The sequence below is a fragment of the Pituophis catenifer genome, unplaced genomic scaffold (assembly GCF_029215685.1).
Source record: "Pituophis catenifer annectens isolate HBS135680 unplaced genomic scaffold, rPitCat1.0.hap2 SCAF_1, whole genome shotgun sequence".
Classification (NCBI taxonomy): domain Eukaryota; kingdom Metazoa; phylum Chordata; class Lepidosauria; order Squamata; family Colubridae; genus Pituophis; species Pituophis catenifer.
Window position 1 is genome coordinate 200,477,954 of NW_027256881.1, and position 144,179 is coordinate 200,622,132.

A 144,179-nucleotide genomic window follows, 5' to 3' on the forward strand; every position below is an offset into this window, starting at 1 on the left:
AAATTATAAATTTGTTATTGTTATCAATAAATCTGTACCCTTTTGTGCCTGTTTCGTATCCCATGAATCTAAGTCTTCTGGACACATTCTCTCCTTTACGCCTCAATTGTTTTGGTATGTGTACATCTGCTGTGACTCCAAATATGTGCATGTGTGCTTTTTTGGGTTTTCTATTGTACATTAATTCATATGGTGTCTTATTTATAATGCTGGACCAAGTTCTGTTTTGTGTATAATTGGAGTATTGTAATGCTTCTGACCAGAATTGTTTTCCTAAGCCAGCATCCTCTAATGTGCATCTAATCATGGTTTGTAATGTCGAGTTCTTTCTCTCTACTACTCCATTTTGAAATGCAGAGAAAGGGCTAGACGTGAAATGTAGCATCCCTTTGTCTTTTAGCCATTGGGAGAATTCTTTTGACATGAATTCAGATCCCCTATCTGTCATGATTTGTTTTATTTTGATATTATGTTGTGTTTCTACACGTTTGTAAAACTCTTTAAATTTCTGAAAGGTCTCATCTTTGTGTTTTAAAGTGTAAACAAATCCGTAACGACTATAGTCATCTACAATAGTCAGAAAGTATCGTTTCCTATATGTGATTGATGGTGTTAATGGACCAACCAAATCCATATGTACCAAATCAAAAATCTGATTAGTTGATCTATTTGCCTTTTTTGGTTTGGGGCTAGTTTTGAGTTTTGTGGACTTACATACTGAACATTCCAAATAGTTTTTACAATTTTTTATTTTAACACCTTCAGCACGTTCAATCATCTTTTGCACTACAGGAAAACTAGCATGCCCTAATTTCCTGTGTAAAATATGCGCACATTCATCGTGAATTGGTTTTCCAATTGTAGGTTTTTTGTCATTGTATGTGTCATTAATAGATGTGTCTTTGTGACTATGAATTGTTTCATGTTCCTCATTATCATTATCACTATTACTATTGTCTTCATTATCTATGTCATTGTTATTATCCATGTTGGAGTCAATGTTGTGTAACCATCTTTCTTTTATGATTAAATATGGTAGACCTCCTTTGATAATCACACTACCTAAGCTTGTTTTGTTTTTCTCTAGTGTTGCTTTTCCTTTTGAGAATACTATATTTATGTCAGAATCTCTACTTAGTTTTATTGCACTAAGTATGTTATGAGGTATTTCTGGTATTAGTAATACCCCCTCTATTTTTCCTAGACCGGGTAAGTTTACATTTCCTCTACCAATAACTTGGACTTTTTCTTGATTAGCTACTTTGATTACAAATTTATCTTCTATAAATGAAGATAATATACTTTTGTTATGTGTAGTATGATTAGTTGCCCCAGAATCAATGAGCCAATCATTATCCCCTGATTGTTGTATGTTAGATGTATTATGTTTGTCTAATCCATTTAGTGAACCAGATCTTCTATCTTTTGAGTTATCCCTGCCCCCTCTATGTTCTCTATAGTTGGGTGATCTTCTATATCTATGTCTATCAATGGATGATTGTCTGTTGTGGTATCTACTTCTATAGTCAGTTTTTTGTCTTTCTCTAAGGAATTTAGGACAATCTCTTCTACAATGTTCTTTAGATCCACAGTTGTGGCATTCAACTGATTCACGATATTTTTCTTGAAATGCTACTCTCTTATATTGTCTCTGTTCTATATAGTTATTACAGCGACTTCTTCTTGAATTATCTTCAGCTATTAGCTTATTTGATAAATTCTCAATGGATAAGTATCCTAAATTAATTGTGTCCAAATGTGATATATAGTTATCCCACGATGGATCTAATGAGTTAATGATAACACTCTTCATTGTTTGATCTGAAATTACCTCTCCCCTTAAATGCAGCTCTGCTCTGATTTTGTTTAAAGATATTAAATGCTCACTTATAGTAACCCCTGGCTTTATCCTAGCTGAGAAGAAATCTTTAGACATCCTTGTAGTAGTCGCTACACTTTCACTATGAAATAATTTAAACATGCATTGAATAATTTCTGATACAGTCAAATTGTGCTTAATACTATGGTACATAGCAGGAGATATACTGGATATTAATAAGTAAAATGCTCTGTGGTGTAGGCAGTCCAATTTTAGAGTCCAAGGTCTTTTGGGGGGGTTAGTAATAAAGAATAATAAGTTTTCTTTTAGAAAAACAACCTGAAGTTGTTGACACCATTCTTGCAAATTAATACCATCTATTCTCAGTTTTGGGAAATCATTGGGCAAATTCCCAATACTGTTAGACCCATTACTTACAACTGAAGGTAGTCCGTGATCTTGCAAATGTTGAAAGTTGCAGAATGGTGTGGGTATGCTTGCAACGAGTCTGAATGGCTCTCTCTGCTCTTCATGTCCTCCATAGTTGTCTGCGTAGTTCTGCACATGCGCGTTGTTCATTTCGCTTCTGGAGCTGTCGGGAGAGGTTCTCGCTGCTGCAGCTCCCTCGCAGCATTCCTCTTCCGATGAATCGGTCTCCGGTTCGATCTTGGGCGTCCAGATGACGGCAGGCGCTCGTTTCTTTTTGTTGAGATGATTCTTGTTGAGATCGCTGGTTCCTGGGATCGTCTGTGGCGTGGGATGGTATTTGCAGGGCTCTCTGGGTTCAGGAGTCGGTGCTCTCGTCGTTTGGATAGAAGCGGGTAGATTCTGAGACGTTTGCTTGCTTGCTTGTCTTGTCTTTATTTCTCGATTGCTAGCTTTTGTTGATTCTTTTGTAATTCTTAGTTTTGGACCGAATGTTGCAAAAAGCGTTTTCATTGCTGATTCTATTTGCATTTCTATTGGTTTCTTCGATGTCTGTGTCTGATTCTTCTGAAGAGTAAATTTTTTCTTTTTTGTTTTTTGCATCATGCAAGGCTTTTCGCGCCAGATATTTTGAATTCTGCTTTCTGATTGGCTCTGCTTCGCTCATCTTAGTGGTCTGTTGAAACCAAGATGGCTGCCATTCAAAATTTTGTGTGGGACTGTTAGTCTTCTTTTTTGTTATATTCTTATCTACAGGTAATTCGCTCACCATTTTTGACTCTTTAAGTTCATCTGTTGCGATGTGTTTCTCTCTCGCTGCTCCGTTGTTTTTTATTATGTCTTGGAGGTTCGCGATGAGATTTTCGTCATCCTTTTTACTTTTCAAGAGTTTCAGTATCTCTGACCTGAGTTTGTTGTCTTCTATTTCGTTCTCTTCTTGGTCATCAGTTTCATCCATTATCTCCTCGTTATCTGTAGTGCAGTCTTCAGATTCTCTCGATATTGCAGTTGTGGATTCATCGATCATTTCTTGATCAGCTTCCATTTCTTTACTGTGTGCCCTGGTGTTGGGTCTTTCTCTTTTGTTTCTGGAGTTTTCTCTCTTAGGCATATCTAAAGTTTTATTGAGTCAATTCAACCATCCTCTGCTACCAGATTGTTGCGTAATTTTAAGGATCAGACTCAATAATTGATTCTCGAATAAAGTATTCAAACATAACACTATTTATTTACAGTAGGCATTCTATATTCACTGAGTAATCACAGATAGAAGCAAGGAGGAGGTGCATGCAGCTCCTTTTATATTCACAAGGCGGAGTAAAGGAAGGGAGTGGTTACATATGAATATGTTAAGAGAGGAAAAATAAATTAACCCCTAATACCCCGAGTATGTACAGTTTCCATATTGGAGAATAAGGCATTTACTTGTGACAAAAGTGCTGCTGAGTTTTGACCAAACCAGTCCCTTAGATTTTGAAGCCATGATGTTCTTCTTCTGCCTGGACCTCGTTTGCCTTCAATCTTTCCTTGGACATTGAGTATGCCGTATTTTTCCGGGTGTCATATCTCATGTCTGAAATATTCTAACATTCACTTTTTAATGGTTTTGATTATTTCCCTTGGCTTTCCCAGGCGGCTTATCACCCTCATTTCTGATTTTGTCAGCCCAGCTTATATGTAACAGCCATCTGTAAATCCACATTTCAAATGCTTCTAGTCTCTTCAAGTGGCTTTCTGTTAGAGACCAACTCTCTACTCCGTAGAGCAGGATAGAAAAGATGTAATATTTGACAAGCCTCATTTTCAGTCTTAGGCTTATGTCGTGACTGCAGAAGATCTTTTTCATTTTGAAAAATGCTGTTCAAGCTTTCTCTATCCTTGTCTTTATTTCAGTGGTCATGTCCCAGCTTTCATGTAAATTAGAACCGAGGTACATGATCTGTCCCGAGATAAATCCCCAAGTACCCTCAATGGCTCACAGAGAGAGAACTAACAACCAGAAGACTGCAAAGAAATACAATCCTTCCATCCCCTCCACTATCCAATTCCAACTGTTGATACCTATCCTTCCATTCCCATACCATCATAATTGATGAAACGTCTTGGATGAGAAGAGAAATGTCTTGTTCTTCAAGGAAAAAGCATAGTTCAGTTGCCTTTTGGAAAAAAGAAAAGCATCTATGAGACTACCATGACCTGGATGATTGAGAATCTTCATAGACACCTGGTGAGTTAACTTCTTCTCAGAGACACTGGAATAAAGAGATAAATTTGCAATTGATGTACCTCATCTGCCAAAGCCTATGAGAGGATTTTTCCTCTTTGGATCCTCTTACTTCCATTCTTGACATTAATTGAACTAAGGGCAACTCAGCAGATTAGCTCTTGCATGTCTGTGCACCCAAGGTATTATGCAATACATATCTTTTTATTTAATTAGTAATTAATCAGAAAAATAATTAATCAGAAAAAATAATTTTAAGCATGCTTTGCTTAATTGGCAAATACAAATACAACTTTTGACCCTTCAAGATAAAAATCCATCACTCCCTAATGATTATGGAATGCTTTAACATTATGCAGAATTTATAGAATGTCTTATATTATTTATCTAATTCTATATGAAGGATTATTTTAGTTATCCCAAATTTCCAGTATAATTTAGAGCAGGAGTGGGGAAGTATGCCCCCATTATGATTTGGGAACTTCAGCTCCCAGAATTCCGGGGCCAGTCATGCTGGCTCTGGAATTCTGGGAGTTGAAGTCCACAAGTCATTAAGGGGCGATACCAGTGGTGAAATCCAATTTTTTTTACTACCAGTTCTGTGGGCGTGGCTTGGTGGGCATGGTTTGGCTTGATGGGCATGGTGTGGCTTGGTGGGTGTGGCTTGGTGGGTGTGGCAGGGGAAGAATACTGCAAAATCTCCATTCCCATCCCACTCTAGGGGAAGGATACTGCAAAATCCCCATTCCCTCCTCACTCTAGGGGAAGGATATTGCAAAATCTTCTTTCCCACCCCACTCTGGGGCCAGCCAGAGGTGGTATTTGCTGGTTCTCCGAACTACTCAAAATTTTTGCTACCGGTTCTCCGAACTGCTTAAAATTTCCACTACCAGTTCTCTAGAACCTGTCAGAACCTGCTGGATTTCACCCCTGGGCGATACTTTCCCACCTCTGATTTAGAGCAATAATTTACTGTTATGACCTTGAACAGAAAAAAGCAAATGTGAAATATTAGCTGATATGTGTCTTCATTACTTCTTCTCCTTTGTGACAACCAAGAGAAATAAATCAAGAGTTCCATTTTGTATTAGCAGATTGCCATAGAGTTGCCATTCTCTTTAATCTCAACCAATCTCACCTCAGAGTCTCAGAGTCGCACTTAATTTTTGCTGCAGAAATGGCTCTTTGCTGATTCTCAGAGATCCACATGGAAGGGGGAAGGTGATAAAATGGGCATCGTGTTTATCCTGATGCAAATCCCAGAATTTATGTCTTTGCCTCAAATGTCAGGGTATAACAGTATATATACTAAATTGTATACAAGTGCATAAGGGCGGTGTGCACAGTGTGTTTGTGTTAAAAAATCATTTTGCATGTTTCATCATTATGATTGGAGAGCTAGTGGTTAAGGAACCAGGCTAGAAACAGGAGAGTGTGAGTTTTAGTCCCATCTCAGGTATGAAAGTCGGCTGGGTCGCCTTGAGTCAGTCACTCTCTCTTAGCCCAATCCACTTCACAAAGGTTGTTGTGGGGAAAAAAGGAGGAGCAAGGAGTATGTTTACTGTTATGTATTGATACTTTTAAGCGGGAGATTCAAACCTGCCTACGTTTCTGATTGGCTGACAGTCCCTCCAGGATTGTATATAAGGAAGGCTGCAGCCTCTGAGTGTTTGCTGAAGTCTCACTGTATATTAAAGAGCTGTTGTCACTTGCTTGCTTGTACCTCTCGTTATTCCCGAATCACTTCATTGGCGACGAGGATGGGATTGAGGCTACGAGAAGCGAACCAGTGAGAACACGAGCTTCAGCTAGGCGACGAGGCAAACCACAGGAGGCATACTGAACATGTCTGCCTACGTTCCGCCCAAGCCTTTTGATCCGACCTGCGAAAAATGGGTCTCGTGCCTAACGAGGTTCGAATGCTCGCTTGAAGCCAGCGACATGCAGGGTCTCTCCGCTAATCGAAAGAGAGCCCTCTTCCTAAGCCACTGCGGACTGGACGTGTCCGAGATGGCCGAGTCACTGTGTGAGTCAACGCCGGTTCAATCTGTCTCCTGGGACACCCTGATGGCAACTCTCCGGGCTCACTACGCTCCCGTGCCCTCCAAGTTCGTGCAACGATACCAACTCAGACAGCGCGTTCAACGAGAGAGAGAACCGGTCAGCGCGTACATGGCCAGCCTGAGAAAAGCCGCAAATCATTGCGACTATAGAGACTTGGACGATGCGTTGCTCGAGCAACTTATCTGTGGTGTTCGGGTCATTAGGCTGCAACGGCGCCTGCTCACCAAGCCTGATTTGACGCTTGCTGGAGCCCTAGACGAGGCCAGGGCTCATGAAGCCTCCACAAAAGCCGCAGAAACGCTGCAGCGTCCGCTGACCAGCAAAGACAGCCCCAAGTCTGCCCCGGTGCACAGAGAAGACGCCGGATCCAGCTTGGAGTTCGAGTCGGATGAGGACATCTTCCGAACGGAGCACCAGAGAAAAGAGACAGGCAGCCCCCGGCGAAGCTGTCCCAGCTGTGGCGGGCACCATGATAGACTGTCCTGCAAATACAGAGAGGCTATTTGCAGGCGTTGCGAGAAAAAAGGGCACTTGGCGCGAGTCTGTAGAGCCATTCTGCCCAGAAAACACCAACCACGTGAGCGCCACAGCCAACCAGAATCAACGCACCAGAAGCAGCCAATGAGAGAAGGCGGCACGAAAAAACGGCGCGAATTTGAACCGCGAGATGGCCGCAGCATACACATAGACCAGGCCAGCACGGCGATCGAGGACAAAGTCAGCATGGTGGTCGAAATCAACGGCAAGCCATGCTCGATGGAGATCGACACCGGATCAGCTCTCTCCATAATGTCATGGGCGACCCTAAAGACCCTCCTGCCGTCGTTCCGGAAGGACCAGCTCTCCAAGCAGAGACTGCGCATCCTAGACTACCAGGGGAACCGAGTCCCCCTCGAAGGTGTGGGCACGTTCCAAGTCACCTACGGAGACTACGAAAGAGACCTGCCGCTGACCATCGTCACGAAGCAGCTTCCTAGCCTTCTGGGCATGGGGTGGTTCCGAGCCCTCAGCATGGGCTTCACCGGCGTCCACCAGATGTCCAAGTCATCACTAAAGGACAGTCTCCTGACCGAGTTCCAGGACGTTTTCGGGGACATGTTGGGCAAGTATGTGGGGACCCCTATTTCCCTTAATTTAGACCCCAACGTAGCCCAAATAAGACTCAAGGCAAGACGGGTGCCTTTTGCATTGAAACCAAAGATCGATGCGGAACTGGACAAATTAATTAAACAAGGGATTTTGGTTCCCGTTGGCCATGCAAAATGGGAAACCCCTATAGTGACCCCAGTTAAGTCGGACGGCTCAATTAGAATTTGCGCCGACTACAAGTGCACGATCAACAAGGCTTTGCAGCCGAGCGCCTATCCGGTGCCGATCGTGCATCATCTACTACACTCCCTGGGGCCCGGAAAATTTTTTGCCAAACTAGACCTGGCTCAGGCCTATCAACAACTACCAGTTGACGACGCCACGGCAGAGGCGCAGACAATTGTAACGCATAGGGGTGCATTCAAATGCACCAGGCTCCAGTTTGGGGTGAGCGTCGCACCCGGCCTATTTCAAAGCACCATGGAGCGCCTTCTGCAAGGGCTCCCCGGGGTGGTGCCATATTTTGATGACGTCCTAGTCAGCGCTCAGGACGAACGACAGCTAGGGGACAGAGTTAGAAACGTCCTTTATAGATTTAGGGAAGCGGGACTCAAATTAAAAAAAATAAGTGTATGATTGCTGTCCCCTCCGTTGAATTTTTGGGGTACAGGGTGGACGGCACAGGCATCCACCCTACCGAAAGCAAGGTGAGAGCTATTAAGAGCGCACCCACCCCCAAGACCAAAGCGGAGCTCCAAGCCTTCCTTGGACTGCTCAATTTTTATTCCATGTTCCTAAAGGACAAGGCCACCGTTGCAGATCCCCTGCACAAACTATTGGGGAAGAATGTACCATGGGTATGGGGGAAACCACAAGCTGCCACTTTTGAGGCAGTAAAGAGACTTCTATCGGAAGACAGTTTCGTAATCCAATACAACGCAGCGCTACCGCTTGTATTGGTTTGTGATGCCTCCCCCATAGGAGTTGGTGCCGTCCTAGGCCATAGACTGCCGAACGGCCTAGAGGCGCCCATTGCGTTTTACTCTCGCACCCTGTCAAGCGCAGAGCTGAACTATAGTCAATTGGACAGAGAGGCTCTGGCTGCAATTGCGGGGGTTAAAAAGTTCCACGAATACCTCTATGGCCGACAATTCGAACTTGTGACTGACCACCGGCCCTTGCTAGGACTTTTGGCAAGCGATAGGCCCACCCCCGCTGCTCTTTCCCCATGTTTGACCAGATGGGCCATTTTTCTATTGGCCTATTCGTATCAGCTTGTCCATCGACTCGGACGGACCTTGGGTCACGCGGATGCCCTCAGCCGCTGCCCCCTACCTGAGTTACTGACCAACCCAACGCCAGAAGCCTCCATCCTTCTGCTGGACACTTTAACTTTGGGACCTATTTCCTCTTGCGAGGTGGCAAAAGCCTCGGCGAGAGACCCAATCATTCGCACTGTGATGGGTTGGGTTCTGAAGGGGTGGCCGGTCAAAGTGGACGGGGGGGAATACCAAGGTTATGTGAACAAAAGAAACGAACTGTTTATGCAAGGGGGTTGTCTGTTGTGGGGCGACAGGGTGGTGGTACCAACGAAACTAAGAACAAGGGTCTTAGAATTGCTGCATGAAGGGCATCCGGGCATTGTTAGAATGAAAAGCTTAGCCTGCAGCTATGTTTGGTGGCCCAACATGGACCAAGTTATCTCCGAGTGGGTGGGGAAGTGCAGACCCTGCCAGGAGTCTCGTCCCGATCCCCCAGTAGCGCCCATCCGAGAGTGGGAGAAACCAAAAGGGCCATGGGGGAGGATCCACATTGATTTTGCCGGTCCCTTTCATGGGCAAACGTTTTTAATCGTAGTCGATGCCTACTCAAAATGGCTCGAAATAATCTTAATACCTTCAACCACAGCCGAGGCAGTAATCAAGGTCCTAAGGAAGCTGTTTGCCACCCACGGCCTGCCGGATACCCTGGTATCTGATAACGGCCCTCAATTCACGGCAACCCTTTTTGAGGGCTACTTGGCCGGACTGGGCATCCGCCATGCCCTATCGGCCCCGTTCCACCCGGCTTCTAACGGATTGGCCGAACGTTTTGTAAGAACGGCCAAAGAAGCACTGTCCAGGCTAGATAACGGGGACTGGCAGGCCAGGATAGACCAATTCTTAGCTATCCAGCATGCAACACCATGCACCGCTACAGGGAGAAGCCCAGCAGAGCTCCTCATGGGCAGGAAGCTTCGGTGCGTGTTAGACAGGCTTCACCCTAACTACTCGCACGAAAACTTTAAGGGAGAAACCTCTGGACTAAGACAGTTTCAGGTTGGGTCCCCGGTGTTCGCTCGCAATTATGCCAGCGGACCTCTATGGGTCGCAGGAACCATAGTGGGCATAACAGGCCCAAAATCCTATACAGTGGACGTAGGGGTAGACAGACTCTGGAAGCGCCACATAGACCAACTTAGAAGAAGGGTAGTCGGCGAAGCAAACATCAATTTAGACATCTCCGAACCTAACTACAACAACTTTCCCAAAACAGCTAACTCAAGCCCGGGTTCGCGAGAATACTTAGCTGACAAGCCCTGGTTCCAGCGCTGCCCCAGCGAGTCGCCACTCCCAACCGGGGATAACCACGCCCCGGACAAAATCCAGGAGGTTCCATTGGCGGAGCCGGGAGAGACAGAAAGTCCCTCCGACCAGCTCGACACCCCACCAAACACTGAACTGCGCAGGTCAACTAGAACGAGAACTCGTCCTGGGCACCTGCGAGATTTTGTGTGTACATATGATAATTTTTGAATGTTAGTGCTTTCTGGGAAGGGAGGGGTGTTATGTATTGATACTTTTAAGCGGGAGATTCAAACCTGCCTATGTTTCTGATTGGCTGACAGTCCCTCCAGGATTGTATATAAGGAGGGCTGCAGCCTCTGAGTGTTTGCTGAAGTCTCACTGTATATTAAAGAGCTGTTGTCACTTGCTTGCTTGTACCTCTCGTTATTCCCGAATCACTTCATTTACCACCTTGAGTTATTTATAAAAAACTAATACAGGCAGCGTAAAAGTAAATAAATAAGTAATTAGCTGCTGTTAACTACTTTCTGACTTCCATCCAGTGTCACTTCATCAATGTTGCTCTCCTGCTCCCACCTAGTCTTAGCTAGGTTGTAGGCTGGCCTTGGAGGGAAGCTTTTTTCATCAGCAACGTGCAATATTCTCCCAAGGCTTTCTTTCTAATTCATTTCTAACCTTTTAGGCTGTGCTTCAGCAGACATTTATCATTCTGCCGCCCAGAGTCAATTGGATTAAGATAGACAGCTATAGAAATTGAATAAATACATAAATAAATAATTTTTCCTAGATTTAGCTTAATGCTATTCCATCGTGCCTTCTGTTATTATGTAACTGATTTTGTTAACGATTAGAAATTTTTAAACTGCATTTTTTTAAACGCTCTGTACTACAACTTCCTATTGCAAGCCATTTTCAGTTCATCTTGTGGATTCCTTTATTCAAGCAGTAGACAGGTATTAATATTAGTATTTACCCCGGATGTTGTATTTTGAACTCACAACCTATTTAGAAGTGTTGCTAACTCTGGTAATTGATATGATTACATGCCCTCTGGAGCTCATGGATCCCCCCCCCGCCCCCCAAGATAATACTGATCCTTTGGGTGCCAGGCTGAATCTTTCTTTCCACCAGCAGAATTTTTCTTTTAAGAAAAACAAACAAACAAACAAAAAAGAAGTGGCAGCAGAAGATGGGACAGTTATCAGTTATCATCACATGGCCCAAAATGAATTTCCTATACAAAACCCTGTTTGGAAAGCTGTCACATGGCATGGGGAAAAAACAACACACAACTAATGGAACAAATTCAGGGAGAGGCCCTAGAGGAAATGGTAGTGTTATCACACCTGTGAGGCAGCTTTGAAAGAAGTGGCCATCTTCTGAGTCAAGCACAACAACAGCCTAGTCTGGAGGATGGAGGGGAGAGGAACCATTGTGCTGAGAGTTTGGGCAGCCACAGAATGTTGCCCGAAGGACAGAAATATTCTGCAGACATTCTGCAGTATCACTTGCTACTTTGCCCATGCAGTCAGTTTGGCGCTGGGTGTGTGCGTGTGTGTGAGATGTCTGTGCGCCTCTCCTTTCCTTGCCTGGAAGAACACAGCTATCAAGCTGTTGATTCAAGAAGAGCCTGTAAAAAACTGGGCTTCTCATTTATGCCTTTCCTTGACCAGTAGATGGAGCTGCCATGTAAGGTGCTGCGTTCCCCCCTCCCCATCTTTTTTCTCTCTCTTCTCCCCCTTTCCCCCGTCTCCCCCTCCTAATGAGCTGTTTTCTGATATATGTTGGGTACCATAGAGTGAGCCTGAGAACAGGAAGCGGAGGCAGGAGCCACAAGGATTCTGGAAAGGTCTCTGTGTTTTTCTTTTCCTCCAAGAAGGCAGAAATTAAGTGAATATATATATAGACACCCAGCTAGAAAGAGAGAGATAACCTTGTGGCCGGAGACCTGGATCATTACAATAAGAAGCAAGTGTGTTATATGTTTCTGCTTAGATGGATGTTAGGGCTGTGCTTCGTCCTTCCCTTTTCATCAGGTAAGTTGGCAAGCCATTTCCTCGGGCTAAGGGGGGGAATGTTAGCAACCTGAGATCTTTATGGAAAAAAGAGAAGCATCCAATTTTAGTCTCCGGCTGGGATGTACAGATGCATCCAAAGAGGATCAGGGAAAATTTAAAGCCATGTTGGATTATCCAGCTGAAGTGATGCTGTGCTGGTGGGTGGTTTTGTGCTGCTTTTTAAAAATTATTATTTCTATCTTTCTGTCCCCCTGCCTCCACTCCTCCTACCTGTTTTAGATTATAATCTTTTACACACTGACCTGAGCCCAACTGAAAGCTTTGGGACTTACCTCTGAGTAAATATGCACAAGATTATGCTGCAATAATGGCTTAACACTGTAAATATTGTATTTTTTTTCTCTTCCTCCCCCTATGGATTGGATCAATTGGTAAAATATGACTTTATCTATGCTAAAGCGAGACCAGGAGTGTTTTATATTTCCAAAGGAGGTCATGTTGCTTCTGAAAGGAAAGAAAGAAAATGTGCTTGACATTCTTTTTTTTAAAAAAAGGCTTTAGTATAGTTATAAAGCCCTCAAATCAAAGTGCCCTAGGGAAGAAATGCATATAATAGTCTATCTTATTTTCACAAGACTGCTTTCAGAAGAAGACTCCCTTTTCCTTGGATTTTTGATCCTTGCAGTAGTATGCACCAAATCTATAAATATTATTTTTTCAACATGAAGTAGATTTTGTGAGGGGAGGAATGTGATAGTTGGAGTAGTGAAGATGAAAGAAACCTTACTTTCAACCTTTAATAAGAAGTTTCTGAGGCAAGAGTGAGGCCTGTTAGGAACAGAAGCCATCTCAAGGAATTAATTATGCTATATGTTAATTCCCACTAATGTATTTCCTTTGACAATAGTGGTTCCTGCTTGTATCTGTGCCCCTGTGCATGCTAATTAAGCAGCACAGCTTTTATTCTAGAATTATTGTACTGGTCTGTACATCTTATAATTCAGATTAAATTAACCTATGGATATATTTACATTTGTGATTTGTCCTATTAGTTAGATCATGTTCAGATCTTTCAATAAGATTATAGTACAGAAATGATAGTTTTTCTTTGGAATGAATTCTATATTACTGCTTTCTTGTGTTGGCAACAGAAGTTTTTGGAATAATAACTTAGTTTGTAGATACTACCAAAAAGGATAGGCCTATGAAGAATGAATATATGTTAGGATAATTGTTTTCTTAATTGTGTTCAATCCTGAAAAAAAATATGATTTTAATTACTGTTATGACATATGAAAATATAAAGTATGTATCTTTCTTTGGCTAATATTTCAGTACATTTTGTTTGGTAGAGATATCAATGGATCATGAGAAGCCTGAATTTTCTCTTAATTAATTTTTTTCTAGCTTGTTGATTAAGGCAACTAGATTGGCCTGAAAATCTGGATGAGCAGTAGATAAAACCAAAGAGATATAAGAAACTCTAGCTTTTTGCTGCCTTCCAGTCATCTTATAAATATTTGCAGCCCAGATCAAGTTATACTTCCAAATGGTCAATGATACGTCACCTTTCTTTTGAAAGAAATGCCTGTCTTCCCAAAATTAAATGTCTACTGGACTAACAGCAAAAACTGAAATCACCACTAGATGGTAGCAAAGAGATAGAGACAACCTCAACACTTTTCTGCCACTGAGTCATTCAAAGTTTTGTGTCCCATGTCTGGTTGTCCTAGGATTAAATGTTATTGGAATCAAAGGTACATTGGAACCTACTTTCAGGTTGTTTCTCCTATTACTGATATTAGTATTTTTTGAAGTCGACCAAACTTAACTTCCAAAAAAGCTGTAAAAGAAAACAAGATTTTTATTGCTTCAACAATGGCTGGGTAACGCTACAGAGATGTTATTAGTCTTTGGCAGGGAAGTAAGCCCGGGAAATGAATATCTGATTTCTTCTTACTTCAAACTGAAGTCAGTTTTGATGCCTCTATTCTGAAGTACAGGGTTGAAGATTGTTGTCTATATATATTTATAATGTCTGTGCTTGCAAAAAAATCTCTTCTATTCCTTTTTTTAGCTGAGGGCAAGAGTAAGACAATGCCAAAAGTAATATGGATCAGCAATGGGAATTAATTAAGCTGTGCCTGCTGTCTATCCTATTTTAAATCTGAGTGAGGATTCTTATTCTCAGATAATTTATGAAGTTATTTACATTAGTAGAAGTTATATATAGTAGATATCCAAATGCTCAATTCAAGGCATGGCCCTAGCATTTTTCTCTAAGCCATAGTTCAAATACAGCATTGTGTGACATTCAGTCCACATGGAATTTCTCAATTTTAACTCCTTTCATCCTGGCTAACCACAAAACCCTAATGCTATCTGCCTGCTATGTGCTTGGTAGCTGATTTAGGGCAAAGGGAAGTTGTGTACTATACTGGAATGGAGTCGTCCACTGGTTTGGGCCACTATTGTGTTATCTGACAAGCATCAGGAATTTTGTAATAAGATGAGTTTTATAGAATAAAAGGAGAGAGAATTTCGTGAAACTACAATATCTCCCTGTTTTACACAATGCTACCAGTGTTAGCTTTTAAACATAAGTTTAGTATTCTTCTGAAAGGGCGTGAAGCCAGGGGTGAAATCCAGCAGGTTCTGACATGTTCTGGAGAACCGGTAGCGGAAATTTTGAGCAGTTCGGAGAACCGGTAGCGGAAATTTTGAGTGGTTTGGAGAACTGGCCAATACCACCTCTGGCTGGCCCCAGAGTGGAGTGGGAATGGAGATTTTGCAGTATCCTTTCCCTGGAGTGGGGTGGGATGGAGATTTTGCAGTATCCTTCCCCTGCCACACCCACCAAGCCTCGCCCACAGAACCGGTAGTAAAAAAAAATTGGATTTCACCACTGCGTGAAGCCCATGTTTCAAAATATGTTCCCTAACAGAAGATAAGTTGGTGGGACTGAGCTGTGAGTTTTGCTTCTAATGTCCTGCATAGCCCCTGTCTGTCTTAGTCAGCCTATCTCTCTTTCAATGCCAGGCCCCCAAACTAGATTTGCTCACAAATATCTGGTGAGTATGGAAGGAGTATCCATTTGAAAGAGCCAGACTCTCTCACTGCCCAAGACAGAATGATCCAGGAGGACATTGCCCAGGGATCCTAATGTACCAAGATGAGAAAGAAAACACTACCTTAATGTGGCGACAACTAACAATGATCTAACAATGCTTCATAATGCAGTTAACATTCCAGAGGTGGGTTTCAGCAGGTTCTGACCAGATCGGGAGAACCGGTAGCAGAAATTTTGAGTAGTTCGGAGAACTGGTAGTAAAAATTCTGACTGGCCCCGCCCCCATCTATTCTCTGCCTCCCAAGTCCCAGCTGATCAGAAGGAAATGGGGATTTTGCAGTAACCTTCCTCTGGAGTGGGTGGGAATGGAGATTTTACACTATCCTTCCCCTGCCACGCCCACCAAGCCATGCCACGCCCACCAAGCCACACCCACAGAACTGGTAGTAAAAAATTTTGAAACCCACCACTGTAACATACATTGCCTCACATGGGCTGGGGATCACATAAAGTCAACATAAAAAAGACATAGCATGAAGAAGGTTGTTTGGCATGTTGTACTGTTGTTAAGTAATGCTTTTGGGGTTGCATCTCAGGGTTGCTTCCCCTGAAGTATTGTATGCTGTAAGCTCTGGACAACAAGAGGGAGATTGATTAGGCTAGGAATATTCCTTTAGAAATGAAAACCATGGGACCAAGGCAGAAGAGAAGGGCATATTACCAATAGCAAGTTATCTTTATATTGTGACCATGCGAATATGAATAGTATAATGTTCAGTTAAATGCCTAACATAATTTTATCATATATTTTCATCCATTCTGAGATCCAGGAAAAAGAAATAGAATTTATTTAATAGTAGGTTCAACAGCTTCAGACTACGTTTCAGTTGAATAGGCTATTTGCTTTGGAGAAAAAAAGGAAACATTTATTTTTACTTCCTACATTTACCATTCAGGCCATGTAATCCTTTCGAAAGTCTAGCAATACATTAATTAAAAAATATTGAAAATATTAAAATTGTATTTCCAAATAAAACACCAATCAGCAAAGTTTAATTAGGGAAGAAGCAAAATTAGAAGCAGACTTTGGCAAGAGGATTAAAGATGATGTATGCCTTGTGTTGAATTGACATAAGTAGTGACACTTTCCAAGAAATGAGGAAATGGCTTGACTCATTTCCAAGCTATCCCTTCTCATCCATAAATGACAGATTCAAAAGCAATAGGCCTAATCCACCCACCTACCCCCCAGATAGTGGATTGCAATATCCCACCACCCAAAGAATCACTTGTTTCAAAGTTGGGGGAAATCAATATTTTCTCTTACATGTGCATTCTGATGCAACCTCAAATCTGTCAATGGAGAAGCAAACTTTCAGCCATACTAAATACTATTAAATGATAAGAATCCCTTCTTGTGTTTTACCTAGTGAAGGTTTCCTACTTCTCTTCTAGGAATAACTTTTTGAGTTTAATGGAACTTATTCCCAAGTATGGTAGATGCCTAGTAGGGTTGGGTACTCTTGGAAAATGATTCAGAAAATGGGATGGACAGTGAAACACAGCAGAACTCTCTTATCATGTGTGGAAATATTTCCTTTGAGTTTTGAAGCATGAATCTTGCCTAGGATTGTACCCCTTTATAAGTCCTTTGTAACATCACACGTGGAATATTGCATCCAGTTTTGATCACCACGATATAAAAAAGATGTTGAGACTCTGAAAAGAGTGCAGAGAAGAGCAATAAAGATGATTAGGGGGTTAGAGGCTGAAACATATGAAGAACAGTTGTAGGAATTGGGTATGTCTAGTCTAGTAAAAGAATGACTAGGGGTGATACGATAGCAGTGTTCCCCCAATATCTGAGGGGTTGCCACAAAGAAGAGGGGATCAATTTATTTTCCAAAGCACCAGAAGGCAAGACAAGAACCAATGGATGGAAACTAATCAAGGAGAAAAGCAACCTAGAACTAAGGAGAAATTTCCTGATAGTAAGAAGAATCAACCAGTGGAATAGCTTGCCTTCAGAAGTTGTGGGTGCTTCATCACTGGAGGTCTTTAGGAAAAGACTAGATAGCTACTTTTCTGAAATGTTATAGGGCTTCTTGCTTGAGCAGGGGGTTGGACTAAAAAACCCCCAAGGTCCCTTCCAACTCTGATGATGTTTTATGTGCTATGATTGCAGTTGCCTTTATTTTGGCTGCTGTGTCACTCTGCCCTGTTTCCTTAGCTGTCAATCTAGTCTTCAATCATTGCAGCTACTATATAAACATACAATTTGTCATTTACTTCAGCATTAGCTACTAGAAATGGCACAATATGAAGTTTGGAGTCTTATGGAAAGTTATATCTGAATCAACCCCATGTGGAAATAAGCCCCACTTAGGTTCCAGTAAACCAATACAAGAATGAGGTAATCAACTCTGACATATAGAGCAAGTGTAATTGTTAATGCCTGAGCTTCAGTAATCTACACAAATTATTTTCTTTCTAACCAAATGTTGATTGATCGTAATGAGGGCAGAAAATGGATCCAATATTTCAGAATATTCTAAAGTCTTATGTGTTTGCTGAAGTTCCTAACTTGGAATTAGGAGGAGGAAAGCTGAGAAACAAGTAATTTATTATTTGGAGTATATCTCAACTTTTCTTTGCATATGAAAAGAGATTTCAGCAACAATCTGAGATGCTTGAAACTGCATAGATGCATAGATGAGAGGCCTTTATCTATTTATATTTAATATCCCCTTTAATGGAAGCTCACTGACATCTCTTTTTCTTAATCTGGGAGGTTAAAATGTTAATATACTAATATTTTGGAACTCTTAATTTAGTTCTTAGAACCTAAGTAAATATATTTTATCAATATGCTATTGCTGACACTTTATTCCTTCTTAGTATTATTTCATTCTGTTTTTAATATCCTAAGAATCACATATAAGTTATTTTTACATGTTTTTAAATTAAAATGTGTGTTATTTATATAATTTTATATCATTTGGATCAGTTTACACTGTGTGCTATTATGTAACTGGTTAACTGTAATACTTTGCAGTAAAACCATAATTTAATGTGTTCTGTAGACTCTCAATTGAATAATTTGAGTTAAATGTCTGTTAAATGTGGGTCTGAATGAAAACGTTATTATATCTGAAGTTTATGATCCAAAGTCTAATAAACTAAGGGTTTACAGTACGTCAGTATTTAACTCTGTTTCTTGAGTTAATCACATATCTGCACTTGATCGTAGCAAAGGGTCCAAAAATCCTTGGAGTTGCAGAGGTTCAAATCATGAAGATTTCTCCTTAATCTTTCAGATTGCCTATATTTAGGTTTTCCTGGTACATTGTATAGAGAGTAAGGAAGATGATCTGGAAAAGATATGCAGGATCTGTTATCTAGGCAAACCGTACTGAAACGTTTTTTTCTGAAGTCCAGAAAAAAACATTCGGAAGTGGCTTAGGCAGACACTTCCCCAATTCACTAAACTATAAGAAGGAAGAGGAGGTATTGAACAATCAGATTTCCAAGATAACTGCTCTTATAGTCATAAATAAAAATGAATAAAAGTAGTTCTGGCTTTCCTGTGGAGTTGATTTCCTGGTCAGGTTTACTCAGTGGGCTGACTAATAGATACAAAAGTGAGCAATTGTAATAGGATTGGATTTTTAAAATGACTTTATGACCCCGGCATTGTGTGAATGGGTCCCCTCTTGTGTTGACTGGCATTTCCTGCAGTTGACAATAGGGAAGCCCTGCAGTTGAGAGCTTGCCAATACAATGGCCTTTGCCCCCTGCCTTATCCTTGCTTCCCCATTTAATAAAAACCAGTTTGCCCATGAAAAGCTTTGATTCCCGGTGCAAGGATGCCATGATGCTCCAGAAGCACTGCATTTCTAGTCACAAGATGGAGATTGGCATATTTTCCTGCCAGCAGAGAATCAGCCTGGCCAAAGCACTATTGAACTTTAACATCTCAAGCTGCCAAATGGAAGTTTTCTGTAGATTGCTGCAACAGGAGAATGGCATGGGAACTCTGGGGCAAGGTGGGAATAATACCAACCTCCATATATGGAAAAGTTCTTGATGTGACTGAAATTGGCCGGTGCTACCAATGAAACTTTTGAATATATTTGTCAATGGACAAATGGACAAATTTCACAACATGAAATGAACTGGATAAATAAATTGGAACCAGAACTTCCATTGCTAAGTGATGCAGTCATTAAATGAGTCATGACTAATTCTCTCTCTCTCTCTCTCTTTTTTTTTTTTGGCTACATAATCTGTCTTTCCCCACTCACTTTGCTTGCCTTCAGAAGTTGTGGGGGCTCCATCACTGGAGGTTTTTTTTTTAAATAAATAAATGCTTTATGAACAATATATCATTTCCCCCTATTTTCTTGGTGGTTAATATGCTACCGCGAGTAGGTAGCGATGATGGCCGGTGGTTCGGAGAACCGGTAGCAATGGCAGCTGGAGGCTCCGCCCACCCGCCCACCCGCCCCATTCCCCAGAGTTGGGGAATGCACCATTCCCCGACTCCTACTGCTCACCTTTCTCCCACAGCTGGCTGTCAGGGAAGGCAAGCGCCTGAAAGGTAACGGAGTCGCTCACTTTCCTTCTTGAATGAGCCGCTCTGGTCCATGCGCTCGCTGTGCAAGCGCACACTGTTTATTTAATTCAGCGGCAGGTTGGATGTGCGCTTGTGCAGCTGGCGCGTGGACCAGAGCGGCTCATTCAAGAAGGAGAGTGAGTGACTCCGGTACCTTTCGGGCACTTGCCTTCTCTAACAGCCAGCCGCAGGAGAAAGGTGAGCAGTAGGAGTCGGGGAATGCACCATTCCCCGACACCAGCCTTGCCGCGGAGCCGCTACCTGCTCGCCCTTCACCACGCGGCTCCACCCACCCATCCCATTTCCCGGAGTTGGGGAATGCACCATTTCCCGGAGTCGGGGAATGCACCATTCCCCGACTCCTACTCCTCACCTTTCTCCTGCGGTTGGCTGTCAGGGAAGGCAAGCGCCCGAAAGGTACCGGAGTCGTTCACTCTCCTTCTTGAATGAGCCGCTCTGGTCCACGCGCCGGCTGCACAAGCGCACATCCAACCTGCTGCTGAATTAAATAAACAGTGTGCACTCGCACAGCCAGCGAGGAACTGCGCATTGGGAGACTAAGGAGACTTACTGCATAAAAATCTTGGTTTACGTAGGAAGAACCTGGCTAAAGAGAAATACACATAAAGCCTACGAAAAGGAAAGAAAACATATATATATTGACTCATCCTTCCATCCTTTCGAGGTAGGTAAAATGAGGACCCGGTTTGTGGGGGCAATAAGCTGACTTTGTATAAAAAAGAACACCGCTTGGGGGTGGCAAAAGCCCTACTAAGCAGGTATATACAAAAGTATGATGGCTATTGCTTAACACATTGTAAGCCGCCCTGAGTCTCTGGAGAAGGGTGGCATATATATTGAACCTGTATATATATATATATATATATATATATATATATATATATATATATGTATGTATGTATGTATGTATGTATGTATGTATGTATGTATGTATATATATATATATCCAAAATTATTGCAAGGTCTGGATAAGATGCTGCAATATTGTAGTAGGGTATATTTTACAAACGTAGGGTGGAGATAGGAAGTAACAGAGATTAGTTTTCTAGTTGACATGTAATAAATAAAATATTCTTTGAGGAAATAGTTTCTGGCAGGTTATATGATACAGGCAAGCTTCTTATGCATTTGAGGGTGAAGCCATTTTGTGAAGGGACTGTAAGCTTTTCTGGAACCTTTTGGTCAAAGAGCAAGGTAAAAAAAAATCAACATGAAAAATAGGAAATTCTTACCCAAAAACAACTAAAATTGATAAAAGAAACTTTTTACATCCCTGACCTTCAGTCTCCGTTGGCAAAGATGAATTCAGGCATATTCTCAAACTACTTGAGAATACAGAGAGATGGGAGCAAACCATATAAGGTAACTTTTGCCAGAATACCATTCTGTTTGCTGAGGGCCAAGTAAAAATATTGGAAAATATATTAGAACATTAAAAGCATAATAAAAATATTAAGATTCTTATCCAGTTAAACAAAAAAACCCTGTCTAATAAAAATTATAATAAAAAAAAACCAGTTGGATTTTGCAGTTATATTCCTGTATAATCTATTAGTTGCTTGATAAAAACAGTATAAATCTCTGGTAGTTGCAGTTACTTAAACTCGAGCACAATCCTAGTACAGGGTCAACCCACAACTGCAAATCAAATGTGATTGTGGCTTGAAGTAGTCCTTTCAGGCACTGTGGTCTGGTTAACTTTGCTGGATTTTGCACATTTCTTGCTTTCTTTTTTCTCTGTTTGCAGCTATATTGGTACTGATTTTATTAGTCACTAACACGTATGCTAGAAATAATCAAATGTCCACACTGAGAGATCATGAATTGAGTTCCCCTCTTTTCTCCAAAACCATGATATCTATGTTTATATTTTATTTTTCTAATTCATATTGTGTGTGTGTGTGTTTACTAGGCTTAAGCGCTGCTTCAATTTTTTTTTTTTTTTAATTTGATTTATATGCCGCCCTTCTCCGGAGACTCAGGGCGGCTTACAATGTGCTCAGCAATAGCCTTCATCCTTTTGTATATTTATACAAAGTCAGCTTATTGCCCCCACAACTGGGTCCTCATTTCACCTACCTTAGAAAGGATGGAAGGCTGAGTCAACCTTGAGCCTTGGCGAGATTCGAACCCTGCAGTAATTGCAGGCAGCTGGTCTTAATAAGCTTAATAACAGGGTGCTTTAAACCCCTGTACCACCAAGGCTCTTTATATCTGACTAGGCAGCTGACAGATCTACAAAACAGTAATAAGTTTAAAAAGTAAACATTAACAACATGAAGATAAAAGCATAATAAATAACATCCCCAAAGCTAAGGAACAGCCATTATACAATAAGTCCAGAGATGGGTTCTACTTACCTTTACTACCAGTTCACAACGGGATCGCGCATGCGCAGATCACTGACAGCGACATCTGGGGTGATGGGCGGGGCTTCCCACCAGTTTTACTACTGGTTCTTGCAAACCGGTCCAAACTGGGGGCAGTCCACCACTGAATAAGTCTACAGGAATGGTACTCAGGGGACCCATCCCATGTACAACAGAGGTGCTTTTGTATCAACATTATAATGCTATAATTTTTACGTCCTGCTGAGAGCATTCATTTGCCTGAAAAGCAAAATAAAAGTCCTATATATAAATAATCAAAACATTGTATGAGAAACTGATTTACCTGGGTGCAGATTAATATTTCGACTGAATGTTAAAAATACATCCATACTGTTTGCCAATAGACAAAGTGTTAATGTTGATAATAGCAGGATCGTAAGAGGAGAATGTTAAAATGTTTCTCATGTACTTCTCAGATTTATTCAAATTCTTTAAAAGAACAGGGGCTTGAAGAATTATGGGCAACTCAGACTTCAGGCCCATAGATATATGACATTGGTTGATACCTTAGCTGTAGAATGGAATGCCTTATGAGTCCAATGGAAAATAAAAATACTCACCTTGGATTTTTAGTAATTTCTTGCTTTATTTATTTAGTGCTTTCAGGTCAGTGATGACTATGGTCACTGCAGTTCTCTTGACAAGATTTTCACAAATAGTTTGCCATTGCCTTCTTCGTATAGTTAAGAAAGAGTTATGCAGATGGGCTCAAGGTCCTTTAGATGGTTTTGGGCCTAAAGTAGGAATAGAATTTACAGACAAAATTCATTGCCTTCCAGCTTCTAGCCTGCTAACTTAACCACTCCACCAAACCGGCTCTCTAATTGATTTTATTATTATAGATTTTCTCTGGGTCAGGTTAACACTGGTGTTCCTGATTCTTTTCCTCATGCCATTCTCAACATGACTTTAAATATAAATAAAGTGATTTCATCTTCTGCAGTGCAGATTTGGATCATAGGGACAAATTATTTTAGCTTCTTTTCAGTTCAGGCAGGAAAAAAGAAATTGCACGTTGCTTATCTAAGGAGATTGAAGGAGTTCAAATACCATTCTGTTAATTGGGAATATTGCTTTTTAAGTAAGTGCACATACCTTGCATTAGAAGTCAAGCTAGTATATGAAGAAATATGGGCTTCAAAATCTTAGCTTAGTGCACCCTAACAGGAAAAAAAATCCTGTGGTTCTGTTTTCCCAATCTCAAACAACATTAATATATAATTTAAGATCGAACTACAATCAGAGATTTATACAAACATCAAGCTATTTTTCCACCTGCTTTTTTGAGAAAAGAAAAGAAAGCTTTTATTAAAGCTTTTGCTATCTGTGATATTTCTTCATCCAAGAATGATGAAAGCCATTTCATTTCTCAGTATAAACAATGGCAAATTCAAATGGAGATTCAGCTGCATTTTAAGTCAATCTGTGGAATGATCCTCAACTACACTCACTGGAGGGAAGCATAGGTTAATACTTAATACAGCTTTTCTAAATTTAATACCTTCAAGTTGTGTTCAACATCAGCTTTTGTAACTCCAAGACAGTAGTGCTGTAGAATACTTTCAGAAGAAATTGTTTCAAGGAAAAATTTTCCTGAATAACTTTAAGGAATTTGAGGGAAAGGAACATGCAGAAAGAAAAGTAGCCAACTTTTATTTTGGCCCTGGATTCCTTTGTATCATAAAATGTTAGAGAGTTCTAGTCCCACCTTAGCTATTATTATGAAAGCCCCCTGGGTGACCTCGGTCAGTCATTCTCAACCTAACCCACCTCACAGGGCTGTTGTTATAGGGAAAATAGGAGGTGTGTTGGATATGTTCGCTGTCTTGAATTATTTCTAAAACAACAAAGGCAGGACATAAATACATAAATTCAAGTTGCTAGAACTTGAATTACAGGAATTATTTTTCCCCAGCCCCTTTCTAGAGTGCTTTGTCTTGTTATAATAGAAGCCTATAATTCCAATAGATTAATAATCATGCTTTTCATGTACAAATAAAATTCTCTCCTCCCAAAGTATAACAGTCTAAATATATATACTTTTCATTCAAGAACAGGACAAATAATAAAAACAAGGCTGAAAAGAAGTGAAATCACATCTATAGCTAGATTAAATATTGGAGTTTTTGGTACAAAGATGAGTACTGTTATTTAAATGGAATACTGGGGCTGTAGTATTGTTAAATGTGATTTTTCTTTATCTGAAAGTTTTCTCCATCTTAAATATAATGCATCTCTGAATATTGATTATGAGAATAGATGTTCTTTAAGGTATTGTACCTGCCTCTTCTAATATGCTATAAAATTACCACACTATTTATAGCAAGAGGCACTTCACAGAATGGTGACGGTAAATCTGAAAATCTCGGAAGGAGGTAAAATCTTCTAGCTGACTTTTTTTTTTAATGCTGGGAGAAAATTATTTGAATTGCCCAGCACTTAGGAAAGAACAAGCAGACAGGAAATTCTATAAAGTAAGGCAGGAATAAAAGAAAACCAGACTATGAAAGCTGTAAAAAATGTTAGAACATGGAGCGAGAAAGAAAGGAGGTGAATATTAACAGGAACAATAAAAGTTTGGAAGGTTCAAAGTTTACATGCTGATTTCAAATAATTATTTGACCGCAAATCATTATTTATGTCGGATTTTTCAAAACTGCTGTTTGAGGTTTCTTATCAAAATGTCTAAATAGCTGGTATTTGCTGAGGATTTCTTTCTTCCCCATCTTTCCATGTATAGTAGGAATCCCTTCCCTTCCCTACACCAGCTTTCAATAAATTACTGCATTACATTGTTCAATTTTTAAATCTTCAACCAAAAGAGATAGGTGAAACATAACTGATGGTAGCTCTTTAAAAGATTAGAAAAATGAATAATTGTTAATTTTCCTCTGAATCAAATAACAGCCTCTGCTCAAAATAACAGCCCCATAACTAAGGATCAAAGAGCAAGCTAAAAGGAAAACAACCCACACTTGTACCTTTTTATGTGGTTTTTTTTGCCTCTTCTCTTTGACAGTGTATGTACCTCCATCATTATTATGTGTTTTTCTCTTTTTTTTTCTCTTTTTTTTGTTATTAATTGAAAAATGATTTTTTTAAAAAAATAATCCACTGACTGGGAAAGTGTTCTGTTTCAGCTGCTGTTAAGGATGGGATTCCCTGAATTCATTTTGCCTCTGGAAGAAAGAAAGATTTTGTAGTTCAGGGCTGCTGCATATTCCACCCTAAGAATTTACATGAAATTCTGTGGCACAGTTTCAGAAATCAAAAAGGTAGAACATATTTTTTTTCCTCTAAATGTTTCATTTTTGTCTTGGCAATTGTTCCAAACTTCCCCATTCTCATATCCACATAAGCCTTTTAGCACTTGTTCGATTTCTTGCTCTCCTTCCCCACTAGAACAGTTGATACCTTGACCTGGTTTAAATCTCAAATTGCCTTTCAGCTAATTGGTACTTCCCACTGTTATGGTTCCAAGCCCTTTCCCCCCACATCCTCATCACAGATTCAGGGTATTTGATTTCTTCTGGCCATGCTCTTTCTAAAATACTCCATCAGGGTGGCCGGAAGAAGAAAGAGCAAGGGCTAATGCCTAGTCATAATGTCTATACTGCCCTGTCATCTGTCAATAAGACTCAAGCCATCAGCACTTAGACTGGGGAAATGTTCAGGGCTGGAGGATTGTTTCATGAAGTCATGACTTCTTATGCTTTGCAGTCTTTTCAGAAAGTTAAATAGCAGTTAACATGATATACACTCAGAGATTTCAGACGCTGCTTGGCTTTTGACAACCCTGTGGAACTTGTTCATTGATACGAGTAACTCTGGAGTATTCTAGAAGTCTCTAGAATGGAATTTGATCTTATCCCAAAGCATGAATGGTGTGGGACTAGGAATGGATTTCCAGAGGAAAAAAATTGCAGACTACAGGAACCAGGAATTCAGGTGACCCTGAGGACACAGATAAACCTCCAAGTGTTTCAACGACCCTCTAAAAGGATGCCAATGACCAGCTGCCTGCAAGGAATATAAATCCTTCCATTCCCCACTATCCTGTCAGAGCTAAAGAAGCTTCTTGGATGAGAAGCAAAACGTCTTCAAAAGAAAAAACAAGAAAGTCCAGTTGCTTCCTGAAAAAGCACCTTAGGGACAACCATGACCTGGATGGCTGAGAATCTCTACAGACTCTTAGGCAACTTCTTCCTTTCCAACATTATTTTAGGGATAATAACTGCCTTAAGTCATAAAGCTCGTTCCATAGGGTGAAGACACGCATGCATTTGTCATCCATCCATCCATGTACCTCAGCAGTTAACAGCATATGGCTGATCTGGTCTTGGCTCAGAAGCTAAGCAGAGGCAGGTTTGATTAATAGTGAGATAAGAAATCCAAAAGGGATTGTGTGTATATGTGTGCAGGCATCTGTGTTTGATTATTTATATATATTACATATGTGTGTTATATTAATATTGCCTAATCATTTTTTATTTCACCTTGATTTTTTGCAGGTCATTCTTATGCAATAGACTAAAAGTAATTTCAATGTGCAGGATGAAAAAATGGCACAGACACTGCTGGTACCACCAGGACCTGACAGTTTCCGCTTTTTTACTAGAGAATCTCTTGCAGCTATTGAAAAACGGTGCGCAGAAGAGAAAGCGAAAAGGCCCAAACAAGAACATACGGATAATGATGACGAAAATGGGCCAAAACCAAATAGTGACTTGGAAGCAGGAAAAACACTTCCCTTTATATATGGCGATATTCCTCCTGGAATGGTGTCGGAACCATTGGAGGACCTGGACCCTTACTATAGCAATAAAAAAGTGAGTTTTAATTAAGATTGGCTGGATTTTCAATAATATTTGCTGGATTTTGCAAAGGTTTTGTGAACGCTTGATGTTCTTAGTGTGTATTCATTTAAGCTTATCTTTCTCAGTTCGCACTCAGAAAAAATGTGAAAAACATTTTGCAGCATGGCTTTATGGGTACAGTTCATGGGTTTCCTGTTTTATATTTATGCAAAACTGGCCCTAGGGTTGGAAAAAAGAAAAGAGACATCTTGATTAAAAATCACTACAAAAATGAGTTAAATAAATATAAACAACAACTATAAAAATTTATAGCAAAGTACAATTATCTAAGTAGAAGTTAATGGTTGGGGGGGATGAAAGAAAGTAGTACACTATAGAACACTTTTTATATGCAGGTAGTCCTCGATTTACAACAGTTCACTTAGTGACAGTTTGAAGTTTTTGTTTTTTTTTTTAAATTTGATTTATATGCCGCCCTTCTCCGGAGACTCAGGGCGGCTTACAATGCGTTAAGCAATAGCCTTCATACTTTTGTATATTTATACAAAGTCAGCTTATTGCCCCCATAATCTGGGTCCTCATTTTACCTACCTTAGAAAGGATGGAAGGCTGAGTCAACCTTGAGCCTGGTGAAATTTGAACTTGCAGTAATTGCAGGCAGCAGATGTAAGTGGATGTTAATTAGTCTGCTGAGCCACCAGCACTGAAAAAAGTGACTTATGACCATTTTTCACACTTATGACCATTGCAGCATCCCCATGGTCATGTGATTTACATTCGGATGCTTGTCAACTGACTCACATTTATGACAGTTGCAATGTCCCAGGGTCCTGTGATTCCCTTTTGCGACCTTCTGATAAGAAAAGTCAATGAGGAAACCAGATTCACTTAACAACCATGTTACTAATTTAACAACTGCAGTGATTCACTTAACAAATTTGGCAAGAAAAGTTGTAAGATGGGGCAAAACTCACTTAACAAATTTCTCACTTAGCAGCATAAATTTTGGGTTCAATTGTGGTTGTAATTTGAGGACTACCTGTAATACATATATATTTAATTACACTATATCATCTTGCTTATCTGTTCTTGATCTTCTACTTTTGCACAGTACTTTTTGCAATAATAAAATATTTTCTTTTTTAAAAACAAAAGGAGATGGCAATAACTATAGGATCAGCTAAGAATACAGACTCTCAGTATAATAAAACTCATCAATTTTATTATACTGAGTGGGTTTGTTCTCTGTTTAAATACAAGCAGCTTGCCCTAAACTAGATCTCTTTTGTTCGTAATAGCTAAACTCATTTCTATACCTTAACTGATGGTAGTGTGGGAGTTGTGGAACAATGTGACGAGAAGGTTCTATGATTAAGTTGCTGCAACAGCAAGTCAGGGAGTAAGCAAGTTATTTTGAAGGACGGAACTAGTCAGAATAAGTGCAGTCTCAATAAGTTCCTGCAGCAGGTGAAGGTTGCCCATCACAAGTTCATCAGAGTTGCTGTTCCTCCAGCTAGGGGAGGAGCAGTCCATGGTAGGCATGAAATGCACCATAATACAGTAGACATTTAGCTGTTTGGTCCAAGATGGAGTGCCCTTTAAAGTTAATACTAAGAAATATTATTACCCATGGTTCCTGGCAGATATTCCTTAGCTGAGAGAGTACGTTACTTCTCAGCTGTAGAGTCTACTGTGCAGAGTTCCCAGTGACTCAGCCTCCACCCACAACGATAGCCATTCTGAGTCAGCCTCTGGAAGTTGGTGGGATATGACATTTGAATGGACATTATTGTATCACCATAGCCTATTTTTCTTACAGAGATACAATTATGTGTCACTTTATAAGTTTGTAGTTGCGAGTTACAAACCACACAGTTTTCCTTGTACGTTGCACCATGTTTCGGGTCAAACTTGTCCAGTCTGATGCTCTCCAGATCTGTAACGACCAGAATTTCTAGTTCTGATTTAGTACAGCATCTGTATAATGATGCATTGGGCAAGTCTGTTCCAGTTCATAGATTTTCTTGCTCGTACACAGTAATAAAAAAGAGATTATTTACTGAATACGAGAATATTTACCTATGCTTCTAAATTCATTAAAGTGTGGTATTATTGCACTGATGAAAAAAGTATGGACTTTATTTGATTCTGATCATTTTTATTTATGTGTTAAAAATTTGTATGTTGTTTTATAAACAATTAATTTGTTTTTCAAAGTAACAAAATGTGACACTCAAATGGACAATAAAGTTAGCAGTGATAGTAATCGTAGGCATTGTGATAACAAGAACAACAAAAACCCAACATCTTTAATTTACCTTATTTGAATCCGGGTACTGAATATAAAGTGCTGCATTTTCTTCAAAGGTCATTACAGTATCAAGATTTAGGAAGTGCACGGTATATGTATTCTTCATAAGAATATTCTAATCGAGCTATTCTTTGTGTGTTTTTTTCCCCACAGACCTTCATTGTGTTGAATAGAGGGAAGGCAATTTTCCGATTCAGTGCCACATCTGCCTTGTACATTTTAACCCCTTTCAATCCTCTCAGAAAAATTGCTATTAAAATTTTGGTACATTCATATCCTTTTCCAGCTGAACACCACAAATGAAAGTTGAATTGTTTTTCCAATATTATTTTCAAAAATAATTACTATCTTTACCCCTACGGTCAGAAAGAAATGTCTTTTGATGATAAAGGCATGTTTTGAACAGTAGTTTAGAATAAACTGGGTTAAAGCTCCTGGTAAAATATTTTCTCTTTCATGATATTTAGATTACAAATCTAAATGTTTGGCATTACTTAAATGCTTAATAGTACCGTAGTATTTCCCCCCCATTAATTGTACTAATGCATTCTATGTTTGTTCATGTCATTAAAAAGAAAGAATACTGTTGGAATAATTATGTATCTCTGGAGACATGAAATGTATCATCTGCACCAGGTGGCATAAGGAGCATAACATGGTCACAAAAGGGAAATTGGATTGGGATGAGGAGATGAAGAAGGATGAATGTTTTAAGGGGAATGAGGAAAAAAAATCAGTATTTGGATTCTTCTTGGTAATGGGTATCTATTATTTTGGCTGTGTAAAGAATAATTAGTTATGGGAATATCTTTTATTCAGAAAGTTAAATAAAGTGATGAAGTTGTAATTAGAAAAAATATAACTCAGTGACATTGTGGCCTCAGCAATTTGATGCTAAATTAATATCGTTTAGAATGCAGTAGAGACATTAATGCTTGGTGAATAAAATATTGAGGTATCAGTGCAACAAATATATGGCTGGTTCATATAATCCAATTCTCCAGTACAAGGAAAATACTCAGTTATGGGCAGCAGATTGTGCTGGCATATAGAGACTCCTTGCTATTATTGGCTGTTATGTAGCCTCATGATCTGTGGCAACCTGCTTATGATAGTTCTCTTAATACAAAGCATGATCACTTTAAATGTGCCATGTTTTCATCTATTTTTGCTGTAGCAGTGTCTTTGTGGGATTCACTTTGTTTCAGGGAAAATAAGATTGCCTCTGTCATTAAGTTTATTCGGTGATATGGCAAATAATAAAAGGCCCAATATTCCTTAACTTGGGTTTTACATTATTCAGCATGCTTATTATGTGCACTATTTTGACCAACTGTGTATTTATGACCATGAGTAATCCTCCAGAATGGACAAAGAATGTAGAGTAAGTCAAACTCTTTTAAAACCTATATAAGCTATCTTTGTTTTTATGTATTTTCAATTGCAGATTTTAATGAGCAGTCTCAGCAGATGAACTGTGTTTCCTTCTGCTCCTTTACTCTAAATTGGTTTGTAAATAAAGTTCTAGCAATAGCACTTGGACTTTTTAAGGCTAATTTTATATTTATATTTCAATATAATTATATTTTATTATGATTAGATTATAAATAAAGTGATAAATGTGTGACTTTGGAGTTATATCCTTCCCTGAAACTCCAAATGGCAAACTTGGGTTTCCTCAAAAAACGTCCATCTAGGTCAGGGGTGTCAAACTCACATCGTCACGGTGGCATCATATGACATATTGGAACTTTTTTCCCCTTCGCTAAACTAGGCGTGGGCGTGGCCAGTGCATGATACATTTGGACTGCGGACCAGGAGTTTGACAGCCCTGATCTAGGCACTGAGTAGATTAAGCGTAAACACTCATAGGATGACTTTAGGATAGGATGACTTTCAGACAATTAGAAACCATACTAAGGGTCTACAAAGCAGAACAAGAATCAGGGAATGGATGCTTGATACAACTTCAACACTTTAATTCCAACTACAGTTGCAGTGCATCCCCATATACCCATTTGCTCTTACTTTGGAGTAAAAAAATAATAATACAGCAAATAGATGTACTGTTCCAGGTGCCTATCCAACAGCTTTTTTAAAAAAAGCTATTTCCATAGGACTTGGGATTGCAAATTATTTTTAAGAGACCATATAGTGGCTTGCTAATTCCATGAATGGCATCAATCCTAGTTAGATCTTCAGAGTGGCATTAGTTTCCACAAACCGGCACCTTTTATGATTAAAGTCACTGATGTCATGGCAGTGAGAACCTCCTTCCCTTATAGCTTGACCGCCTTTGCATTTCTTTTTTCTTGATCTTCCTTTCCTTTGGACATCCTCCCCTTTGTAGTAGTTAACTATTCATTTTCATTCGGCCCACCTCATTTATACTACTACTTCAGGCCATTCAAATGAGGCCTTGATGCTCATCGTGGCCCATCTTTTTAAAAAGCTGAGTAATCATGCTTCTCTTTTTGTGCTTACAATCCCTGCCTATTCAGCAGAATGTATGCATTGCTGCATATATTCAAAAACAGCTTAAGGAGAGAAGAGGAAAGGAGGTTGTAGAGTCAGAGTGGAAAAAGGAAAAAAAAAACCCAATTAGTAACAATGAATCTTGTAGCAAAGGTCCGCAAAATGACCTGTACTTTCTTTAGAACTTCGACCAATTTGCTACGGTATACCCTTTTTTTAAGATCCTTTATTTCAGCCCCTTTTTTGTAGTCCCCTGAAAGTGCCACAATCAAACATTCACTATTTTAAAGTTCATTATTTCTTTCCACCCTGAAACAGAAGCAAAAGCAAAACTATACCAAATCCCATGCTTCTGGAAAGTTCCAGGGCTGAAGCAATTGCTTTTCTGCACATGTGAAAGTCAGGTTGGCTGTCTCTGGGTTGATTTTCTTCCCTCTGGGTTTGTAAAGAGAGCTTTTTTTTCAGAGAACCTTCCCCTAATTTGATTCTTGTTGGATCTTGTATCCTGTTTCTATTTTTGCAGTATTGTATTTTTAATTCTTATGTAGGATTGTTTTATATTGTGCTTTTTATATGAGTCGCTGAGAGTTGTTCTAGACTGGGGTGAACATATGTTTTATAAATAAATTATTTATGCAAACCTGAGGTTCTCCCACTCCCGAGGCACCAGCTCTCGGATGTGGGTGTTGCTCATAAAAATGGACATTCGGAGAATGAGCTATTTATATAGGAGTAACCAGATTTTATGATACATGAAACATGTTTGCTTTTTTGCTTTTTTTTTTGCTAGAAACAAGAAGTGAAACTTATAATGTATTTGCACTTTCAATTTTCTACTAGAATATATACTGAGAGGCTGATTTATGTATTTATCAACACAACTTTAGTTGTGATCTCAATGGATCATGGACACAGTCATCCAATGTGTCTTAAATTAGTGTTGCTAGGTCAAAATAAAATACAAAAATATATTAATAATGTATGTTACCTTCATCTGATCTCACTAGGGAGTTATACTATTGAACATTTGGGGAAATTATTATTTCTAAAGTTTTATTTGTTGTTAAATATGAAATCTGTGGGCAAATGAAGGAGAGTATGGAATTCAACATTCTTCAACTTTCACCTGCATGCTTCCAGGTACACATTCACTGGAATTTATACTTTTGAATCACTTACAAAAATCCTTGCAAGGGGCTTTTGTTTAGAAGGATTTACTTTTCTTCGAGATCCCTGGAACTGGCTTGACTTCAGTGTCATTTTGATGGCGTAAGTACTGTACTATACTTATTTTAAAAACTTTATAATGGACTTGAAATTGGTGCAAGAGTGTATCTCATTAGGAGGCATAGATTCCCTGGAATAAACAACATTCTGCCAATAGTGAAGTTTGCATTTCAGTAAAAATGCAAATGCTTACATAATATTGTAATCATTTCTTTATATTTTAGAAATGCTAATCCCAACTCCTATTTAAATATTTAATAGGATGAGTTAGGACTTCAACACCCATAGCTTCCAGCCAGGATGGCTAAAGGCTAAAGGGCATTAAGTAGGGGAATTTTACTGATGGGCATAGTACTGCAAAAGGACAAATAATCTAAATGGCCTTCATGAAAAAACACCGAGTAATTAGGCTAAGCTCTGCCTCAACTCTGAATAACTGTGGTTTAATTCTACAGGTATGTAACAGAATTTGTAAACCTAGGCAATGTTTCAGCTCTTCGAACTTTCAGAGTATTGAGAGCTTTGAAAACTATTTCTGTAATTCCAGGTAAGGAGTGGCTTGACGAAGGGCCAGGCCCCTGGTATTTCCAACTGTTTTTTGTGTGTTGTTATTGTGTTTGTGTGTGAACTCCCCTATTACAGATATGTGACAGAGTTTGTGGACCTGGGCAATGTCTCAGCGTTGAGAACATTCAGAGTTCTCCGGGCATTGAAAACAATATCAGTCATTCCAGGTGAGAGCTAGGTTAAAACCAGAGGCTGACTTCTTAGTTTCATGGAAGTCACCCACTTTTTTTGTAGATAAGTCTTGCTGATCGCTGCTAATGTTACTAAAAGGCAGGAATCGGAAGATCTTTGCCTTTTCAAAAGTAACATTTATTTTGATTTGCAAAGTCAGCCTTTGAGTTTTAAAAACAATTGCATGTGACACCTACAAAATGCACAGCTTACATGTTTTATTTTGGTTCTGGGTTTGCTTTATGTTGATGCTGCTGCATTTATAGATGATTTTTTTTTCTTGCACAATGGAAAGCTTTAATTAATACTATGGCTCTTGTATTGCCATATTTTTTAAATATATTGTTTCAATGTGTCATCTTAAACACATTTAGAAGACTGCCCAAAAAACATGGTGAGATTTATTCCTGAGAGAACACAAAAGGACAGGATCCCACTTCATGATCAGATTTGAATTAAGATGTTGCAGAAGTTTTCAGAATTAGTGGTGGAAATAAGATTTTGACATATATCGGGTATTCAGTTTCCAGAATTTTTAGCCAGCATGCTGGCCCAGAAATTCCAGGAATTTCTATCCCAATATGTCAAGATGTATGAATGAACTGAAAAAACTTCAAAAAAAGTGTGGGATAATTTTTAAAATAAAAATAAATGATAAATAGAGATGTATACTTGTTGAATATATTATGCTTGATCTTAGCCAAAAGGCCAAGAAGAGACTATTAATTAAAGGTCAAAATAGTCATCTCACCTCTCACCTCTCTGCTTTCACTTTTTTGGAGAATAATTTAAAAAATGGATTGCCTTAAATGAATATGCCATTTTTAAACAAAAAAGGGAAGCAGTACATCTCATTTTGTATACCTTATAGAACAGGGGTCTCCAATGTTGGCAACTTTAAGACTTGGAGACTTCAACTCCCAGAGTTCCTCAGCCAACAAAGCTGGCTGAGGAATTCTGGGAGCTGAAGTCCACAAGTCTTAAAGTTGCCAATGTTGGAGACCCCTGTTATAGAAGGTTTTTCTTCATACATTTTTACAAGTGCTAATGCTGTTCATAAAGCTTCACTGTTTCACAAATGGGACATGGCTGTGGCTGCATGGCATATTAAATAGAATGGAAGAACTTTTGACACACTCTGATCAGCATTTTTGGTCCCTTTCTGCCTGCAGGCCTGAAGACAATTGTAGGGGCCCTCATTCAATCTGTGAAGAAGCTCTCAGATGTCATGATCCTGACCGTGTTTTGTCTGAGTGTATTTGCACTAATAGGGCTCCAACTTTTCATGGGAAACCTGAGGCATAAATGCTTGCTGTGGCCATTGGACAATTCTACTTTTGATGGAAACATCACTTCCCACTTCAATAGCACAGAGGGAGACAATGATACATTTGTAAATATGACAGTGACCACTTTTAACTGGGAGGAGTACATTGAGGATGAAAGTAAGGATGCTTTAACATAATTGGATATACAGAGGGAAAAAATACAACCATGTATATTATTGGTTGTGTCCAGCAGGGATTCTTCTACTAATTGATTTTTAACTAATTGCTAAAAATAATCTCCTTTCTTTCCCATTGACCTTAGCATACTGACATCATTTGACACAAATAAAACTTGTATTTTAAAAACTCTTAATGTTCTGTTGTGAATAAAAATCACAATGAAGTGATAATGGTGAAATTGTATCATGGTGTCGTGACCCATATTATTTGCTCTCTCCTTGACTCTTTGTAGACACCTAGAGGTTTAACATGGATTTAAAAAATAAATGCTTAACTTTTATGGATTTAATAAAATAATAAATTAGGATATAATGGTAATTGGTATAGACCTCTATTTATCCAGGTGTGTATCTCACTGAATTCCCTCCCATTAATAAGGCTAAATGCTTACTTTAATACACACAATTAAAGGGCATCAATTGTCATTGGAAGAAGCATTCACCGTTCTTGTCTATGGAGATTCTCAATCATTCAGGTCATGGTTATCGCAGAAGTGCTTTTTCCAAAAGGCAACTGGACTGTCTTGGGGTTTTTTTTCTATGAAAACATTTCACTTTTCATCCAAGAAGCTTCTGCAGTTCTAACTGTCTGGAGGGGAATGGAAGGATTTACATTCTTTGCAATCATCTGATTATTAGCACTCTGAGGGTCATTTATCAGCTCTCTGAAAGTCATTGAACCCACTTGGTTGAAAATTCTCCTCGAAAAGATCTAACAGGATCTCCTTCTGGACAAATGGAGCAAAATTGTCATTTCATACTTTGCAGGAATATCTGAAAACTCAGGAAGATTTTCAACCAACACAACATATGTGCCCACTTTAAACCCAGGAATACATTAAGGCAGAAACTTATCCATCCCAAGGACAAAATACAAATTACTGCAATGTAGTATATGCAGTGCAATGCAATGAGATGTGTACAGACCTGTACATTGAGGAAACAAAACAACCACTTCACAAATGCACGACACAACATAGGAGAAAAAAAACCCATCAGTCCATTTGTATTTGAAAGGCCAAGGTCACTCTTTTATAGACAGCGAAGTCCACATTCTGCATAGAGAGGACCACTGGTTTGAAAGACAGACTAAAGAGGCCATATACATTAAGACTGAACAGCCCTCTCAACAGAGGAGGAGGAATACAACACCACCTCTCTTCTGTTTACATAGCAGTCCTTTCAGCAGTCCCAAGAAGCCTCCACCGCCATTTGCACTCTGATTTACCCCCAAATGATAAATGATAAACCCCCAAATGACCACAGTGACTCTCAGAGAACTAACAACCAGATGAGCTGCAAAGAGTATAAATCCTTCCATTTTCCTCCAGTCATTTAAAACTGAAGAAGCTTTTTAGATGTTAAGTAAAATGTTTTCAAAGCAAAAAACCAAGTTCAGTTGCCTTTTGGAAAAAAGCATCTTTGGTATTCACCCTTCTCATATACTCAGGATGCCAAGATCTCTACTGAATTCAGTAGGGCTAACTCCTACAAATTGGGATGGGACTGTAAATTTAAGTTTTCTTTATACATACGATGAGACAAATTTATATATTTGAATCTATTAGTAGAGTGTTTCTAACAATGAACATCTAAATGTATGAAAGAGAAACCCTTGTTTACTTTTAAAATAAAATAAAGTTTTGCACTGTTATATTTTATTTGTTCTAATTTATTTGCTGCTTAATTCAAACAAAGCTTCAAGAGGCTTACAAAATAATTCAGTAAAACAATAATAAAAATGATAGGAAAAAAGTAATAGCAATAGTCCATAACTTCCATAAAAGAGAGTTTTCTTCATCACACATTTATAATTAATTGTAGCATTTTGATTTCATACTTCTGTTGTTTATGGATCTATATTTAATATCAGCAAACAAAAATAGTACTGTAATTGTTTTTTCTTTTCTCAATCAGGTCATTTTTATGTTTTGGAAGGACAGCGAGATGCACTTCTTTGTGGTAATAGCTCAGATGCTGGGTAAGAATATTTAATATCCAATTATATTCCATACTATTGTAATGTAATTCAAAAACGTTTGATCTCACATGATCCAGGATCTGCAGGAGCTACTCTGTGAGAAGTAAGAAGTCTTATGAGCATAAGAGATGATTGTGCATATTAGAATGATCATCCTAATGTAACGTAATTACCTAACAAGATAATGCTAGCAGAAATTAGCACCCCTAGTTATGCACTGGTAATGGATTTATCCAAATAGAAGTGCCCGCTCTTATCTATTATTTAACAAAAATGTTTGGCTTAAATAATCCAAATGTTTGGTTTAAATAATCCAAAATTATTTAAACCAAATGTTTGTAAAGCACTTTGATAATCAATGGATTAATTTTTGAAATGTATTTTAAAATTCAAAACAAATTGTGAGCATATCAAAATCTCTCCAGAAAGATTGCCAAATTATTTATCAAGCAATTGGTCTGCCATAGTTTAAAACAGCAGCAGAAAAACTAAAGGATCCCTTTTATATCATTCTTGTATTAAAAAAAAAAAAAGGCAAGAGCTTTTTTTAAAAAAAACAGTAGAAAGACAAGAAATATGTATGTATCTTTCTTTCTTAAATAATTGCCAGGCTAATTTTTGCTTGCTGAGGAAGTTAGTTGATTCAATGTGTAGTGGTGATGGGGAATATCATCTCTTGCAACATTATGTTTGGGATAAGAAAATGCATCATTGTCTGGCATTATTCTCTATTATCCTAAATTTCATCAAATTATTCCTGGCAACTTTGTTCATTTTCCCATGTTCTTTTTTTGCCTTTCCAAAACAACTTGCAGGGCATTGCACAGAAAACTACACCAAAAGAAGCTAGGCATTTGGGGAAATTGGGGACTTTCTTGAACTGTAATATTCATTTACATCTGGTTTCTCTGAATCCAACACATGCGGAACCTTATTTTTGAAGTATATGTATTTGAATTCTGATTTTGTACTTTTGTTAATTAGCTGAAACTTTTGATTATGGCTGGGAAACGTCTGCCTATTCAAAATTGTTTTCACAAGCTTTTGCCCCTGCCAAATATGATTTTTTTAAAAAAACTATGTTTGCAAATGTCATTTTAGAGATTTACTTGATGCGTAATAAATTTAGAATGACAAAAGTAATTGATATGGGGTGATATCAATAATAAGCAAGCAAAGCATCAAAAGCAATCACTTATTGAATTTATTTCCACCTATTATTTAATATTGTGCAATGCCCTTGCTATACAATAACATGTTTTGTCAAGAATTAGTGTAAAAATACAGTAGCATGATAAAGTGCTAAAGTAGGCAGAGGTTGCCAACAAGAGCCGACGTGGCGCAGTGGTTAGGGTGCAGTACTGCAGCTACTTCAGCTGACTGCTAGTTCAGCAGATCAGCAGATCAAATCTCACCAGCTCAAGGTTGACTCAGCCTTCCATCCTTCCGAGGTGGGTAAAATGAGGACCCAGATTGTTGGGGGCAATATGCTATTTAGTATACTGTCTTTGGTGTAAGCCGCCCAGAGTCCTCGGAGAGTGGGCGGCATAGAAATATGAATAATAAATAAAAATAAATAAAGTATGATAATTATATGAGTATTTAGCTTTGCTACTTTTCGTGAATATCTCATGGTTTACTCTAAAGAGTGGTGGTAGCTCAGTGGTTAGAATGCAGTACTGCAGGCTACTTCTGCTGCCTGCCAGCTGCCTGCAATTTGGCAGTTTGAATCTCACCAGGCTGAAGGTTGATTCAGCCTTCCATCCTTCCGAGGTCAGTAAAATGAAGACCCAGACTGTTGGGGGCAATACGCTGACTGTGAAAACCACTTAGAGAGGGCTGTAAAGCACTATGAAGTGGTGTATATAAGTCTAAGTGCTATTGTTATTGCTAAATATGTAGCTAGAAGAAGAAAAAATGACCAGGAATTCTAGTTCTGTAAAGGCTAACAATATTTATTATTCTTTTGGCTATCAACTTTTTATCACCAGGTAAAGGCTAATTTTAGATAGCTTTAAGATTAAAAACTAATGTATTTTTCAGATCAAGCAAATGCCTTGGTCCAATATTAGAGACATTGGCCACTAGTTCAGGTGCCGTTGTATGTTTTACAAAACATGTATAATGCAAAATCTCTTTTTGTAATACATACATTAAGACAGCTGTCTGTGAAATTAATGAGCTGTTGATCCTCCATCAAAAGTTAATTAGCTAAAAACTCAAAATTCAAGCGGTTACTTACAAGATCTAATAAGGAAGAGGAGAGAAGGGAAATTAAAGCAATCCATATCAAGGGTAGGGTCTGTCGAATGAAGGCAAATATACATGACCCAGGATAATGTTGCAGGATCCAATCTGGAACTGTCACTGGGACCAGAGGTTTAGTCTTCCGAGTTTTCGGATTCATGCTGGAGCCCATCCTCAGGAGTCTGTGGGATCTATGCATCATGGCATCGTCTAGCAAAACAACTCTCTTGGTATCTCAGCATGAATGGAGTATTAATTCAATCACAATCTGGAACATAGTGGAAAATAAATGGTTCAGGTTAGAATTAAAATGTCATTTTGAAAATACTTTTAAAGTGCAAATAACAATAATATTCAATGCAATTCCTTTTCATAGCCAATGCCCAGAAGGATACGTGTGTATAAAAGCTGGTAGAAACCCCAACTACGGCTACACAAGCTTTGACACCTTCAGCTGGGCCTTTCTATCACTCTTTCGGCTGATGACTCAGGACTTCTGGGAAAATCTTTACCAACTGGTGAGGCAAGATTAATATGTATGACATTGGAACAAAAGCACCAGTCTTGCTGCTGATTTATTTTAATGTAACTAACTAACTTTTACATTAGCAACAAAGAATTGCTACTTATTATGCCTATTTGGTATGTCATTGTAGTTTTACGATTGCAATCGTAAAATACCAGTGATTTTTAATAACTAAAATGATTTTTTAAAAAATCAGGTAGATGAGTTCTTGTTGTGTTTGTTTGTCTTTCTTTCTTCAACTCACTTTCCCAGACGCTACGTGCTGCAGGCAAAACATACATGATCTTTTTTGTCCTGGTGATTTTCTTGGGTTCTTTCTACCTGATCAACTTGATCCTGGCTGTTGTTGCCATGGCTTATGAAGAGCAGAATCAAGCCACCATGGAAGAAGCTGAGCAGAAAGAGGCAGAGTTCCAGCAGATGCTGGAACAGCTGAAAAAACAGCAAGAAGAGGCTCAGGTAGCTTGCTTTTAGAAGATGTTGTTTTGAAATTGCTGAAATGTGGGGGATATATTAAATGCATCTTCCTGGATTTTTATTCAAGTGTGTTCCAATAGATAATGCATAAAATATAGGATGCATATCATGTTGCTAGTTACCACAGCTTGGAAGAGATGGAGCCACACTGATTTCATATGTTCCCTCTTCCTTTGTCATATGAGTTGTTTATACTGGACCTTTTCTTTCCAGAGGTTCTGAGCATCTTAAATCAAAATATCCTGTAATTAGCAATAAGGAGTGTTGTTGCCATCCATATAGGAGTGTAGGTCCATCCCAGTGACATAATACCTCATCTCTGCATTCTCATGCCTTTGCCATTGTGTGTTATCAGGAACATGCTAAACAATACTTGCCTGAAGCTGGAGAAAAATGGGACCCGGTATCAACCCAGAGCGGGATGGAGCCCATTAAATGGCTTGTGTGATGTGTTGTCGCCGGCGTGAGGGGATATTATATTATTTGATTATTTGATTATTTTCTTCTATTAGTTTTATTTTTTATATGTGATGTTTTTATATTCCTGTAAGCCGCCTTGAGTCACCATGTGCAAATAGGGAGCAATAGAAATTTTCTAAATAAATAAAATAAAAAACAAAATAAATTGATAATGACAGTGTGGGAATGCAAGGGGAGGGTTATCTTGGTCCATTGTTGAATCTATACCTCCATCCATCTGGAAGCCCTCTTTATGGCTTCCCAATTGAGACTGAAACAGTGCCTCCTATTCTTGCTGAATTGATTTTGTAAGATTATCCAAGTAACACCCAAGGCAGTCTATTCTAACAATTAAATTGTTTGGTTAGAGCACAAGCAGGTTTTTCCTATTTTTATGGCCAATCAGTAGTTCTATTTAGGCATTTGCATTATAATTTTAAACAATGTAAAAAATGGGAATATTTCTTTGGACTTCTCCCATGTTTTCATATTCTACTTACTCCATCCTTGATTTTTCTAGCTTCACACATTCAACCAAGATCATGAAAGGAATACTGAATTCATATAAGCTTGATTGTGAGTTCAGATCTCTGTGTAATTTGCCACCAGACTTCCAAGTCATAAGTGGAAATCTACTTGCATTCATGCAGAAGGGAGTACTTTTCTTCTCACCTCCCAACTGAATGTGTGAAGGTTAGAGAGAGCTTGTCCTGGACTTGGCAAGAGGTTAATACAACCAACAAATACACACAGTTTCATCTTCTACCTTGTTTGAAGTCCTTAAAGACCCAGTTGAACATGGCTCTTGTAGGGAATAGGGGCAGAATTGTATTCTATACAATTGTACCCTCTATAGCTAAGGGAAGGTAACAGTGAGCTTTTTACTGGTACAATTTGCATATGTGATTGAGATCCCCGACATGACTGAAGTTCATATTCATGTATACATTGGCTGTTCTCACCTCCTGCTGCCAGAGATGTGGAAAGCAGTTGATATAAGTGCAGTGTTGGCATTCAAGAAAATGTAAAAATAATGCAGTAGGTGAAAATAGTTTACCTTGGCATTGGTGAAGCTTTCAAAATACAGTAGAAGGAGTAGAGTTACAAACTTTGACATCAACTGATTCTTGAACAGTTGGTGGGATTGTCTGCTGTATTTAAAAAAAACCCTGTGCAGATGTTTCTAGAGGTTATTGTGGGTTAGCCTCTCTGAACAAGCTAATTTATGCAGCGAGAGCTATTAGTCCATCAGCATTATTGACAGCAAGCTCTCCAGGGTTTCGAGCACAGAGACTTTTCTGCCTTTAGAAAAGCAAAGAGTCAAACTCAGGGTCACACAAAGCAGATGCTCTGCCAGTCAACTTTTGGCTTCTTAGAAATAGAAATAGAATAACAGAGTCGGGAGGGACCTTGGAGGTCTTCTAGTCCAACCCCCTGCTTAGGCAGGAAAACCTACACCACTTCAGACAAATGATTATCCAATCTGTCCTTAAAAATTTCCAGTGTTGGAACATTCACAACCTCTGGAGGCAAGTTGTTCCACTGGTTAATTGTTCTAACTGTCAGGAAATTTCTTCTTAGTTCTATGTTGCTTCTTTCCTTGATTAGTTTCCATCCATTGCTTCTTATCCTGCTCTCAAGTGCTCTGGAGAATAGCTTGACTCCTTCTTCTTTGTGGCAGCCCCTGAGATATCAGAACACTGCTATCATGTCACCCCTAGTCCTTCTTTTCCAAATTCTTTATCAAAATGTAGATCCTGGAGTAAAGAGGTCCTAATTTTTTTTAAAAAAAAACACTTCCTTAATAGCACCATTATTAAAAACATTAGGGACTGCTATACTCCCATCTTTGTAGAAAACTATATTACCTTTGAAGGATCCAATCTGGGTTGGTCACCAGGAACAGAGATTTAGTCTTCCAAGCTTTCAGACTTGTGCTGGAGCCCATTCTCAGGGAACTTCTCTCATAGAAAGAATGGGTAGTGTCTATGTATACATTCTGGTAGAGAGAAGTACTATGAAGATGGACTCCAGCATGACTCCACAAGCTTGGAAGACAAAACCTCTGGTTCTGGTGACCAACCCAGATTGGATCCTGCAATATTATCCTGGGATACGTATATTTGCCTTCATTTGTGTGTTCCCTTCCTATTTCATTCCGAAGAAGACACATCCATAATTGATGTTAGTTTTTAATTTAATTGCTTTGTGATTGTGTAACCTTGGAATAATAATGGAATTCTCTACAAGGATGATGAATGTTGTAATCCAAGTAATACCAATTACCTGATCCTGTAACACAACAGACAACAGCAGCTGTGGCAGCAGCATCAGTTGCATCAAGAGATTTCAGCGGCGTGGGTGGATTGGGGGAGCTCTTGGAAAGTTCTTCAGAGGCATCTAAATTAAGCTCAAAGAGTGCTAAAGACAGAAGGAACAAAAGGAAAAAAAGGAAGCAGAAGGAGCTCTCGGAAGCAGAAGATAAGGAAGAAGTGGAGAGGTTTCCTAAATCTGAATCGGAAGACAGCATCAGGAGGGGAGGTCGCTTATCCTATGAAAAGAGAACCTCAACTCACCAGGTATGCTACAGTATTCATCTAAACTATGCAGTAGATTCTAATATATTTCTGGAACTCTGCACTTTGATATGGCCCAAGGGCTAATCAATAAATAAATTCATTCATTTTGCTATATATTTCAGCTCCAAAAATCAGAACATGGTACATCAGTCCCACAACGATGGAATTTTCTTTCACAAGAACTTGATAATTTTTTAGGAAAATAGGTGTATTATTATTATTATTATTATTATTATTATTATTATTATTATTATTATTATTATTATTATTATTATTATTATTCGGGGACCAGGGCAGGCTATCCATATAAATTCTGGAATTCTTTGCTATGCTTTCCATTGACTTTTATAGGGTAAGATAACAAGTCTGCTGATTTTGGATCACAATGGGTATCATCTTTTTAAAATTCATAGCCCTGAGTGTGTTTTTTAATATTTTTCCATATATGTGAACCTTGCCAATTTGGTAACCATATTATGGAGTCACAAATTATTCTGTTAGTGACAAGTGCCTATTACAGGGAGTGTTTCTTTTCTTTCCAGATTCCGGGGCAACTATAGGGTTATGAATGGGGGATAATATGCAACCAATAGCTATCATGAACAACAGAAGCAACTTCAGTTACAACTTAAAGCATTTGTGCTTGCGGGTAAAATATAGAAGCACAAGAGTTTTCTTTATTTGTTCTTTATTAATATATTTGTATCCCACTATAAGGAGGGAGGCTTGTATTGAAAATATATTTGTTCAGTAAAGAAACAGAGAAAGAGGTGATAGAGATACAGAGGAAGAGATATGATAGAGATGGAGATGATATTGAGATAGAGACAGAGATATTGATACACCTTTATCTTTCGCTGCATTTGATATCATCTGGTTTGTTTCCTTTCTCATTCTTTGGCTCAGAAAGAGGGGCAGGATGGCTCAGCAGTTAAAGACGCTGAACTTGTCAGCTGAGAGCCCGGGTTCGAGACCCGAGCTCCACACAACAGGGTGAGCTCCCGTTAACTTGCCCCAGCTTCTGCCCACTGAGCAGTTTGAAAGCATGTAATTGTGAGTAGATAGTTTGAAAGCATGCAAATGTGAGTAGATAAATAGGTACCACTTTGGTGGGAAGGTAACAGCATTCCGTGTGCTTTTGGCGTATAGTCATTCTGACCACATGACCTCAGAAATTGTCTTTAGACAACGCTGGCTCCCTCGGTTAAGAAACGGCCCTACAGTCAGACACAACTGACAGGGAAATCTTTATCTTTTTCTCTTTGGCTCAGAAAGACCCTAAAACTACTTACAATCAATAAAAACAATAAAATCAAAATGGACAGTATACTGCTTATTGACTTTATTTAGCATATGACAAAATCCTGAGGCCTTCTCATAGTGATGTTTTTTAATCCAGGAGATCACAGGATTGTCTGGTTTCTTTTGCGGAAAAATTAGCCAACTCTGTGTCGCTGCCTAGGGAATGCCTGAGTTTAGGGATTCCTACACTCCTCAGGGAGGCTTCTTCCTTGTCCTCCACAGTATACTGTAAAAAGAAGAAACAGTTAAAATTAACACTATTTACAACAAGGGTACAGAACTCACTCCAGACTAAAAGCCCCACAAAAATCTCCCTTGAATCAAATAACTACATGAACCCTTCTATGCTATTATCTTAGCAACAATATACAAGTCGTTTGCTTATAGCAATAGCAATAGCAGTTAGATTTATATACTGCTTCATAGTGCTTTACAACACTCTCTGAGCAATTTACAAATGTCAGCATATTGCTCCCAACAATCTGGGTCTTCATTTTACTGTCCTCGGAAACCTGAATCAGCCTTGAGCCGGTCAGAATCGAACTGCTGGCAGTGAGTTAGCCTGCAATACTGCATTCTAACCACTGCGCCACCACAGTCCCACTTTATAGTTTTTTTAAATAAAGGGGTGGGGGGAAGGAACATTGCCAGTAAAAATTCAGTAGGCAAATCTTGGTTAGAAAATTACTTTATTTCAGTCTTGGATTGAAGTCGATCTTAGATTAGCAGAAGAAAAATAATTATAAACATAAGAACAAAATGCATTATGAATGTAAACATGTAAAAAAAAATATTTATTTATTTAGTGCCTTCAAGTCAGTTTTTGATTCCTGGTGACTTCCTTGGACTAGTTCCTGCAATTTTCTTGGCAAGGTTTTTCAGAAGTGGTTTACCCTTGCCTGCTTTCTAGAGCTGAGAGGATGTGACTAGTCCAAGATCAACCAATGTGTGTCTAAGGAGAGACTAGAACTCATGGTGTCCCAGTTTCTAGCTTGATGCCTTAACCGCAATACCAAACTGGCCCTAAAATCTAAAGTACAGTAACAGGATTGGATTTAAACTTATGGCTCAACCTTTATGTCACCTATTATGTCATTTGTTTATTAATAACTCGGTTCCAAGAAACAGACTTTTCTTCCTTATAAGTGAGGGGTAGATTTGAATCAGATAAAAGAGTACATTACAATGTGCTGGATCTACCTACATAGTTGCTGAAAGAAGTGTTATTATTAATCCTTATAAAAGGAACAAAATGATCAAGCATGTGCCACTGACTCAACCAGACCAGGACAGATAAGTGCATACTCATTCAAAATGTGGGGCACTTGTATCAAAATACATGGTAGCCTCTTCAGGAGAGCTCTTAGAAAGGAAAGGAAAGAAGCCAGACCAAAGATAATAATAAAGTTATAAATAAAATAAACAAAGAAAATAATAATGCTTCGGTTGTTCTGCTAAAATAATTTTATTTATCAGTATTCAAAGCGTTCTGTTTTATTTCCTTGGCCTTTAGATATTCCATAGATACATGGATAGTTTTGTTTCAAGAGAGAGTTTATCTACCTGAAATGATGTTGATTATATAAAGTTGGGATGGGATAACTTTCTGGCCAGTATTATAGCTTTAGCCAAATATATGAATTTATCTTGCCAAACAGGGCTTCTGGGGAAATAAGATTGGCTTTATTTTGGAATCCAAAAATTTCCCCTCAGAAAGTTAGGTTGTGTTTCCCCAAAAATAGAAATCTTTATAGGCAAGGACCTGCAAATAAAATATTTGCAATAATTACTCCTTGAAACTTCCCAGAAGCCATGGGTATAAACCTGCCTCCCATTTGAATTTCAAAAATAATTTTTTAAAGAGTATCAGATCATGGCCTTTGTGAGATTTGGGCTTCTCATGAACTTATGTGCCATGAAATACCTGTAGTTTCTAACTTGCTCTACAGTGTGGACTCCAAGTTGCCATTTGTGTTTGATCCTTTTTTAAAAAAGAATTTTAAAAAAACTTAACTTTAGTTTTTGTGCAATTTATGTTAAGTCTTTGTCTATGTGAAGGGCTGTAATGCTTTCATAACCTACCACCAAGAAGGAAAGAACCAGTGGTGGGTTTCAATTTTTTTTACTACCAGTTCTGTGGGTGTGGCTTGGTGGGTGTGGCAGGGAAAGGACACTGTAAAATCTCCATTCTCACCCACTCCAGGGGAAGGATACTGCAAAATCCCCATTTCCTCCCAATCAGCTGGGACTTGGGAGGCAGAGAATAGATTGGGGTGGGGCAATCAGAATTTCTACTACCGGTTCTCCGAACTACTCAAAATTTCCACTACCGGTTCTCCAGAACTGGTCAGAACCTGCTGAAACCCATTTCTGGAAAGAACAGCAGTATTGCCTACCTAAAGTAAAGCAGGAATTGGTCTGGTGAGATGAGAAGAGTGGGAATTTGGGTTTTCAAGTGCTTGGTTTACAGAATTTAAATAAACACTGCCTGCAAAGAGGGCCAATAGACTGTTTCCTCCCCATTTATTTATTGATTATTGATTTATCAAACTTGTATTTCCCCCCCCCCATCTCACCCAAGGTGACTCTAGGCACCTTATGGACATTAAATTAATATAGTACAAAATATAAAAAAAATAAATAGAGATCAAATTGACGAATACTTGGTATTAAGTGTATTTGGGCATTGCAATGGATTCTCTATAGTCTAAGAGATGGTTGTCTGATTAAAAATTTGCCTGAAAAAGTTACTTTTTCTTGTAACTTGGGCAATTATGTCTATCTTTTCCTTAAAAAAGCACTTAGAGTTTAATATGAGTACTAATATTGATGAGTATGAATGTCTAAATAAAATTGTTAGTTATCTTAAATTCACATTTTAAAAAATTGAACCAAGAGTTTTGTAAATGTTTGTATACTGCAAATGCAGTGATCATTGTGAATCTAAACTACTGAAAAGAAATCAAAATATAGGAACAATAATATATGAATTGTTTGTGTGTATGTGGTTTCTTCTGACATTGGTGAAGACTTTATTAATTCATGAATGCTACTAATGAAATATGCAGGGAAGGAGCAAAAGTTTCCAGTAAGGATTTCTTGTAGTGCAATTAAATAAAAGGATAAGCAGCCAAAATTGATTTTTTTTTCCTGCTCTCAATGTCAAAATCACCACTTCAGTCTCCTGTGGCTGCTGAAAGCATCAATTGATGAAGCAGCATGATTAATAAATGGTGGATTAATTGCAGTAGTTTAGTTAAATAGATCTAGCCATTGAGTTGCCCCCATAACGGTATGCAACAGCTGGCCGGTCAATGTGTCTTTTTTGTCGTTGAAAAACATTTCCCTATATTTGAAATGTTCCACTCAAGGAAGACAAAGGATTAATTAAGGAATATATGACCCATTGTTCTTCTCATGTTGTCTTGTAGAACAGATCAGCGCTAGATACCTTAATTTGTAAGAATGCATATCAAAGATGCGGTTGTAGAATAATGTCATTTATTTCTTTAATTCATAACAGGGGTTCCCAACCTTTTCTATACCCCGCACCCCTAGAACACTTCTGATATATTCTTGCACCCCTTTAAAAATAATTATATGCATATAATTACGCTTACACACTATACTTTTGAAAGTTTTCACACCCTCTGGAATATTGTCTCGCACCCCCAATTGGGAACCCCTGATTTATAACCTCTTTCCTTTCCTGAAAGATAATTGTCATGGAAGCTACTCCTCTACAAATAATTCCCAATAATAACCGGTTTGGTTTGTGTTCTGTTTTGCCTCCCTTACAGTCTTTGCTGAGCTTTCGCGGCTCCCTGTTCTCCCCACGGCGCAACAGCAGAACAAGTATTTTCAGCTTCCGAGGAAGAGCGAAAGATATTGGGTCAGAGAATGACTTTGCTGATGATGAACATAGTACTCTTGAAGACAATGAGAGCAGGAGAGATTCTCTCTTTGTTCCAAACAGACAAACAAGTGAGCGTCGCAACAGTACTACCAGTCAAATGAGCCTGTCATCAAAGATGGTACCAGCGCTTCCTGCAAACGGGAAGATGCACAGCACAGTGGATTGCAATGGTGTTGTTTCCTTAATGGGAGGACCTCCTGCACTCCCTTCACCTACTGGACAATTTTTACCAGAGGTGATTAAACTACATTTGTTGTATTTGACCTTCTCTGAAATACTTATTTGCTATGATATTTCTGGACTGTACATCCTTTCATCTTAAGATAATTGGGTCTACATTGCCTGAGGGTGTGTCTGATTGCTAGGGGTCAATCAAACCCCTAATCAGTAAAAATCCTCTTTGAGAGTTGGGAAATTTCAAAGAAAAAGGGATGGAGGGATGGAGAATTAATAAGAAATTAATCTTGGGTGAGCAGGAGCTCTGTTTGTGCAGATTTTTCTCTTTCCTATCCTTGCACACCTTGATAGGTGTGATGATATATATATGACAGCCTCTGAGTAACTTTTATATGCTCTTTCACTAAAACCTGCAACATGCTATCATAAAAGTTTAATTCTTTTGTGACTTATTTTCAGATTATAGTGAAGAGATTGACTTTAAAGCAGTGTTGGTGAATCTTTTCGGCACTGAGTGCCGAAATGGGAGCACGCGCATGTGTGGGACTGCCAGAAACTGGAAGAGCACTACCGGTTTCTGGTGCACATCAGTTTCTGGTGCGCATGCACACATGAAGACCAGCTGGCTGGTGCGCATATGTGTGCAAGAAACCACACACTCAGCTTCCTGGTGTGCACATGCGCCCAAGGGAGCAGCTCTTCCGGTTTCCGATGAACCCATGCGCACAAATACCAGTTGGAACCTGGAAGAGAAACGAGCAACACAGAGCCATCTCTCTGGGCACCCCAACTGTTACCCGTTGCATGTGTACAGTTCTATGGCACGCGTGCCATAGGTTCGCCATCACGGCTGAAACTATTAGTCTGAAACTATTTTGTGCAATATAGAAAAAAATTATTAAAATCAACTGTGAGGAAACATCTTACTTCCATCATCACATAATAAATGATAGGTCTAATAGCAGTAACTGACACACACAGATAAGATCTGCAAAGTCCCCCCCCCAGGTTACATAAGTACCAAGAACAGACCAACACTCAATCTGTCTCTCACTCATAATTTTATTTTCAGGGTACAACAACTGAAACAGAAATAAGAAAAAGAAGATTAAGCTCTTATCAAATTTCTATGGAACTGATGGAAGAATCTGCAGCAAGGCAGAGAGCCATGAGTATAGCCAGTATCCTTACAAATACTATGGAAGGTATGGTAGGATGTGAAGTCATTGTTTTTTTTTTTATTGCAAAAGTTTTACAATTACATTTTCACCCCTTTTCCCCCCCCCCTCTACCCACCCCAAACTTCCCAACCTCCCTATCCCTCCCTAACCCTCCCCTCCCTCCGGACTTCCACACAATGTACTTATATCAGGTAAAAAAACCCCTTGATATAAAACTTATATAAAACTTGAACCCCTCCCTCCTTCTTGTAAATTTTCATCTTCATTACAGTAAAATATTTCTATCTTAAGATATTATTTTCAATTAAAAGCTATTTGGTACTTCCTAGTTTGATATTTATTCTGAACATAATCTATCCACTTTTTCCATTCCCATTCATAGGTCTCTTGTGAACAGTCTTTTAAAAATGCTGAAATCTTCGCCATCTCTGCAAAACTGGCCATCTTCAAAGTCCATTCCTCAATCGTGGGCAAAACTTCATTCTTCCAATATTTACCTATCAATAATCTTGCAGCTGTTATCATGTACAATATCAACTTTGTTTCACCCTTAGTAAAACCCTTAACTATACCCAGTAAAAACAATTGTGGAGAAAATTGAATTTTTTTCTTCAAAACATTCTGCATGACCCACCAAATTTTTATCCAAAAAGCCTTAACTTTCCTACAAGTCCACCAAACATGATAATATGTAGCATCTAAACAATCACATCTGCAACATTTTGGCTGAACATTGGGTTACATACACGACAATTTTTTGGGGTCTAAATGCCATCTATAAAACATTTTATAAAAATTTTCCCTCAGATTCTGCGACTGTATAAATTTAACATTCTGGACCCAAATTTTTTCCTATGTTTCCAACATCACTGGCTCCTCAAAATTTTGTGCCCACTTAATCATACAATCTTTAACCAGTTCAGTTTCTGAATCCCTTTCCAACAAGACATTGTAAAGCCTTTTGATATGCATTGGACCTTTCTCTTTTATATGTCTAACCAATTCTTCCTCATGCAACATAATACCAGTTTTTTGGTCCTCTCTCCATCTCAATTGTAATTGATTATATTGTAACCAAGTTAAGTTAATCCCTTTGTCCAACAGTGTCTGTAGTGTCTTCAACTGCCATCTGCCCGCATCTGTAAAAAGAACCTCTTTGTATAAACCCCCCCCCCGAGTGACATTATATTTGTATTCCACATAATATGACCAAGATCCAACCATAGCGGTATTTTATAATCCCATTTGAATCGGTGCTTCTTCCAAACTCTCATCAAAGAGTCTCTAAGTATATGGCTTTTAAATACTTTATCCACTTTGTTATCATAAAATAAGTAAGCATGCCATCCAAATTCAAGATCAAAACTTTCAATATTCAATATTCCAGTCTTTTTCCTTCCAAACCAATCACTTGCTGAAGTCAAAGCTGCTGCTTCGTAATATAACTGTAGGTTTGGAAGTTTAAGACCTCCCCTTTCTGGAACATCTTGCATAATTTTCAATTTCACTCTCGGTTTTTTCTCGTTCCAGACAAACTTGTTCACTCCAGTTTGCCAGACTTTCAGTTGCTTATCGCTTTTGAGCACCGGAATCATTTGAAACAAAAAAAGAAATCTTGGCAAAATGTTCATCTTAACTGCTGCTATTCTTCCAAGTAAAGACAGCTGCAGTTTTTTCCAAGTCTCCATATCTTTCTGCACCTCTCGCCACAAAACCTCATAATTATTTTGAAACAATTTCATATTTAATTCTGCAACCTGAATTCCTAGATATTTTACCTTTGGTACAATCTCAAAACCTGCCCTCCTTTCAAGCTCATGTTTACGACCTTGTGTCATATTTTTAACTATCATCTTAGTTTTTTTCTGATTCAATCTAAAACCTGAAACTTTACCATAGTCTTGTATAATGTCCTTCATCTGGATTATTGATTCCATTGGCTGTGTTAGGGTAACAACCAGATCATCTGCAAATGCTTTTATTCTGTAATCCTCTTGCCTTATCGTTATACCTTTCAAGATATTAGAGTCCCGTATTGTATTTAACAAGACTTCTAGTGTTAAAATAAATAACAATGGGGATAACGGACATCCCTGTCTTGTTCCTTTTTCAATTTTAAACTCTGTTGTCAAACTTCCATTAATAATAATCTGTGCCTTTTGCTCTTGGTAAATTGCTGAGACCGCCTGTATAAATTGGTCCCCAAAGTCCATCTTTTTTAAAGTCTTTAATAGAAAATTCCAATCCACTCTGTCAAAGGCCTTTTCCGCATCCAAAAAGACCAGCACTGCAGGTATCTGTTTATTCCTCTCAAGATATTCCAATAAATCTATTACTTGCCTTACATTATCCTTCATGTATCTACCCTCAATAAATCCCGCTTGGTCATCATGAATCACCTTTTGAATTACTGGCATCAGCCTGTTGGCTAGTACTTTTGCATAAATTTTATAATCAGTATTAAGAAGAGATATTGGTCTATAATTCTCCGGTTTTTTAGGACCTGCTTGTTCTTTTGGTATCAAAGAAATATATGCTGTTGTCCATGATGGGGGTATTTTACCCCCTTGTTGAATATAACAAAACAAATCTCTAAGTTGTTCCACCATTTCTGTTTGCAAAGTTTTATAATACACTGCTGTCAAGCCATCAGTTCCAGGAGCTTTAGCTGTTTTTAATTGTTTAATTGCCGCCATTATCTCCTCCTCTGTTATAGGATAATTCATTCTTTCCTTTTGTTGGTCTGTAATTTTTGTGACTCTTTTATTATCTAAATATTTTTCTATAAGGCCATTCTGCACATCATCTTTAGCATATAGTTTAGTGTAATAGTCCACAAAAGCTTCTTTAATTAATTTTTGTTGAAAAATTTCTTTCCCTCCAATATCAATATTATCAATAGTCCGTGTACTCTGCTTTTTTCTTAAAGTGTAAGCCAACCATCTGCCCGGTTTATTGGCATTACAAAAAGTATTATGCTTCGCATATTGTAAATTTGTTGCAACTTGTTCCGCCATAAGCATTTGAAATTGATCTTTCAGAAGTTTTATAACACCACGTATTCTTTCATCTGTTCTTTGTTCATCTGACAAAGACAACTGCCTACAGATGTGGTTATATATTTCACGGATAGAGCAATAAGAAATGATAACCTGCAAAAATCTTTTCTTACTTCTGTGCAAGTGGGGGGTGCACAAATTGGAATCTACAAGGAACTACCACCTAAAATGCTGAAAGCCAGAAAAGATTTTGGCTTTCTTGTAAAAGAACTGCAAAAACAAGAGATACCATTTCGATGGGACGCCCCAACTGGCATAATTTTGAAATACAAGGGAGAAAGACACCGTTTGAATACTGTGGAGAAGGTGGAGCATTTTTATACTACTATTTTCAAAGAAAGAACACCATCTCCACGTACATCTACAGTTCTGGAGATTAAGGAGAGTGACAAGAAGCAACTTCAACAAGAACCGCAAGAACAGCCAAAACAGGTGGAGCTAGAGGAAACGCAGGGTGCGGAAGGAGGTTTCTTGGATGAGCCCCTGCTGGAATCTTCCCCAATCTTGGATCCGGTTCGGATGGCTGAGGTTAAGGACCAGCGCATAACTCGTGCAAAATCTAAGCAACTTAAAGAAAAGCAACAACAACAGGAAAGACAAGACAAAAAGGGAGCTAAGAGTACCACACAAGAGATTGGAGCCATGGGGGGAGCGAGACCGAAGATTCCGGAAGATATTCGGTTATTCTGCTCATCGCTCTATAAAGATAAAGATGACGATTAAGTGTTTATCTTGGAATGTGAATGGGTTGAACTTGGCACAGAAAAGGAAGAAGTTATTTGCATATTTGAGACAATTTAATAATGATATAATTTGTTTACAAGAAACTCATATCACAACTCAAGATCAAAAATACTTGATAAATTCCAAATTAGGCACACATTTTATATCTTCAACCTCTCAAAAAAAGAATGGTGTCGTTATTTATGTAAATAAAAGATTAACAGCTAAAATTATAGAAGCAGATGAAGATGGTAGGTTTATAGCAATCAAATTGCTTACAGTGAGTGGCCAAATTCTTTTGATTGGAATTTATGCTCCCAACCAACAACAGGATCATTTTTATAAAATGTTACATACCAAAATATTGCAATGGGACTATAGATCTATTCTAATAATGGGAGACTGGAATGGAGTAATTGATTCTAAATTAGATAAAAAGAGTTTGGCGAAATCCAGGATTAGACTACCACAGACTTTTTTTGATATGAAGGAAGACCTGGAATTAAAAGATATTTGGAGAATACATAATCCAAAAGAACTGGACTATACTTTTTTTTCTGATAGACATAGATCCTTCTCTAGGATTGACTTTATTTTGTTGTCAGATGATTTACTTGTTAAGACAAAAAGAACAAAGATTTTTCCAAGAATTTTGTCCGACCATAGCCCAGTATGGATAGAAATTGAGATGGGTAAGATTGAATGATGTTCTTGGAGAGTGAATGAAAACTTGTTCAGATATTAAAAAAACATAATAGAACTTAAAAAGCACTTGAAAGAATTTTTTGAAATAAACTTGAATAAACGTACCCCAATCGAAATTGTGTGGGATGCGAGCAAAGCATATATGAGAGGGGTGCTTATCTACATGAACTCTAAACACAAAATGAATCGACAAAAGAGAAGACTTAAATTGGAAATAGAAATAAAGAATAAAGAACAGCTACTTATTAAAAACCCAACAGATGAAAGAATACGTGAAGTCATTGTTTTAATGTAAAGTGTATCACTCTGATTTCATTCTCTCAAATGGAAGCAGTTTTACTGCTGAAATCTTAGGCATATATTTTAATAGTTCCAGGATTCCAGTACTTTTTTCTTTTTGTGTCCCATCCATGAAGTGGGAAGGAGCAGGTGGAATGTAGGCATGTAGGGATAAAAGTTGCTGGCTTCCAACATTCTGTGCCACAGCATGGTGGGGAAACTTCATTCAGTAGTGAATGAAGACCGGGTCAAAATGCTAATGCTTCAGATTATGAGAGAAAAACCTTTAGCTAGAATTCATTCAAAGGTCAACCTGAATACTTAAAGGTCAGCTACTATACATAGAATCAAGTGATTATTTTAAAAATTGCATATTAATGCAACAATTTAAGCTGCTCTAGGACTCTGAACTCAAAAGTAATATATTTGCAACTCTTTGGTTGCAGTAATTTTATTTATTGCAGCATTTTGTTACAGTTCTTAGCCACACAGAATTGTAAGTAACAAGATATGTGTAAATTTAAACAATTAACTCAAATGAGTAGGTCAGATAAAGCAGTGAAGGGCAGTCCGTGATCTAAGTGTGCTGATTTTTCTACTTTCCACTGAAAAATTAAAGTCTTCCTTACATTGTCCTCTAATGTTTACTGGTTTAACTGCAGTAAATTCTTATGGTGAATAAGACTTAATTGCAGCTAAGATAATAGGTAGGAGTAATTGGTAGTAAGAGTCTTACCTGTTTCAGTTAAAATGTCCTGTGTCAGAATTAATTCTGAAGACTGGTATGAAAGCATATTTAGTTATAAGAGTACATGTTTCCGTGGATCCTCGTTGTTCTCTGAGCTTGGTTGTTTGCTTGCAGGCATTTCATTACCTTACTGCACAGATGTCAAACTCGATCACGCCATGTGATGTATCATGATGTATCACAGCGCAGGTGGGGCTACGAAGGTCATTCGGGAGGTTGGCAGCATATTGTATAAAAAAATTGCTTGACAATTAACATAGAGAAATCAAAGGTAATGATATTTAGCAGGCAACAAAAGACAAGGAGATGGGTTTTAAATGGCAGAAGAATAGAACAAGTTCAGTCATTTACCTATTTAGGGCTAGTATTTCAGGCAAATGGCAAATGGAATAAGCAGGTAAAAGCGGAGCTCGGAAGGCCTTGGCTCGGATGGCCCAACTAAACAAACTTATTTTAGAGAAAACTCCATCTTCATTAACCCCAGCGCTAAAGGTTTTTCAGGCGAAAATTGAACCAGTACTTATCTATGGGGCAGAAATATGGGGGTCGGTTTAAATTGCCTGGGCTGGAAACTCCTCAAAATAAGTTCTTGAGGAGAATTTTGGCAGTGTCCCCTGGAACCCCAGCTTGTGTAGTAAGGGTAGAAACAGGAGTCCATGTGATTGGCACTAGGGCCATGCTGAAGACCGTTTATTATTGGTTAAGAATAATCGAGATGGAGGAAGGGAGGTTACCAAAGCTAGCGCTAATGGATCAGATTATCTCAAGTAATAAAAATAATTGGTTATCAAGAGTTCTGAAGCAGGTATCTAGCTCTGGTATTCCTTTAAATTGGCAGCAGTACGATCATAGACAGATCCGAAATTGGATTGCAGAGATTTAAGGACATAAGTGCACAATCGGATATTGCACAGATGATAGCAGTAAAAGTTTGCCCCTGGTTATCGGGCAATAAACAAATTTTTAAAATAGAAAAATATTTAACTGTGCCTTTGTTTCCCGTCATAAGGAGATATTTTATCAAATTGAGATTAGACCAACTTCAAACAAACATGCTTTGGGGTAGGTATAAGGATATCTCTGTAAGTGAAAGAGTCTGTTTATGTGGGAAGGGGGAAGTTGAAACAATGCCCCATGTAATTTTTGACTGCCCCCTGTACTCAGATTTGAGGGGACATCAGCTGGGCAGGATCTTTTATGTCAGCACCCCTAAATCTAAAGAGCGCTTCTTGCAACATTGTTTGTTAGGTTCAAACTTGCAGCTGGTGAAATGGATTGCCAAATTTGCTGTAAAATTGATGGAAAAAAGGACAAAGTTGGTGCAGCAGAATGTGGTAGATTGCAGGAAAAATCACTTGATTTAATAATGTAATTCTAATAGTAGTTTTAAGACTGATTGGGTAGATACAGGGGTGACATTGTAATATAATTTTAATCATATTTAATTTGTATCTCAAATTATTGTATTCTATTCTGATTTCATTCTAGATCGTATTTTACTCTAATTCCATTTTAAATCCTATTCCAATTTCATTTTAAATTGTTTTTACCAAACTTCTGTAATAATTGTTTCTGGAGCGCTGCACGTTGATATAGCCCAAGGGCTAATCAATAAATAAAGATTGATTGTTATTGATATATCACAGCATTTTTTGCCTTTGCAGAGCTGAGGTGGGCGTGGCCTGCGCGTGATACATCTGGCCTGCGGGCCAGTTTGACACACCTTCCTTACTGTGTAGCATGAAATGTCTGCAAGCAAACAACTAAGTTCAGACAGCACCAAAGACTCCACAGTTCAACCCTGAGCTACATAACAAGCTCTTATTTTGCTAGATGCTTCTATCAGCTGTGTAAATAAATTAGTAAGCAGTAGAAATAAACATATATTTACTGTGCATTCTTAATTTTACAAGTAGTTCAGCAGAATACTGCAGAACACGGAATACACTAAATTGAAAAAGCTAATACATATCTTTTATCAATCTCCAGAACTTGAAGAATCTCGGCAAAAGTGTCCACCGTGCTGGTATAGATTTGCAAATGTTTTCTTGATCTGGGATTGCTGGAGCCCTTGGTTAAAAGTAAAGCACATTGTGAATTTGATAGTGATGGATCCATTTGTCGATCTTGCCATTACTATTTGCATAGTTTTGAATACACTGTTTATGGCCATGGAACATTATCCAATGACTTCTGATTTCTACCAAGTACTTTCAGTGGGAAACCTGGTACGTATTTGACAAGCGGGATTTAAAATATCTGTATCTCATATGTGTGTCCAACATTTTTATGTAGGAATTGTTAAGGCAGTGTGCAGTACAATTTGCAAGGATTTTAAATTATTAAGCTTAAGAACTGAAGCCAATGCAAAAAACCATCAGTAAAACATTTAGGTATCCACTTAATTGTAAACAAACTTAAAGAGCCAGGAAAATTTCATGGCATCCAACTGTTTTGGTCCTGTTTCAGAACTGCTGGTTTCATTTGTGAAAAGGAAATTTTTTCTTGCTATATTCATGAAATTCATGGGGAAAAGAAGCTAATGTACGAGGAAAAAAATACAGTGGCTGTCTCTTAAATTGGATCTGAAAAACATGCTCTTCATATTTTTTTTTGATTGATTTAATTGAGTATGTGCCATCACGTCAGTGTAGACTCTTAGCAACCACATAGATAGATTTTTCTCCATGACGACCTGTCCCTAGCATGGTCTTTCAGGTCTTCCTACAATGTACTCATCTCCACTATAATTGAGTCCATCCGTCTTGCTGCTGCTGCTGCTGCTGCTGCTCCTCTTCTTTTCTTTTCTTCCACATTTCCCAGCATTAGACCTTTCTCTAGCTTTCATAGCAATATTGTTAGCATTTAGGCTTATATACTGCCCCAGAGCACTTTATAGCACCCTTTGGGCAGTTTACAATGTAAACATTATTTACATATTTGTCCTCAACAATACGGGTCTTCATTTTACCAACCTCAGAAGGGTGGAAGGCTGAGTCGATTTGAGCCTTGTCAGGATCCAACTCCAGGTTGTGGGCAGAATTTGGCTGCAATACTATACTTTAACCACTGCGTTATCAAGGCTCCTCATATAATGTGTGCAAAATAAGGTAATTGCAGCCTGATCATTTATACCGTGAGGGAGAACTATTGAGTTGATTTGTTTGAACCATTTATTTATTTGCCTTTCTCAGGAGTCTTCTCCAACACTAAAGTTCCAAAGCATCAATATGCTCCCTATCCTCCTTCAAACTCCAACTTTCAGGTCCATAGAACATCCCAGAGAATACCTGTGTATTACCTGTGTAATAAAAGAGTCACTTCTAGAGAGATGGGCAATTATATAAATGCGGTCACTAAATAAAAAATAATGATATGTGGGAAATGAGGCAAAGAAATGCTGCTGCCTAGCGAATGGTCAGATAAGGGACAGCGTAGCCCACAACTGCATAGTAGGTGGAGGAAGAGGCTCAGAAGTTCTTGATGTGTAAAGATGGAAGCAGGAGAATTGTACTTTCGGCCGTGCAAGATTCTATTAGCGCTACAATTAAGTATAATTAGTTTATCTGGTCATGTTTTCTGTCAGGTCTGCCTGGTAAGGCTGACAGTCTACTGTTCTGATCTTTGTTAGGTATAGACCTACAAAGGTTTGTTAGCCAAATATGGTTTCCCAGGCCTTGTCATGCATACTTTCTAATGAAACAGACCGAGACAGGAAGATCATTTTATTACAATTTATTTAGAATGTTCTGACTAAAAAGGATTCCTCTCATTCAAAGAGGGAACCTCGAGACCTAGCTTTCAGTCCTTTTTATAATTAATACATCATAGGAAATGACAAGAGAAAAGTTGATTGGACAGGACAAAAGTAACCCCTCCTTTGCATAGAAAATCAGTTATACGGAGTTAAAATATATTACATGTGACAATGCTAAGGTGACCAGATTTTAACATTCGTAAAGAGGGACATTGTGGGCGTGGCTTATTTTGTGGGCGTGGCTAGCTGGTCATGTGACTGGGTGGGCGTGGCTAGCTGGTCATGTGACCGGGTGGCCATGGCTATGTGTATAGGGTAAGGTGAACAGATTTTAACATTGGTAAGAGGGACACCATTGTGGGCGTGGCTTATTGTGTGGGCGTGGCTTGGAGGCCATGTGACTGGGTGGGCGTGGCTAGCTGGTCATGTGACCGGGTGGCCATGGCTATGTGTATAGGGACTACTCAGAGGGCTGGAAAGTCATTTCTGACAGGTCCTCGCACTTTTGACTGGTCCTCACACTTATGACCATCCTCACATTTATGCCCGTGCAGTATTCTTAACAACCATGTCACTCATTTCACAACTGCTTCTCTTCACCATGGTGACAAGATAGGGCAAAAAACGTAAAATGTGAGGACAGTCGTAAGTTCGAGGACTGGTCAAAAGTGCGAGGACCAGCTTACATCCTAGAATGCACTATATCCAGTGGTGGGATTCAATATTTTTAACAACCGGTTCTGTGGGCGTGGCTTAGTTGGGGGTGTGTGGCTTGGTGGTCATGTGACCAGGTGGTCACATGACCAGGTGGGCGTGGCTAGCTGGTCATGTGACTGGGTGGGCGTGGCTATGTGCATAGGGACTACTCAGAGGGCTGAAAAAAGTCATTTCTGACTGGTCCTCGCACTTATGACCATCCTCACATTTATGCCCATTGCGGCATTCTTAACAACCATGTCACTCATTTCACCACTACTTTTCTTCACCATGGTGACAAGATAGGGCGTAAAACGTAAAATGTGAGGACAGTCGTAAGTTCAAGGACTGGTCAAAAGTGCGAGGACCAGTCAAAAATAACTTTTTCAGCCGCCTGAGTAGTCCATATGCACAAAAGGACTAACCAGAGGGCTGAAAAAAGTCATTTCTGACAGGTCCTCACACTTTTGACTGGTCCTCACACTTATGACCATCCTCACATTTATGCCCGTGCAGCATTCTTAACAACCATGTCACTCATTTCACAACTGCTTCTCTTCACCATGATGACAAGATAGGGCAAAAATGTAAAATGTGAGGACAGTCGTAAGTTCGAGGACTGGTCAAAAGTGCGAGGACCAGTCAAAAATAACTTTTTCAGCCCTCTGAGTAGTCCATATGCATAAAAGGATACAGTAATTGAGAGGGATGAAGGAAGGGAAGGGAAATTAGAGTAGGAGTGACGGTTAAGAGAGGGAGGAAGAGAGGAGGAGAAGGAGAAAGGAAGAGGAAGTAGGGAGGAGAAGAAGAAGGGGGGAAGAGAAAGTAAGAAGGAAAGAAAAGAGAGGTGGTAGGTTTGAGGAGAAAGATTGCTGTACAATAAAAAAGATGAAAGGGAAGAAAGCCAACCCCAAACAAATATAAAGATATTAAGATAAAGAATGAATTGTTAAACTTTAAAGAATAAAAGAGAACAAATATGAATAAATAGCAATAATTAGAAACACACATACATACAATGTATTTTCTTTGAACAGAATATTTGGCTGGTTCACAAATTTAAACAGTGTTTAGTCATTTCAATTAAATTTACAATTTCTATATTTCCTTTTTGCCATATTTATTCCTCATCTATTTTTTAAAAAAAACAATATTACCCTTCATCCTCATCTCTAATCTTAATCAAATTCAATTTTTCCCTTCTATTCTATTTTATACCCCTTCCCATTGTCATCTATTTTTATATCCATCCTCACATTGGTTAATTATGTAATATTACAGTTGTTTAATATAAATTCAACATTTTAATATAAATCAATTAGTTATATAACTATCTTTTTTGTATATTAATCACTATGAACATGAATATTCCAATTATTTCCATGCAATCCAATTTCTTACAAATCAATTAATTATACTTACCAATAATAATAAACCAAATAATTTCCCCCATATATTCCTCCAAACCACAACTTAACCATTTCTGCTTTCAACACAGTATACAATTAATAATATCTCAATTATTACAATTCCCTAGTTAAAAAGAGCTTTTTTTTCTTTTGTGTTTTAAAATCTTGAACTCTCCTCTTTTGCCCTAAATAATTTTCCATTGTTTGCACTTACCTTTTTTGGTGAGGAAAAGGAAAATAAATCTGCTGCCTAATTTTCCAACGTTGCAAGCAAACTGCAAAGCCAACAGCCTGTTTTACTTTCAGTTTCGTTTTGAGCTTGGTTTGCACAAAGAGGAAAAAAAAACTGAGCAATTTAGCAAGAGCAGAGCCCTGTGCAAATCAGCTGAGAGGGGGAAGCCGAGCTAATTAACGTAGGGCGGCCCTTTGAAGCCCCGCGGCAAGAGTTTAAACAGGTTTTTTCCCTCTAGCCATCAGCGGGGATTCAGGAGGCAGCCGGGAACCAGGAGGCAGAATGAAAAATCGGGACTTTTTTAAAACGCCGCGGGACGCGGGACAAATTGCTCAAAAGCGGGACTGTCCCGCCAAAAGCGGGACGTCTGGTCACCTTAGACAATGCACATGCCCATTTAAATGAGGTCTGACAAAAGCAGAGATGTAAAATTTAAGGTGTTAATGAGGAAAAAAAGTCATGAAGTTGTTTGGAGTTCACAGAGAGATAAACCAGGTATCAATTAGTGCTAATACGTTTTCTCTTCTCAGAAGACAAATTCCAGACCCCATCCTATCCTGACCTGGGGAACAAAGAAAGTTTTTTATCTTGAAGTTTAGGAATGTTAGAAGTTATCAATCAAACCACTAACATCATCTAAAAAGAGAGAAAAATAAGTCAAATTAAAATACAAAATAATTATGTTAGTTAGCAAGTAGAACAATACTACAAAGTCCATGTTGTTGGTATTACAAAGTGCATCCTGTGTTGTCCACAAGACCCATCATGTAATCTGAATATTTTTCTCAGAAGCCTTCATGACTGCTTTCCATATGCTGGTCTGTAGCATATTTCTTGATTGCTTATTCCTTTGGGTGGTTGATCCTAAAAATCAGAAGCTATCAACTTTGAATTGATGTCTTCATTGTCAAGTCTAAGGCTGATTATTTCCATTCTGTCATTAGTTTGGGTTTTTTTTATTATTTATTTTTTGTCCATTTTTTCACTGTGCTCCTTGACTTTTATTGCTGCATGTTATAGATCTTATATATTTTCAGCTATCCAAATAGTGCTGTCAGCATATTATTAATATTTATTTCTCCAATTTTGAAGCCATGGTCATCTTTTTACAATGTTCTTCATTACATTTTGAAAACATTATTTCAAATGTAAATTGTACCTCATAAAAATGCAGCATGTTATCCAATGATTGTGAGGAAGAGGGTAGGTGAGTAGAATTTTGCATATCCTAGGTCAGGGGTGTCAAACTTGATTTCATTGAGGGCTGCATCAGGGTTGTGCTTGACCTTGGGGGTCACCCACTTGGGTGGGTTTGGCCAGGGTGGGCATGGCCAGCTCGATGTCACTCGTGTTGGGGGTGCTTCTGGAGGCCTGAGCACTCTGCCAGCAAAAATGGGCTTCCAAGCTCCCTTTTGGCTAGCAGAGGCACTGTGGGCCGGTCCTTCACTGTTTCCAGGGCAGCCTCGCGGGCCAGATCTCAGCACTCCATGGGCCTTGAGTTTGACACCCCTGTCCTAAGTTGTTCCAGTTGATTGCAGGGGATATGCATTACAGATAGTCCTCAATTTACAATCCATCACTTAGCAATCGTTTGAAATTACGACCTATCTGAAAAAGAGGATTTACAATCCAGATCCAAAGTTCTGACAGTCTCCGCCCTCCCGGGTCATGTGACCAGACTTTGGGTGATTGACCAACACAGCCGCATTCAAGGCCATCTGCCACATCCCGTAGTCAAATGACCACATTTTACAATGGTTTTACTGAAAACTGCATGATAGTGAATCATTGCAAAATGATAGCAACAAAAAATCATAAAATTGTGTTTTATGACTGATACAGCTCACAGTCATAATGGACAGCTTCCATTATGGTTTTAATTTGAGGGGTCTCTGTAATGCATTAGTAGCAGTATGCCAGGGGATGCTGAAGAAGCAGTGCAGAACAGTCTTAACCTAAAGAGTGTCCTACTCATGAAGGGGCAAGATTATTGCTTGAAATTGTCCTGAGGTTGTCAGTGTAATGAAATTCCATTGGCAGTTTTCCTTTCTAAGGAAGACCAGTGGGAAATGACTACACAAAGCTCTTAAGTAGATGATTCCCTTTACATGAAGTCCACTATTACATTCAGTGTGATTAGTAATGTTGTTTGACAACATTATGCAATCTTAAATATAGCTAAGCTTCTTAATAGAGATCATTTTAAGAAATATTAAGGTTTATCCTATACACAATTCTATAAGCTGATTTAGTGGTCCCATCTTTGTTCATGTGTAAAATTCTAATGCTAGAAACTTTCTGAACCATATTGTAATCTCAGACCCACTTAACTTCTTAAACTTATTTGAGAGATTCATATTTCTGAAAGTACTATTAAAAATTGTTCAATGTAATATTGCTCCTTTAATATTGGAGAGAAAACAGTAGTCAGAAATAATAATTGCACTATTGTTAATATGTTTCATTTGTTTTATTCACTTTTGAAACTCACAATATGTTTTTATTAGCAAATGTCACTCTTTTAATTTTATTTCATTTAAGCCAGAGATTTGAATATGTCCACCAAGGTATTAACTTCCATAGGCAGAAATAATATATTCATGCCAAAACTACATGACAATAAGATGAAGATGAAGCCAGGTAGAAGACATAGAGCTTAATGCCATTTATAGATTCATATTTGTGATCTATAAAGGCTGCAAATGTATAGTGTACAGTTAATGAAAGGCATAGCTTTTTCCACAGTCATCTTGATGATCTGGAGAACATGGTGTTGCTCTTTCCTGGATTTTGCTCTAGAGCACAGAGGGTTATTCTATAGCTTTCTGCTATATTGCGATATATATATACATATTTATATAGAGAGGGGGGGAGAGAGAGGGAGGTCTATTCTATAGCTTTCTGCTATAGAATCGACTGCTGGCAAGGCCTAAACTCTATTCTTTCAAACTGTGCCCTTGAAATTCAGCAGCCAAATAGGATTTCCTGCTGAACAATTTTTGTTCTTGATTATTTTCACTGTAGAAAAGAAAATAGAAAGTAAGAAAAACCTGCGTAGGCTTATCATATCAGGAAAAAAAAATAAAGCAATAAGAATCCTGAATGACAAAGAAAAAACTTGTCTCTAAGCCCTGCCTCTCTCATTTTTAAAGACAGCCCTAAGTCACTGCTCTGCCCCCAAGTCCTTATCCATACCTCAGACTTTTGTCCATTGAAAAATGTCTATTCTTTTTTCTCAACAGATCTGGCTTTGTCTTTTAGATATCAACAGTACAGTATTCTTAAGCCCCCAGAATTTGATATGGTAATTGGGCATACATTTTGGTGAGGGCTTCAGTCAGATCATTTTAGGAAAGCAGAATACAGTAAAGTATGTCATTAGAAATATATTTAAGGGGAATTTTCTTCTAGTTTAGTATTTTTCCAACTTGGCAGTTTTAACACGTGTGCTGTATACTGTTGAGGAATTCTGGGGTTGGAGTCCACACAACTTAAAGTTGCCAAATTTGAAAAGCATTGTTTTACACTGTATTGGCCATTGGGGTTCATATGACTACCTCAGCAGTGTGCAGAGATGACAAAAGCATGTTCAATATAAAAAAGTGATTTGCATGTGTAGGAAATATTTGCACTAAATACTTGTTTTAATTTCAAAACATCACAAATCATACTTAAACTAATGTTTGCATATAGGTTTTCACTGGAATCTTCACTGCAGAGATGATCCTCAAAATAATTGCCAGGGATCCTTATTATTATTTCCAAGAAGGCTGGAATATTTTTGATGGCATCATAGTCAGCCTGAGTTTGATGGAGTTGGGTCTTGCAAATGTGGAAGGGTTATCAGTTCTAAGATCCTTCAGATTGGTAAATATATCAAGAAATATAATACTGTTTTTACCAAATTTCATGTCTTTATATTCACAAACAATCTCAGTATAGTCATGATGAACTGTAAAACTCTTGAATGTTTTTCTTTATACTATTGTTTTTAAAAATTATTTGTAAAGCTTACAATCAACTGAATTTAAGGATGCTAAATGAGTTTCTAATCTGGGCTGGATACAGTATGCTTCTAGAAACCATGCACTGTAATCTGTAATCATATTCCAGGGACTGAAAAAAACTTATAATGTCCCTTAAAACATCAAAAAAGTGGCCTTACAACCATTAATAATAAAAAGGGAAATCTGAAACAGCCATTATTCAAGCAAAGGGAGTTTTCATAGTTCACAATTATTAATATTACATTATTAATATTACTACTCTGAACTTAGATAATGTTCAGAATAGCTCAAAACAATGCTAGAAGAATGCAAATGTTTTTGAAAAGTAAATTTTAATTTCTGTATCTGGAAAAAATAAGAAACTAAACAAAATTCTCAATTTATGAACTTTAGAAACAATGGCTGAGATTAATTGATCAATATCTCCATAAACTTGTTTAAGTATAGTTTATATTACTGTGCAAATGCCCCGCACAAAGTCGTAAAATAAGACGTAATGTGAGAACTATGTTCACTATTTAAGTGTAAATTAAAATATGTTTCTAAATATTGCTCTCAGATTTCAAGAAAGGTCTTACTGACCTTTAGCTTATATTTCATCAAATGTATTTAAGTAGGAAACGGGCACTTCTAGTAGTAAGAGCAGCAGAGAATGACTATGTTTGGCCTATGGATTGATTACCGCTAGTAATGTGACTATCTCCCATTGAGTACTGTACTGTACTGTAGAGAAGGAAGATTTTGCTGGAGGTTTTTGTTGTTTTGAATTTTCCCTGGGAACAGTAGCATGGCTGTTTGGGAATAAAGAAGGAATTTAAACTAATTCCAGGATTATGGAGCATCATTTCCTAAAATGCAAGAAGGAATCGAATGTATGGTGATTTCTAGGTGACATAATAGAGAGAAAATAGTGCATTTTGTTTTATTTTAAATGAGTTCAAAGCTGTGCTCAATTCCTTACCTAAGTCCTTTTCCTGATCTTCAGTCTCCATTTAAGAATTACTCCAGTTATTGTTTCTTGGTTCATAATTGTACTTTAATCCTATTCCTTTTTCTCTAAATGTTTGTCTGTGTTTTCTTTATTGTGTGTTTTAATAAACTGTTTAATAAACTAAATACTGTTTTGAATCTTGAGTGACACTTCAAAAATATTGGGCTTAAATAGTCCTCTCACTTTGGGAGTGAGGACATTACAAAGCAGCATGGTTCTTTCTTCCTCTAATATTTCTTTTTCTAAATTGTGATGTAAAAACAGGGGTGCCCAACCCCCGGTCCATGGACTAGCACTGGTCCGTGGCATGTCAGCAACTGGGCCACGCAAAAAAGTGAAGCCCATCCGCGGGACGCAGGCAGCATGCAAAACCATGCCACCTCTGGTCTGCCGAAAAACCTCTCTCCACGGAACCGGTCCCTGGTGCCCAAAAGGTTGGGGGCTGCTGGTGTAAAAGATACCCCCAAATAGTTTTGAATATTAATAATTGTATTTCTTTACCACTGCTTTTCAGCTTCGTGTTTTCAAATTAGCAAAATCCTGGCCAACGTTAAATATGCTGATCAAAATTATTGGCAACTCTGTTGGTGCTTTGGGAAATCTGACTTTGGTCCTGGCCATCATTGTCTTCATTTTTGCTGTGGTTGGTATGCAGCTCTTTGGTAAAAGCTACAAAGAATGTGTGTGCAAGATCGCAGAAGACTGTGAACTCCCTCGCTGGCACATGAATGATTTTTTCCACTCTTTCTTGATCGTGTTCCGAGTTCTTTGCGGAGAATGGATAGAAACCATGTGGGACTGTATGGAGGTTGCGGGCCAAACCATGTGCCTTATTGTTTTCATGTTGGTCATGGTGATTGGAAATTTAGTGGTGAGTGCTCTGCTTTTTTATGTCCAATACAGTAACTGTGTGTTATCAATAGAAAAGTCACTAGGCTAAAGATTGGTTTAATTTCTTCTTAGGCTTTACGCAAAACCTCTCGATGTGAATGCATTTAGCATAATTGATTATTGAAAGCATAAATTAGCCCCTGGGGAGAAAGTGGACTATTCTCTGCGATATGCAAAAACATGGAAGGAAGAGAATCAGAACTGGGTGCTCACACTTCAGTGCTCTCTTCAAGTTGTTCTTCCAAAATTAAAAAAAGTATTGACCCAATGCAGTCTGACTTTACCAAATACACCGTTGTCCTGCATCAGAACAAAACATGTAGGCAGCAGTTTGGAAGAAATATTTTGCGATGCTAAACTTTTAATTGTGTCAGGACACACACACACACACCAGCAAGAGTTAAACGATTAAGTAAGGAAGGGCATGCACCAACCCAAATTTCTGAAATCCGCAATATATTCATACATTACAGTATTTATTGAGATTACTTCTGCTATTATCTATAATATAGTGCAATATTCATTACTTATGAAAGCTTCTTAAGCAGTAGCCTAGGTGAAGAGTCTATTAATTTGTTAACTATTTTAAAATTAAGGATGAACATAAGGCAGGAACATAGACATGCTTTCATCCTCCATTTAATCAGTTGACTTTAATTATGTACATATTTAACTTTGTGAGGCCTTCATATATGTACAGGTAGTCCTCGATGTACAACCACAATTGAGCCCAAAATTTCTGTTACTATGTGAGACATTTGTAAAGTGAGTTTAGCCCCATTTTACAACCTTTCTTGCCACGGGTGTTAAGGGAATCACTGCATTTGTTAACAAGGTTGTTAAGTGAATCGAACTTCCCCATTGACTTTGCTTGTCAGAAGTTTGCAAAGGGTGATCACATAATATCAGGATACTGCAACTGTCATAAATATGAGTCAGTTGCCAAGCATCTGAATTTTGATCATGTGACCATGGAGATGCTGCAACGGTCGTAAGTTCTTTCAGCACTGTTGTAACTTTGAACAGTCACTAAATGAACTGTTGTAAGTCGAGGACTACTTGTAGCTAACACTTTTTTCACAATTGCTTGATTTAACTTTCAAATATGCTGGCTGGCTGACCGCGGGAGTTTTGTTTGAATGATCTCCTAAAAAGCATTCCAACAGCAAAAGAAGCAAGCCATCACACAGTATGAAAACAACTTGTCTCATTAAGAGCCAGAAACAGCTAAAAGATCAAAAGGGAACTCTTGACTATATGACAGCAGTTCCTTTTTTCTGGTTGCTTTAAAATTTTGTTTTAAAAAAATGACTGCCCTATATAAGATTTTACCTATTTAGAGAAATTGGGAAAATAAAACATAGATAAGAATGAAACTGCTTTGTTTGATTAGATCAAACTTTGTTGCACAAGGACCAACTGGATATCTTATAGTACTGGGTTAATAGTATTAATAAAAGAAAAGACAAATCAATGCAGAATAGGAACATCAATAAATATGTGGAGTGTGTTGATTCTAATGCCTGATGTACTGCAGACTGAGGTAGTGAGAGATCCTCAGAAGGGAATGTTCTGATTAAGAGGTGTCATATTTTAATGTTTTCCAGGGTAAAACTAACACAACAAAACCCTGTTCTATGTATGAACCACCCAAACTCACTGGGAATTGGACACCATATGAATTTAATGTTTTTTATTAAAAATATTATAGCACAAAGCAAGGAGACCAGAACTTTTGCTTTTGGTGCTCTATTTTTTAACACACCGAAAAGCGGTGTGTATGTTTCATTTATTTATTTTATGAGGTTTTGGAGTGTTGCTAAGAATTAAGATAAATGACACAGTTCACTCCATCTCTGATTTCTGCTAACCATGAAGTTGAGACTGGCCCTTTGGGATGGTGCTGATGAATACATTTAAACAGAGCAAATAATGGAGATCTGGAACTGAAATAGCTCACAGTATTCTGTATCTCACCTCTGTTTTTCCTGATATAATGTACTGATGGACTAACACCTCTCAGACCACTGTTCATTCTTGCTGATGAATACAATATAGTAGGAAAGAATATTTGAACCCCTTTCATAAGTAAGGTTCCTTTTCCATGGTTGTCATTTTTTCTTGCTATAAATCTTACTTTTATATATATAAAAAACCTCATCTGCATCTGATGCTTTCCTTCTTTGTCTTTTAGGTATTAAACCTGTTTCTGGCCTTGCTCCTGAGCTCCTTCAGTTCAGACAATCTTGCTGCTACTGATGATGATAATGAGACGAACAATCTCCAGATTGCTGTGGCGAGGATTCAGAAGGGAATAGATTACATTAAGAAAAAATTGGGAGAAATTGTCCAAAAAAGCACAGTTAGAAAGCAGAAATCTATAGATGATATCAAAGTCCTTGAAGAACTAAACCACAAGAAAGATCTCTACATTTCCAACCATACCATGATTGAAATAACTAAGGATGTTAATTATCTGAGAGATGGAAATGGAACGACCAGTGGTTTAGGAACAGGCAGCAGTGTGGAAAAATATATTATTGATGAAAATGATTACATGTCATTTATCAACAATCCAGGCCTTACTGTAACTGTACCAATTGCAGTTGGAGAGTCAGATTTTGAAAATATAAACACAGAAGAATTTAGCAGTGAATCTGACCTGGAAGGAAGCAAAGAGGTAGGCCTTCTTATATTTATAGTATATAATATATATATAATATTAAGCAGAAAAATAGTGACACAAAAATATTTCAATTGTGTTACGTTGAATTATTCTTATTTATGACATAGTTTAAAAGGTTAACCTAGTTGTCTTTTTAAATAAAAACTAATCATTTTTTTAAAATAATGATGAATTCATTTGTTGTTTTAAATATATATTTAATTTATATACAATATATAAATAATATATTTAATTTATAATGCTGGTGTTTGTTTTGTTCTGTATAATATGGAACCAGATTGGTATAGTGGTTATAGGCCAGGAATTGGGAGACGGTGTGTTCTAGCTCATCTTGAGTACAAGTTATTTGAGCGATTCTGAGCCAGTCGTTCTCTCTCAGACCTAGGAAGAGAGCAAGGACAAACCATTTCTGAAAACGTTGGCATGAAACTGCATGGACTTATCTAGGCAGTCTTAAGGAGTCAAAACTGATTTGAAAGCACAAAAACAAACAATTAGATGAATAAGAAGAGATTAGAGTGTATGTAGGCCATTAAGCCATCCCTGTAACTTGTATTAAAGCAGGGATGTCAAACTCGTGTCATCATGTTGTCGTCATGTATCGCAACTTTTCCCCCTTTGCTAAAACAGGGGTGGGCATGGCCAGCACATCATGCATCTGGCTCATGGGCTGCGAATTTGAACCCCTGTATTAAAGCAACTATGATAGGTTGTTGGCTACTCTGATTGAGCAGAGTTATGGAAAGAGAACTATTGTGAGAGTTATTCTTGACCACAGGTTTGGAATTTTCTTTGCTGATTTTTTTCCAGCAAAAATAGCCTATTGCATTTTTTACAATAGAAACACAACAAGGTCTCCCTTATTTTACTTAGCAGTAGAGATAACCTACGGATATGGCCTAAGAGATTAACTTTTTGAACCAGTGTTCATTTTATCTTTGCGTTCATTAATAGGCCATCTCTCTATAGTGCATGCCATTTGGCTGCTATGATTTTTAGGTGTTTAGCAATGAAGACTGAGCTGATCTTTCCTTTCTTCGATGAGCCAGGATTTGTATATCCATTTAAAAGATTGCATTCCCCTTCATCTTAGGCTTTCCAATACACTTCTGCTTGTCTCCTTATGTAGGGATTACATTATAGTAAGTATAATGTTCTTTCCTAGGGTGTTATTCTGGAGAACCCTCAACCATGCTAGAAAAGAAGATATGTATTATTTGGGGGGCATGGGGGAGAGTAAAAGCACATTAGTCATTTTCATTCATTCGTAATATTTTTAGTTTTAGTTAAAACTGTATTATCAAAGATTCAAGAAATCAAGAATTCAGATTCTTTAGCATTTGTTCAATGTACTGTCCATTTTCTTGTGTATGGAATATTTTACCCTCCTGCAAAAATGGTTGAGAAAAAAAATCAAGCACGTAAATGTTAGCTATTTGGGATTTGAGGAAACTGTTAGTTTCATTATTTACTGAAAAAGTTTCCATAGGATGTACCTATGCATATTTCAAAAATTGTTTGGAAGAAGTGCTTCAGATCTAAATACCTCAAACTTTCAGGTTTCACTTCCCAGCCAATGCAATGCAGAAAGAACAGTATATATGTTTGGATCAGACTTGTATTTGAATATTTATGGAATTGGGGTGGCTGGGGGGTAGGCGGGTGGAGGGTAATTTTCTACATTTTTCTAACCCCAGTAAGAATTATTGTGATTTTTTTCTAAATCATATGAACTATGTTAGAGAGTAAAGTAGAAGCCAGAAGAACAAGGCAGAACTGAGTGAGCATCTCTGCCGAACAATGTAGTCAGTAGCATGAGTATGAGGAACACACAAGAAATAAGGAGTACACAGTAGAAATAAAACGACAATAAAGTATAAACATTTGGGTACTAACAATCCATTTCTTTGAAAGTGAGCCAAATTCCAAGCATGTTTTCTTAGAAATTAGTACAGGTAGTCTTCAATTTACAACAGTTCATTTAGTGACCATTCAAAATTACAAAGGGACAGAAAAAGGTGACTTATGACCGTTTTTCACAGTTACGACCTTTCCAATATCCCCATGATAATGTCACCAAAATTCAGACATTTGGCAACTGGTTCATATTTATGACTGTTGCTGTGTCCCAAGGCCACATGATCCCGTTTTGCAAGCTTCGATGAGCAAAACGGGGAAGCCAGACTCACTTAACAACTGGGTTGCTAACTTATTAACTGCAGCGATTCACTTAACAACCATGGCAAGAAAGGTCATACAATGGGGCAAAACTCACTTAACAAATGTCTCACTTAACAACAGAAATTTTGGGCTCAATTGTGTTCGTAAATTGGGGACTACCTATAATGCAATATTTGTTCAGACTTACTTCTAGATAAATATATTAGAATTGTAGCCTTATTTTAGCACATACAGTAAATAACACTGTGCAAGGCCAGCTTTTTCACTGAAGTGGATGAAAGAAAGAATTTATGGATTTGCAAGGAAAGAAAAGTGTTCAATCCTTTTTTTATTTGCTTATAGTTAAAGAAATACTTTCATCTTGAAGATAATCATTTTCTTACATTTCTGTTAAAGTTCCAAACTGGGAATGACAGAGTTTTAAGGGATTTTATATGTTTCCCTTCTAAAAGGTCCTATACTTCTTCCTCAAAGAAAATAAATTTTTGTTATATTTTTCTTTGGTGTGTCTATTAATATAGTGGTTCTGCTAATTATGAAGTGTAGTAAAACAAAGACTAGGGGAAGCTTTCTTATAGAAACCGAAGTGAGGGAATGAACTTAATTTTTGAACAATTTCTTATAAAATTTAAATTAATTTCAGTGGTAGCCGATTACAATATTGCCTGGTAAGAGAAATGTGAAGGAAGAAAAGAAAAGGCATTTCTGAAAATGTGTGTGTTTTTTGTGGTAATGGAATAATTCAGTTCTAGAGATAGATATAGTTCAGTTTTGTTCTGAATAATCACTTGCTGTATAGATTCTAGTTTGAAGAATTATTTAGATTATATTTCAATAATTTCCCTGTTACACAACCTTTTCCTGGCACCACCATTGTTGATACCATATCAGAATTATAAAACATAGAAGGAGCAAAGGAAACTCTTTGGTCCTCCAGATTCAATCAGGAGAAGACAGTCTGGTTTGTTGACTGTGGCCACAATGGGTCCCTCCCGATGAATGGTCCCCAGCAGCTCCTGGTTCTGGTGGTGAGCCAAATTCTTTTTCTTCAGAATGGATGAGGTCAAGCCAAAGACCACTGTTCTACTTTAGAGTGGAGGAGGGAGGGAGCATAGAGAAAACTTTCCTCATTGTTGAAAGATTACTAATGAATTGGGAGCATCTCATCATTAGCAACAAACAAACAAACAAACAAATAAAAACAGTTATGTCACATAACCCCAGTGATAAAGTATCACCGGTTCATCATGCTTTATTTTATTCCAATAATATTGATGCCTTTGCCAACCCAGTTGTCTACAGAACAGTTGAGCTACAGCAAAACCCGGCAACTCTTTTGGAGTTGATGGAACTTGTAATCTAAAATGTCTGTAAGCCACCAGTTTGGAGAAAGCTGATTTAAAATGTAATTAGGGCTACGAGCATTCGATCTCTCTTTTTCTTAGCTTTATGATTACATCTTTAGGTTCTCCTCCTTTTTTTGTTTAACTTTTCTGAAAACGCTTCGAAGCCAGAGCAAAAGTTGTGAGGTACTGTGTCATGAACTTCATTGCCTGCCCTTCTTACTTCTCACAGGGGTAAAATCAAGCTGGAGCAATCAAGAATGCAGCTCTGTTGCTTTTTAACCAGGTAGATTCAACCTATCACACCACCTAACAGGTTATCTAAGCAAGCTATACATAATCAGTTTCTGGATATTGACTGGCCTGCATGCTATATTGAGCTGTGTTTCCTTCCCTATTCATTGCAAGATAGTTCAGACATACAGCTACTCTCTGCTGAGTCTCATGACTCACCCATCACAGCATGGTCAGGCAAGATTGGCAACCTTTACATACATTTCGATCCTGCTAACGATTTCTCTAGATTACGTTTTATTATCAACTCTTTTGAACAGCTATTGCATGATTTAGAGGTGTTGCAAAGTAGATTAAATTGATGAGAATGTTAAGTCCTTCAAAGGTCAAGGGGGGAAAAAAACAGAGCATGCATCGTTTTTAAAGCAATGAAAACAACCCCTTTTTGATTCAGCCCTTATAAATGTGTGGTGTAATTATTTATACAATTAACACAGGTGGACTTTGGAGAAACAATTTCAAATTACTATTTTTATTGTATACTGTTTGCTTACTCACTTTTCTAATTTCAAGGTATTTTCATGCAGCAAGCCTTCCTACTTCTAATATCTTTTTTTTTTTTTTGCAGTATTTGTCTGAGTATTTTGGATTTTCATGTATGATATCAACTGGTGCACATTCTACAGAAAATTTTAAAAAATGTTTTACTGTTTTATGAAACTGTTGCTTAGAACAAAGACATGAATTCATGAATTAACCCTAGCATTGATATGCATTTCAATGTTGGTAGACTGCAATAAGTAGCAAGTAGTAATTTAAATTCATACAAAATGTATTTTATAATTTAAAAATTCCAATTATATTTCTTTTCTTCTGCTAAAGAAGCAATACAGGTAGTGGCTGAGTGACATTTACTGTTTCGCCTAAGATATTTTTTTTTGCTAAAAAAAGGTTACAGTATATTGTTCAGTTCAGTTTGGCAGTGGCCATTGCTAGGGAAACAGATGTTTCTATTCTAGTTGTTTTTCTGAATATCATGTTTTTAACATTAAAGAAATAAAAGTTATTTTAAGAAAGCAGTAGTTATGAGCTACTGCATAAGTACAAACATTCACAACTATTGACAAATAACTTACTGGTCTAAAAGGAGAACTTAAATTATTCAGAATTTACTTCTGTCTAGTAGAAGCTTTAAAACATACTTACGTGATTCATTAGCCAAACAATGTAGGCTGGCGACCCCCAGGGGGAGGGCCTTCTCTGTGGGGGCACCTACTCTCTGGAATCAACTGCCCCCAGAGATAAGGAGCATCCAAGACCTCGGTGCCTTCCACCGTGCCCTTAAAACCTTCTTTTTCCAGCAAGCCGGGCTGGCCTAACACTTTTTAAAATGTTTTTAATTGTTTGTTACTGTTTTTAATCATGGGGCCAAATTTATATATATCTTTTTAATTGTATTTTAATGTTTGTAGTTTATGTTTTTATTTGGCTGTTCACCGCCCTGAGTCCTCAGGGAGAAGGGCGGTATACAAATTTAAAAATAAATAAATAAATTAATAAATTAATAACCAGCTCATACTATCAAAATACCCCTGAATATGAAAAGCTTCTACCAGTCTGAGACTATTGTGTACATTCTGCTCTTCATATTTTGAGCCAGACCAATTTCATCTGCTACAAGATTGTCCACGGTGCTTTCTCATTTTCAACAGATTCGGTGGCTAGGGTTGCTTTTTGTGTAGACTTGTTATATACATGTTATATGCAGGCTACTAATTAAGTGCTTGATTTGCTTCAGAGACAAGAAACAATATTTAATAAAAAGTGAGAATTTTTTTTTCTTGCTCAGAAATCAATTCAAAACCTTAAAAATAGTCAGAGACGTGGCTGAAATACGAAGAACAAGGGTAACTGTTTCCTGCAGGTTTGTCAAGTCATGAAGCAATTTAGAATACTCAAACAGTACGAGATGACTTATTCCTCATAATTTATAATGGCTGAATCCCTTTGTTTATCTGAATGTCATTTGACTCATGAAGTGGTTTGTAAAGCTTTAACATTTGTAAAATAACCTGCTCCTGCTCCCATTGAAGTAACATAAAGCAAAAATAAAATGAGAGCAAGACTGGGTCTGAAGTGAATGCTTTAATAATAGAAATGGGCTCTTTTAACATGCTGTGGGGCAAAGCTTGTGTGAATTGGCCTTACATGGGCAAACAGATATGGGCAAAAAAGAGTTTCTCTAAAATCCAAAAAGAGAATCTTTAAAATGGATGTCCCATCGCTATCTATGCCGATTTAGACTGCACCCGTGTTATGTAATGTTCATAAAGCATCTTTTTTTTTAAAAAAAGTGAAGTTGGATTTCTCTCTGTCTTGGCACAGTTTCACTAATATTGCACAGGCTTCTGCTCTAATCCAGCATGTTGTTTTGCTGATCCAGGTCTTGGGAATGCTGCCTATTAAACCAATGCCTTCCAGTGTACTCTTGCAGATAATTAAGATGTTTCTTCCTTATACATGCAGAGTTGTCTGTTATAGAGAATAGTTGGATAACTTTTCTTAAACTTTTAATATTTTATGCAGAAGGATTTGAGTACCTCCAAGTCCCTTCTAATTCTGTTAAATATTCCCTTCCTTCCTTCCTTCCTTCCTTCCTTCCTTCCTTCCTTCCTTCCTTCCTTCCTTCCTCCCTCCCTCCCTCCCTCCCTCCCAATTACTTTATGTATGTATAATGTGGGCCTTTGGATTCAGGTATTTCCTGTGAGTTAGAAGCTATATTTTTTCCCCTTTTTATTTTATAAAGATATTGTTCTATTTTCAGGATCTTAACTTCTAAGGCATACTAGGAATTGCATTGTAGGTGAGAATAATGAGGTATATTATAATAGGTCTGATATTGCTAATGTTATAGCCCACTGGAGAAAATGAAAAAGTCTAGTTCAAAAGCATTATGAATTATTGCTCCCTATGTCATAAATAGGTTGTTGCAACTCAAGAGCCCCTTCAGCTATCTTCCTTGATTTCCTAAACTTTAAAAGGTAACTAGAAACAAAAACATTGATCCAAGATCAGTTCCTTGTGCCATCCTAGTTCCTAGCCCCCCAAAAACCAAAAACAATACATGGAGTTACTTCTGAGTTGTTCCTTTATCGTTGTTTCCCTACAAACAGAATCTTGCCACACTAAAGCAATTATCTGTAATAACTATGGATCTACTCTCTGAATTACTAGGGAGAATCCAACCTTGCTCTTTTCCTGCCTATTGGACAGTTCAAGTTCTCTGGTCTTTTTGCCCCCTGGAAAAGGGCTGCTCTTTCCTGTGACTCCTGACTACATTCCACAACACTAATTTAGGGAAACATGATTTATTTTGTCTCGGGTTTCGGAATCGGGTATAGTTAGAAAGCATACTTCAATCTGGACTTGTCTTCACTAACCACAAGTTTAAAAAGCAATTTTTTATCAATATGGATGTCAGTGGAAATGATGGTTTGTTTAAAAACAAAAACAGATATCCTGATTGCCAAAGTAGAAAGTGAAGAGAGTAAAGTGCAAAAGTATGAGTCACATTGCAACTTATTTAAATGATTAAATGTACTTCTCTTCTGATACAACTCAGCTGGAAAACTGAATTGAGGTGTTTGTAGATTATAACTATCAGGTGTATAGTATGTGCATTTATTATTTGGAGGCATATCCAGTTCTAGGATATACGTACTACCAGTATCTTCTTCATGGTCTTTTGAAAAAGTCTTCAAAAGTATCAGCTGAAAAATTTATTGATAGAAAGGAATTAACATTTAAAAAGTGGATCACTAAAGAAATATAGGGAATTAAGAAATGAATAGGATATATTTTATTGTTCAGAAAATACAACAATACTGGATTGCTATTAAAATGTTGAATACAATGCAGTTGGGGAAAGAGGATGAAAAAAAATGTTGAGTACCTCTTCCACATAGCTGTGGCTGCACGTGCTGGTGGATCAAATGCTCCAGTAACATAAAAAATTAATAATCCTAAAGTTTCCCAGAAATTATGGCAGAAAAATATATCCATTTCTACAAAACATAAAATATAAACATCAAAAAGATTCTTGCTTATCTGGGTGTTGACTTTAGCCATCAATAGATACATGGAAATAAAGCATATTTACACACCATTCAAAAGAAACAATCAAAAAGCTAAAGAAACAAAGACCACATCCTCTTTAGTAGCCAACACCAAGATAAACATGGATTAATATCAGGCAAACAATAAAGCAGAAAACAATGCCCTTATCAAGGAACTCCCAGGGAATAAACTACAACCCTTCCAAAACTGGCCGGGCAAGCTACTGTATATAAATGGAAAGCAAATTCCAAACTCATTCACCTTGATGATGGTACCTAGTTGAATAATGAAACATCTCCAAACAAACAACCAAGCTCAAAGAGTAGCAACGATTCTTTAAAACACTTTAGCCAGAAAGTATGTGAGCATGCTTGGCACCACCTTACCATAGTTAGAAGGAAAACAGATTTGCTAGAATATAATGATGCAACAATACATTAAAAGTCTGGTTAACCAGAGGTGAATAAGCTGAGTTTCCAAGGCTTTTCTCTGGTCCACAGATGCAATCTGAAAGTTGTAACCAAATGACAATCTTAATGCAACAAGAACAATTCTTAAATACATGTCTGGAAAATATAAGTAATATATTGAATCAAACTTAATTTTTATCCTGACCCCATGCATTACTCTTTGGAATGTATCTCCATGGCATATCACCCAAAGACCAAATATAGTCCTTAGCTCGCAAAAGTTTTGCCTCCTTCATGTAACATGTCTGTATTAATCCTTTCACTAAAACTCCCCAAACCCAAGAATGCGGTGTGACTTTAGTTTGGAAACATTCTTATAGCCCCATTTTCTTTGCACACCTCGTCTCCCAGTTCTGGGGTGAATATAAGAACAAAGTACGAATTGTTCCCAAACAGTGTGTGAGAACTCAAGTCCACAGGTTTTCCAATTTGCCAAAGGGGGAGGAGGGGTGAGAAAAAAAATGATTAAGTCACAGGGATATATAAATAAGAACTAGTCTTTATTCAGTAAAAGGAGGATTGAAGCAACAAATATTAACTTCCAAATAAAACATGAGGGAATTGAGTTCTATTATTCCTGGTTCTTAAATGGTATACAGATCCAGGCATAAAATTATAGATTTCAATTTTTAATTGCTGCCTTCCTGCTCAGAATTTGTCTTGTTCTTCCAATCTGTATCTTCAGAATTTCTCTTATTATTGCTCCAGTCTTTTCCAGAACTCCGGGTAATTCAGCATTTCCATAAATTGAAAAAGATTGTGGCCTAGATATTTCAAAAAGTGCTGCGTTCCACAGGGCACTTCACACCTGCAGTTGCACAAACAAAGTCCATGTGCTAAAAATGACGTACAAAGATATGCTGTTGTTAAATTCCCCACCCCATCCAGCTGAACTCTTCTATCTTGGCAACAAGGTTTAAGGATTATATTTATGCTAGATTTTCAGACTGTAGCTCAGCAGCCTATAATTTGATAATATGTGGGTATTAATATATTAATGATATCAGGAACTTAATTTGCTAATTTGCTGTGGGTTTTTTCTGTGAAATTAGCAAGGAACAATTGGACAACATGCCATTTTCTATCATTCTGTCATTTTCTTCTGTAGCATTCAGCAGTCGTGAAGGTAGCTATGAAGTGTCTGCTTTCATTAGGAGGGAAATAATTGATATTGTTGCATATATATATTTTTTACAATGGTGTAAATATGGTGTATTATGGTGGTATTATTTATGAAATATGAATGGCCAGATAGAGATGTTTGTCAGCACTGTTTCTGGTGAGTAAACATAAATGCAGGAGCAGATTTAACATTATATTCATGTTAAACTATTTACTGCTTTGGACAATCAGTGTAAAATTGAGTAGAGACCTCCATCAGTATGGTCTTTGAGCAATGATAAGCTTACAGGGGGAGGAAAAAATGCAAACTTTTCTGTGGGGTTTTTATTTCCAGAAGATAAATGCCACCAGCTCATCTGAAGGCAGTACTGTGGATGTGGCCCTGCCAGGAGAGGGGGAGCAGGCAGAGATTGAACCCGAAGAGGCTCTTGAGCCTGAAGCCTGTTTCACGGAAGGTAACAGGGTATTTCTGAGCCTGGCTTCCCAGGAACTGCCATTTTGTGAATGGGCTGGCTTCTAAGCATTAGCGGTCAGCTTTCATTCTCACCATTATGTGGCATTGGTCCTTTGTCAATAACTTACAGATACGTTGCTTGGTTTTCTCAAAAAGGATAGGCCAACTTAAGGCCAATATATATACATATACATATACATATACATATACATATACATATACATATACATATACATATACATACATACATACATACATACATACATACATACATATATATATATATATATATATATATATATATATATATATATATATATATTAAGGCCAATCTCTATCTCTATATATCCTAAAATGGCTTTAGAAACTGTTACCAAGCACCGAAAAAGTCAGCTTTTGCCTAATTCTATTCATGCCCATTTGCTCATCTCTTTAAATCCATTCAGATGTTTCTTCCTCCACAGGGAAAAAAGGAACTATTTTCCATGAATCTGAAAGTAACTTAGAAGAGAAACGTAGGGGAGAAATTGTATGAAAGAAAAGTGAAGTACCTCCCCAAACAGCTTCCCCGCCCCTTCCACCAAACCCTCTTTTCAGGAGAATAAACACTTTCTTGAAAGAAGAAAACAAAAATAAATTAGTGGGTCATATACCGGCACCCCAAAATCTGGGCATATGCAGTATTTTTTTTAAATGTCTGGGTGTATTTTCTCAAATACAGTCTCTCCTGGAATGTCATCTTCTGCTTCCCAAAACATTTTTGGAACCATTTTGTGAAAAATTGAAATCCAGAAGCCAAAGCCTGTCTAAGATACTTTGCTAACTGAGAGAAAGAAAAAAATGATGCCCTATCCATCTTCCATAGTAAGAAACCGACTGGATGGACAGAATAGTTTTATTTCAATATTGCCAATCATCATCATATTTGAGGCCATTAAGGGATGCATAATGCACACAGTTTGCCCTCTAACAAAAATAAATCACTGGGGAATCAGAAGCAGCAGCTATGTTCCTCTTTGTTTCCAGAACCTCAGAGATCCAGGGTGGAATATTCACTTGCGCATCCTCCCTTCCCCAAATGCTTTTCTCATTGTGTCCTGTGTCAGTAATTGATCTCTCCTCTTTTTAAACTTTTAAATCCAGTGGTTCATTGGACAGAAGCGTGTGAGTACTAGATACTACAGGTAGTCCTTGACTTACAACAGTTCCTTTAGTGACTATTCAAAGTTACACTGAAAAAAGTGACGTATGATCATTTTTCAGACTTAACTGTTATAGCATCCTCATGGTCATGTGATCAAAATTCGGCAGTTTGGCAACCGACTCATATTTATGACAATGGCAATGTACCCGGGATATGTGCAACCTTCTGACAAGCAAAGTCGACGGGGAAGCCAGGTTCACCTAACAACCGTGTTGCCAACTTCACAACTTTAGTAATTCACTTAAGAACTGTGGCAAGAAAAGTTGTCAAATGGGGCCAAACTCACTTAATAAATGTCTCGCTTAGCAACATAAATTTTGGGCTCAATTGTGTTTATAAGTTGAGGACTACCTGTATACCAAAATGTTAAAATAAGTCTTAAATAATATTTTAACAGAAAAGATTTTGGTTTTAAAAGTCTGGAATGAAAAAGTCTTCCAGTCTTCTGAAAGGACATGGTTTCTTTAAATCCTGGCTAACATATAACCACAGGAATAACTCCAGTATCGGAAAATTTATACATCCTGCTGGATGCATTTTATCCATAGGACAAAAGCCCAGGTATTTTCTTTAGCTAAACAGAACTGTACTAAGTCTGGCTTTTCTTCCCTCTGAGGAAGAATGAATTCCATCATTTACTTAATACTTCCGGAAATGTTGATACACCTATTCAGGTTATGCTAACTTCAGAGGGATATTACAAGATTAAATACCATGTATAAAAGTTATACTCTTTGGAGAAAAGACAGGTTTTTTTAAAAAAAAAATAAGAAAGTATCTGTCAGTAACATTTTTACTATTGTTATAACAGGCTGCATCCAAAAGTTCCCATGTTGTCAAGTGAGTATAGAAGATGGCAAAGGAAAAATCTGGTGGAATTTTAGAAAAACCTGCTACAGCATTGTTGAACATAACTGGTTTGAAACATTCATTGTATTTATGATTCTCCTCAGCAGTGGTGCTCTGGTGAGAAAAAAGAAAAAGAAAATTAAATATTCTTCTCAAAATGTTAATGGTATCAGTGTTTTTAGAAATCTTGTTTTCTAACAAGATTTTTAGTGAGGTTGCATAGACTGTATTTTCAGATCTGAAAGCTTTAGTTAATTAATAAAACCATGGAAAGACAATTGAGATTTTTATGTTAAAAAAGAAAGTGAAGGAGAAGATTAGAAAAATAAACATTTTGCAGCTTGCTATTTTTTTTTAAGTGTTATTGGAAGATGATTTTTTTGCCTTTTTCCTCCATTTTAAAATATGATTGGTGAATGATGAAAGCCACACATCTCTTTTCAGGCCTTTGAAGACATATATATTGAACAGCGTAAGACTATCAAGACAATGCTGGAATATTCAGACAAGGTCTTCACGTACATTTTCATTCTGGAAATGCTTTTGAAATGGGTGGCCTATGGCTTCCAAATTTATTTCACAAATGCCTGGTGTTGGCTGGATTTCTTAATTGTTGATGTAAGTATTGAAAAATCATAGTTTGCTTTGTAGATATATTATCTGGCATCTTTCTGCTAAGAACACCCTGATAAGTTAAAAGGAACTGAAATAGAACACTGTTCCATTAATAACAGGCTATTCTGGAAATACTATTAACATTCTGATTGGCATAAAGCAAATTTTTGGAGCAACAAGTTGATCATAATTTTCTCTTTTAATTCATATATGCACATCTATATTGGTGCGTTTAAAATATTATAGCGTTCTAACTTGTCTAGATGTTCTCTTCAACATGATGTCCCTCTAAATCAGAGGTCCTCAAACTTGGCAGCTTTAAGACTTGTGGACTTCAACTCCCAGAATTCTCCAGCCAGCTGGCGGGAGAATTCTGGGAGTTGAAGTCCACAAGTCTTAAAGCTGCCAAGTTTGAAGATCTCTGCTCTAAATGATATTCAACTTCAGCAGTTGAAAGGCACCACGCTGAACAAGAATGATCTGGACAGTAAATATCTATCTGGATCTACATGAATACTACTGTATTGTGGTTGTTGAATTTTTGTTTTGATTTATAGTCATATTTCTGGCTCGGTATTAAGTGTGAATGAGACCACTGTAGCTTATTTAAGAAACTATGGCTAAAAGTTCAGTATGTGAATCCAAACACTCTATTAGAGAGCAATTACATCCCTCAGCTTTTGTACTGCATCTCTTTCTGTGTTTTTCTTTTTGATATTGACAGCTCAAGTACTTTAAATGTGAAGCATTAGACAGCTTTCTATTCTTTGTCACTTATCATATAATTTCATATGACAGATCTGTGCAACTTGTGACGTGCCAATTCCTTCTTTCAATCCTCCTAAGACCAATAAAATCTTGCAAAAATACATAATTGTAAAAACTAAACATACTGTAATTATATAAATTTTACTGTGTACAGTTAGTTCTTGACTTACAACAATTCATTTAAGTTACAACTACACTGAAAAAAGTGACTTATGATCAGTTTCCACCCTCCCCAGACTTCTAGAAAGGCTCTGGAGGCTGGGGAGAGCAAAAAACAGGCCTTCTGGTCCCACCAGAAGTTGGGAAACAAGCCATTCCCAGCCTCCGGAGGGCCTCCGGGGAGGTGGGGAAGGCCGTTTTCGCCATCCCCAGATTCCTAGAAAGGCTCTGGAGCCTGGGGAGAGAAAAAAATGGGCCTTCCCCACCACCACCCCCAAGGCCCTCCGGGGACAGGAAACAGCCCGAAAATCAGCTGGCTGGTGCGCACATGCACGCTGGAGCTGAGCTCACATGCCCACCAATATGGCTATGTGTGCCACCTTTGGCACATGTGCCATAGGTTTGCCATCACGGTCAGGGGTGGATTCTACTTACTTACCGGTTTGCAGCAGGGCCGCACGCACACTCTCTTTTGCGCAAGCGCAGAAGCTTCTGTGCATGCGCAGAACCGTTTTGATGACTTCAGGGTCGGTGGGCGGAGCCTCCTGCCGGTTTTACTACCGGTTCTATAGAACCGGTGCGAACCAGGGGCAACCCACCACTGATCACCGTCCTAGAATATAGCTATCAGGTCTTCCTGTGCTTTCAGAATGCCATAAGGCTAATATGTGAGAAATAATAGATGTTCTTGATTCTGCCTTACCACAATGAAAGTGATATGTTGTTTGGGATAATATTCTCTGATGTCTTGTTTACACATGCTGTCAAGATGGGATGTTGATACATAGCTGAATTAATTGACAGACAATGCTAATTATATTAACTCTTTGAAAGACACGGAGAGACCCAAACTGCTTCTTACTAGTGACAGCCATAGAAAAATTTAAAACACAGGAACATCAAATAGACTCACAAAAAAAGAGAGTACGGAATAACATGAATGCTTTCAGAATTAAAAAAAAATAGCAGGTGTCTCAGTTTGTGGAATCCCTTTTAGCTTGTAAGGTTGACTGAAGAAATAATTAACTGGGTCTGTTGAATTAAGCCATAATGCTAAGCCTTTGTCATTCTGAGAAGTGTCACCCTGAGAGTTCTGCTAGTATCCCAGTTTTTCTTTTTCAACCTACCCAAAGTATGTGCTTGATTTGAAAAACAGTCATGACTTCAAAGAAGAATCTAAATCTCTAATTTTAAAAGATAAGCTTAGTTGTCACACTGAGATAGTCTTAAAGTTTGGAAGATCAATACCATCTAATTTCCTCCCTACTTCTCATTTTGCATGAGAATCTTCTTCTCCTCATTTTGGTTAACTAACATTAAATGAGTAATAACAATATTTAAATTTAATATTTGCTCTCAGTTTTATATCTTTCCGTTCTCCCCAATGCTACTTTCTTGTTTTCTATCTCATTCTGTGGCAAAAGAAAAGTGAACTCAAGGCAATAAATAATGTTTATATTATCCAAGAAAAAATCCACAGTTTTGAAGGAAACATGAGGAAATCTGACATTCCTGCCTCTCTGTTTAAAAGTTCTTTATGCCTCCTTCTGGAATTTATTTTGAGAATGAATTGACTAGATTAAAAATTGGTGAAAGGTGTGTGTATAGAAGAAACACACATACATATATACAACATAAAGTGTGCACGTGCACCATATATACAGAATAACTAATTTCCTTTTATTATATTTTTATATTTGATCTTGAAAGTGAAATATGGTCTACCTAGTTTGAAAGGGCTAATGTAACCTAAAATAAACGAAGAAGATTATCAAAGAGAGATTCAACCTAGAATTAAGGAGAAATTTCCTGGAGAACAATTAATAAATGGAACAACTTGTCTCCAAGGTCCCTTACAACTTTGTTATTCTGTATTAGTTTTCCTTCCTAACTCCTGTTGATATAGGAATTAGAGAAATTTACTTCATGCATGAAATTGGATGGGTGAAGGAGATAATGCCAGGACCTCCAAATATCTCTTTGTAAATATTTCCACATTCTATAGCAAGGAGTTCTTGTGCTAGTGTTTTTGGTCAAAAAAACACTGTGCAATTATTTCATCTTTCCTCCTTACTAGAAAGAGTATCATTAAGAATTAAAAATGGAGGAAAATGTTTTAACCTCTCCAAAAATTGTCTTTCTGAGTAAGGGCAATAATAGAAGTCTTGAAGTATGTGGGGGAAAAGTGAAAAAAGTGTATGTGTGTGTGGGGGGGGAAATGTGAAGGTGCAAAAAAAAAAATTAAGGCAAAAGAAGGTACCGATAGCACATGTATTAGTGCTATTTTGTTCAAGTAGGCATAACTAGATGTATCAACCCTTTGAGGTAGTCCAGAGCAGGACACCAAAATGATGAATACTACTTTTATTATAAGGTTACAAAAACAGAATTTTGTAGGAGCTTTCCCTTTCCCTGCCTTTATGCTCCAGAGAACTTGGAAGGGTCAAGCATTCTCAAAATACATTTCTGGTTTGGGCTCAGATTTCTCTTATCTGAAGAATGTCTAGGCTACAGCTCTTCCTCTTCCTCAAGGTTATTCTCCACATCGATTACACCGGTTATGAGATGATGGTGTGTGTGTGTGTGTGTGTGTGTGTGTGTGTGTGTGTGTGTGTGTGTGACAAGTTTAGGAAGGCTGGGTTAGGCTTTCTACCTCTAATGTTAGAGACCCTCCTTTAGCAGTGTGGAAAAGAAATCAAAAGGAACAATATAAACATAATTGTAATGTATGCAGTTGCAATAACATGTAGAAATTATTTGGCGGTAAGCAATAGTTCATTGGCCACTCTTTATTTGAGCCAATTTCAATTAATAAAAAATGGCAGATGTAGGAGAAAAGTGGTCCTGATCAAGACTAAAAGGAAAGAACAAAAGATTAAACCCTTCCTGATCTTATGCCAGAAACCTGTTCCAAATGTTTACTTTTGAAAAAAAAGAAGAAAAAAAGAAAAAAACAGATGCGTATGTAAAGCAATAAATACCTTAATTACTTTATTTTTTCTCACAGAAGTCCTTCAGCCTCATCCTCAGATTCTTAAAGCAGTTTTCCAGGAAACAACAATTCCTACTGAACATGACCTGAACAGAACATTCAACAGTGGTTGCACTGATTCTTATAACTTTACTGCAGATAAAGGAATCAGTTTCTCAGCAACTGTAATAGAAGTATCAGGAAATAATATTAATATACCTCTAATTGTCTGTACCAATTAAAACTATAAATGGAACTATCTTTTTCAGTAGAGGAAGGGAAGGTTCAAAAGAAAAACACGTCTTTACGTGCAAAAAAAAAAGCATGTTATTTTTATTAGGCTTCAGTACTGAAAAAAAATTCATGTGAACCAAAATGATTGCTCTATAATCTTTATGGTCAGAGTTGATGCTAAGAACTTGGCTTGGAGGTACACTTTACGTACACTTTAAGTCAGATCTGTTCTGAAGGCCAGCATTTAAGTGTAAGAAAGGGGTTGTTATCAGGAATATATACAGCAATAAGAAACACTTAAGAGTCTGGCTTGGTGGAACATAGTCTATGGGAATTTCATTTCAGTTTTGTGTCCTTGGCCCATCCATTCCAGGCAACATAAAAGCCCAGTTGGGGCCTATAGAATCTCACTCAAAATACATTCTATGAATATCTGAACTTTCTTTCTTCTCTTTTTTTTCTTTTGTTACAGGTTTCATTGGTCAGTTTAATAGCCAATGCACTAGGCTATTCTGAATTAGGGGCCATTAAATCACTTCGAACACTAAGAGCATTGAGGCCTTTAAGAGCTCTGTCACGTTTTGAAGGAATGAGGGTGAGATGTTAAGAAACGAACCTGAAATTAATATTTTCATGAAATAAATCTGTTTCTGCAATATAAGCAGTGATGTTTCAGAGCAGAAGTGTTGAGCTTTTTTCACTACTGTTTCATGTCATGGTCATAAGCACTTCCAAAATATTTTTTTTAACAAAATTTCTACCACCTTCTTTGAGATATCGCCCATAAATTGTTTAAGCCATTTTAGTGCTTCCATGATTAACATTATGTTGTGTTTCAAGTATTAGGACATTCTTCAAGTGTTAGGGATAGATGTACATGTATGTGAACATCAGTATAAATAGCTACAATACCTGTATTTTGAATCACAAATATATATTTTTTAAAACTCTCAAGATATTTATGTTGTATACACAGAAAATTAAAATTTTGAAGTTTTGATTATCCAAGCTAAGAAATATTGAAATCTAAAAAAAATATCTGTTGAGGGATTCCACCCTAGCCTAAGGTTCTAGTAGATCAGCCAAATCTTTAAGTCCCTCTGGAACTCCATTGGGTGGAAGCTACCCAGATCTCAGGAAACCTGATTCCAGAGAGCAGGTACTGCAACAGAGAAGGTACACTTCCTGGTCTCCATAGATAACACTATTTGGATCAAAGGAACCCAGAGCATGCAAACCAAGTCGGCTGATATCAGCCAGGCAGACACATAATAGACAGGTGGCCCCTCAAATAACCAGACCCTCTGCCATATATGCCTTTGTAAGTCAATTACATCCAGCAATTGAAGCTTCCAAGTGGTTTTAAGAGACCAAAGTACAATGTACTAGTCAAGCTATAAGGTGACTGTTTCAAGGGCCCTCTGATCCAGGAAAAGATGCAATTGTGCACCAGATGGACCTGTGCAAAGACCTTCCTGATCACAGTTGCCGTCTGCTTTTGAACAGAAGCTATGAGTCTATGAAGACCCCAAGACGGGCTGCATTTAAACAAATGGTCATTCATCTCTCCCTAAATTGTTAGTTTGAGCTATATTGATTGTTATCTTTTGTTGCCTCTTTATTGATTTCTTGAAGTCTGTGGCTTCATATATTTTGCATATTTATGTTCTTGTTCTAGCCATTATTTATCAGACATATACGTACTTTTTATCAGTTATGTTCTTGGTATGTAACCTTTTTCTTTCTTTTTTTTTTCTCCTCAGTGCACGCAAATGTTATGATTCCATCTTACCAGGTTTTAATTTTTGTTTTTACTTTCTGTAGCATTTAGTTTCTGTTTTGCCTTTTGGGTGGGAGGGTAAACTTTAGCTTTCCTACTTTGACGTGTGTATTATTTTCCATACAGTCTCTGCATATAAACAGCTTCACTTGCAAAAAAAATAATCTAGGCCTTCTTCCCCTCCTCCCTCCCTTTTTTCCCCTCTTCAATATGTACCTTAGGTGGTTGTTAATGCCCTTGTTGGAGCAATTCCCTCCATTATGAATGTGCTTCTGGTTTGTCTCATATTTTGGCTGATCTTTAGTATTATGGGTGTGAATCTCTTTGCTGGCAAGTTCTACCATTGCGTTAATACCACAACGGGTGAAATGTTCAACATCAGTGATGTCAACAATAAAACGGAATGCGAAGAGCTAATACACAACAATCAGCAAGCCCGATGGAAAAATGTGAAAGTTAACTTTGATAACGTTGGGGCTGGATATCTTGCTCTGCTTCAAGTTGTAAGTAATTTTCTTTTTACCCAACTGCCTATAAGAATAACCATGGAAATAATCTAAGTTCATTACTTTCATTCTAAAGCTCCACATAAGTTCCAGTGATACTTGCTTGAATCAAGCTCCAGGATCAAAAGAGTTGCCTTTGGTGAGATGGGTGACTATATATACTAAATTTAATAAATAGAAATAAATAAAAGTAGTAGCGAAGCTGTTGCACTACTACTTTGTTGTTCCATGTTCACACTGGAATTTCTACAAGTAAAAAAAATATATCCTGATTTAAACATGATCGAACTTTTTGATGATGATGTTCTCTAGATGCCACTCTATTGGATATAAGGCTTATTATAAGAAAGGAGAAGTATTATATTGTTGTCAATCTAGTGAAATTCCCTTCCTGGGAGGTTTACTTGTAGAAGTAAAAGGCCAGGTTAGAATCAAAAGGAGTAGAATGATATATGGTAAGCCATTTTTTTGAAATGATACAGTTCTGTGTCAATATTGCAAGTATCTTTAGTGACTCCCAAAGGAAATGCAACAATGACAAAATTCCAGTGGATCATGATGGTGGGATCCATATAGCTTTTCAACCATTATTAGCAAACTCCACTGATAAGATGGTCCTGGGCTGCTGTGTAGCGACAATATTCTCTTTCTACAAGGAAAGACTTAAGGAAAAACGGAGTTAATACAATAGGATTGGAAATGTCCAATCATTATTCTTGATTAATTTATTACTAAGAAGAGATTGAGATCTAATACACAGCATAAAGGTTCATTGATATTACCATTTATTTGGTGATCCATCCACACTTCTCATCTCCAAAACTTATTCTGTTATGCTGAATATTACTACAACTCCCTTGATAGCTCTTCCTGTGGTAGTGAAGAGTGTTCTTAATTTTATTCTCACAACTACAATACCTTTTTAGATAGGTTGGGGCTGGGCAAAGAGAATATTTGACTCAAAGTTATCCACTAAGAGCTCTGTGGCTGAGAGAGACTTGATTTCCCCTGTCCTGATCCAGTAATTCCATCACTAAAAAATAATAAACTCATCAGTAGAGTGCACTAGTACAGGTGCACCTATTATTATTGTTAGCCAAACTCAGGAAGTAAATGCACCTTTGAGGGCATTTTTAATTTTTCTTTGCATTAGTCCAGTATTATTGTATCTTCTTCTGTAACATATCAAGATGCAAATCTAGCTGACTCAGCTCCTCTATTAAATAAGTATAAATCCTTCCATTCCCCACCATCCAGTCAGAGCTGAAGAAGCTTCTTGGTTGAGAAGCGAAACATCTTCAAAGAAAAACCAGAAAGTCTATTGCCTCTTGAAAAAGCACCTTTGGGACAACCATGACCTGGATGACTGAGAATCTCCTTAGACACTCCTCTATTAAATGTTTACATCAATATTTCCTGCATTTATGTGGCAAAAATAAAGTCACTACTTTTAATGCTTTGGATTATTGGATTTAGACTTCAGAATTCCAGGTGGGCTGCAAAAATTAATAGGACCACTAGATAGCAGCATAGAAATCCAGAAACCCCTAACTCTTTGCTGCCCCTCAAGTCCAATTTGGATTGTTACAGCTTACATTTGACAATCTTGCACACTGCGAGGTGTGCACAGAAGTAGGAAAAATGTTTTATTTCTGGAACAAACCATCCTGATGAATCTGTTGAATCTTTCCAGATGAATTGTGGTTCCAAAAAACGTGAATGTTTTGGTTGTTCCAGGCTTCAAGATGAAATCTGGGGTTGATGAAGAGGACAAAGACTTCACCCGTTTCTGCCCTTCTTCCCCATGCAACATATTCATTGGCCCTTCTATCATCTTCCTAGCAGTTTCCTTCACTCTGTCCTGTCAGCTGCCTCCAGTGTATTATACCCTATCAGCTTGTTAGTCCCTGATCTTCCTAGCATCTTCTTACTTTCCCTTCAACCACTGCCAATGTCCCAGCATATATTCCATAGGATGTACATATATTCCACAGAAGTGCCCACAAGCAGCTGCCTATTCATCAACTTTGCAGTGCTTTTCTTCTCCTTATAGCTGCCTTATAGCTGTATCTTGGCTTTATCCTAGTTCCCCACACCTTTGTATTTCTGCCCTGACTAAAACAGCAGAAACATTCACATTTTGAATCATGCACCTTCCTAATATTTCCTCATGACTAACTTACATTCCACTGAATTCAACAGGACTTTTTAAAGTAAGATTTTAAATCTGTTGCACGTCTGTATCTCTTTCACTCTTTCACTGAACTTTCACTCATTCTGATTCTGTTTAGGCTACTTTTAAAGGATGGATGGATATTATGTATGCAGCTGTTGATTCACGGGATGTAAGTAGCATTTCATATTCTATTAAACACAGAGTCATGTTTTTGCTTCATTACTGTCTATGTTGTATTTTATAATCCATAGTTTTTCCTTTGCTAAAAATGATATTTGTTAATAAAGCATTTCTGAGTTCCTGTAATAGATAAAAAAAGTGTCACAGGAATGATGAACTGAAAGACATTTGCATTTAGTAGCTTGGATCCAGATTTGTCTTCTTACAAATGAAAAAGTTTCTTCCATATGTGGAAATTTTTGATCAAACATTTCTACAGTGGAATGAAATGGGAAATGATCTCTGCTGGTTTCCCTTCTTCCTACTTTGGTCCCATTACCTTTGGAAATTTGGGAACAATTAGTAGAGCCTCCAGAACTGGCAAGGATAGGATGCTATAGATTGTAGCGGGAAGAGTAGGACTATATGAAAATATGGCAGGTCCCTTGTATCCTGAGTACATTGAGTATAGAAGAATTTCTGCTTGATCAAAGTCTACTTTCACAGCATGGATAGAAACAGGAATAGATTTCTAACTTACACTGAATTGTTGTGTTACGAAAGAATTTGATTACTGCCTGCCTTAAGTGATTGTACTAAGATACTGTATTGTTTTATGCCTTGTAGGTAGAAGAACAACCCTATTATGAGGATAACCTATATATGTATCTTTATTTTGTTATCTTCATCATCTTTGGATCATTTTTTACCTTAAACCTCTTCATTGGTGTCATTATAGATAATTTCAATCAGCAAAAAAAGAAGATAAGTATTTAAAGTGTTTGCTCTATGTTCTGGAAGTAAAATCTACAATTAAAAAAACCACAAGAAACCCCCTTAAAATGTTAGATAAAATATTAAATTTTTACACACACACACACACGCACACACACACACACCTCTCTTGTCATCCTGAGTTTCCAGGAGGTTTTTGCCAGCTATAGTCACCATTATTAGTTCATTTCTTTTTTACCTATAATCCTCCCTAAACACATCTTCACTTTCAGCGCAGGAACCAATATGAAGGTAAAGAAATTATTTTTTATGTGCTGGTTGACAAAACAGGGAAAAAATTAAGGAACTAAGAGTAGATAAAACTAATTTCTTCTAAATTATGTTACTATATTACATTTTTTCACTGGGGGGGGAGTATCCTGAGCATGATTCCAACACAATAACTTAAGTTGAGAAAGTGTAGTTTGTTCAAAGTGTCAGGACATTCAGTGCAGCTTGTGATCTAGTCTTGATGACCTTTACAACAATTGCCTGTTTATATTTGGAATATTAATTTCATAGGGGGAAAGTAGATGTAGTTATTTTATAAGCCTATTTATTATTCAAAAGGATGATCAGGATGGGTAACAGCATAAAACCAAAAGTATAAAGGGATCAACAAATAAAAACATAGTAAACTAGACATCAAAATGGTTGAATCACAGAAAACACTAAAAGGAAGTGAATTCTAACTCCCTTTCTAAAGGCAGATGGAGAAGAGGAGCTGAAGACAACTCCTAAGAGTAGGCCTTCAATAACTAGGAAATGATGCATGAGAAGACCCTATTCCATCCACACAACCAGGGGGAGGAAAGAGTTTTTAAAAAGGGTATCCATAAAAGGCATCTCCTGCAGATCTTAACATCCAAACAAGTTCATAACAAGAAAGGTTACTAACAAATCATTAGGACCTGACCATCCAGAGTATTAAAAATTAAACTCTTATGTGTTGAATTCTGCCCATAGGCTAGCCAATAGGAACCAATGCACTTCTTTTAGCATAAACATAATATGTTCCTGGAATTTTGCACAGTTTAACAATAAAGTAGCTGTATTTAACATTAATTGCTTTGGGACACTGTTCAAAGATTGTTTCACACACAGTATATTGCAGTGCTCTAAACACAACCAAGACATAAATAATTGTGCCTGTATTTAAGTTTTACTGAAAGGTTGCAGGCATAATTCTGCAAATGTGCTTCTTGGCACATTGGGATACAAAGACAGATGTGGAGAAAGACTTTCCCAGATTATAAACCTGGTCTTTCAGGAGAGTTGAGCCAATCCTGCTTTAACTTCTTAAGTATGGACAGCTAAGAAAACTACACTTCAGAAACTAAAACAATGAAAACATTGCACCTGTTCTATTAAAATACAGCAAATCTAGAGAAAAGAGAAATTGTTCTTCCTCTTTCTACTAAGAGCTGTGGTGGCACAGTGGTTAGAATGCAGTACTGCAGGCTACTTCTGCTGACTGCTGACTGCCAGCAGTTCAGCAGTTTGATTCTTACTGGTTCAAGGTTGGAAGCCTTCCATCCTTCCGAGGTTGGTAAAATGAGGACCCAGATTGTTGGGGGCAATATGCTTGCTTAGAGAGGGCTGTAAAGCATTGTGAAGCGTTATATAAATCTAAGTGCTATTGCTACAACCAAATATAGACCAGCAAGAATGGTTATATATTCTTTGATCTCATAGCCAAAAAAGAAATCTTAATCTTGTGAACCTACCGTCCATTTTTTGAAGGGCAAGGTCACATAAAAAAAAGTTATTCAGTGTATATGGTATTATACAGAAATAAATTCTTAAGACTCTTCCAGGCCTTAAACTTCAAACCCAGTTCTTTTTATTTGGCCTAGAAATAGACCCAGGCCAGTGGATATGATATGATATTGGAGTAATGTGAAATTGTTATAATGTAGTATTATTATCAATGGATTAAAATGTGTTTCTCCATCATTACATAAATCAGTCTGCAAACTTGTTGTGTAACTAGATTTGGTTTATTTCTTTACTTTGGAGGACAAGACATTTTTATGACAGAGGAACAGAAAAAATATTACAATGCAATGAAAAAGCTGGGTTCCAAAAAACCACAAAAGCCAATACCAAGACCAGGGGTAAGGATTTCTATTTTACATATTTTCTACTCTCAGATCACGCTTTCTAACTCTTAGCATCTTGTTCAAAATAATAAAAAATGCACTTCCTGTAATGATATGTGGACAATAAAATATCTGAAATTGTAGCTTGTGTTATCAAATTTAGGATTTTTTTTTTTTAAATTTGATTTATATGCCGCCCTTCTCTGGAGACTCAGGGCGGCTTACAATGCATTAAGCAATAGCCTTCATACTTTTGTATATTTATACAAAGTCAGATTATTGCCCCCACAAACTGAGTCCTCATTTTACCTACCTTAGAAAGTATGGAAGGCTGAGTCAACCTTGAGCCTGGTGAGATTCGAACTTACAGTAATTGCAGACAGCTGGCGTTAATCACAATGCTTTTAGTCTGCTGAGCCACCAGGCCCTTTTTTGGTTCAAGATTTGATTTTTTTCTTTTGATTTCTCCCACTTAGTATAGTTGTCCATTCACAAAAGAAGAGGGCATAAACATTAGTAAAACAAACAATAAAGGAAAAATAATCCAATACTAAATAAAAATATTTTTGCAATATTAATATTTTTTGTTTTTGTTTTTACAGAATAAATTTCAAGGATTAGTCTTTGACTTTGTAACCAAACAAGCCTTTGACATCAGTATCATGATTCTTATTTGCCTTAATATGGTCACCATGATGGTTGAAACAGATGACCAAAGTAAAGAAATGGAAATTATTTTATCCAGGATTAACTTGGTATTCATAATTCTTTTCACTGGAGAATGTATACTCAAACTGATTTCACTTCGTCATTATTATTTTACCATTGGCTGGAATATTTTTGATTTTGTCGTTGTCATTCTCTCCATTGTAGGTAAGAACCATTTGTTTCCAAAAATACATAATGGCTAAACTCATTTACTAAATTTCATTAGATTTCTAATTCAGTAATAGGTGTGTAATCTGATTCACTAAAGTCGTGTACTAATTTTTTAGATTCCTGATTCAGTAATAGGATTGTTTTATATATATTTCAAATAATAGTTAATAGTAATTGGCAAATAGAATTAAATATAAGCATGACCAAAATGTTATATTGAAACACATAGAAAAATGCCAGACTTCAAATACAGACTTTTGCTGGATATAAGTGCAATCATGATAAATTCATGGGTTGCTAGCAGCTGTATGCTATCACCTGAATCACAGGCAGTTTATCTTAAATTGGCAGCTTCTGGCAAACAATAATGGAAAGTTATTACCTGATGCATCTTATTGGACATTGTATATCATAGAATATTATATTATATATTGCATAGATCATCATCCTGATCCAACAAAGCTCTTAATATAGTTTAATAAACAAATATAAAGGTTGAGAATTCTCCTTTCCTTCTCACAACTCACAATGGCCAAAGAGGTTATAGAAAAAATGCTTTTAAAAGGCTCTGACGATCCCAGCTGAGCCGCACGATCATCAGAGGCTTTTTTTTTTACTTTTAAAAGCATTTTTTTGGTCAAAGAGGTTGTAGAAAAAATGCTTTTAAAAATAAAAATAAAAAAAGCCTCTGATGATTGCGCGGCTCAGCTGGGAATGGGGGGGTGGGGGCAGGGATTTTTGCTACCGGTTCTCCGAACCACCCACCTCCATCGCTACCATCCGAACCGGGAGCATTTCACCCCTGAGTAAAGTGTATAATGGGCCAGAACACACAGTTGTAGTTGATTGGTTGGAGAGTGGATGGGGGGGGCTCCTGCATGAGGCAACCTATATTATGATTGGTTGCTGGGGGAGTTTGCTTTTTCCCGCTTTTTTCTTCTGTGTGCTTAATGTGCTGTACTGTGATTTACCTGGTGATTTACCTCATGATGTAGTGAGGTGCCTGACTATCTTGTTTACTGTAAATATAAATGTAAAATTATATAAAACTACAAGTTCATGTCAGCATCTCTGACTCCATTTGGACACTGGCTATGCAATTCCCTGACAGAGCCAAATAATTTTTACACATTTTCTTATGTTTGCAAATTGATTGTTTTAGAATTTGCCTAAAATAATGAAGATTAACAGTCTTAATTTGTCTTAACTGTTAAGTTTATTGCTTGCTAATTTTTTTCAACATACCAGCATCTCATCAATATGTAGCTTTTGGACTAATAGAGTTTACATTTAGGAATCATTTAATACTATTTTAATTTTGTGTGCTTAATGCCCAGCTGAGAAATAATGGGCACTGTAAAAGTGACACTTTTAAATATTTTTTTCTTTTGCAGGAATGTTCCTCGCAGAGATTATTGAGAAATATTTTGTGTCACCTACCCTGTTCAGAGTGATCCGACTTGCCCGGATAGGTCGAATCCTGCGTCTAATCAAGGGAGCAAAAGGGATCCGCACTCTGCTTTTTGCCTTGATGATGTCTCTCCCTGCCTTGTTCAACATCGGCCTCCTGCTTTTCCTGGTCATGTTCATCTACGCCATATTTGGAATGTCCAACTTTGCCTATGTGAAAAGAGAAGTTGGTATTGATGACTTGTTCAATTTTGAAACTTTTGGCAACAGCATGCTCTGTCTTTTTCAGATCACCACCTCTGCTGGCTGGGATGGCTTGCTAGCCCCCATCCTGAACAGCGGGCCTCCAGATTGTGACCCTGAGATAGACCATCCAGGTAGCTCAGTCAAGGGAGACTGTGGCAACCCTTCGGTTGGGATTTTCTTCTTTGTCAGCTACATAATCATCTCATTTTTAGTTGTAGTAAACATGTACATTGCTGTCATTTTGGAGAACTTCAGTGTCGCTACCGAAGAAAGTGCTGAACCTCTGAGTGAGGATGATTTTGAGATGTTCTATGAAGTCTGGGAAAAGTTCGATCCAGATGCATCCCAATTTATAGAATATAGTAAACTTTCTGATTTTGCTGCTTCGTTGGATCCTCCTCTTCTGATTGCCAAACCAAACAATGTTCAGCTAATTTCGATGGACCTGCCCATGGTGAGTGGCGATAGAATTCACTGCCTTGACATCTTGTTTGCCTTTACAAAGCGTGTCTTGGGAGAAAGCGAAGAAATGGATTTACTCAGAGTGCAAATGGAAGACCGCTTCATGGCAGCCAACCCATCCAAAGTTTCATACGAACCAATCACCACCACATTAAAGCGCAAGCAGGAGGAGGTGTCCGCCACCATCATCCAGCGGGCTTTCAGGCGTTTCCTCCTAAAACAGAAAGTTAAAAAAGTAACTTCTATGTATAATAAAGAAAAATGCAGAGATGGCGACGTCCTACCAATCAAAGACGGGACCTCTGATAGGTTTAATGGGAATTCCAGTCCAGAGAAAACCGATGAGAGCTCCTCGACCACTTCTCCCCCTTCCTATGATAGTGTTACTAAGCCAAACAAAGAGAAATATGAAAAGGGCAAAACAGACAGAGACCTTAAAGGGAAAGATATAAAGATTAGCAAAAAGTAAAAACCGATCATTTCTATTATTTGTTCTTCAACTTGTTTACAGCCTTTGAAGGGGATGTATTTGTCAGCAAAGCTCCACTGGAGAGTTATGCTAAATTGTCAACGTTTATAAATATATTACATGTATATCTATGTATAGATATAGACATAACACAGATATGTCTCTATATAGATATGTACGCTCTCTTTCAAGGTTAGTGCCTATAACAAGACAGTGACCCCCTAGTCACCGGACCTTAACTCTGGAAAACGGAGCAGCAGCCTCCTGTTGCTCTTGCTGAAAAAAAGAAAAGGGAAGACATTGCTGCTCAGCATAAAGTGGGCAAAGCTATCATAGGTTCAGCAAGTTACAAGACACTTAATTCAGTAAGTGTTCTCACTGTGTGTTCTTCAGCAGCCGCGTTCGCCATATTTTTCGCATGTGAACACACACAAACACAAACACACAGTATAGGTGAATTTATCATTTTTTTAAAGAAAAAAAAAAAACCCCAATCCGCAGGGTGTTTATATGTGACTATTTTTGTAAATGGGGTTTCTGTTGTGGTGGGAGGGAAGGGATGGGGGAACCAGGGCCAGGTGTTCCACTGTCTAATTCTCTATAACCTTCAGACAGGGGAAGCAATTTGCTCGAAGAGATGCTGTGCGCTCCTAGATTGTGCGTGGAACCCTTGTGGCATCATTCAGCACAGGTTTTTACTGTGTTTTGCTGTTTTAGCTTGAAGCAATTTTATACTTTCTGTTAAGAGGCAACCTCTTATCCCTACAATTTATACCAATTCCAAGATGCATTATTTTTTACGCTGGTTACCAAATCAGAAAGAGTGCACATGCACATACTTGTGTTTGTGCCTGTGTGTGCGAGCACACGTTGCACATACACACACACACACACACACACAAGTAGTATCTTAGTCCTAGGGATTTGTCTCAACCCAGTCCCTGTGCCTAAGATAGGATTATCTTTGCACTGAACAATCACTTAGGTCACAGGTTAATTCCTAATACATTGCAGCAGATAGAAACAAGGAATACACAAATGTCCTGTGTCAGAGGCGCCTGTTGATTCAAGGTAACAGTCAAAATGTTCAGAGGAGACAAATAATGAACAAAAATGCCCTGAAAGAATGGACAAAAAATAGGATTCTATTTTGTCTTAAAGTACTGCGTAATCAGCTGCTCTCGGTATAGTATATGCCTACATTCTTTTTTAAAATACTCCTACAGGTATAAGTTGTAAAGACCTGTTTGTACATATTTGAGCCTACAGTTGTTCTGGACACAATGTTATTTCTGCAAACATGAGCCCTAGCAGGCCTAGCTTGCAAACTATTGACAAATCCTTGTATTCTGTGCCATTATAGATAATTTGGAAGATGCTGAAGCCTGTGAATATTGCCATTGCTACCAGTGTGCTGTGATCCTTCTACCAGTTACTTTTGTTTTCTATAGGAAGTGCTGAATGAAAACGGTTCTTCCTATCACTGAATTATATAGTTTGCCGTTATTGATCACTTTTCTTTTCTTTTTAGCTTTTTGAAATTTGAAGTGGCTACTCAATGGTGTAGACCAAGGCTATATATGGACTAATGCAAACTGTTTAACCTGTTGACAGTGCGATTAGCATATATAAATAATGTAAAAATAAAAAGCAGTATTGATGTACATAAACTACATCTGTGCTCTTTTTGTTTCCATGTTTTATTTTATTTTCATTGTATCTTTCAATTGAGCTCTCCACAGTACTAAAATAAAATAAAATAAAATAATTAATGACCATTTGTTTATTTCTTTGTTTAATGACCCAAAGATTCACTTAACAACCATGTTACTAATTTAACAGTGATTCACTTAACAGCTGTCACAAGAAAATTCGTAAAATGGGACAAAACGTAACAACTGTCTCACTGAGCAACAGAAACTTTGGGCTGAATTGTGGTCTTAAGCCAAGGACTGCCTGTCTTGCACCTAGGCGAGGAAGCATTTCCTTTGAAGGAGCAGGACTACAACTTTGGGGTCCTTGGAGATTCATGCTGATAAGTGGAAGCCATGACCGGGAAGGTGGGGGGGGGAGTCTTTTCCTCAATTCTGATTGATATACCCATTGCAGCTTTACAGGAGCAGATAGTAAGTGGGAATGACCTTGGGACACAACAGGAAGAGCCACAGGCTGAACAACTCTCATGTAAAAGATTTCTCATCCCACAGAAGGGGGATGGTATGGGAAATGTTTCAAAAGGGACCCTCCCTACTTTTCTGGACAGTTAAAAAAAAAAGGAAGAAGTGTTGCAAGAAACTGCTAATATAATCTTACCATAAAACTAGAGTAGTACTCATGGCTGTGCTACTCAAAGATAATTAGGAGGACTCAACCAAGTAATATGTTCTCCTTATCACCCATATGGATTATTGCAATCATTCTACAGGTGGTTTCTTTTGAAGACCATTGCAGAAACTGCAATTAGTTTCCAAAGCCCTAATCTGCTAGCTGGTGGGCACCTGTCATGAATGCACATTAATCCCTGTGCTACAGGCCCTGCATTGGCTTCTAGATGCAGTCAAAGTTCAAGTTCTGATCAATAAAACACTACGTAGCTTTGAGCCCAGATGTCTCTAGGAGTTTATTTTCCAACTCGAATTGACCCACTGGATTTGTTTGTTCCGGGAAAAGCTGCTGGTGGTAGTTCACTTCCATGAAGTGGGAAAAGCTGAGATACAGAAGTGTTGCTGTTCTGTGATAGCACCTGCTTTTTGGAGTAGCGTCTTGGTTGAGTTTAGTCTGGCCCTCCTCGGAGTGTCATTTTGGAAGATGTTGAAAACGAAGCTCTTCCAGTGAAACTTGTGATGTAAGCCGCGGCCATTTCGGGATTGGGGGTAAGGGGAGATTTGCTGGTTTTACCTTTGATTTGACTATGTTTATGAAATTGTGTTATGCTTTAATTTATGTGCCTTTATTAACTGCTAGTGAAAGATCAAGGCCACAAGTGAAGGTCCAATTAAATTGATTTACTGCTAATAGCAATAGCACTTAGACTTATATATCGCTTCACAGTGTTTTACAGTCCCCTCTAAGCAGTTTACAGAGTCAGCATATTGTCCCCAACAATCTGGGTCCTCATTTTACCCATCTTGGAAGGAGGGAAGGATGAGTCAACCTTGAGTCTGGTGGGATTCAATCTGCCAAACTGCTGGCAGCTGGTGATCAGCAGAAGTAACCTGCAGTACTGCACTCTAATGCACTCCACTGCACCACTGCGGCTCTAATCATATGTATGCACAAGAATCTTCTCAACTAATGGTTAACCCCTGCTTGGGGTTAGATAAAGATCAACAGAATTCAAGGTAGGTTGAACTTAGTTCCATTGTGACTCATAGGGATTCTAGGCTGATTCCTCTTTTAACTCCACCTCCAGAGTCTCCTATTTCTTTTACAACTGCAAGTTGAATGGATAAATGAATGAAACCCATTATGCCACTGTTGCCTCGGGGAGCAATAGCAAATATAATGATGAACGAGATAAATGTCAAATATTATTCTCTTATGCTATGATTTAATTTTAAGCAGCCCAACCAGAAAATTACCAAGATATTTTTCACTGTTCTAAAGTCGAGTTCCCTTTCCTTCTCAATATGCAAAACCACAAAATGCAAGCATCCACTGAAAGAAATTCTACAATTGATTCCAGTTGAGTTAATTCATTACCGCTCATTTGTTTATTCTGGATCTTACTGAAAATCATTATTTGCCACTTGCTGTTTCATTTCAAATGAGGGTTTGAATGAAGCCATGCTGATTTATTCTGAAATAATCCTCAGAACCCACAACCAATATTCAATGTATGGTGCTGAGCTACTGATTTATCTTTACTCATATAAATCCAAGCATTTTGACCTTGGTAAAAACATGCTGCAGTCAGCATCATAGAGGGAATAAAGATACTGTGGTGAACTGAAATGCATTACCATCTCCCTGGAGAAAAGGCCTTTACATCCATCTCAACCACAGGAAGCAGGTTAAATAAGTAAGTAGGAAGGTGTCATGAATAATTTACAGCTGGGGAATTCTGGGAGTTGAAGTCCACACATCTACTGCCAAGGTTGAAAAACACTGATTTAAACCACACTGACTTAATTTGAATGCCCTCCCTTCAAATCTATGCTTTTTCCTAGGTGGGAAAACATATATATGGATGCAGAACAAAGAAACTGAGTTATTCCAGATAGCCATAAGACCAACAACAATCAGAACAACAAAGCTAGCTTGGCCCTGGAAAACACTGGAAAAACCTCATTAAAACTCCAGCCTGGTTTATGCAACACTAAACCATAAAGTGGGTTGCTACATGACTCTAGTGTTTGTGACTAGAAAATCATGGTCGGTGGTTTAGCATGTGATTCCAGCTAACTATAATTTATTTAATAAATCATGCTAAAAGGAGATTATAGTTTAGTATGAACCATCTCATAATAGCTCTCTAGATCAGGGCTGTCAAATTCAAGGGCTGGGGGCCAGATTCAGCCCGCAGAGTGCTTAGATCTGGCCCATGGGGTTGCCTGGAAACAGAGAAGGACCTGCCTACAGTGCCACTGCCAGCAAAAATGGAGCTTGCGAGGGCCACAGGCGGCCCTCCTGAGCTCCGTTTTTGCTGGCAGAGGGTTGCAGGAGGCCGTCACAGGCAAAAACGGAGCTCACGACCCCATTTTTGCTGGCAGGCCACTTGGATGCCCCCCAAATGAGTGATGTTGAGCTGGCCACATCCTCCCTCTCCACACCCACCCCGGCCCCCCAAGGTCAAACACAAACCTGATAAGGCCCTCAATGAAATTGAGTTTGACACCCCTGCTCTAGATAGTTCTTTCCTAAGGATCAAGAAAACAGAATCTCTTGGTGCTAACAATGTAAGTGCTTAGAAGTTGGAAAAAAAATACTTGAAAACAAATTCAAAATGTCATCAGTTGACTGAGTAATTCATCTTGGAGCAATTACTAGTAGCTCACTAGTTTTGCATTGAATTTTTCTGTGGGCATAGCTACTGTATGTTGTATCTACCTCCACACATGGGATTCTGTTGTTCCAACTTTGGGGATTTTCTTCGTATGTCATTATTATTTATTAGGGTATGGTGCTTTTTAAAAAAATAATTTTATTGAATATACATTTTAAAAACATTACACTTGGTGCGACTTGCCTGGTACATACTTTTCTAACACTTTTTCTTTCGTGTATATTACAATATAACATCATGCATATTCCATATATACTTTTTGTACATTCAATCACACTTCAGTTACATACATATTCCCTTCGTATCTATTCAAATCCAATTTAATCCTATCTAATATTTCTTATATTATTTTATTTATTTTTCTCCCCTTTTCTTCACTCTGTTTCTAATTCTCTATCCCTACATTCCTCCTTTTCTCTAGCCATTTATAAAATGTATTCCAGGTTATATAGAATAGGGTATGGTTTTTTTATGTTAGTTAGGAGACTACAATGCAATTGCACAGTAGTAGTTTGGCTCCAATGTATGTGCTCCACTGTAGGGAATGCTCAGGTGCTTCCCATGGTGCCCTACAAGAGAGCAAGCTGGCTTTGCACCAGAAAGAAAGACAAGTGGCTCTTCCTGCAGTGTCATTCACCCCCTCTCTTCCCGGAGCTGCCTCGCAAATGGGCACCGCAACTGGGAAGGTTCAGAGGGCAGGAATCTGACTTTATTCACAGAGCACCACTGAAGCGGTATCTATTTTATCTACTCACACAGAACATGCTTTCAAACTGTTGGGTGGACAGTGACAGGAGCTCATCCTGACATGCTGTACCAGGACTCAAACCGCTGGAGCAGAAACCATCTCCAGCGGCATTAAGCCACTGAGCCATTGCGCCTGTTAGTATGTGATGAAGTACTTTTTTGTGACTGTCTTGGAATCACAAAAGCTTCAACTGTCCTTTTTCGGAGTTGAGGCTGAGCCAAACTATCAATAAACTGCTATTTGCTCCTTGCTTTGTTTGCACCTTTTCCTAGTGTCATCCTATAAACTGGACCAGACTAAGAAACCAATGCCAAATTGGTTTAAAACTACTTTTATTGGTATAGTTATAGGGACAGAATCTTGCAAATCTGAATGTGCTTCCCCTCTCTCTCCCTTTATCTATATGATAAAGAGGGTCCTGACTGAAACATAGACTCTTTTCTTCTTGCTCCTCTGATTATTGTCATTGTAAAAACTCTTCCTTCTGCCTTTCAAGGCCATTCCTTATTCCCTCTACACCTGGAACTGGGTTGTTTTTTTTTTTTGATTACCATAGAGTACAGATGATCTTTCCCACCCCTAGTTTCAGCAGCTAGGTGTCATCCTCCAAGAGACTTCCCTGTGGAATTTAGGTTGTCATGGTGATGGGGCATCACCACCTGCACGTCCCTGCCATGGAGACAGAGAGCTGGAATAGAACACTTTGTTTAGCTGGCATTGGATGCCGACATTCTGCCTCCATCATGTGACCTAACTGGGCGGGGGTAGCATAACTGAGAAAAGGAAAAGCTTCCATTTTTCAAAGTCAAGACAGCAATATAACATTGTGCATTTGTGATGATGATGATGATGATGATAATGATGATCGATGATTGATGGTAATGACAATTCACATTCTTCGGCAGGAAAGAAAGCCTTATTACATTTAACAACTTTAAAAAGACAGAAAGTGAAAAGAGCTGGGGAACAGAGGTGGGTTTCAGCAGGTTTTGACCAGTTCTGGAGAACTGGTAGCGGAAATTTTGAGTAGTTCAGAGAACCAGTAGTAAAAATTCTGACTGGCCCCACCCCCATCTATTCTCTGCCTCCCAAGTCCCAGCTGATTGGGAGGAAATGGGGATTTTGCAGTAACCTTCCCCTGGATCGGGGAGGGAATGGAGATTTTATAGTATCCTTCCCCTGTCACGGCCACCAAGCCACGCCCACCAAGCCATGCCATGCTACGCCCACCATGCCACACCCACAGAACCGGTAGTAAAAAAATTTGAAACCCATCACTGCTGGGAAGGAAAAGAAAAACAAGGCAATGGGCATTCTTCATGGTACTGTCATGGCCAGTGGTAGAGATGGACTGCCCAAGAATATTCAGATAATGTACCTCACTCAAGAGAGGATTCTGTGCTGTTCTTCAAGGCCCTGTTATTTCTGAAAAGTAGAAAGTCTATGGGTACCTACAATTCTACTAGTTACAGCAGCAGCCGTGGAGTCAAGGGTTCTTGTGGTCTGTATCTGATTCACAGTCCTGATGGCCTTTGAGGAACTGGGGCTGCAGCAGTGGTGGGTTGCTCCCGGTTCTGTCCGGTTCTTTAGCGGTGGGGGCTCCACCCACCTGCCCAGTCATCATAATTGACGATCTGTGCATGCGTGCACACGCTCCTGTTGCGAACCAGTAGTAAAGGTAAGTAGAACCTACCCCTGGGCTGCAGGGAGACAGAAGGCAGCCCAGAAGTCTTTTTCTGAAAGCAGTGAACAAGATGGATGGATGCCAATCATCAAGGCAAGGCTCAGCCAGGGTTAAAAGTCAGCAGATGATGTTGGCTCCCTACAACGCAGCAAGAACAAAGTTAGAAGTCAGAACTTTAACAGGAAACTGTCAAAGGAAAGATGCAAATGTTCTTGATCATAAGTGCAGGAAATTACAGGAAAGAACTATCAGAATAACTAAATCTGTATTGAAATTTCAGAAGAAAACAGGCTTTTTTTCCACCTGCAAACGTCCTTGATTTTTTAGGGTGGCTTTTACAGTATGTGTTAAATATGCATCTGTATCTGAATACAACCTGGGTTAATCAACAGTCATGGAACCATAGGGTTTGGGGCAGTGGTGGGTTGCTACCGGTTCGCCTCAGATCAGGCAAACTGGTAGCGGCGGCGGGGGAAAGTTCTGCCCACCTGCCCGGATGTCTTTGTGCATGCGCAGAAGCGTCGCATGCCCACGAGCGAATTAGTAGCAAATGAAACTGAAACCCACTACTGGTTTGTGGGTATGAGGTGTGTTGTGCAAGATCCTTGTGAACTCTTTCTTTCAGGCAGCACAGAGTCACAAAACGTATGATAAAGGTCGATGCAACCTTCACATTGCACTACTTTACAAGCGCTGTCATTTGTGGTAGAAACATTTCAGTAGGCTTGCTTTCCTCCATGGCTACCTATTAATTTCATCAAAGAAATTAATCTAAAATAGAAAGACAAAAGTTTCATCATATTCTCTTTCTCTCTATTGCTTTGAATTAGACCTTTGACCTTGGTGATAAAGCTGCTTTGGCTTTCACCAAAGGCTGGTAAAATTGTTCATGTAAACCACATTCACACAACTTAATTGCATTCATGGAATTGATTCATATGTAAGATGACAGACGGAATGGATCTAAATAATGAAAATGCTTATGTCCTGTGTTTACAGATGCCCAGAAGAACTGGATTTGTCAAAATTAGCCTGCATGGTTATATATGCAGCCAAATTCTGCCACCTTGTGGAAAGCTGCTGCAAAAAAATTATCTAAATTTGATTTTATTGCTGCGGAATAAATCCACTCATCCACTCTTCCCTGCCTAAACATCTGCATTTCCAGATATTGCACTGCTTTTATATGCCATCCCCATGACAACAATCATATTGTGTCAACTCAAACAACCAAAAATTCAAATGTCTATCATCACTATCGTTTTCATCACTATCTCTATCATCCATGTATCCATGCATCCATGCATGCATGCATGCATCCATCCATCCTAATGTGCTGCCCATCATATATGTTAGAGCCATGTTGAATAGTTCCATGTAATGTCAGCCTCATGACAAAAATCAAATTCTTTGTCTGGTGAGTATAAAAAAATGAAATTGCCCGCAGAATTAATATACGCTTATGATAATACTGGTCTTACGCTCACTGATCACTGTGCAGCACCGTAGAGAAAGTAAAAGTTATGAATGCTGCAACTAAATTGTTTAAAGGTCAAGAGGTGCTCCTCCACAAAGAAAGAGCGCATCAGTTGCGACTCTGTTTCCTTTTTCTAGCCTTTATCTATAAAAGCTATTAAATGATGTGAGGAAAGTTTGGTTGCATTTAGCAGGATTAAAAATGCTTCCTCCAGAAGGCTCCTAAGGACCCATCAGAAAGCATTTTGCAGCAATTCATTGCAGAATGAATCTTTCCTTCATTCACAGATTTCCTGTGGAAAGGAACAGGATAGATGAAGGGGTGGGTCTTATAGTTCTGTATGGAACAAATGATTCTGGTCTTCAGGCTTGTTTCTTCCTTGAAACAAAATAAAAGATAACTCAAAATCAGATTTTATAAAGGGTTCTTTATGAAGGCAACGGTGAGATTTTAATGGTGAATATTTTTGTAAATCCGTGAATAGCATTGGCACAGTGGTTAGAGTGCAATACTGCAGGCTATTTCTGCCGACTGCTGACTGCCTGCAATTTGGCAGTTCAAATCTCACCAGTCTCAAGGTTGACTCAGTCTTCCATCCTTCCGAGGTGGGTAAAATGAGGAGCCAGATTGTTGGGGGAAATATGCTGACTCTGTAACCGCTTAGAGAGGGCTTTAAAGCACTGTGAAGCAGGGGTGGGCTTCAAAAATTTTAGCAAGGGGTTTTCTGCCTGGTTGCTGGGTGGGCATGGCCATGGTAGGCATGGCCTAGTCGGCCTCATGCACCATGGCAGGGGAGCATTTTTGCCCTCCCCGGGCTCTGGAGGCTTTCTTCAAGCCTCCAGGAGGGCGAAAATGGCCTCCCCAGGCTCCGGAGGCACTCTGGGCCCTTTCCGAACTTCCAGTAGACTTGTTTTTCACCCTCCCCGAGCCTCCTCACGTGCCCTGCACTTACCTGCATCCAAAATGGGCTGCCTGAGGACTTCTGGGAGGGTGGGGTGGGATGGGCGGGGCCAGCCAGGAGTGGGATTTGGAGGTTTTCCAAACTGCACAGAATCTTAGCTAGAGGTTCTCCCAAACCCCTGCAAACCCACAGCAGCCCACCCCTGGGTGAAGCGATATATAAGTCTAAATGCTAATGTTAATATACATATACATATACAGCTCTGAGCAGTATATGAAAAAGTTACCAAAGATCCTGTCAGCCCTTCATGGAGGCAGGTTAGGAAAAAGAGACTAAAAGAAATACAAGAGCTATACTGTATTGATGTAAGCTACAAGGCAGTATTCATTTAATGACCATGATTGGGATTGCCAATGTTATCATTATGTGAAGCAGTTGCTACATGAAAGTGTCACTTTTCGTATTATCTTGCTTCAGCTTTCATTTGCTTTACAAACCCGTGAAAGCCATAAATATTAGGATTGGTCATAAAGGGTTTTTTTTGTCACTCTTTTAACTGTACAGGGTCACTAAATGAGACAGTTGTTAAATGAGGACTCCCTGTAATAATAGAACCTTGATGGCTGGGCAGCATTTTTCCTTTTCTCCCCCTTTTATTAAAGTAGGACGTAAAGTGATATTTGGATATAAGAGTGAAATGATACGGGGTTGGCTTGGATGATCTCTAAAGGTCCCTCGACCTTGTTATTGTAAGAGACAGTTTCTGAGTTCAAAAAGTCAAACCACAGAGTTAGCTAACTTTCTCCTTCCATGTCAAAATGCAGAACTAAAAACCACATGGATCAGCATGTTCAGATGTTAGAAGGTTATCTTTTCTGTCTGAACCTTTTGGCCAAAATAAAGCTTCTCTTGAACTCGAAGTCTAAATCCTTTGATTTTCTGCAACAATATCAAAGAGAATCAAGGCAATTTTAAGTTTCTTTCTTTCTTACACGTTGTTTCTCCACTTATGTTTTGTTACCTCTGCCTGAGTCCTCTTCCATCTTGGTGCTCCTCTACAGATTCCCCCTTAGCATTTTGTAAAAAAAACAAAACAAAACCCAATAAAAATATGTCAAAATGCTTATACAAGAGTTGACTGGAAGTATTTAATGTCGTTTAAAAATACATTTAAAAATATTTATTATTATATTCTATTTAAGAAGGTTAAGATAGCTACAGAGGGAAGGTGCAAAATAGAGAAACAATGTGGGAAAGAGAATAGCACAACGGATCCTATTGAAAGAATATCGGATATATGGTATATATGCACTAGGGGTTCTTTTCATTGCCTTCTTGCTTGGATTTTCCCACACAATTTAATATTTTACTGTTCCAGAGAAATGCTGTCTTCAGAGTGTGCTAAAAAGTGCCCTAAGACAGGGGTCTCCAACCTTGACAACTTTAAGACTTGTGGACTTCAACACCCAGAATTCCTCAGCCAGCTTTGCATTACTACAACTTTGCTGGCTGAGGAATTCTGGGAGTTGAAGTCTACAAGTCTTAAAGTTGCCAAGGTTGGGGACCCCTGCCCTAAGAGCTCCCACCCCATTTGCTTGAAATCTTGCAAGATTATCCAGTTTTAGTGATGATGGATGCTATCATCTTTCCATTTGGTGACAACACAAAGAAAAATGTCTCTGCTCCCACACAAGATCTCCTCACTTTGGCTTAAGACTTCATTGTTCTAGGGTAAAAAAAAATGAGGTGGGACACAAGCTTGTTAAAATGACTTCCAAATTTGACAAAATTGCTCATGATTTCAGGTGAAGTTGTGTTTTTTTTTTTTTAAATAGCAGCTTAGTTTGGGATTTATTATGAATAACTTGTCTTCTGTCAACCTGCAGGCTAGAATAAACCAGGTAGATTTTTGCTTGCTTCAAAAGAGAAATATATGAATGAATATTGCAGTTATAAAAACCACACCAAAATGAACTAGTATTACAAATTAAATTTGACCCTTCATAATGAAATATTAAAAAGCCGCAATAATATCTTGGTTGTGTACATTATTCAATGATATTTTACAAACAACTTTCTATTTAGAGTAGACTTAATACTCTTCTGCATATTTTAGCTGGAATCATTTGGGGTACATGTATACATAAGCATCCTTTGCTTGTATGTACATATTGTGGCTTCACTAACATTATCTGTGCCTAGCAAATAAAAACAATGCAGCAGAAATGGTATTCTGGAAACTGTTAGGTATGAGGCAGTTGCTATGGCAAACAGATAAATGTATCTTGTGGGCAAAGTGCTTTAAAACTGAAATGTTTCATGCTTGAAACACACCTATGTCCAACTCATAACTGTTGTTCTAAGGCTGAATCAGTTTACTGGATCCTGCAAGATTGCACCAGTGGTGAAATCCAATTAACCAATGGTGGAATTCAACTTTTTTTTACTACCAATTCTGTGGGCGTGGCTTGGTGGGCGTGGCAGGGGAAGGATATTGCAAAATCTCCATTCCCACCCCATTCCAGGGGAAAGATTCTGCAAAATCTTCATTCCCTTCCCACTCCTGGGGGAAGGATATTGCAAAATCTCCATTCCCACCCCACTCTGGGGCCAGCCAGAGGTAGTATATGCCGGTTCTCTGAACTACTCAAAATTTCCGCTACCATTTCTCTGAACTACTCAGAATTTCCACTACTGGTTCTCCAGAACCTGTCAGAACCTGCTGCATTTCACCCCTGGATTGCACTGCCTAATCAACAGGATCCAGAATGTACCAATTCTCCCCAGCTATATCCTTGGATTCAAGGGAGTGTGAGTAAATCTTATTTGTGAAGAAGGTAAAGCTATAGCCACTGTGGATAGGATTTGTGTAAGCATCCTCCTCTCAGTCCATCTTTAAATAGTAATGTGTGCAGACTCAACATTGACTTAACAATCTTGGGAGACAGAGTAAATGAGCTTCTTGGATGAGATAATCTACGAATCCTGTCTTCTCTGTCCCGTCAACTAAACCACACTTAGTAGATAGCTTATAAAACAAAGTGGGATTTAAAGGATGGAGAAAAATTTCCAAGAACTAAAAGGCTTCTATTTTATTACAAAAGGGCAACATTTCCCCTACATTGTTCACATAAAGTGGTTAACTATACTATGAAAAATCATATCCCCTCTTTCAAATACTCTTTTTCCCTTAAAAGGAAAAAGGTAAAGGTTCCCCTGGCACATGCGTGCTAGTTGTTTCTGACTCTAGGGGGCGGTGCTCATCTCCATTACAAAGCTGAAGAGCCAGCACTGTCCGAAGACGTCTCCGTGGTCATGTGACCGGCATGACTAAACGCCAAAGGCGCACGGAACACTGTTATCTTCCCACCAAAGGTGGTCCCTATTTTTCTACTTGCATTTTTTACGTGCTTTCGAATTGCTAGGTTGGCAGAAGCTTGGACAAGTAATGGGAGCTCACCCCGTTATGCGGCACTAGGGATTTGAACCGCTGAACTGCTGACCTTTCAATCAACAAGCTCAGTGCCTTAGCCATTGAGCCACCGCATCTCTTATGTGCCTTTTTCCCTTATGTGACATCAAATCAGCATTGGCTCTTAGCAACCACATAGACTTTCCCCAGGATTGTCCCCAATCTGGCCCTAACCATAAAATAAGAAGTTGAGCTAAGAACAACCAAATTCTGAAACATAGACAAAGATGATCAGAGTAATTAAAGTAGATCAGGGAAAGTTAAAAGAATCAGAAAAATAGCTGATTAATTACTGCTAGAGAGAGAATACAAGAACTGTGTGTATGGTGGGTTTGGGATAGACTTACGTAGGGAATTTTGGATTGGAGTTCAATTTGATGCTTTAAACAATATGGAATTGTAAGATCTTTCTTAGATCTTTTTAAGAGCTGGGGTAGGGGCAGTGGTTAGAATGCAGTATTGCAGGTTAATTCTGCTGACTACCAGCAGTTCAATCCTGACCAGCTCAAGGTTGACTCAGCCTTCCATCCATCTGAGATTGGTAAAATGAGGATCAAGATTATTGGGGGTAATATGCTGACACTGTAAATCGCTGTAAAGCACGATGAACTGATATATAAATCTAAGTGCTATTGCTATTTCTAAAATAATACTTGATTTCACTACCATCACCACCAAAACACAGTGCTGTGATTTCATCCAGATTTTTATAAAAATCTAACATGGAAAAAGCTCTTGCTGCACACAGGAATTTCAGAGAAGGGGGTCTGGTGATGATCTCAAAAAAAAAAAAAAAAAAAAGGTCAGACCAGATTAAAACAGTTAATCTTCCAAATGCAGAATGGCACTTCGACTTTCTTCAAGGAATGGACTGAGAACTAATAAAGAAACCAGATGCTTTACTTCTTAGATACAAACAATCACTTAGCATGATTATCTCATTAATGTATGACCAATTATATCCCCATCAAAAACAAATGAAAATAAATTGTGTTACAATGTCTCCATGAAATCAATCCTGGATCTTGGTCTATGAACATTTCTGCACCTGTTAATCCTTAAAAAAAAACCCCCTTCCTATTTCATTTAATATATTATCACACTGTTTGTGCATCAACAAGATGACCTAGTTTTTAGCATGTGCATTTACTTAAAGCTTTTTTACTAAAAAAAAAAAAAAATTAAAAATTAAACAAGTACCGGAAAGTAATCCTTTTCATATCCTTTGTGTTACTGCTGGAAACAGTATTCAGTAACATGAAATAGAAAGCTGTATGTCATCTGTAAACAGACTTCTGTGTATCACACAAGATATGTCAAATCATTCACTGAGAAATATAAATAGTTAATAAAGACAGTCTAAGAAGTTGAGCTTCTTAGTATTTAATTGCATTTTTACTGATATAATGGAAAGCAAAGGACACATACCAATTAATAAAAATGGAAGCTGAGGTGTGTATTTGCCTTCTACAATATTTTAATGGAGAAGTACATGACGTTGGACTGTACCAAGGGTTACATAGAAATTTGGGCTGGCTGAACATCACAGCTCTGAGAAATTTGAGAGATTTGAAAATGTTAAGGGCAGGGGTGCTATTCAGCAGGTTCTGACAGGTTCTGGAGAACCGGTAACGGAAATTTTGAGTAGTTCAGAGAACCGGCAAATACCACTTCTGGTTGGCCCCAGAGTGGGGTGTGAATGGAGATTTTGCAGTATCCTTCCTCTGCCATGCCCACAGAATGGGTAGTAAAAAAAAGTTGAATTCCACCCCTGGTTAAGGGTTGAAATGAGCATTTTAAATAATCCATATGGCACCCATTTTGCTCCTTAAACTCTCCCAAAATGAGAAAGGACCAAAATGTTTGGCTTTGTACATTTGGAGGTGGGAAGGCTGTGAGGGCTGGGGTACTGCCAGGTCACACGTAACCCCACTACATACAGTATAATTCATTATCCTTTTAGGCTTTTCAAAAGCACAGTAGAATTTGCAGAATGGAATTGTATCTAAGTTTTAAAAAATCTTTCTCAATAATGTTGGAGGTATAAATCCAATGGTACTGACTCTTCCGTGCCTTATGATCTCCTGACCTTCAGGGGGAAGAAGGGTGTAGATTGAATGAGTTATGGGTTGACTCTGTGACCATTTTTCAACTATCGTTTTGCTTGAATCTTACCTAGGAGATTTCTAGGTTTACCCAGATATTCTTGATCTCTCCTCCGGTTAGGGATGAGGAGAGCTAGATAGCTTTGACTAGTATTTGCTGTAAATACATTGCCTTTCTGTTATAAGGGGGTCATCTGAACAATTAATCGTTGTTCAGATAACCTCTGTTCATATAACCATCCAGAAGACTTCAACCTCCAACATAAAGGCATCACACAGAGAGACTAATCATGAAATTTGCCTCTTTGGAAGAAAGGAATATAAGGATAGATACAATATTATGAAAAACGTATGGCGGCAGGATTCAGTCTATTGTGTCAGTTATATTTCTTTTTTAATAATCCATACAGTCTCTCAAGCGGGTCCCTATATAAACTAGTCACAGAAACCACTCCCTATATTTCTTTCTTCCTTCCTTTCTTTCTTCCTTCCTTCCTTCCTTCCTTCCTTCCTTCCTTCCTTTCTTTCTTTCTTTCTTTCTTTCTTTCTTTCTTTCTTTCTTTCCTTCTCTCTCTCTCTCTTTCTTCTTTCTTTCTTTCTTTCTTTCTTTCTTTCTTTCTCTCTCTCTCTCTCTCTTTCTTTCTTTCTTTCTTTCTTTCTATTATTAATGGACCCACACACCCCCATAGACACATCCCAGCATGTATAAACGTGATGGTTATGGCAGTAGGCAGCCAATGTTAAAATCCCTGAGATTAATTGACATATGTATTTCCCCAAGGAGCATTTCATAAACCTGGCATCTGTCCAGAGGTTAGCAAGGCAGATCCAGCACATTGATATTCTACCAAACTGAATCTTCAAGCTGATTGCATTACTTAAAATGAAATGCTAGCTGAGTGGAGCTGTGGTACAGTAATTAAAATACGACTTTTGCCTGTCACCTAACCATGCTCACAGATACATTGTGGACTCCCCCATTCGGGATTCCTTAGATTGCTGAAAACATTTCCACCATCCCTTCGTATTGTTCTTTATTGGGATATTACTAAATGGTTGGATTATCCAGTCTTTTCTGCAATATGAGAAGGCTAAGAGAAACATATAATTTGCTGAGGCAAGTGTCATAGATTTTACTCATTGTAGAAAATATAATGGCTATAAGTCTGCAAGTGGCCAGGCACCTGTCTACCAGCTGAGATTTCCATTGTCATGCCAATTGTCTTTCCTCAGACTACTGTCTTCTGTGTAAAATCTATGCATTGCCTCCCTTAGCAAATAAAACATGACTTACTTTTTTGATTTGGTCTCTTAGAACAGAGTTGTCCAACTCGATTTCATTGAGGGACACATCAGGGCTGTGTTTGACCTCAGAGGGCCAGGGTGGGCGTGGCCAGCACGTTACTTGTGTCAGGGGGTGCCTATGGTGGCCCGAGCACTCTGCCAGCGAAAACAGGCTCCTGAGCTCCGTTTTCAGCTGCGATGACTTCCTGCAACCCTCTGCCAGTGAAAATGGAGCTCAGGGGGACCACATGTGGCCCTCCTGAGCTCCATTTTTGATGGCAGAGGCACCACGGACCAAACCTTCACTGTTCCCAGGGCAGCCCACAGGCCAGATCTAAGCACATCATGGGCCGGATCAGGCCCCCGGGCCTTGAGTTTGACACCCCTGTCTTAGAACAACTGAATTGAACTGGAGTGGACTAGTTATACTATTCTGGCCATTCCACCCTTGTTGATCCAGGAACAGGATTAATGCTTTCACATTTAACAGAATATTTTCTCTCTGTTTAAGATTTTTGGGGTGAGGATCAGGGAGAAGAAATGTAGAGATCAGATAAGTGTAGAGGCATCTTATGACCAAAAGTTAAAACCTGTTCAGTGGAGATGTACAGTACTTCGACGGCATGCTTCGGTTTAGTACAGCTTTGATCATCTCATCAATGCCACAATCGAAATAGAGATGTTCTAAGAAATAGAGATCTGAATCATACGAGTCTGAAGCCCTTTGTAGTCTTTTGAAGTGTGATGATCCTGGAAGCAATGAGAGACAAGCAGAGTGTCTGCGTGCTAAGAAAAAAAAGAGAATCATTTTAGGATAGAAACGAAGATGTAGGTGGGGAACAGTGCAAAGAGAAACTCAGAATTTCCACTGGTGGATGTCACAAAGAAGCAGACTTGCATAAAGATTGCTAAAAATGCAAGAAGACCTGTGCTAGAGCATTTTATTTTATTTTTTATTAGTTTGTAATATAAAATACAAAAGAAAATAGTAGGAAAAGAAGGGAGGGAGAAAGGAAGGGAAAAGTGTAGGGAAAAGAGAACAAGGAAAGAAAAGACGTTGACTTCCAATTTCCTTTTTACTTTTACATAATAATATAAACTAGCCATTTCTACAATAACAAACCTATTAGTAAAATCCAAAACCAAACTTTCATTTTTTCCACCTCAAGCATAAAGCCCAGAAGCGGTTTCCAAGTAGAAACAAAAGTAATTGTGGTTTTTTTCCCCCTTTAATCAAAGCAGCCAATTTAGCCATCCACTGTTGGAATCAAAGTGTCCTTCCATTTTTGTGCATAAAGCAGTGGTGGGTTGCTTCCAGTTCTGTCCGGTTCTATAGAACTGGTAGTAAAACCGGCAGGAGGCTCTGCCCACCCGCCACAATGTCATCATGGGTGATCTGCGCATGTGCAGAAGCTTCTGCGCATGCAGAGAAGCACACACGCATGCACATGCTGCGAACTGGTAGTAAAGGTAAGTGGAACCCACCCCTGGCATAAAGTAATCTTGCTGCCGTCAACATATATAAACCAAAGTTCCATTTTTCCCCCCAAGTCTTTTTGAGCATTTTAACAGTTCCTGGGCAGAATCTGTGGCTGCTGATTAGAAAGTTTTAAGCATCATGTCTTCCCTTCCTTACTTGGATGTTGAACCACAACAGCTTTTAGTTCACAACATGCTCTTTGACTGTCTGCTTCCATCTGACAATGGTGGATGAGGTTCCACATGGAGGAAACTGCAATTCCTTCTTGATTGTAGGTCATGGTTTTGAATTGTTAGTGTAGCCCAGGGGTGTCAAACTCAATTTCACTGAGGGCCACACCATGGTTGTGTTTGACCTTGGGGGGCCAGAGTGGGCCTGGCCAGCTTGATGTCACTCATGTCAGGGGCGCCTCTGGTGGCCTGAGTGCTCTGCCAGCTTAAATAGGCTGCTGAGCTCTGTTTTTGGCTGTAACAGCTTCCTGCAACCCTCTGCCAGAGAAAATGGAGCTCTAGCTCCATTTTCTCTGGCAGAGGGTTGCAGGAAGCCGTTGCAGCCGAAAACGGAGCTCAGGAGCCTATTTAAGCTAGCAGAGGCACTGTGGGCCAGTCCTTTGCTGTTTCCAGGGCGGCCCTGCGGGTCAGATGTAAGCACCCCACAGGCTGGATCTGGCTCCCGGACCTTGAGTTTGACATCCCTGGTGTAGGCAATGTGCTTTCTGTAATCTGAGATGAAAAAAATTGTGCGTGGGTTACCAGCAAGTCTCAGCAAGTGCTTTAGGAAGCGATCAAAAAAGCAATCTGTTGACATGGCATCAGCATTATGGAATCAATCAAGCTAAACTCTTGGCCTCGGGCAAAGGTCTCCATCTGAGCAACTAGACAACTGGCTGACACAGGATTTCAAATTTCTGGGTGCTGCTAGTCAAGTTCATGAATTGTCTGTTGCTTGTGATGCCTGGGAAGAAGACTCGTTTGCAGAATTGAAGAGTTCCCTCAAGGCACAGCGGGGAGGGGTCTGGGCAAGGTGATTCATTCACCCATCCATCACGGGCTGAAACCACTTTTCTGCATGACGTTTTGGTGTCATTTGATAGATATCCATATCAGCATTTAGCTGAAGGCATGCCACTGTTTACTTAGGAGTATTAAAGGTAGGTGGGAGGGGTAGTGAAAACAAGATTATGGCAAGTCTTTGCAGATATTGATACATGCCTGATAAAACTCGAACTTCCTGCTAAGCTGTCTCTTTAACTCTTAGTTTCCTTCTCATCAGACAGCAATTTAAAACTGTGTTCACAATAGAAGTAATAAAGAGAATATTTTTAGCAAAGCTGAAAGGTGGCATGATGAATTTCAGTTAGCAATAATTTATCTGATTGTAATGTCAGGAACATGTGCAATCATAACCCATTTTCTAACATCACCTTAATTAGGAATGGTTGCCTATACATCTTTGAACTCACAATTATCTCATGCTTAGAACATCAGGTTTAACATGAGTGATGGAATTCCTCAGCTGCCGTATACAATGATTGACCTCGGGGGAACGGAGAGAGAAAAGCATAATGTGTGAATATATCCAGACAGAATATTCACTCAGATACATTTGTCTGTGAAGATGGTATAGGTAGTCCTCAACTTACAACAGTTCATTTAGTGACCATTCCTAGTTACAACAGCACTGGAAAAAGTGACTTATGACCATTTTTCACACTTACGACCATTGCAGCATCCCCATGGTCACGAGATTTACATTTGGATGTTAGACGGCTGTTTCATACTGATGATGGTGGCATTGTCCCAAGGTCATGTGATCCCCTTTTGTGACCTTCTGGCAAGCGAAGTCAATGGAGAAGCCAGATTCACTTAACAGCCACATTACAAACTTAACAACTGCAGTGATGCACTTAACAAATGTGGCAAGAAAAGTCATAAAATGGGGGCAAAACTCATTTAACCGATTTCTCACTTAGCAATTGTTGGGCTCAGTTGTGGTCGTAAGTTGAGGACTACTTGTACTGAGTATTCTTGGGAAGAAGGTATTTGAAGGATGCTTGATGTCGTAGTCTTCTTTGTTAGTATCATCTCATCGTCAGTGCTTCTCTTAGAGTTGCCATCCTTATAGGTTACATGAAGATATCTTACAGTACAATATTCTCCTACAACATTTACTTTGCTCTGTATTGGTTTCTAAGCACCAGTAAGAAACACTTTAGAACTATAACTGACCACTTAACAAGTCAGGGTTATGTTGGGCTCAGGCAGAACCTAGTCCTAGAACAGGGGTCAGCAACCCTCAGTTCTGGAGCTGCATGTGGCTCTTTCATCCCTCTGTTGCGGCTCCCTGTCACCGGTTGGCACCACAATTTTGAGAGGATCTTCCGGTTGGTGGCGGGAAAGCATGGCGGGCCAGAAGGAGACTCTATGGCAAGGGGTGGGTTTTCTGGTCGGCTCCACAATTGATAGGGCTTTCAATTAGGACAGGTAGAGGATAAAGGATGCTGCGCTATGAGGAGACTCTATGGTGGGGAAAATGGACTTCCGGTCAGTTCCAGAATTGAACGGGGGACTTCCGGTTAGGACCTTTGTGGCTCCCAGTGTTTTCTTTTCTGTGAGAAATGGGTCCAAATGGCTCTTTGAGTGTTTAAAGTTGCCGACCCCTGTGCTAGAAGAACAGAGTAAGAGCTTGAAGCAAGCGCCCAGAAGACCCAGCACTTGGTCAAAATGGCAAGAATAGTATTGCATTGTTGTGCTGCAAGCTAAACCCCTTTTGTACAGCATGCAAAATCACAACACATGTACAACAAAGGCAGAATGTGTGTCATGTGGAATGACATTGCTTTCATCCACAAGGTTTTTTTTTCTCCCTTTGATATATCCCCACCATTCCCAAATGCTTCTGAGTTAATTCAGAATAGAAGCTAGAAGTATTATTTGCTCAGGAGAAGAAATCTGGCAAATCAAGAATTGGAATGGAATCAAGAATCTAGTAGTGTTCAAAACTCAGCATGCTTTATTTTATTAAGTGATGTAACATTTTCCATGTGAAGAAGGATATCTTGAGGTTTTATAACAGAGATGATTTCAGCAGAGTTATCCACGCAATGGTAACTTCCAAATTAGAATACTGCTGGGTGTTGCCGCCAGAAATGTAGCACCAAAGGTAATCACATAGATACTAACTAGTTTCAATTATTAGGAACATGTACAATATTTCTAACCTTTTGTTTTTTTAAAAAATATCCTACAGTTTTGCGGCACAAGTTAATTTTCACTGTAAAGTGGAACAGCGATGCAGTTCCATAACATTGTCAAGAATTGTATTAAAAGCATGCTTTCCTCTGAGAGGCATGAACCTTGGTTGAGACAGAAAATCACCCCAGTGGGGAAAAGAAATCAATAGATTTCTTGAAATGTTTTTATTAAGAGACCCTTTTTGAGGTGTTTTCAACAAGAAGATGCTATTAGAGCCCTTCAAAATACATATTTTTCCATCTTTTCCTCCTCAGGCTCAGCTAATTCTTTTTTTTAATAATAATTTTATTAAAGTTTACAAATACAAAAAAAAAGTACAAAAAATATAAAAAGCAAAGAAAAAATAAAAGAACAGAAAGAGAAGAAATATAAAAAATGATTTCCCCTTCCCGCCAGACAGGTATAAACAATCTGGATAATTTAATACCTTGTCTAGTACTTCAGCTGTCCATGACATCATGGTGGGCACATGACCATGGAAATGTCTTTGGAGAACTTCAGAGATGAGCATCGGCTCCTAGAGTTGGCTACGACTAAGCGGAACAAAATCCTTAGGTAATCCTTTCCTTTCCTAGTGTTTCAACTAAAAAAAAATCCTCTTCTTCCCATATCAATAATTCTCATCCCTTATCAATAATTAAATTGCAAAAAATATATCCTTTGATCCTAATTAGCAAACATTTATTAAGAGCTACCAGAGATACGGTATTAATAGATAAAAGTTAATCTTAATAAATAAAAAAATCAATGTTATAATCCAAACTTTCTCTAAGAAATAAAGCAGAAGGAATCTCTCCCCACTTATAAACAAATCTTTATGGTCTCATCATACAACCCTGGTCTAAAAGAAATCTCATTAACAGCTATTGAAAACAGATTTTAATCTTTTTCCAACAGATTCACTTTATAAATCTTATTTATTTTATTTTAGATAACTTATATAGCTGCCTACTCACTCATAGCAACTCTAGGCGGCTTACTAAAGATAATAAAAACACAATGTAGAAAAAATAAAAATAATAAAAAGTAAAAATAAAAATAATAAAATAATAATAAAATAATAACCCCACAGCCTCCCTTGGCAACAACACACGCTCAAATCAATCATTTAATGGGATCCATCCCACTCTGAGTTCCCCAGGCCCACTGACAAAATCATATCTTCAGGGCCTCATGAAAGAGAGTGGGGGCCAGTCTAATTTCTGGGAGGATAATGTTAATAACAGAGTCTTGAAATCTGACACTTTCACTTTTATTTATTTTATGTATTATTTAGATTTTTTAAAAATCCCATCTTTACTACTTATAGGTAACTCACAAAGGACAACATACCTAATATCCCTTCTTCCTCCAAATTTCCCTGCAACAACCCTGTGAGGTAGGTTAGGCTGAGAGAGAGTATGACTGGCCCAGAGCCACCCAGTGCCTTTCATACTTAAAAGAAGACTAGAATTCACCTTCTCCTGGTTTCTAAGCCAGCACCTTCCCCTCTATACCAAAAGAACGAAGGTGGGCTAACTTTCACTTTATTTCCCACTCCTGTCTCCTTTTCAGAGCTGATGTTTTTGTAATGGTGTCACCTGTTTTTTTCAAGGCTGTCTCTGTACTCCACTACCCAATCAGGCAGATTTTGAGGTTAGGATTGCTTTATTAACAACTGTGTATCTCACTCCAGCTCTGAAGAAGCTTCTTGGGTGAGAAGCGAAACGACTTCAAAGAAAAAACAGAAAGTCCAGTTGCCTCTTGAAAAAGCACCTTTGGGACAACCACGACCTGGATGACTGAGAATCTCCATAGACACTGTGGCCCTTTTGTTCCCATTTAATGGTTATGCAACCCATCGATAATATTCTTAGCTAAAAATGGCAGCTAAAACTGAAGCCCAAAAGCTGTGAAGGACACCAGGTTAAGGAAGACTGCCTTTATCTGTGTCTTATTAGCACTATGACTCAGTCGATTGGGTGATGAGATTTAATTCCCATTTTCACTGAGAATATTCTGTTCTTTTTTTCTTTTCGGAGGCTGAAAGCTTTGTGCTAAATTGACCTGAGGCTGAAACTTGTCATATAACAAGTTCTTCAAAGCATTTATTCTGCAGCTTAAAATAAAAAAAGAGAGAGAGATCGTGTTTATAGAGGAAAATCGGAGAGGGGAGAAATTTGTTTTCATGAAGACTTTTGCCAGAAAAGAAAAAAAAGAGAGAATATAATAGACCATAGGTGCCTTTTGATGTATTATAAAAAAAATTTGCAAATAAATTCAGTGTTCACTGAAATAAATACACTGAAACAGCTGCAGCAATTTCCTAGACTGAATGAATGGTAGAATAGTTCAAAGGGATTGTGAAATGTGCTTACTGATGCAAAAGCTGAAACCATTATCTATTGCCAGTGGCTCTACCACTGGCTTCTGATCACAAGGCCAGAAAATGTCTGGCTACTGTTGCAGAAAAAAGTCGTATTATAATACTTGCCAGTAGGCCAAAAAAAATAAAGCACATTAAAATCTCAATTTTAAAAAGGATGTTGTATGGCATTTATTTGTTTGTTTGCTTGTTTAATGCCAGCTATCAAAGGCATCTTCTGTAATGTAAGAATCAGCAGTGATCCAAACAGGAAGCTACCAGGCCAGCTTGTACATAACATTTGCTCAGCTATCTTCCTGTACAAAGAGGTTTATCAACTGAAGCTGAGTAAAAGCATTTCTAAATAATGAGGCAACTGGTGTCCCTCCATGCAATGATGGATCAATGATTCTGGGCAGTGGTGAAATCCATTTTTTTTTTACTACCGGTTCTGTGGGCGTGGCTTGGTGGGTGTGGTGTGGCTTGGTGGACGTGGCTTGGTGGGCGTGGCAGGAGAAGGATAATGCAAAATCCCCATTCCCACCCCACTCTGGGGCCAGCCAGAGGTGATATTTGCCGGTTCTCTGAACTATTCAAAATTTCTGCTACCGATTCTCCACAACCTGTCAGAAAATGCTGGATTTCACCCCTGATTCTGGGAAGAGTGCATCCCTTCTAGAACAGTAGAGTACTGTCCAACACTCATATTGTCTGGATTTTTTCTTTTCTTCCATTCAGTTGTGCTCAATTCTTGGAAACTGTCTGGACATGTCATTTCAGTTTTCTTGGGAAAGTTTTCAAAAGTGTTTTACCATTGCCTCCTTTCTAGAGCTGAGAGAAAGTGACTGACCCAAGGTCACCAAGGTCAAGGCAGAACTAGAACTCATGGTCTCCCAGTTTCTAGCCTGAGGCCTTAACCAGTACACCAGATAGCTTCTCTATTCTCTGGATTAAAGCTCAGTTTATTGGCCCTTATTGAGAACAGAATCACAGAGTTGGAACGGAGCTTGGGATCTGGAAACATTTCCTGTCATTGATAAAAAGAGAGACAAAGCTGGTTGGTATTAGTGACCCCAAGCCAGTTTTTTTAATGGTTGTCTATTTTTAGATAACACTTTTCTCCCTATCACTGCATTATATCAACACCTGAAAGAAAGGCAGAATGAAACATTTGGTTTCTTGTTCTGCATACACATATTCGAAAACATTGTCTTAATTGCCTTGCCGTTTGTTTGCCTTTTAATGACTATTGAATGATATTGACTATTTAGCCAAAATTAAACACTTAAGTGGGACTCTTTTTAATAAATGGAGATATACTGGGCAAGAAGATTTTCGCTGTGGGCGCAACACATAACTTTTATTGTGGCAATCCACTTGGGAACCATTTCTTTTCTTTTTAATGATTTCCATCATGGGATTGTGCAATAGATTTTTAACAGCAACTTCAGTTCCATTTTAATCCTGATCCATTTGGAGAAAACCTTGTGTGGGTAATAATTTGAGTACCTGTTAGAATTTGTGAGTGTGGGGCCTGGATGTCGCAAAGAAAGAAAGCTGCTATGTAGGAAGAGCCTGTAATTTTCAATGCTATATTTGGTCTTGGAAAAATGCCTAGGCACTGGGAGAACTTCAGAGTAGTAATGACTCGGTATATTTTATTCTGTTTGATAGCAACATTAAAACCACTTTTAAATTCTGAGCCTAGTAGAACTTCATTTTGTTGCTAATCCTGGTCATGGTCTTTATCCAAAGAAAGACAAAACGGGATTATTTGTTCACAGAATAATAATAATAATAATAATAATAATAATAATAATAATAATAATAATAATAATAATAATAATTTTATTTCTATACCGCCCTTCTCCCGAAGGACTCAGGGCGGTGTACAGCCTATTTAAAAACACAGACAAAACAATGATATAAAATTTAAAATAATTAAATAAGTGGCTCAAATTTAAAACCCCAATAAATTTAAATACCCCAATTTAAAACTATTGTGTTGATAGTCCGGCCTGGCGGAACAACAGGGTCTTCAATGCGCAGCGAAACACCCGGAGGTCGGAGATCTTACGAATTTCCGGGGGCAGTTCGTTCCACAGGGCTGGGGCTCCCACAGAGAAGGCCCTCCCCCTGGGCGTCGCCAGCCGACATAGCTTGGCAGATGGCACCCTGAGGAGACCCTCTCTGTGGGAACGAACAATGATTAATTAGACATTCAATCACATAAATTCAATTTAATTACAACTGTAACTCCCCAAATCCCAGCTAGTCTAGCACAAGAGGAATTCTTGGTCCCAAAGCTCTGAAGGGCATCAGGTTAGGGAAGACCAATTTATCTATTGCTCTCTTATTAGTTTTGCATTTCAGTAAATTGGGTGATGAGACTAGAAAAAACAAGTTTCAGTTCCAAGCTTATAAACCCTGGAGAAATTTTTACAGCGTCATCTCTTTGAAATCTATCAGCCACACCAGCTTTTCTTATCCATTGGCAACAACTTTCCATGATTGTAAGGGCAGATCTGGCCAGATAAGCAGGGGGTCTGCACAGGTAAAGAAGAGTGAAAAGTCTGTTTGCAGTTGGGGTAGAAATCAATCATGTACAATACAGCATGCTGGGGTTAAGCATCCAGCTGTTCCTGATTTGCAACTGGCAGCTCTCATCATTGCCATACTATCTGGAGCTACTAGGAATTACACTTCAGTAGCATTTGGAGCCACCAATACCAGGCTTAAAGTTTTGTCTTTGAATATATTTTTTTCAAAACAGTTTTATGATATTATGACTGGGATATGTTAAAGGCCAGGTAGATTAGATAGGGAATTTGTGTTGGGTTAGGGTTAGGATCACTTGTCACAAATATTCCAGAACAATCCCTTTTTTCTCTGCTTTTAGTAAATATTTATTCTTTTCATAAGTGAAATAACGGAACCTTAAGATAACAGAACAACAACAACAGAAGAAGAAATAATGCATTATCTGTGAAGAAGCTTCTTGGATGAGAAGAGAAACATTTTGAAAGAATTTTTTTTAAAAAAAGTCCAGTTGCCTTTTGGAAAAAGCATCTTTGGGATAATTTTATTTTTTACAATATTTCTATGTTTCCCTAATCCCCAAGACTCAATGGCTTTATGGTGCTGAGACATGGATTCTAAAGCAACTCCCAACAATTTTTTAAATATTATGTTTTGCTTCAAATACTCTGTATACTTTTAAGTCTGTCAAGCTCTTAATGGATGGGGGGCGAAAAAAAGCCAATATTGCCCTCTACTGGATGTAAAAAATGAAAAGAAAGAAAAGAAAAGGTTCAGCTCTCCTTCAAAATGCTTCTCTAATGACATTCAAGTACTGTGCCATAAACTCTAAGATATAAGTTGCTAGTGATGAGTTGGCCAAAGGTTCAGGTTTGCAAAGTTCCAGCCCCCAAGGTCTGATGCGGCCCTCAATGAAATCGAGTTTGACACCCCTGTGCTAAGAGGGAAAGTTTTGGGCCAGCTCAGGGATGACTGGATGGAGAAAGACTTGTGTTCTCATGTAGGAAGTTAGCACCCACCCCTCTCCTAGAAGAATGAAATATATTAGGAAATATTAAAAAGGCAGAATATATTTCCCTGGATGAGAAATGGAGAAACATGTTTTAAAGACAAAGCAGCTCCCACCTTCCTGCCTCCCCCCCACCTTTGTCAATGGGCCAGAGGCAGAAACCCAATCCCCCCACCTTTGTCAATGGACCATCATCTGCAACACAGTAGGACCCATCTAGCAACAGAAACTCCCTACATGGCACCTGGGGAGATTACATCAGCCAGCAAGGCTAGCTATGACCTCTGACAGCAACCAATCAGGATACTCTTCCTGTGCCCCAGGAAGTTCAAAGCCAAAGAGGGTATAAAATCCAAGGACTCTCAGCATCTCTGCCCTTTTCTGCTCAGGAACTCAAACCACGTGATCCTGTCCACCATTAAAACATCTTTCCAAGCAGTCTCCATGTTTGCAGTCTCTTTTTCCCCACTTGGAACTGAACCCAGATGGACATTTCTTCCAAAACTCATTAAGCTAAAAAATGTCCCCTAAATACATTACAGACTGGGTGATGTGCCAGAAAAGCTCAACCAAAGTTCTTTTGCTCAATGATCTGTCCAGTTGGAACTGGAAATGGTTTCCATCATACAAGAAGAGGGCTGTTGGGAAAATGGGTTTAATTACTGTGTCATTTCCTGATGGACTGTCATTTTAAATCGGGAAGAGTTTAAACACAGCAACAACCTTCACACAGAGGCAGGCTTTCACTGATAACACTTCCATTTAAATAGGTGAGAATTTAACATAATCATTCTAACATCAAGAAAGCACACTGATACTCTTCTTCAGACTTCCTGTTCTGGGATGACTGGTGCCTTTTCTTTGAAACTCCCAATTCAGTTTAAACCAATAAGCAGCTAACTCTTCTGATTCTTCTCTTGCTTTTTTTTGCATGTATGACTGTTGCATTTTCTGTTTATCTCTGCGTGGCATTAGAAACGGAATTTGTCATTGCCATTTCCCCATGTAAGTGGACTGCATAAGTGCACTGTTTTCCTGGAATTCTTCTGGGTTTTACATGATTAGGTTTGCGTTTCTAGGCATGGGTAAAGAAAATAGAGAGTGCCTTTCTCTTTCTCCTTTCACAGAAGTAATTGAAAGGAAGAGTCCTTGGGAGATAGAATGTTTAAAATCTGCTTGATTTCTCCATGCTCAAATAAGATAGAGTAGTAATTGAGGGAGAGCCGAGCCTCAGACTTTGACAATAGGCCTATTTCTGGGCTGTGTACTTTGGCAATGGTATTGGACTTGAATGTTGTTTTTCAGACATAGCAAAAGAAATAACTTTGGGTTATAAACTCAACTTAGGTTTGGGGCACTTTGAGTTTACCATATTAGTACAATCCTACTATGAGGTGGGCACAGTCCTATGAAGGGCCAAAGTCTGACTGAAACAAAATTACCTTAGGCCCTTTCAAAAACAATAATTAAAAAAAGAGAGAGAGAGAGAATCTGGAGGAAAAAATGATAGCAAGGTATGGGTCTGATACATAGAATAAAATGTTTTTTCCCCTCATTTAAGGAGTGAAACATACCCACCTTTCTTTAAATATGATGGAAAATTTATTCTTGAATACAAAGAACCCTCGGTAAAAATTACACATTTGCATTCTAAAAAAGTAATCTTCTCAGTCAATAATATTGGCTATTTGATACATATGCAGCAACAGAGCAGGTAGATTCTGTTTTCAAACAAGAACTTTAGAGGATAAAACAGACAGTGTGACAAATAATCCTCAATTGTGTGTGTGTGTGTGTGTGTGTGTGTGTGTGAGAGAGAGAGAGAGAGAGAGAGAGAGAGAGAGAGAGAGAGAGAGAGAGAGAGAGAGAGAGAGAGTGTTTTGACTCAAAAGTGAAGCAAAGAGCTTCTTAGACCACTGTCGTCCTGCATCAGGTAAACTTCTGAGTGAAGTGGAAGTGGGACACTCTCTTGAAGCATCATGTTTCATTCCTCAGCTACAATTTACCACAGAAAGAGAGAATGAAGTGAACCATAGTGGTGGCCCATACGTGATAAATGGGAAAGAGATAAATAGCTAAAATACAACATCTGCTATTGTTGTACAGGATGTGATGTTTGCAGTAGCCAAATTATTGTATTAATTTCCCAGCATTAAAATAGAGCCAAAGGAAAACAATAGAAATTCGAGGAGGTGGGATGAATACACACTAGATGTAAAAATATCAGTATAGTAGGCTGGAGGCAGAAATGACTAACACAGGAACTGGTAGCTTAGAAACCAAACAGAAATGGCTTTGGGAGTCTGCAGCATTTCACAGAGAGTGGCTGCCTGAATTTCATATCAACAGGTGGAATTTTCCTCTCTTGAAAATCAATAGGGTAGTCCTCAACTTACGACCATAATTGAGCCCAACATTTATGTTGCTAAGTGAGACAGGTATTTGGTGAATTTTGCCCCATTTTACGACCTTTCTTGCCACACTTATTAAGATAATCACTGTGGTTGTTAAGTTAGTAACATGGTTGTTAACTGAAGCAGGCTTCCCCATTAACTTTCCTTGTCAGAAAGTCGCAAAAGGCAATCACATGATCCTGGGGACACTGTCATAAATATGAATAATTTGCCAAGCATTTGAATTTTGATCATGTAACCATGAGACTGCTCCAACAGTTGTAAGTATAAAAAATGGTTATAGGTCACATTTTTCAGTGTTGTTATAACTTTGAATGGTCACTAAATGAACAGTTGTAAGTTGAAGATTACCTTACTCTCTGTACCTGTTGCAGTTTTGAAAATCAAGGGTTCTTTTTTTAGCAAATATGGAGTGAATATCATTCTCAGTGCAAATGCCTTTGAATTTCTTTTCATCCTTATTGTCCCCAATACATGGACAAAATTCTGTTGGACAGGCAGTCCTCGAGTTACAAATGTAATGGACCATGCCATTACATTCGTAACCCGAGGATTCATTGGAGTGAATCATGTAAAATGAACGTGATCACTCCCTGTTTCGCTCATGCATTCGTTAATCAAATGCACAGGTTGTTAAGTGCACATGAGGTATCTCAGGGTGGGGAAGGCCATGGGGGGGGGAGGCTAGTGATGAAACAGGCCACCTGCTACAGACCACCCAAGGCCTCTCCCAACCCACTGAGATACCTCATACATTTCTTTCCCCCCCCCCATTCCTGCCGCATTGGGTAACTTACCTTGCAAAGATCTAGCAAGCTGTCTCCTTTCCAGCTTCTCTGCCATGTAAGATCACGCCCCCAGACGCTTCCAGTCTCCGTACAAAATATTTGCAAGCTGACAGGACGCTTTGAGGCAGTGAAATCGCGCCACCTCAAAGCATCCCATTGGCTTGCAAATGTTTTCCATGGAGACTGGAAGCTTCTGGGGGCCATGATCTCGTGGCCTCAAGTCCCGCAAGATCACAATGCCCAGAAACTTCCGATGAGACGCTTTGAGGCAGTGTGATTTTTCAAAGGCAAGATGAATGTTGCAGTGCCTCTGCGGTCATTCATAAGGGTGAATAACTGCCGTGGTGCTGCAAAATTCATAATTTCGGGACATGTCATATTTGTTGTAAATTCTTTGGGGGGCTATTGTGTAACTTCGAACAGTCACTAAGTGAACTGCCGTAACTGGAAATTACCTATACAGTGCATCCTTATAACACTGCATTTAATTATCCAGAGGAGAGAAGTGGAGAAGTTTTATGATGTATTTAATTATTTTACAATTTTTATAGCCCACCCCTCTCAAAAGTTTCTGGATGAGTTCCATATTAAAACTATAAAAGCAATTATAAAATTCATGTAAATCAAAATTATAAAAAGAAAACCAAGAGAAGTAATGAATTAATCCTTTCGCAAGGTGAATGCCAATAAAACCTAGCTAAGATTGAAGGCTTGATAAAATAAATTGTCTTTAAAGATTTTTAAAAATCTTGAGGGAGGGAACTTTACAGATCTTTGGGGGCAAATGTTTCTATAGCAAGATGGGTGTTGGGAAAACCTTCTCGTTCATAATATAATAATCTTCCAAGCTGCCTGTAGATTCCCTGGCTTCCCAGGTCTTAATTAAAGATACAAGGAGGAAATCCCTTCCATTGACTCATTTCATTATTCTTTAGGTTTATATCCCATTTATTCTCTAGGAGCCCATGCACACTTGCCATGGTTTTATTCCCACAACAAGAACTCTTGTAGGTGGGCTGATTCAAGTCACCTGATGATCTATCATGCCCAAGAGAGATTTCCCAGCCTTCAATTAGCTGCTTAACCACTACACCGAAATGACTCAGTATGGCAACCAGGTGGGTTGTTAAATGATGTAAACATAGAAAGATGTCCATCAACAATAAAAATGGCATCTTCAGCTTTCTTGCAGTGATGAAGTAAACTGAATATGCCATTAAAATAAATTCTATTTCATTTGAATGAAGTGGCAAATAGAAATCTGTCTCTTTTGACTGAGTATCTGTCAGCGGGCAATATTATCTTCAGCCCAAAGACATTAGAACAGTTATGTGGTGTGACTGAAATTCCTACTGACACCTCTTGCAACCAATTAGGACATGATCTAGTCTTTGTCTGGTTCCCTGAGGACTAGATAGGTCTATAGGCCTCCCCCATTCCTTTCAAATGTTCTTTAAGTATCAGAATGAATTGTTCCCCCAAAGAATTCATATCCCTTCCTTCCTTGAAAAGAAATTAAGAAAAAAACTCCAGGCATCTAATTTGTGAAATTCAAAATTATTGTCACTCCCATTGATACCTGCAAATGGAAGCCTTCATTTGCTTCCATGAGATTCATCACAGATTGCTGAGATAATTCATAAAAGCTTTGGGGATTTGATGCCTTTATCTGTTTACTTAGTTTCCAACCTACCTTGTCTGCATGAACGGATTCCACCTTGGCTTCTGCAGTTTCTTCTAAGGCAGACAGTTGTATAATATATGTAATGGTTCTGAGTGATGGGGAAGAACTGATGTGGAATAGCATAAACTGCCTCAGAGGGAAAGGTTTTCCTGACATTTCAGAGCCTGTCAGCTGACTAGTCACACAAAATAGACTTCTTAGTGTGGAGGTTTCATTGGAGCTGGTAGGGATTTTATTAAAAGCTGGCGGGTGTATGGGACCAGAATACTAGAGGGGGGCGGGAAATGTGACATAAACTTTGCCCCAGTTGACAATCTTTATATAGGCACCGAGCATTTCCAATGTGATCTTGAAAAAATACCCAAAAGGCCAAGGAATTCTCAGGCTTCTAAGTGACCCTCAACCTAATCCAGATATGGTAGCTCTGATTTAGAAGTCAAAAAGACATTATTGAACAAAAATTGAAGCCATTTATGAAATGATTAACAAGGGCTGCCTGGGGTTTGGAGCAAAGGTCTCCTAGGCAACAAAAATATTGGAAATCTGGTGAAAAAATAGGGAACTATTTTTAGTGGTGTTTTGATTGTTAGAATAGTGAAGTACAAAGGGGGAAAAGTCTACATTAGATAATAAGTGTTGAATAACACGAAAAGAAACTAATGCTAAACATAGAAAAAGTATAAATAAAAACATTATGGGAAAACTTTCCACTTAAAAATTATTTCTTTCCTTTCTGTTTATTTCCTCAACGGCTGACCACAGCCTATGTATGTTTGCTTTATATTAAACATTAACAATTATTTAATATTGTAAGCATTAGAGTTGCTCAACAGTGAGATAGGCAGCATATAAATTTAATAAATAAATACAGTAGTTTCTATTTAAATCCTTCCATTATATTTTTAATCAAGCTCTCAACTTTCATCCTAAAAAACATGCCAAATTTCTACATTTGACCTGCTGTGTAATGTGCTTTACATATGGAAGATATTCTTGCTAAATTTGGTTATACTTCTATTATGTACCGGTATATTATGTACATATATTATTCACACATACATATATACATACTATATATATATAGTGTCTATTTTGCCATTGCTGTATGTTTCCCAGAATTGGTCTCCCACTCTGATATCATTAGTAAAGTTCTTTTTTTCCAATGTTGTGACAGTTTTATTCTTATAACTATCAGCATATATTTTAGTAAATTGTGACATTTTACATTTATGTTTTCTGGAATTATATCTATTATAAAAATATATTTGGGTTCAGTTCAGCTTTTATTTTTAAGTTGTTCTGGATATTTTTATGTTCCAGTAATTTAGAGGGTTTTTTTTTTTTTGCATAACCATCACATATGATAAACTATTCTTTCTAATGGCATTTCCAATATGTATTGTTATATGATTGAGCTCTCTTAATAATTATTGGCAGAGTTATATATCTTTGTAAAGTATTAAAAGCAAGTAAATGTTAGCTCATCATTTAAAACAAGTGTAAGAATAAAATATAAGTTCAGAAATATTAGCTAATGAAGAATTGGGATTTACAGATACCAAAATCAGTAATCTATAATTCTTTCAGTTTTGCAAAATATTTATATCTGTTTGATGCTATGATAGACGAACAGCAAACAGGCTGTTACAAGAAATATTGGAGACAATTCTGTTGATGAAAAATAGCAAAGTCCCTAGTCCAGATGATTTTCTAGCTGGATGGTACAATTGTTGAATAGATATATTGGCTCCAATATTATTAAAAAAAGTAAAGGTTCCCCTCGCACATATGTGCTAGTCGTTCCCGACTCTAGGGGGCGGTACTCATCTCCGTTTCAAAGCTGAAGAGCCAGCGCTGTCCGAAGACATCTCCATGGTCATATGGCCGGCATGACTAAACGCCAAAGGCACACGGAACACTGTTACCTTCCCACCAGAGGTGGTCCCTATTTTTCTACAGTTTGCTTTCAAACTGCTAGGTTGGCAGAAGCTGAGACAAGTAAGGAGAGCTTACCCCATTATGCGGCACTAGGGATTCGAACCGCTGAACTGCCAACCTTTCAATCGACAAGCTCAGCGTATTACCCATTAAGCCACCACATCCCTTCCAATATTATTAGAACCAATATTATTATAATTAATATTAATATTATTAGAACCAATATTATTAGAGGTTTATAATTAATCATTTACATTTGGTAAATAGCTTTTAACTTTTCATGAGACTTTGGCAGCATTAATTTTAAGTCCAGGTAAAAATCCTAAATTTTGAGCATGATATAGATTCATTGTTAATTAATATAAATACTAGAATATAATACAGAATATTAACTATTCTGTTGGCTCTTCAATGTCAATTCGTGGTCTTCCTTCCTTCTTCGAGTGATGCAAACTCTTTGTTTGCAGTTTTATTCTGCTACACACCAAGGAGTGGTCTGTATTGCAATCAGCACCCTGATAGCTGCGTGTGATTGTAACATTGGGGAGGTTGGAGCGCCTGGTAAGAATCAAGTCAAGCTGGTGCCAATGTTTCGACCAAGAATTGGCTACTCTCAAATTGGCCTTTTTAGTCACACTAAATGCTGTTTTAGGACCTCTTTCCCAAGCACAATACCATAGTCTTTTGACACTGAAAGATGCCAATGCAAATGTTGGCTCTGCAATTACAGAGTTAGGACCATGTAAAATCCATCCAACTTAACCTGGATTTAGCAAAAGCGGAAGACAAGGGATAATTTACATTTACTAATAGACCAGTGGTGAAATCTAAATTTTGTTACTACTGGTTCTGTGGGCATGGCTTGGTGGCGGTGGGTAATGTGACTGGGTGGGCGTGGCCAATTTTTTTTAACTTTTAAAACCATTTTTTCGGCGAAGAGGTTGTAAAAAAATGCTTTCAAAAGGCTCTGACAATCCCAGCTGAGTTGCCTAATCGGCAACTCAGGATTTTTTTCTTTTAAATGCCTCTGACAATCCAAGCTGAGTTGCCTGATCAGCAAAAGCCTCTGCCGATCAGGCAACTCAGCTTGGATCATCAGAGGCATTTAAAAGAAAAAAAGGTTTTTTTTCTTTTAAAAGCCTTTGACGATCCCAGCTGAGCCGCACGATCATCAGAGGCTTTTTTTTTTTTTTTTACTTTTAAAAGCATTTTTTCGGCCGAAGAGGTTGTAGAAAAAATGCTTTTAATAGTAAAAAAAAAAAAGCCTCTGATGATTGTGCGGCTCAGCTGAGCATGGGGGTGGGCAGGGATTTTTGCTACGGTTCTCCGAACCACCCTCCTCCATCACTACCGGATCAGGCGATCCGGTCTGAACCGGGAGCATTTCACCCCTGTAATAGACATTTCAGATATATCTTGATATAGATTGCATTCTGCTTTACTAATATCCCTGGATGCTTCAGGTTAATTTTTAAAAGTATGTTATAGTATATCTAGGTGGGGGCCGCAGTGGCTCATGTGCTAAGATATTGAGCCTGCGCTCCACTGAGGTCGGTAGCTCAGCGGCTCGATTCCTCTGAGTGAACAAACTGCGTAGGGACAGGAAAGGAATCTCCCCCGATTGCCTACTGGCAGTCAGATGTCCTGTGGGTAAGATAACATTGCCTGAAAAAATTCCTCTCACAGAGGCAGCCAGCCACTTCAGTGATCCCTGGCTAACATGTTCCATATGCTAAAAAAAAAAGAGAAAAAGGTATATCTAGGTGTAATTTCCCATATTTTACTGAATGGATTACAATACAGTCAGGTCCAGAAATATTGGGACATCGACACAATTCTAACATCTTTGGCTCTATACACCACCACAATGGAGTTGGAATGAAACAAACACAATGTGCGTTAACTGCAGACTGTCAGCTTTAATTTGAGGGTATGTACATCCAACTCAGGTGAACGGTGTAGGACTTACAGCAGTTTGTATATGTGCCTCCCACTTGTTAAGGGACCAAAAGTAATGGGACAATTGGCTTCTCAGCTGTTCCATGGCCAGGTGTGTGATATTCCCTCATTACCCCAATTACAATGTGCAGATAAAAGGCCCAGAGTTCATTTCAAGTGTGCTATTTGCATTTGGAATCTGTTAACTCTCAAGATGAGATCCAAAGAGCTGTCACTATCAGTGAAGCAAGCCATCATTAGGCTGAAGAAACAAAACAAACCCATCAGAGAGATAGCAAGAACATTAGGCATGGCCAAAACAACTGTTTGAAACATTCTCAAAAAGAAGGAATGCACCGGTGAGCTCAGCAACACCAAAAGACCTGGGAGACCATGGAAAACAAGTGTGGTGGATGACCGAAGAATTCTTTCCCTGGTGAAGAAAACACCCTTCACAACAGTTGGCCAGATCAAGAACACTCTACAGGAGGTAGGTGTATGTGTGTCAAAGTCAACAATCAAGAGAAGACTTCACCAGAATGAATACAGAGGGTTCACCACAAGATGTAAACCATTGGTGAGCTTCAAAAACAGGAAGGCCAGATTATAGTTTGCCAAACAACATCTAACAAAGCCTTCACAGTTCTGGAACAAGATCCTATGGACAGATGAGACCAAGATCAACTTGTACCAGAGTGATGGGAAGAGAAGAGTATGGAGAAGGAAAGGAATTGCTCATGATCCTAAGCATATCACCTCATCATGAAGCATGGTGGTGGTAGTGTCATGGCGTGGGCATGTATGGCTGCCAATGGAACTGGTTCTCTTGTATTTATTGATGATGTGACTGCTGACAAAAGCAGCAGGATGAATTCTGAAGTGTTTTGGGCAATATTATCTGCTCACATTCAGCCAAATGCTGCAGAACTCATTGGACGGCACTTCACAGTGCAGATGGACAATGACCCAAAGCATACTGCAAAAGCAACCAAAGAGTTTTTGAAGGGACAGAAGTGGAATGTTATGCAATGGCCAAGTCAATCACCTGACCTGAATCCCATTGAGCATGCATTTCACTTGCTGAAGACAAAACTGAAGGGAAAATGCCCCAAGAACAAGCAGGAACTGAAGACAGTTGCAGTAGAGGCCTGGCAGAGCATCACCAGGGATGAAACCCACTGTCTGGTGATGTCTATGCGTTCCAGACTTCAGGCTGTGATTGACTGCAAAGGATTTGCAACCAAGTATTAAGAAGGGAAAGTTTGATTTATGATTATTATTCTGTCCCATTACTTTTGGTCCCTTAACAAGTGGGAGGCCCATATGCAAACTGCTGTAAGTCCTACACCGTTCACCTGAGTTGGATGTACATACCCTCAAATTAAAGCTGACAGTCTGCAGTTAACGCACATTGTATTTGTTTCATTCCAACTCCATTGTTGTGGTGTATAGAGCCAAAGATGTTAGAATTGTGTCGATGTCCCAATATTTCTGGACCTGACTGTATATTACTTGTGAACACTGGCAACTAAAATAACAAATCGTTTTATTTCGGGACCAAGTGAATTACTGTGTGGCACCCATCAGGGCTGTATATCCTCTTATTGATGTTTTACTTACTTACTATTAGGCAATCATGTGATATCATTAGTATCACTACAACAGATTCAGGGTATAAATTATTTTTATATACTGATGATATCCTGGCAATTCATTGCCTAACTGTCGAGTCCTGCCGGAGCTCGCCATCGATGGGGGGTGTGGGAGACGAAGGAGTGGAGATAAGCAGCCACAGCGAACACACAAACAGTTCCTGGATAGCAGCATTCAGGGCAATGATTGATGACGTTGCTAGGCCTCTCCGATTCTGCTGTCCTCGCTGCTCGCAGCTGTTACTGTTAAGGGAGTGGGGGGTGCTTGATTGATAATCACCGGATGTATGTTTAAGGGGCTGAGTTTTTGTTAAATAGCGCTGTGGTGTGATTACACCCAGCGCTGACTTTGAACCAAAACACCGACTTGTACTTTACTTTTGACTGCAAGCTTATCATTGCCAAAGTAAACCCTGATTCTCTGTGTGTTACTGGTGATTATTTCCTATCGCAGTTCTGAACGAACGACAAGCCGAGAGAAAGTCAGCGCTTGGTTCCTTTTCGCAAGAGGTGAGGAGTCCCTGTGGCTTTGCAGCAAAGGGGGATATGGCAGAAGGGACGGCCTTGGAAGAGCAGGAGTGTGGTGGAGATGTGGAGGGGGAGGAACCACTGATAGAGGAGGTGAAGGAGAGTGTGGAACAGTTGGCAGTGAAACCAAAAGTCAAGCAACCCAAGAGCGCCCCGCCCCGACCGGAGGAGGAGAGTTTTCCAGGACAACGGGCTCGGACGGGGGATTGGTGGCACAGCTCTGTTCTCCTCGGGCCACGGATGCCAAAACAGCAGGCCATTTTGGGTATTTAAAAACTCTACACCTTGTGAGGAGGCAATTCTGGTGGCCACGAATGCGTAAGGACATAGAAACATACGTAAAAGGTTGCACAACCTGTGCAACCGCCAAACCCTGGTCTGGACGACCGTTAGGACTATTACAGACAGTCGCGAATCCTAGCAGGCCTTGGGAAGAGATCGCTATGGATTTCATAGTCGATCTCCCCCCTAGCCATGGCCACACTGTAATTTGGACGGTGGTAGATCTGTTTTCGAAACAGGCCCACTTTGTGCCATGTAAAAGCATACCATCCGCGCGACAATTAACCAAACTCTTTTTGCAACATATCTATCGTCTCCATGGAGCACCTAAGAGGATTATATCCGACCGCGGTGTTCAATTCACCTCTAAGTTTTGGAGACGATTTGTCCGTTTAATTGGGTCCTCTCAAGGGTTAAGTTCAGCATTCCACCCGAGCACTAACGGGGCGGCTGAACGGGCCAATGCCATGGTCGAAAGATATATCAGATGCTACGTTTCATACCAGCAGACGAATTGGTCAGGACTCCTGCCTTTCGCCGAAGTGGCATATAACAACATACCCCACCGCAGTACTGGGTTCTCCCCTTTCCAAGTAATATATGGCCGAGAGTTTTCAGCCATTCCAGAGTTAGATCCCCCTATGACAGACGGTGACACGCCACGCAGTTGGGCCGATAAAATTAGTAATGTATGGCCAAGTGTAAAAACAGCATTACAAAAGGCAGCAGACGAGTACAAAAAATATGCAGACAAGAAAAGAGCTGATCCAAAACCATTCCGGATAGGAGACAAAGTATACTTATCTACGAAATACCTTAAACTCCGACTGCCCAGTAAAAAATTAGGACCTAAATATATAGGACCATTTCCCATAACACAAGTCATCAATCCTGTAACCGTAGCTCTTAAACTTCCCCCTCTGTTCAGTAGGATACATCCCGTATTCCATAGCAGTTTGGTGAAACCGGTGACGATAGAAAGGCCAGGTACCTCAACTACTCCACCGGGTCCCGTGCATACCAACCAATATGAGATAGACCGAATATTGGACTCCAGGGTTCATAGGGGGATGTTACAATATCTTGTGCGGTGGAAAGGATACCCTGTAACACAGGCCTCGTGGGTGGCAGCACCCGATGTTCACGCTGCCCGATTGATACAACGGTTCCATCGGAAATACCCAGACAAACCTAATGCAGGATCGTAACAGTGACTAACATCTGTATGCTTTCTATTTATAGGTGAGCTCCTGGTAGGGGGGGCCGCCTGTCGAGTCCTGCCGGAGCTCGCCATCGATGGGGGGTGTGGGAGACGAAGGAGTGGAGATAAGCAGCCACAGCGAACACACAAACAGTTCCTGGATAGCAGCATTCAGGGCAATGATTGATGACGTTGCTAGGCCTCTCCGATTCTGCTGTCCTCGCTGCTCGCAGCTGTTACTGTTAAGGGAGTGGGGGGTGCTTGATTGATAATCACCGGATGTATGTTTAAGGGGCTGAGTTTTTGTTAAATAGCGCTGTGGTGTGATTACACCCAGCGCTGACTTTGAACCAAAACACCGACTTGTACTTTACTTTTGACTGCAAGCTTATCATTGCCAAAGTAAACCCTGATTCTCTGTGTGTTACTGGTGATTATTTCCTATCGCAGTTCTGAACGAACGACAAGCCGAGACTAACTTCATACAGATAACCTAACAATTTGGAAAATATTCAGGTTATAAGATTAATTCAAATGAAAACTTTATTATGCTCCTAGACCAGGGTTGAAATGCTATCGTTTCGCTCTGGTTCGGGCAAACCGGTAGTGATAAAAACTACCAGTTCAGGCGAACCGGTAGTAAAAAAATGCTTTAAAAAGTAAAAAAAAGGTTCTAACGATCACAGCTGTGCCGTGCGATCATTGGAACTTTTTAAAGCATTTTTACTACCTATTTGCCAGAATCAGTAGTAAAAAAATGCTTTAAAAAATAAAAAAAAGGTTCCGACGATAAGGTGTGACAATCAGCTGTGCCGCACGATCGTTGGAACCTTTTTTAAAAAACTTTTTTAAAGCATTTTTTTACTACCAATTCGGGCGAATAGGTAGTAAAAAATGCTTTTAAAAGTTTTTTAATGGCCATGCCCACCCAGTCACAAGACCGCCCACCAAGCCACGCCCACAGAATCAGTAGAAAAAAAATTACATTTCACCACTTGTGGAAGCACAAACAGGAAATTTTGCTGCACTATGACAGTGCTAGCCTTCACATCTCATGAGCCACCAAATAAGTAATTGCAAACTCAGATCTCACCATCTCATCCCAACTGCCAAACAGTCTAGATTTAGCACCAGGCAACTTCCATCTTTCCCCAAAATTGAAGAAATACTTTTGTGGGCAAAAAGTAGAAATGACTGTCAGGAGTTGATTGTAGAGACAAAGTGTGGAGTTTTTTTTAGGACAGATGAAGAAGTTTGTCCATCGTTGGCCAAAGCCACTTGGAGGATTATTTTGTTTCATTTATTCAAACTTTGTTTTTTTTTTTTTAAATTTAAAAATTATGAAGGTGAACTATTAAAAGTGATGAAGGTGGAAGCATTATTCATAAATGTTAAGAGGAAAGCTCATGTTAATTCTAAATAAACATTTTATTACATCAAATTGGACAAATACAAATATACATTTGATAAGCCAATTTAAATTAATTAATGAGCAAGGAGGAACTGCCAGTGGGAAGCCAGGATCCCTCTCACCCTCATCCCCCTGGACCCAAGTCAAGCCCCAAAGCAGAGGGCGTTCTTCCTCCGAGAGCCTTCGCACACAAGAACACATTGACACACTCACACTCCTTGTGTGTTTGGGGGCTGGGTTGGCTTCCAATTCCCCAACCCCACATTCTGCTATGATCAAATTCCTTCAATGCCTGGGCACCCAGCTTCCAGCTCTCCTTTTCCTTTTCTCCTTTACTCTGTTGACTGCCGCTTCCCTTTTCCCACTTCTCTGCAGAGTTTCGAAAGACCCGCGCTGCATTGCGCTGCACTGCCTTCCATCCTGTAAGGCAGTGGTCCCCAACCCCCGGTCCGCGGACCGGTGCCGGGCCGTGGAGTACCTGGCACCGGGCCGTGCAGCGGCCGGGGGACATGAACGCTGCAGCGCAAAGGCTCCTGGGCCGTGCGCAAAAGCTCCTGGGCCGTGCGCAAAAGCTCCTGGGCCGTGCGCAAAGGCTCCAGGGAAGAGAGCCCCGCGCAGGTACGCACGTGTGGCCCAAAGCCCCCACCCCTGCGCGCGCTCAGCGGGCCACGGTAAAATTATCAAAGGCTGATTGGTCCGCGGCGATAAAAAGGTTGGGGACCACTGCTGTAAGGCATGCTTCGCTCCTGACAGGACCTTGAGCAGAAGGAAAGATCCGCCACGATCGAGGTGGCCTGGCTAGATTGATCGTACTGGCGCTTGGCCTTGCCAGCCAGGGCTCCTGACATGTTGGAGGAGGTGAATGCCATTGTTTAGCTGCTCTTGATTTGAACCCAGGATCCCGGGGTGGGCAACCACACAGAACTCTTCAGACAAATAAGGCTCAATCCCTAACCTGCGGTTATTAAAATCCATCTGCCATTGGATCGATGGCATCCACCTCCAATGTAATAATCAAGGAGAGAAGCAACCTAGAACTAAGAAGAAATTTCCTGACAGTAGAACGATTTACCTCCAGAAGTTGTGACTGCTCCAACACGACGTTTTTAAGAAGAGATTGGACTGGGGCAGTGGTGGGTTTCAAATTTTTTTACTACCAGTTCTGTGGGTGTGGCTTGGTGGGCATGGCATGGCTTGGTGGGCATGGCTTAGTGGGCGTGGCAGGGAAAGGATACTGTAAAGTCTCCATTCCCACCCCACACCAGGGGAAGGATACTGTAAAATCTCCATTCCCTCCCCAATCCAAGGAAAGGTTACTGCAAAATACCCATTTCCTCCCGATCAGCTGGGACTTGGGAGACAGAATACATGGGGGCAGGGCTAGTCAGAGGTGGTATTTGCCAGTTCTCCAAACTACTCAAATTTTCCACTACCAGGTCTCCAGAACTGGTCAGAACCTGCTGAAACCCACCTCTGACCAGGGGTGAAATCCAGCAGGTTCTGACAGGTTCTGGAGAACTGGTAGCAGAAATTTTGAGTAGTTCAGAGTATCAGTAGCAGAAATTTTGAGTAGTTCGGAGAATCAGCAAATACCACCTCTGGCTGGCCCCAGAGTGGGGTGGGAATGGAGATTTTGCAGTATCCTTTCCCTGCCACGCCCACCAAGCCATGTCCACCAAACCACACCACGCCCACCAAACCATGCCCACAGAACCGGTAATAAAAAATTTGGATTTCACCACTGGATTGGACAGCCATTTGTCTGAAATGGGTTTCCTGCCTGGAGTGGGGGGGTTGGACTAGACGACCTCCAAGGTCCCTTCCAACTCTGTTATTCTAATTCTAACATTTCAGCTTGGGTAATGCTGTAGGGTCACCAGGCTTTCTCCGAAGTGGCAAATTATAGGCCCTTGATAAATAAAACATCCTGGGAGCAAGCTGTGCCGAACACCATGAGACTAGCTTCAGAGTGGACATTTAGAGAGTCCATCTTCTCACAGATCTGGGTGTAAGTATGCAGATCTTCCTATGCATGCTCCGTGAAAATAACCAGCTCTACTGTGTGGATTGACATTTGCTCCCTGGTGAAATCTTCCTCAGTTTACTGTGGTTTAGCTCTCTTTTGTGATTATAACACTCAGTTGAGGAAGACTGCTCAGATAGGACAATAATATTAGAATTTGCAAATCTGAAATTGCATGCGTTGTCTTCATTCATTAATAATAGCTAGTAATAATAGCATTCAATAATAATAATATTGAATAATAATTAAATTAATAATAATTCATTAATAATAATGAAAAATATTGTAATAACAACTGACATGGTTGCAAAACAAGCAAAGAAGGTCAAGAATCGTCGCATGGCCACTTAATTTGATCAAATGCTTCAAAATGCATACATTTTGAAGCATTTGAATGGTTAATAGCTGGTCGAACATACTTGATAATGAAAGATCCAGAAAAGGGCACAGAGCCAAGCAACTATCGCCCAATTACTTGTTTGCTAACAACATTCAAATTTTTTACAAGAATACTGGTAAATTCAGTATTCAATCATCTGATGGAAAACAGTTTGTATCTAGTAGAACAAAAAGGAAATTATAAAAACTCAAGAGGAACAAAAGATCAGCTGCTCATTGACAAAATAGTACTAAAAAAATGCAAATCGAAGAAAAATGAATTTAAATATGGCATGGATTGATTACAAGACGGCATTTGACTCATTACCCCACAGCTGGATTAACACCTGTCTGGAAAACTTTGGAATCAACAAAAATATTTGTACATTTTTGAAAGCAAATATGCAAAAATGGAAAACAGTTCTACAGCAAATGGGGAGAACATTGGTGAAGTCAACATCAGACAAGGAATCTTCCAGGGGGACTCACTTTCACCACTACTGTTCAACATCACATTAATTCCATTGACAATAATCCTATGAAACACAAAACTGGGTTACCAAATCTCAAGCCAACATGGCAAGATAAACCATCTACTATACATGGATGACTTAAAAATGTATGCAAAAAACCCCACTGAACTTAAATCAATACTCAACACAGTTCAACTGTTCAGCAGCGACATCAAAATGAACTTTGGACATGAAAAATGTGCTATATTATCCATGCAGCAAGGAAATAGAACTGGGAAATGGAAACATAGTAAAAGCATTAGCAAAGGGTGATGGTTACAAATACCTAGGCATATTGGAAGCAGATAACATCTTGAATGGAAAAGTCAAAGAGTCAATGCAAAAGGAATACATCAGGAGGGTCTGCAAAATATTAAAATCAAAGCTGAATGCTGGAAACATAATTAGAGGCATTAATATATGGGCAGTTCCAGTGACACGCTATTCAGCTGGAATCATCAACTGGACTTTGGCTGAACTGGAAAATATGGACCGGAAAACGCGCAAACTTTTAAATATGTACCACGCTTTACATTCACGAAGTGGCATCGACAGGTTGTACCTGCCAAGAAAAATAGGGGGCAGAGGACTATTGCAAATCCATCAAACTGTAGAATAGGAAAAACAAAGTTTGAATGATTATGTGAACCAAAGTACAGAAAAATTGCTGCAGGCTGTGAAAACAGAGAACATTATAAAAACAACAGAAACAAAGGCAGAATATAAGGGAAAACAGCTGAATGACAGATTAAATAGATGGAAAACCAAAGCTTTGCATGGACAGCACTTGAAAAACATTGAAGGAAAATGTGATGACAACTTTACATGGGCATGGCTTACGATGGGAACCATCAAGAAAGAAATGGAAGGTTTAATACTCGCTGCTCAAGAACAAGCACTATAAACTAATGCCATGAAAGCAAAGATACAAAAATCCACCGACGATCCAAACTGCCGACTTTGCAACAACAAAGTCAAAACTGTTTCACATTTAATATGTGAATGCAGCAAAATCATACAAACTGATTACAAAGCTAGATATGACCCAGTTGCTAAATTAATCCACTGGTCATTATGTAAAAAATATGACTTACCTGTATCCAAAAAGTCATGGGAACATAAAGTGGGAAAAGTTATAGAAAATGAGAAGGTGAAGATCTTGTGGGACTTTTTTTTTTAATAAAAAAGTTTTTATTTTCTGATCAAACAAGTATACAATATAAACAATCATTCAAACTATCATCAAAAAAAAAGAAAAAAAATTCAATCCTTGGTAAACTCAATCTTCAACCCCTCCTCACCACCCCCCACCCCCGACTTCCCAGAACAGAAAACAGGGCATAGATTTCACCAAACATTCGCTAAAATAAACTAGCTAACTGCAAGATTTAATAACTCCCAAGACCCCTTAACTCCCCTTTTACAATTTCATCAACCTCCCTTTTTATAGACTCAAAGTAGCGTATACTCCAGTAACTCTAAGAATTTTAAAGCCATTAACAAATATTAAATATTCAAATCTTAAAACTTCTCTTAATATATCAGTAAAGTATTCAATTCATTTGCAAAAACATTTTTCCCCCTCCTACTTTTCTCAAAGTTCAGATATTTTGAAATCTCATAACAAAAAATAAACCTTAGATATTCAGTAGTTAAATTTCTACATTTTTTAAGTTTCTAAATTTTCCCCCTTCATTATTCCTCCCTCCAACTTTTAGAATTTTAAAAGATAATCATCAACATAATTAACCATTAATACATAAACTAGAAAACCAAAAAGGATTAATCTTACATTCAACCATTAATGCATCATATTTAAAAATCAATATTTAACTTTATGCTTTTTCCGCCTCAGTAGTTATAACACCTAAAACATAATCATTTTTAAATCTCCCATTCTTGCTTTCTATGCATCATATTTAAAAATCAATATTTAACTTTATGCTTTTTCCCCCTCAGTAGTTATAACACCTAAAACATAATCATTTTTAACCATGAATAGAACAATTGCAAAACCAAAAAAAAAAAAAGGGTTAATCT

General features: G+C 38.6%; 1 protein-coding gene across 12 annotated transcripts; it reads left to right on the plus strand.

The window, feature by feature from the left end:
• The first annotated feature begins 26,865 nt into the window (after positions 1-26,865).
• Positions 26,866-98,089, plus strand: LOC139327211 (sodium channel protein type 2 subunit alpha). 12 transcript variants are annotated; one of them, XM_070956948.1, is made up of 27 exons: positions 26,866-27,132; positions 29,585-29,703; positions 30,726-30,815; positions 33,047-33,175; positions 33,589-33,680; positions 35,044-35,335; positions 37,297-37,359; positions 39,983-40,124; positions 40,385-40,591; positions 43,375-43,647; positions 46,671-46,673; positions 48,750-49,100; positions 50,115-50,247; positions 57,727-57,965; positions 65,525-65,698; positions 67,344-67,700; positions 69,915-70,400; positions 80,207-80,327; positions 82,342-82,496; positions 82,824-82,997; positions 87,599-87,721; positions 89,128-89,409; positions 91,704-91,757; positions 92,375-92,512; positions 94,534-94,638; positions 95,226-95,496; positions 96,897-98,089. In XM_070956948.1, exons 1-27 carry the CDS (start codon positions 26,866-26,868, stop codon positions 98,087-98,089), a joined length of 6,033 nt encoding a protein of 2,010 aa, XP_070813049.1. The 12 variants fall into 12 exon arrangements, with proteins under 12 accessions (XP_070813049.1, XP_070813060.1, XP_070813056.1 ...); XM_070956959.1 differs by lacking the exon at positions 46,671-46,673 and adding an exon at positions 36,421-36,424 and having other exon boundaries at positions 35,044-35,264; positions 37,296-37,359; XM_070956955.1 differs by lacking the exon at positions 46,671-46,673 and having other exon boundaries at positions 35,044-35,316; positions 37,296-37,359; positions 40,385-40,598; positions 43,385-43,647.
• The last annotated feature ends 46,090 nt before the right edge of the window (positions 98,090-144,179 follow it).

Coding starts and splice junctions, on each gene's coding strand:
- LOC139327211 (XM_070956948.1), top strand. CDS start 26,866: ATGGCACAGACACTGCTGGTACCACCAGGACCTGACAGTTTCCGCTTT. Junction 67,701..69,914: donor TGGTGATTGGAAATTTAGTG/GTGAGTGCTCTG, acceptor TTTGTCTTTTAG/GTATTAAACCTGTTTCTGGC. Junction 94,639..95,225: donor AGCCAATACCAAGACCAGGG/GTAAGGATTTCT, acceptor TTGTTTTTACAG/AATAAATTTCAAGGATTAGT.